Source organism: Brassica napus, chromosome A3 (genome assembly GCF_020379485.1).
Source record: "Brassica napus cultivar Da-Ae chromosome A3, Da-Ae, whole genome shotgun sequence".
In the NCBI taxonomy this organism is placed as follows: domain Eukaryota; kingdom Viridiplantae; phylum Streptophyta; class Magnoliopsida; order Brassicales; family Brassicaceae; genus Brassica; species Brassica napus.
The window spans coordinates 28709448-28850142 of record NC_063436.1 but is presented as its reverse complement, the minus strand read 5'-3'; the positions used below and the strand labels follow the sequence as shown (position 1 = coordinate 28850142).

Here is a 140695-nt window from a genome sequence, read left to right as displayed (position 1 = left end):
GTTAATCCATTCTTCTTTTTCTTGCAATTCCAAATACATAAATTCCTATATTTTCTCAAATAATCTTATCCCACGTCCAAAATTCAAATTTTTTTAAAAAAGTTTTTTACATATTTTTATCTACTATTTTACACACCAATCAAAATAGAGCGCATGATACTGGTTAAAAAAATAACTTATTTTTAGTTTTTAGATTGCTATATTTTCTCAAATTCCCACGACCACTTTCACGTCATACCGCAATACCGCATATGTACGTAACTCCCAAAACCATGTCACAAAATCTAACAGTTTCAACTTCTTTATTCTTGCTTCCTTCTTCTCCATGTTTCATATTCTTCATCAAAAAAATTCTCAGATTTTAAGTGCATCAGCAAAAATCAATAGAGGTTTGTGACTACTATATTTGTGGTCATTTTTCAATTCTGCTTAAATCTATATCTTTTGATTCTTTTAGCGTGATTCAGATAGAATATGTCACTTAAATATATTGTTGTTTCCAAGTTTTTTTTCAATAAAAGAATTACAAAGCTTATTTCTTCAAAAAAATACAGGAAAATAAGAACACGGTTTGCAAATGAGGAGATAATAGGAATTCAGTTATGTCCCAACTTTTTTGTAGACACTACATAGCGAAAAGAAATACCGTCCAATAGAAACGGTAATTGATTCTGCAAACTCTACAGTTCTACTTCTGTCTTTGCTTTTTCATAATTTCGATTCAAATTATTATTACAAATTAGCTTTGCACTTCCCGCACAAGCACTGATCTTCATTGTGTCTTATGTTTTTGTATATTTTACAGTTTGTTCAATGTTTTTTTTTAACTGCAGTTTGTTCAATGTTATCATCACACATATTCATGTCAAATCGTTTCAGTTACCCTTGCCACCTTTTCATACAAATTAATATGAAGTCTCGATCGTGAACCAAATATGTTTCTCTTAATGAGAGTAACTCATTTCAAAGCTGGTGCATTATATATGGTGTAAGATATCACAGTGTTAATATATCTTAATATTGATAACAAATTTTAGGAATTCTTTACCCCGTACGTAGTACGGGACGGAACACTAGTTACTTAAATAAAACCAATATTTTTTAAAGCAATCCCACTTTGAGATGAAAAGAAACCTTGTTTAGATGAAAAGTTGCAACTTTGACATTATTTTTTTCACCATTTTATTATTAGTAGATTAGTGAAAATTTGATTTGAAAAATGCATGGGAGAGACTATTTATAGATTTTTTAAAGCCTATTTGAATAGTCACAACCCTTCAATATGAATAGTCGCATTCTTCTAATACTCACAACTTCTCACTTTTTAAAAGATATTAGTGAATAGTCACAACTTTTATACTATTTTTAGAAGGACACAACCTTACAACATATAACTTTTAGAAAAGACACAACCCTCTACACATATTTTTTTAAAAGACACAATCTTTCAACATAATTGAAGTTCACAACCTTAGGAATTAATTGGAAAAGACACAACCTTACAACATAGAACTTTTAGAAAAGACACAACCCTTTACACTACCCTTTCAAAAGACACAACCTTTCAACATAAGTAGATTCACAACCTTAGAAATTAATTGGAAAATACACAACCTTCCAACATAGAACTTTTAGAAAAGACACAACCTTTTACACTTCTTTTTCAAAAGACACAACCTTTCAACATAAGTGGACTCACAACCTTTGGAATTAATTGGGATTGCTATTATTAGTAGATATAGATATTAGACACTAAAAGTTTTGGTGCTCAATGTTTTGGCGATAGTCTTATAGTTAGAAAGTCCACTCGCTTTTGACGTACATCATTACATATCCTTAAGACCTTTTTTTTTGTAACTGAAATCCTTAAGACCTTAACCTTCAAATTTCTACCTAATTATTTAAATATTGCAAAATCTTTTATAAAGTAAGAAATTTAAAGGAGACAAATAATAATAAAAATAATCTGAAGGAGGAAAACACGTAAAAGGTTTTTTTTTGGTCTAAAACACGTAAAAGGTTATCTTCCAGAAAGATATAATAGTATAGAGTTAAACGTTTCTGTTGTTTATTGAAGAAATATACATTTTGCTCCCTCTAGGTTTTAGGTTTTACATGTTTTCTTTCGGAGTCACCTGCTCCTCTTGACCAATAGAACATTACATAACAACTACATGAATTGTTTTTTGACAAAACGAGTATTGTAACTATTTGTTTTTACTTTATTTTGATTTCCAACATTTTATTGAAAAAAAAAACTGGCTAAGTGGAACTTGAACTCGTCATAGCTCAAATATGAACTGAGGCAAGCCACATGATAGCCGATACCGTATTGTATAGGCTAAAGATATCAAAATCATAGATGTTAGCATGAGGAACAAAGCTTGGACATTTTGAAACATGTATATTAATACTCTAATAATACTCAAAAGAAAGCGATTAGACTCATCTACACGAAACATGATGAATGTTGTCTAACCGAATACATATACAGAAAATAAAAAATATATGCACGAGTTAAATCACATATTATAGAATTTGGTTTAGTAAAAAGCGATGATGAGACAATGAACTTATATATAAGCCACAAACATAATAAAAGTGGTAGACTTCATAATTCATACACAAGAGGATACAGAAAACACAGACCAGCTAATTCGTTTTTGTTTTTAAGTAATACTTGTATATATGAAGATAATGACAAACATCTTAGAGTTGGGATCAATGGGACAACGAATTTTTCAAGTTAGATCGCCGACACTCTTGTAACCACTAATTAATTTGTCATTACATGGTTTTAAATTCTTTAATAATTCCACCTAAAATTGAATTTAAGAGATTCGTCAATTGTTGAAATTTTCTGCATTCGACACCTTTCTCGCGAAACAATATTAAAATGCCACAATACACATATACATAGGACTATATGAGATGGTTTAATGAGACATTGAACCTGATGAAGAGGGAAAAAATCCCATGTGCTATACAGATAACATTTATTGCTTTGCTGCTAATAAATTCCAGACCCTTACTTAACTGTCCATCTACACAAAAACTATACTATAATAAAGTTGTAAAATATTATAATGTCTTTTAAGCAAAACCATGCAGAAACTTTGTCATACCATTCAAATGAAGACTTTATGTTGTGTGAAGAACTTGAACACTTTTAGCAAAAAGAAGAACTTGAACACTAACTTTAGATCTACACATTCACCTAGGTCAAACCTCAAAACAGTTGTTTCCACTACACCTCGCTTGATTTTTTGGACAATACATGACCGGTTTTATGCACAGTTAAAACAACATCAATACTATTAAAACTGAAGGGTCTTTTTTGAGTTCACCTTGAAGTTTTGAAATATTTACAACTTCATGCCACTAAATTATTTTAAACATATGCTTTTTAATTATCTTTATTATTTTTTCAAAAAAAGTTTTATTCCAACAAACATTTGTCTACCGGAGCTTTTGAATATCTGTAACAGAATCTCAACTTCAAACATATCATTATCTTACTCCCATGATTTTCTCTCTCGACAAAACACATAAAATTTCAAAACTACCAATCTTGAAAGCATTTTCTTTTGTGCTTCAATGGCAGCTCACAACAAAAACAACAAAAAAATGGCAGAGAATGACTTCTCACTGAAAGAGTCATGTCCGAAGATCGGGGGTGGAAGATCAATTCCCGGCGGCGAATTGCTAACGTCATCATTCGACCTCCTGGAGCGAATGTCATTGCGAGTAAATCTCATCGAGGCTCAAGATTTGGTTCCTGCATGGAAACAATACTAATCCTGAGGTTTTAGAAAAAGGGTTTTTAGGGAACGTTGTCGTGAGGAGCACGGCATCGCAGACACGGACCATGAGTCCGGTTTGGAACGAGGACATGATGTTTGTTGTGGTTGAGCCGTTTGAAGAGTTTGATACTTAGTTTGGAGGACAAGTTAGGTCAAAAAGAAGAGTGTTTAGGGAAATGTGAGATAAAGTTATCTAGGGTTGAGACAAGGGTGTTGCCAGGACCTGTACTGCCTATCTGGTACAACCTTGTCGGGGACTCGAGGAAATTCGCCGGGAGGCTTCATTTGCGGGTTTCGTTGGACGGAGGTTACCATGTGTTGGACGAGTCGACTCAGGTTTGATGCCTATGAAGTCACGGGACGATCGTGGAACGACTGATGCATATTGTGTGGCGAAATACGGAAAAAAAAATTGTATTAAGAACACGGACCATTGTAGATAATTTTAGTTCAAAATGGAACGAGCAGTATACAGTGTACTATACTTGCACATTTCCATTTATTTGGAAGAGATGTGATTGAGTATATGCTTGATTTTGGATCTAATATTTGGAGTACAAGATGAGGAAGAGCCAATTTCGAACGGCTTATCACTTTCTCCACTGAGTTTGTTGATTCTTGGATTTGGTTTGATTTGGTTTGCAAGTGGAAGAGTCCGGTAACAACTATACTTGCACATTTCCATATATTTTTAATATTGAAAATAACAGCTTTTGTGTCAAAATTTAAACATTTGTTTACATTTTGAAATATTTATAAATAAATAGGACAAAGGCTAATATTTGGAAAATAAACGGGAGCAAATTTGAATTTAGATCTTTAATATTAAAAACTCGAATATTATTTTAATAGAGATTATGGAAATTTAATAGATCTATAACAACTTTAAGAATATCCCTCTAAATTCTCACTATCTTTTATATCTTCTCAGTATATAAAAATATATTTTACATAGTAATATATTGATTGTATTGATTTTATATTAGCAAGGAAATCTAATTAAAAATCATAATAAACATCAAAATACTTATAATATTCTATTATTAAGTGGATACTGGCAACAGTTTTAATATAATAAAAATCATAATATTTTATTTATGGAATTTATCATTAAAATAAGTTTAAATCATATATTTATCAAATACATGACAGAATGTACAAATAGATTTACGCCTCTGCATATAAATTGTGAACCGAAAACCAAACTTAAACTGAACAAAAAAACGAGATCAAACAAACAAAAACAAAAGCAAAATCGGATCAACGTTCATAAATGTCTAAACGGTTCTATATCTATTAAACTGAAAAACCGAAACCAAATGAATAACTTAAATATCCAAAATATAGTTTATATACCTAAAAATATTAATTAAATTTAGTTTTATATAAAATATTCTAAAAATACAATTTATAAACCGAATTAGCCAAAAATCTTAATTACCCTATTACTTTTTATTCAATATATTGAAAACTATCCTAATTTCTTGATTAAAAAAATCACATGAATATTTTCATCTGAAATGATTAAATTTATCAGAGTTATCCGATATTTTATCAGAAAATAAAAAAAAATATAATTTTACCTGACTTATTTCAAATTATCCGAAAACAGGTATCAAACCAAAACCAAATTGAACTTGAGATTTTGTCGGATTTTAACATTGTTATGAAAACTAAACCAAAATTGAAACTAAACCCAAATGAATAATTGAATGGTACTTATATCTTTTGAACCGAGAACCACAACTAAAAAAAATACTGAAACCGAACCGAAAATCGAACGTCCATGCCTAAACATATTAGTGAGCAAACAAACGGGTGAATAAAATTTTCAAAACAAAAATAATCCCGCGCTTTAAAAGCGCGGGTCAAAATCTAGTCTATATTATTAAAGTTGAAGTACACATTGAGATTGTTTGGCAAAATAGATAGTAGTTAAAAAAATAATATTGTTTGGACACATAGATAGCAGTAAGTTAGAAAAAATAATAATGGGCTTATGCTACTAAAACAATTTAAAGTCCATTACATTTTATTAAAAAGTAATAGGTCTATGTTACTTGATATATATATTCAAATCAAAATAATATCTATATTATTAAAGTTGAAATACGCATTGAGATTGTTTGGCAATATGGATAGTAGTTAAGAAAATAGTATTGTTTGGACACATGGATAGCAGTAAGTTATGGAAAAAAATAATAGGCTTATGCTACTAAAACAATTTGAAGTCCATTACATTATATTAAAAAGTAATGGGTCTATGTTACTTGATATATATATTCAAATCAAAATAATAATTTAAAATTGATTTATATCAAAAATTCATTCAAAATATACATATATTCAAAATTTGATTTTTACTAACATATTTTCCAATAACTATTATAAAAATGTTTTCAATATATATAAGAAAAATACAATACAAAGCCCAATTTTAAACACCAAATTAAATTATGGTTTTTATATTTCACATTAAATTTTAAAATATAATATATGTGATTATTTATATGATTGTATAAAATATTATTAATTATAAAAAAAACTTATTTGATGGTACGTATAAAATATAATTAATTATATGATAACACATATTTTGTAACCTATGATGACACATATAGGATATATATATATATATATATAATATTGATTAGGGATGGACGTTCGGGTTCGTTTTCAGGTCTTTTTGAGATTTCATGTTTAGTTCAGATCTTTAAGGATTTAGTTCAGATTTGGATAACTAATTTAAATAGGTTTTGTTTAAATATTTGGATAGAGGATAAATAATTATTTAAGTATTTTTGGAGTTTTGAGTATATTTTAACTATAAAAGATATTTATGTTTGATTATTTGTATATATTTTCAAGCATTTAAGCGAACTTAAAAGTATCATATATATTCTGGATGTTTTTATATATATTAAATCTAAAAATAATTAATATATAAGTATATAAATCTATTTTTGATACCCAAAATATTTCGGTTCGGATCGGATTAGATTTCAATTCTTCAAATACCAAAATTTTGAATAATTAAGATATTTAATCAATTCCGGTTCAGATTTAGTACTACTTATTCGGATTGGGATCGGTTCAATTCGTCGAATTCGAGTTTTTTGTTCAACCCTAAATAGTGACATAAAAAACAAATAGCATTATATTTTTTAAAAAAATACACCCGCACGGGCGTGCGGGTCAAAATCTAGTTTAACTTATTAGTTATTACTAACCAATTTTCTAGCGTACATACATTATTACATATAGCTTATAATTAACGCTAGAATATTTACATGGAATTTACTAAAAACTGACTATCTGTAAACATCTATAGACATAAAAAAAAAAACTTTTCTTCCAATTCTACAGTTATGCTGATTTAAACTTGTGTATCTATAGAAACGTATCCAGATCATCTCATAATGGGCTTGAGAATACAGCTTATAAGCACTTTAAGAAACTTATTGGGTTTCTATTAATCTCGGCCCATCTTCAGCTAAAAAGCTCGCTAGCATAGATACGCAAATACTTTATACAAACGCCGCGACCCAAAACGCTACTTTGCCTAAAAACGCGAAAAACAGAAGTAAAACGATTCTGTAAGAGAAGACGAAAAAGAGACAGAACATATCAAAGACGACGGAGACTTGCAGATTTCGTGTGGAACAAACCCTTCCTCTCTCTCTCTCTCGACTGGATTGAATGAGAAACCCTCCTCCTCCGTCTCTGCTCTCCCTCACCGTCAACGCCGCCTTGTTATACATCTCACGCATCAACGATCTATCGCATCTTCCTGAACACATCGTCCTTGAACTCTTCGAGGTAGTTAAGAAAAAAATCTTCATCTCTGTTCTCCTTTTTGATCAGTTGTGTGTTGTGGGTTTTTCGAATTCAGTGTAAAGTTAAGAGCTTTTGCGCTCGTGTAGGCTCAGATTACTTGTTTAGATGTGTTTTTGTATCTGTTCATAAATTAATGATTGGTTAGTGTTTCTAATTGATTGGAGAAGAGGACATTGAAAGCTGGGAAGTTGAATGAGAGAGTTCTTAGAGTCTTTATGGCAACTGGAAACGAAGAAGTTTTTGCTATCATCGCTGATCTGAAGATTAAAATCGACCTTACTCCCATTGTTCCTACTCGTAAGTCTTTAGTTCTTTTGATCTTTACTTGAAGGTTAATAAGTACTTCATACTTGTTTGTTGAGAGTTTGGGTTGTTTCACTTGCTGCAGGATGTGATGAGAAATTTAGAATGAACTGGAGTAGACGCTAGTTGATTGAAGATGGCGAGGAGCGGTGTTTGGAAGCTTGATCCCATGTGTTGAAAGGTCGGTTCCAAATTGTATTTTTCGGATTATTTAGTGGGAAACAACAGTGTAGATAACTGAAGATACATTGACAGATCTTTTCTTTTGCTTTTCTGTGTAAATATTTAATGAAAGGGGTCAAAATTATATAAGCTTCCCTGTTTTCTTCTTCATCAGTGATCATATACAGTCTTTTTATTATAGAGTTCACAATTGAAGCTTGTTCCTTCCTTCAGTGTTTGATCCTGACCTAATATAGAGTGATGAATTGGTTATCTTATCTTTTTTAGCTGACTTTCTTTTTTTGGAACATTCAAGATAATTTCAAGATACTTTAATGTTAACTTATGCCAATTGTTGAACTCAATAGTGTCGAGTTGCAGATTGGGAATTGAAGTGTTAGCAATGTTCTTACTCGCTGATTTGTATAGAGAATCTTTTTAGCTCCCTATCTCCAGGGGCGTCCCTTGGCACAGCCAACCGAAGCATTGGCCTAGGGCCCCCATTTTTTAAGACCTCCATTTTTAAAAGTTTTATTATAATTTTTATAAATAATTTTGGATTTTACTGTTTTGTAAAGTAAAAAAAATATACCAATGTCAAAATGAATTAAATTCAGTCCATTACTAAATGTCAGTGAAAAAACAAAAATAATATTAATAAGGAAACATTAAAAATAAAATGAATCCACAATTAGATAGGCCCCCAATTTATTTTTTGTTTATGGCCTCCATAACTCTAGGGACGCCCCTGCCTATCTCTGCAGGTTTTATTCAGATAGGAAAGAAAGCAAAGAAGCCATATGGCCAGTGAATGATCCAATCTCCAAATCATATAAACTCTCTCTCAAACCTCCTGAGAATCTCTTGTCTGGAAACAGAATTAGTAGATACACTGACAACAACAACAACAAGTCCAAGTCTTCTAAACTCCCTTGGTACAAGACCATTCTCGATCTCGATCCAGGAAGTGAGATTGTCTTGAAATTGAACTGAGTCTTCATCCTCTGATGTATGCTCGCTCTCTTCATCGATCCTTTATACGTCTTCGTCCCATCCATTGGCGGAAACAAAGACTACCCCTGCCCAAGAACCGACACGAACTTGAGACTCCTCGTCACCTTCTTCAGAATCATCGCTGATCTCTTCTACTTGCTCCACATTTTTATCAAGTTGAGGACAAGTTTCGTCGCTCCCAACTCGAGCACTGGAGTGTTTGGTAGAGGCGAGTTTGTGATGGATCCCGAGGCTATTGCTTGGAGGTATCTCAAGTCTGACTTCATTATTACCTCATAGCAACTTTGCCTCTTCCTCAGTTGGTTATCTGAACCGATTTCTTCAACTCAATTATACTAATAAGCTTCATACTTGGGCTTTGCTTCCAAAATCAACCTTGAACTTACCGTCTTCTACAAGAACAGTTAAGGCCTCAGTTGAAGTGGAAGCATTCGCTCTTAGAGCTGAGGACTTGAAGTTTATTGTGAATCAGTTTAGGAGGCTACACAGCAAGAAGCTTCAACATACTTTCAGATTCTACTCTCACCATTGGAGGAATTGGGCTGCTTGCTTCATACAAGGCCCTCTTCGTTTGTACATCTAGAAGATACATCTGGAAGGTGCATCTAGATGGTTCATCTAGATGTCTTATCCAGATTCTCCATCTGGGTGTTGTTCGTTTCTTCATTTCGTCTATGCATCCAGATGAATCATATGAATGCAACTATGTTCGTTTGCTTTTCATTTTTTAACTTCCATCTGCATCCAGGTGGACTTGATAATAAAATGACTAAAATATAATTTTTTACGTTTCGGCGGAAAAATAACATTTCTACGGTTTTGGCCGAAAATATTTTTGCAGTTTTTGAGGAAATATGTGTTTTTTGCAAAAAAAGTGCATTTCTGTGGTTTTGGCGGAAAAATATGTTTTATGGGTTTGGCGGAAAAATACGTTTTTGCGGTTTGGACGGAAAAAGTGTGTTTTGAAGTTTTGGCGGGAAAAGTGTTTTTGACGGGAAAAGTTTTTTTCACGATTTTGGCGGGAATTTTATTTTTATTTTTTGCGATTTGGCGGAAAAAGCATTTTTGCGGTTTTGGCGGGAAAATACATTTTTCGGTTTTGGCGGGAAAATACATTTTTGCGGTTTTGGCAAAATACATTTTTCCGGTTTTGGCGAAAAAATACGATTTTCCGGTTTTGGCGGAAAAATGCGTTTTCCGGTTTTGGCGGGAAATAAGTTTTTTCGGTTTTGGCGGGAAAATATATTTTTTCCAGTTTGGCGGGAAAATATATTTTCCGGTTTTGGCAGAATAATACATTTTCCGGTTTTGGCGGAATAATACATTTTTCCTGTTTTGGCGGGAAAATGCGTTTTTCCGATTTTGTTGGGAAAATACATTTTTCGGTTTTAGCGGAAAAAATACATTTTTTGGTTTTGGCGAGAAAATGAGTCTTTCCGGTTTTAGCGGGAAAATACGTTTTCCTATTTTAGCGGAAAAATATGTCTTTCTGGTTTTGGCGGGAAAATTTCGTTTTCCGGTTTTGGCGGTAAAAATGTGTTTTTCAGTTTTGGCGGGAAAATGCGTTTTCTGATTTTAGCGGGAAAATACGTTTTTCCGGTTTTGACGGAAAATTTTCATTTTCTGGTTTTGGCGGTAAAATTGTGTTTTTCAGTTTTGGCGGAAAAATGCGTTTTCCGGTTTTGGCGGAAAAATTCCATTTTCTGGTTTTGGCGGGAAAATTCCGTTTTACGGTTTTGGCGGGAAAATTCCATTTTCTGGTTTTGACGGGAAAATTTCATTTTCTGGTTTTGGCGGGAAAATTGTGTTTTTCGGTTTTGGCGAAAAATGCATTTTTTTGGTTTTGACGAGAAAATGCGTTGTTTCCGGTTTTGGCGGAAAATGCTTTTTGCGGTTTTGGCCGGAAAGTGCTTTTTGGAGTTTTGACGGGGATATGTGTTTTTTGGGTTTTGGTCGAAAAGTGTGGTTTTACTGGTTTAGCAAAAAAAAATTATTTTTATGAAAATGTGTGTTTTATGTGTTTTTGTGGAAAAACGCATCTTGCGGTTTTGGCGGGAAAGTGTGTTTTTCTGTTTTTGCGAGAAAATACATTTTTTGGTTATAGTGGAAAAATGTATATGCAAAAAAATATAATTTACGGTTTAAAAATAATATTTTGCTTTTAAAAAACCATTTTTGTCATTTATCATTTTGGACTGAACCAGATGCATCTGCATCGAGATACACCATCAAGACTCACCTTCGTTTGGGTGAGAATTTGAGATGAGTTTTTAAAAATTCAGCTGGGTGATCCATTTGGATGTAACATTATAATGCACAAAACGAACATCAATTTGCATCTTCACTTAGATGGATCACCTGGGTGAACAAAGGAAGAGGGCCCAAGCTGCTTGGCTGAGAAACAATAGAAGCGCTATGGAGAATCATCTCACTGCGGTTGAATCAAAGCAAAGTGATGAAGAGAAAGAAGTAGAAGTAGGAGGAGAAGAAGGAGAAGAGTGTGTTGACTCAAGTCCAAAAACAAAGATGAACACTGGAGTTATGGTTTTGGCTTCACGTTTTGCAGCTAATACAAGACGTGGTATTGCAGCTCAGAGACCTCGGTTTAAGAAACCTGAAGATCCTGATTTCTCTGCTGAGCCTGATGACTGACTGATTTTTAATAACCAGACAAGAAGCTGACTTAATTTTTTTTAGTTACACATGAGATTGTTATGAACTTATGATAAGTAGTACCTTACCATTGTTATGACAAGAAGGCCTCATAAACATCTTTTGTAATCTACACTTAGAAAGTTTTTATTTTTAAGGAACTTGTTCTAGTTACTGTTGTGTCTAGCAACTCTTTTAAAAAATAGACTTTCAAATTGTTAAAAGAACAGTTATTAAATTTATAGCAAATATCTATACCTCTAAAATCTCAAGCCAGTACTAGTTACTGTTGTGTCTAGAAACCGTTTGGAAAGAAAACAGTTATTTTCTTGAGCATGTTTTGCGTATTCAAAGCTGCGAGATGTGTTTTAATATATGATTGTTATATCTATGTTGCATGTAGTTTTCAGAACTAACAGTTTCATTTCAAAGTTGACGTCTTAGAATTTCTACGCATAGAAGAGTTGCATATTCTATTTATTTTCCTACAAGAAGACTAGAAGAGTAGCATATTGTTATGTCGTGGTTCTGTCAGCATTGAGAAACAAAATGAATGGTACGAAAACGGTTGTTTTCTTTACATGTTTTGCATATTGCTATTGACGCAAAATTCTTATAAAAAATATAAAGAAAGGTCTAGATATTGACATGATCTATAGATATAAGGAACTTGTTCCATTCATTTTAAGGAACTTGTTCTAGTTACTGTTGTGTCTAGAAACTCTTTTTAAAAAGGGAAATTGGGCCCAATGACCATGAAAAAAACAATAATTCACATACTAGCTATTTAACCTAATATTTCTATACACACTGTTACAATTATATATTAATACGCTAATACCCTTGAAACATCACCGGCTCAACCTGCTGCTATAATTAAATAAATATTTTAATTATTAACTTTACAAAAGTAACTTGTGTCTCACCGTCGTTCACATCTTTCTCTTTTAACTTTCACAGTCGTTCACTGAATTCCTCCAACACTCCAACGCCTCAACTCTGCATGTAAGACAGAGTTTCCATCTCCTTCGTCCTCCATTGTCACTCGTTTTCGGAGTTAGGGGTCTCCGTTAGGGTTTAAGCGGCGGTTAGTAACACACCCTTTCTACCGAACTTCTCCAACTCGATTCTTCTCAGATCTTTGAAACTTCTGTAAGTTCTCCTTGTTTTCCATTGATTCTCTTCACCGTCTTCTCGTCCCTGCTTATTTTCTTTCAATTTGGAGCTCCTCTCAGAATTAGGGTACATAAGGTATTGTATATAAATGGAATAGTACAAATGTCTGTCCACATAGTATAGTAATTGTGAGATTGTTGATGAAATTTTCTATGTCGATGGCGAAGAATTGTGGCGAATAATAGAGTTTTAAAGACTCTTATGGTGAGAAACAAGACTTGTGCAGTGGCGATCACCTCTATATCTACAATCGAAACCAATGTAGTTATTTATGCATATAGAATAGAAATGTAAAACAATATGTATTTTCATATTTTGTAATATGATATATTTTGTTACTATACTATTTTATCATATTCCATTCTATTTGAAGGTTACTAAAAAGTGATATTTTGTTTATACATATAGTTTGTAATTTTCTTAAGTTCTCACTATGGCTACATGTTTTTGAATCTGTAAAAAACATACAATGATCTACATTGTATAATTTAATATTAAATATATAATATTATGTATTTTCTAGATTTTGGTATGTGGGTTTAGGGTTTATATTTGGGTTAGGGTTTAGTGATTAGAGTTTAGGGTTTAGTATTTAAAAGGCGAGGTGGTATGGTTAGGTCATCATTAACTTCTTTCCATGCAATTATATACATTTTATAATTTTACCAGTATGTATTGTGTTATTTATTTTGTTCTATTCTATTTGGGTTTGAAGATTATATTTGGGTTTAGGGTTTAGGGTTTAGGATTTATGGTTTATGATTTAGGGTTTAGGGTTTAATCAATACAACTTGTCTGTGTGAGATCTTTTATGCATAATCTATTTGAAATAGAATATGAAAAATTATATGTTCGAACTATTCTATTTGAGATAGAATCGATTAACAAACTATTCTACTTGAGATGAAATTGCATGATCTGTAACAAATGCGCTATCGTTCTGCATCATCGTAATGTTTGAAATATAAAAAGTTCATTTCTATATAAAATACAATGGATTACTCTGTTATAACCATGTTTCCAGATATTATCATTTGAAAAGCATCGAATACTTACAACACATATATCTTGGCCTGTAATACGTGAATTATGCTATTTATCTATATGGAATAGCAATTTTAATAACATCAAATATCCATTACATTTACATATGTTTTGTTACACATACAAATATTATTACCTAATGTCGATGCATACTCTTTCATCATATGTATGAAATATATCTGATGTACGCTTTCAGTACAGTTCTGTGATTGTTAATAAGCCACAAAAAAACAACCACGTCATTTACTTTAGACAATTCAACTGGAAACTTGTTGCTGGTAAGGGTATAACCGGTTAGATTGAGTGCAAAAAGCCTGATATTTAATTATGTCAAAATCATGACTACTTCCTTAATTTGACACTCATATATGGCTATCTCACTAATAAGCCCTTTTAAAAAAATAGACTTTCAAATTGTTAAAAGAACAGTTATTAAATTTATAGCAAATATCTATACCTCTAAAATCTCAAGCCAGTACTAGTTACTGTTGTGTCTAGAAACCGTTTGGAAAGAAAACAGTTATTTTCTTGAGCATGTTTTGCGTATTCAAAGCTGCGAGATGTGTTTTAATATATGATTGTTATATCTATGTTGCATGTAGTTTTCAGAACTAACAGTTTCATTTCAAAGTTGACGTCTTAGAATTTCTACGCATAGAAGAGTTGCATATTCTATTTATTTTCCTACAAGAAGACTAGAAGAGTAGCATATTGTTATGTCGTGGTTCTGTCAGCATTGAGAAACAAAATGAATGGTACGAAAACGGTTGTTTTCTTTACATGTTTTGCATATTGCTATTGACGCAAAATTCTTATAAAAAATATAAAGAAAGGTCTAGATATTGACATGATCTATAGATATAACCCAAATCATAGTCTACATTACAGGATTACATTGCATACAAATTGGCTTTTCTTTTAATAATGGCAACAAGACCGTCTCAAGGTAATGATGGATTCTGAGCAGACGATTTAAAAAGTCTTTTAAATATATTACTTGTAACGCATCTTTCTAGAAATTTCGAGTCCCAAATAATACAGTATAATTAGTGATCTTGTGCATATGCAATTATTTATATGCATTAGCTTTAATGATAGTGTCGATAGACGTAAAAATGGTTATAGATATGGCCTTAAACATTCCTTTCCGAAATGGAGAAAATGAATTTTAGCTGAATCTTAATTAGTCAGCAACTGAATAGTTATTCTGCAAGTCAATATGGTTGTTAATTGTTAAATATGACATACACAATATATATACATTGCATGCATATGTCAAGAGATGCCAATGCCATGGCAGTTGTACCTAAACGTGTAGTTGCTCACTACAAAAGTTAAGTTCATGTCCCCTTTCTAAAAAGCTCAAATTCAACATTAGGTTTCAATCATGTAAGGTGGAGATTTGTGATCCCTTTTTGTTATAATACTTATAATACATACTTATATTCGTAAATCATTATCTTCACGTCCATCTCATGGATATAATTAAAATTAATAAAGAAAAAGAACATAAATATATCAAACATGAAACAGGTCTTTGAGTAAAGTTGCAGCATTTGCTCATTATTTTATTTTCCACTTGAAGATTTTTCAATTACACTATAACATTGCTGTTATTATGAGTTTCTTTTTGTCACTTCAATATCAAGTATTGGCATGGTGCATGATGAATCTTTTGTGTGAGATAAACTGAATCTAGTTTAATATTTAAGAGTTTTCAATACCAGAGTGTAGCATGCCTTATTCTTACTTTTAGCTGATGATATGTGTAAGGAGAAGATATTGATTATGAACTGTTAACTTGTTTTACATTGAGCAATTGCTCTGTTTATATATACAACGTAAACACATAAACCTTATTAGATAAGGACTCTTTGGAGTTATCTATAACTAATATAACTAATGTATATCCTTCTAAGTATATCCTCCTAATACTCCCCCTCAAGTTGGAGAGTGAAGATCCTGAACACCCAACTTGGATGATAAAAATTCAAACTGAGAACGTCCTAATGCCTTGGTGAGAATGTCAGCAATTTGATCTTTTGTACGAACATGTTGTGTAGAAATGAGCTTAGCCTTGATAGCATCACGAACACAATGACAATCTCTTTCAATATGTTTGGTTCTTTCATGGAAAACTGGATTTGCTGCAATATGTAACGCAGCCTTACTGTCACAGTAGAAGAGAACTGGTTTATTAACCTTAAGACCAAGATCCTTAACGAGTGGAACGACCCATTTCATCTCTTTCGTAGCTGCCGCCATCGCCCTATACTCAGCTTCGGCAGAAGAATGCGACACAGTCCTTTGTTTCTTAGTTTTCCACGAAATAGGACATCCTCCAAGAAATACCACATAAGCACTTAATGAACGTCTAGTTTTCGGACAAGTGCTCCAATCTGCATCAACATATACTGATAGCTCAAGATTGCTGTCTGAACGCATAAGAATTCCTTGACCTGGACTTCCTTTCAAGAAACGAACAACACGTAGAGCTGCTTCCCAATGAACTTGATGTGGAGCTTTCATAAATTGTGACAACAGATGAATAGAGTATCCAAGTTCAGGTCGTGTGATCGAGAGATACACAAGACGCCCAACGAGACGTCTATACTGCTTAGGATCCGAATACAGAGGACCTTTATCAGTAGCAAGATGATGATTAGCCTCAAGTGGAGTTGAAGCTGGTTTGGCTCCTAGAAGACCGCAATCAGTGACAATGTCTAACGCGTATTTTCGTTGAGACAAGAAGATTCCTTCAGGAGCTCTAGCGACTTCAATTCCTAAGAAATACTTGAGTTTGCCAAGATCCTTCATACGGAAACATTTACTCACATATTCTTTAAACTGATCAAGTAACTCAAGATCATTACTGGCGATGACTAAATCATCAACGTAAACTAGCACGCGGACTTCTTTCTCTCCTTTTGTGTACATAAACAATGAGTAGTCTTCATAAGACTGCACACAACCAAACTCTATCAAAGCGTTAGATAACTTGGCATACCAGCACCGAGGTGCTTGTTTTAGACCATAGATTGCTTTGCACAGACGACAAACTTTGTTTGGATCAGAATGAGTGAAGCCAGGTGGTAATTTCATATAAACCTCCTCCTCAAGATCACCATGAAGAAACGCGTTGTGGACGTCCATTTGATGAACTTCCCAACCTTTTGCTGCAGCAATGGCAAGAAGACCACGCACAGTACACATCTTTACAACAGGAGCAAATGTTTCTTCATAATCATCACCTTCGACCTGTCTGTTTCCACACGCAACTAGCCGGGATTTGTGTCTTTCTATGCTTCCATTGGCGTTGTACTTTATGCGATGAACCCACTTAGAACTAATAGCCTTTTTGCCAGGAGGTAAGGTGGCAATGTCCCATGTGCCTAGTTCTTCATGTGCAACGACCTCATGCTTCATTGCATCCCTCCACACTTTCTCTTTAATCGCATCAGAATATCTTTTTGGTTCAACACCAGCAGTAACAGCAGCTAGGAACGCCTTGTGTGTTGCTGAAAAATTCATGTCAGTAATATATTTATCCAGCGGGTAGGGTGTGTTACCTGGATTGTTTCTTGACGACGTTGATGGAGTAGATGCGTGAGCGAGAGGGGTTTCTTGAGCACACTGAGCGTTGTATAGTACGAAGTCTCTGAGTTTAGTAGACTGTTCACGTGTTCTTTGTCCTCTACCTAACTGTTCTGTGGACTCATTTAATTCATTTACCACAATAGAGTCTGGAGTATCAGTTTGATCAGAGGTTACTGGTTCCTGTGACTGATTTTGTAACAGGGGCTGGTCTACTGAAGGTATAGCTGGTTCCGATACTTCTGACTCTTGAGACTGAACTTGTATTTGTTCTCCTTCCACTGGAGAAACGTCAGACTGTTCTAAGCTCCCCCTTTCACTGGAGATGGGAGCGTTTGAAATTTCCCAGTCATCATCACTCGCTATAGACAACTGAGGCATTGGTTGAGATGTAGATGACTTGACAACATTTATGGAAGCTAAAGGAAACTCTGTTTCATGGAAGATAACATCTCTGGAGATAAAGAACTCCTTCTTTTCCAGATCATAAACTTTCCATCCCTTTTGACCAAAAGGATAACCTACAAAGATACACTTCGCGCTTCTTGGACTGAACTTGTTCTTATCTCTTAACTTGAGATGCACATAACACAAGCATCCGAAGACTTTCAGATGATCATAATTCGGTATTTCGCCATAAAGTATTTCATATGGAGATTTTCCTTTAAGAACAGATGATGGCGTGCGATTGATAAGATGTGATGCTGTAAGTATAGCTTCACCCCAAAATTTTACAGGTAGACTTGCTTGGAATAACAGAGCTCTGGCTACATTCAGAATATGGCGATGTTTTCTCTCAACACGTCCGTTCTGCTGTGGTGTAGCAACACAAGAGGTCTGATGAAGTATTCCATTCTCTCTGAAGTAAGATGATAGACACATAAACTCTGTGCCGTTGTCACTTCTTACCATCTTAACCTCTTTAGTAAACTGTTTAAGCGCCATCGTGACAAAATTCTGAAGCACCATACGAACTTCAGACTTCTCAAGAAGTAGATATGTCCATACTGAACGAGAGTAATCGTCTACGATAGTGAGAAAGTAAACTGCTCCTGATGAGGCTTTGGTACGATAAGGACCCCATACGTCACAATGTATAAGCTCAAAACAATCTTTAGTTTTATTAGAACTGTCATAAAAAATTTCTCTGGTCTGTTTTGCTCGAAAACAAGTATCACAAGGATGGGGAGCAACAGATTTATTTGAAAGCGAACACAACTTTAAAGAAGACAACACTGAAAACGAAGGATGCCCTAGCCTTTGATGCCAACGATCCTGATGAACTGAGCTAACAACTGTATCAGAAACGGAGACTCTCGCAGCCATGACATCTTTGAAGAAATAAACCCCATCTCGCTCTTCACCTGCTCCAATCAGCGTCCTCGTGAAACGATCCTGTAAAACACAAATAGTGTCTGTTAGAAGAGCAAAGCAGTTGGTTTGATGAAGTAGTTTCGACATTGAGATGAGAGAGCAATTGAGATTTGGAACATATAACACGTTAGAGAGTGTTATTTTGGCAGTAAGAATGAATATGCCAACATGAGTAGCATAGGTTCTATTGCCATCCGCAAAACCAACTGGACAAGGCGGAATGCTTGTAACATCTTTTAGTAATGAGACATCTCCTGTCATATGATGAGACGCCCCTGTATCAAGAATAAGATCACCATGTCTCTTCTTACCAGATAACTTATCAGACGTTTTTGTTTTATCATTAATCATCTGCGTAAGTGCTCTTAACTGCTCCTCTGTAAACACTGGAAAGGATGAAGAATTTGAGGTTGTAGCTTGAGCAGTGTTAGCTCTCGCACTTGAAGTTCTGTTAGAACCTCCACGACCGCGACCTCTGGATGATCCTCTGTTTGTTGATCTCTCCTCCCACCAGTCTGGAAATCCTACTAATTGCCAACAGTTTGCCTTTTCATGTCCACTGCGACCACAATGTGAACACTGAGTAGAACGCCTTGCTTGTGATGTGTTAGACGTATCCACTATTTCTTTCTTGGTAGTAAAACCAACGGCATTCTGCTGAATCTCTCGTTCTTTAGTAGAGTTGAGACGTTGTTCTTCACGAACTATCTTAGCATAAGCATCTCCCAAATCAATTAAAGAATCACTTGCTATGATCCCTTGACAGACAACACCAAACCGAGCTTCATCAAGTCCCATAACGAATTGGTGCACTTTCTCTTCTTCACGATCCTTCTCATATTCAATAGCGGCATTACAACTGCAAGCCGGAATTGGTTTATACATGTCTAACTCTTCCCACATTTTAGCTAGACGACCATAATATTCCATTACTGATTGACCATCTTGTTTACAAGACGAAAGTTGTTCCTTTAGATGATGAATACGAACTTTGTTTCCCACCGAGAAACGTTTCTTGAGATTATCCCACAACTTGTGAGAATCTGATATGAACGTGACAGTAGATCGAACTCTAGCTTCAATAGACGAGCGAATCCATCCTACTATCATGGAGTTGACTGACGACCACAGCTCAAAGTTAGAATCATCGATAGACGGTTTAGGTATTGATCCATCTATAAACCCTAACTTTCGTTTGGCTTTGAGTGCGTTCGTTAATTCTGTAGCCCACTCGTTGTAATTGTCACCTGTAAACACCACAGATGTTATTAGAGCACCAGGATTGTCCGATGCATGCAGCGAATACGGAGCTGCCACACCTTTCTTACTTTGCTCAACTTGAGCTGATGAACTCTGACTTGCGGAAGAATTATCACCGTCTGACATAACTTAAGAGAACTTCTCTTGAAACGATGAAAAAAAAATTTGATCTCAGAATTCGATTTGCTCTGATACCATGTAAGGAGAAGATATTGATTATGAACTGTTAACTTGTTTTACATTGAGCAATTGCTCTGTTTATATATACAACGTAAACACATAAACCTTATTAGATAAGGACTCTTTGGAGTTATCTATAACTAATATAACTAATGTATATCCTTCTAAGTATATCCTCCTAATAATATGTTTAACTATGACGCAAATCCACCAAAAAGGTAGAGAGACAAATTTGATCAAAAAAAGGTAGAGAGACAATAAGGTCTGTTTTATTATATCTAAATAATAGGATGATATAAAGGCATGTTTTGGTTTGTCTTCTACTTGTTCTAGTGATTCTCTTTGGCTGAAACTCATTTTCTTTGAAATTAATACTAAAGTATATCCGTTTAATTATTTGTTGTTAATAATTAGGTTACAACCTGCTTTATTTCAAACAAATCCATATTTTTTCTAATATTGTAAAGGTATTGGATATGCTTTTAATCATGTATACACTAAGTACCACAATACTTTAGCCTTATCTTCCACTCCTAAATATTACTACTATATTATAATGTCTAAAAAGGCTAAGAAAAAAAAACTTTTGAAAGCTTTGTATTCAAGTGTCTACCAGGGACCCGGAGTTATTCGACTTGTAAAAGCCAAAAATAATTCATGAATATTACAGCAAAAGAAAGTTTTTTGGAGTAATTCAGAAAATATCATCTTTTTGTGAACTTAGTAAGTGGTCTATAAGAGTTTTAAACCACTAAAGTATCATTACGATTAACAGATATATGTGCAATGTCGGCAGAAGATCCATTTCATTAGATGTACTGTTACTACAATTAATAATTTGAAAATGGCGTGAAAATTTTATGGAGAAATCCAATAAAAATATAAATATAGGCATATTGACCATGTGAACTCACTTGGCATGCACATTGTTGTTAAGTGGTAGATTTAGTTATAAAAAGTTTTGTACACAAGAATCAACTTATATGAAAGAGATTGTAACTACTCCTTTCATGATAGCTATAAAAAATTAGGTAGGCTTTTAAAAGTTCTTGATTACATATAATAAGATTGTGGATATGCCTGATGTAATTTTAAATTCAATCTAGCGGTCTAAATTGAACATAATAAGTCATGTAGTTTAGATCACTAGACCAAGTATCTTAGTCATTTAATTGTTATCAATTATCATATGTTGTTAGGTTTAAATTTATGATCGGTTGTTGACCCGTTTGTAGGTTGAAGCTTTGAATAAATGGTCATAAATGATAAAATCAAATTAAGACTCCAAGAGCATAAAAGGACCGATCACTAGGCGTGGTCCGACCGACCGCTATACATTTTGAGTTTTTGAACACGTTTTCGTCAAAGCTGGTTTGGTAGTGTTCAACTTTGTTTTGAAATCACAAGTCTCTAAATCGCGTATTGACCACAAGTGGAACTCAGAGACGGGTTAAATTCCAATGAAATATAAACTCAAAGTCCAGATGTTACTCAGAAATCTTAATTTAAACCCTATGCACTATGAAACATGCAAAGTACAAATCAATCTTCTAGTATTAATATTATTCAATATAGCATTCACTAAAAAAAATTTTGTACATGTTATTTGAGTTTAGTATCAAGTAAGAAACACTATCAATCTTCCTAGTATTAATATTATTCATCACTAAACAGTTCTCAAACAAAAAAAAACTCACTTATCACTACTTTGTTTTAGCTCAAAAGCTTATTTCGATAGATAAGATTCCAATAAAATAGTTATTAACTTATTATAAATGCATAAAAGAATATGAGTTATTAAGTTTTAAATAAATATTTGGTCCATGAGAGTGGTTGGATTTGCTGCTTTCATTCTAAAAAGGTGAAATAAAGACAAACCACATACTAGCCGAACCCACCTAATATTTAAAAAGTACAACTTTCTACTGAAATCAATGTCCTCTGTATATACAAAAATACTATAATACATGATTTTATAAAATTCGATCTGCTAAGAGACTATAATATATTCCCCTGAACTCCAAGAAGAAACATACGAAAGAATAATCAAATTAAACCTTGAATGAATAAATAAAAATCCACTATGTCCCCTATAAGTTCTATATTTATTTAACTAATATCTTTATTTTCTTTCTTTTTTGTTTGGAAATGTCGATTTATTAAAGATCATATAAAGCCTCTGAATTATTATCAGCCGATTCCTTTTAGATAATATAAACATTAACCTTTTTGATAACCTCTTTTTTACTGTTTAATATATTACCGAACTTTTCCCTCCCCGCCAAAGACGGTTTGGAGAAAATGTATTTACATCTTTCCCCCTTACCAATTCTCATAACTACGAATCTACCCCTCACCGTAACAACAACAAAAACTCAAACGACCAAAGTTCTTACACTACTCGGAAGATAACCTCCGGACACTCGATCATTCACATCATCTTCAAGCTCGATCCTAACCACAGAATCTTCCAAAGAAGACACTCGCGACTTAACACTATTCAAGCTCGAACCCATTGTTTCATCAAGCCATTCCTCTAAGCTAATCTTGCTGAGCCAAATCGCACCCGCTATTCTCTCCAAAGCATCATCTTCAATCTCCACCGCTAATCCCTCCGCGTTAGAGAAACGTTTCTTCAAAGACTCTGCGGTCTTGCTCTTGATCAGACCAAAATCAACAGGTCTAAAGACTATAGCGTCGTCAGCTAAAGCCACTAGCTTGTGGACAAAGCTACTATCATCATCTTGATCATGCTCCACCGTTACATCACTAGACGAATCAAACTCAGCCGCTTCTTCGTTCAAATCAAAACATATCTCCTTCCTCTGCTTTGCATGCTCACTATAAAGCCAGTTTGGTTTTCGTTTTCGGGTTTTCGAAACAGAGAGCCTCAGCTTCCATCCCTTGCTCACAAGACTCTCTAGTCTCGCTTCGTCGATAGGAGCAGCGTTTTCAGCTAAACCTAGCGAGGAGTTTACGGTAAGGATGATAATAACGTTACCAAGACTAACCTCTCGCCCATACGAATCACATATCCTCCCACGTTCCATCGCTAGCTTCACGTTGTTACGCAGCAACACATCGGCTTCATCGATGTCTTCCATTACAATAACCGCAAACGGGTTTCGCCTAACAGTTTCCGCTAATCTATCCAACGCCGTTTTACCACGGAGGTTTAAACCGTCGTCCGTACTGGAGCCAGAGCCAGAGCCGAGGCTGATGGTTATCGGTTGGCTTCCAGAGACAAGATCTGATAAAGCAGCCGCCATTTTGGTCTTCCCGGTTTTGTCTGGACCTGTGAACATCAACCAAATATCTCCTTTTGACTTCCTGTTTCCGTGTTTGCGATCTGTAATGGCTGATGCTACTGAGGAGGCAGCGTCGTGCTGCCACCAAACACTTTTAGCTAACCCTTTTAGTAGCTTCTTGAATAAATCTATATCGAACGAATCTCGAGTCTTCGTGTCTGGTGAGGATACAACTCTGTTGGACCGTCCGAGAACCAAATCTGTACCGACCGGACTCCCTGGTGGAGTTATGTCTGATGATCTTGAGTTTGGTTTCGGATGTAAACGTAAACACAAGTCGTTCCATTTCTTCTGCAACTCCACAATCTCTTGATCTTTTGTCTACGGTGAAAAATATAATATATCAAAAAAATTATTTTTTTACTTTTATTGTTCGTTAGAAGTAATTCATCAGAGTAAGACTTACAAGTTTCTTGTCACCTACGTCATCGGCTTTAGCGTTCTGCAGCCACTGTGGCAAGACCGACCGGTTATTTTCGGTTAAAGATTTTTCCAACTTCGCGACGTCGTTTTGGTAACTCTGTAAACACCGAGAGCAGCAGTTCATTTTTCCTGTCGGAATCTGAAGGCTTCTTGTCGGAGATATCGATTCAGTTGAGATTATGTTACTGCTCCCAAACCTGGACCCAAAAAAATGAAACGAAAAAAATGAAACTTTTTTTCCAATTATGAACAGAGAAACTCAATTGAGCAAAAAAAAAAAAAGACATACCTTTGGAACATGGTCGGAAGAGGCGATTTAGCGGCGATTGGAATCGCTTGAAGATCACAATCATTCTCCATCGAAGGGTAATAAACTTGACAACGAAGATAAGTCTCGCAAGTAGCTGTACCAATGAAACATAACCTTCCTTTGTACCTCTCCAAAAGCTTCCTCATCTCCGCCACAGCTCCTCCTCCCCCACCGTTCGCCGCTAACCACTTCAAATCTCCGAGATCGAGAACAACGCCGCCGGTTAACTCCGAGTCACCTAACCGGGTCTCCACTAAACCGGAGATTTCACCAAACCTCGTCGAAGAAGAAGCTAACTCCTCCTTCTCTAACCGGATCACCTGGAAGTTGCGAAGCGGTCCGTCGCCGTTCTCGATCTTCCCGAGAATCTCTTTCACGAGAGCTCGAGGCTCTGAGTCGCCGACGAGAACCGGGTTTCTCTTCCGGGTCCGGGTCATTATCTCCACGACCCGTTTAGCTTCTTCGTCTGTGCTCCGCTGACCGGAGTGTTCGTTTTGCTGAAACCGGGGATTAAGGTATGGATTCCGGTTAACCGGAACCGGTACGGGTCGATAACCGAATCCAATTGCAGATTGGTTAACGGTTCTTGAATTACCAAAACGCGACTGTTCGATCGCGGATTTAACGGCGGGGCTAGAGAAGCTCGCCTCACGCATGACCCGGCTCACACTCGGGTCATCGAGAATCGATATGATAAGCTGCTCGAGCTCGACTTTAACTGCTAAAAGCGGTTGCTGCTGCTGCTCCGGGCAACCGCGCCGCTGATGAGCCTGCGCGCGTTTTAAAGCCGCGGTTAAAGCGTTTGAAAGCTGCGGCGGCGGCTCCTGCGTTTGCGACGGAGAAGAAGTGGTGGTGGTTGTAGTAGTAGGGAGACGTTCGAGGGCGACGCTGAAACAGAGCTCGAGAGCTCGGCACTGGAGCGGGTGAGAGGAGTTTGGGTGGGATTTGATGCAAGCTTGCCGGAGAAAGCCAGAGGAAGATGATAAGAGTGTGGCCGCCACGTGGAGAGGCGTCGTGTGGCCATGGTTTCGACGTGTGGCCTCGGCGATGGACTGGTTGAGAACAGTCGCTGCGTCCGGCGTCAGCGTTTGCTGTATTGTAATCAAATCTGCTCTCATCTCAACAAACACACAACAAGAACAAGAAAGTCTTCTTTGTTGTGTTTTTCTTTTATTTTAGAAGAAACCTTTGCATATAGAGTTTCTTGGACCGACCAAGATATAAAACTGGAAGAAAATAATGCAGAAAGGATCAACACAAAAGATGGCTTTTTACAGAAAAATAAAAGCGATCAACAGAAAGGTGAAAATGGAAGCTTTTTTTTTAGTTCTGTCTACGTCTATCTCTTCTTGAGTTACTGTGGATTTGCACTGTATCTGCTTTTGTGTGAAAGAAGAAAAAGTTTGGTGAAGAAAAAGGAAAGATCGGATCATCTGCTTCACAAGAACTTTGCAGAGCTTTTCAATGTCTATCTATTTGAATTTATTGGACGCCAAATGTTGTAAGTAACATCATCTGAATTACAAAGATGCCCTTTTGTGTCTGCAGCTATAGTGGGACAAAAGGCCTCAAAGTCATTAACATGGTTTGAATATTGCTATAGTAAACTTCCTTTTTAGACCATATAATAAACATCTAACTATATTCGTAATTTGTAAGACTAATATTTTTGTTTTGACAGAGAAAAAGAAACTAAAGCTAGGTGCTAAAAAGTAGAGTACCAAATTTTTCACTTTCAACTTTACAAAATTTTAATGAAAAACTTCTTTTACCAAATAAAAAGGGAATGAAAGCAATATTTTGTGTTATTATAGTTAGATTTGGTGTTTTCTCATTTTATTTTATTTATTATTTTTTATTATTGTATATGTATTTATGTAATTTGGTTACGATATAATTAATAAATAAATTTTAGTTGTTAAAAAATAAACAGATTTGAAGAGTTTGTAATAGTTGTTATATTTGGGTCTGCAAGTTCATCAGAATGTAAGATAGACATTTTTATGTTTGTAATTTGCTTCTTTTTTTTGTCAACTGTTGTAATTTGCTATACGGTTAAGAACTAACTTTTATGGAAAATATTAGAATTGATATTTGATGTAACTAATTAAACATTATGGCTAAAAATAGTTGTTACTTTCAGATGAATGTGGACAAAATTAAAAAGAAAGGTACCAACTAATAAAGTTTTGATGACGCAACAAAAAGTTGAATCTAGTCAGAGAGATGAGACCAAAGTATTCACGCGTTTAAAAGTAGCGCGTGTACAACCTCACATACGTGATTTCGTGGTTGCTGATCGGGTAATGGCAGTGTAACTGACGCGCAAGAGAAAACGTGTGAGTGAAAAAGGAACTTTTCCTTTTTATTCCTTTTCATGGATTTTACCTTTTAAAACGAAATATCTGTTTTTCACACGCAATCCCTGCAAAAGGAATCGCCACAAAAAGCTTTCACCTTTTTCGCGTTTTGCCTTTTTTATCTCTTTTCCGCCGGTTGAAAAGCTCTCTTCTTTTTAACTTTTTTTTTTTGTTTTGCTTAACTCAATTATTAGAAATTTTCAACTATATTATCTAAGTTTAACAAATGTTGCGTTTTATTAAAGACATCATGCACACAAATTCAAAACATAAAACAATATACTCCCTTTGTTCCTTAATATTACATATTCTAAAAAAAAAAATTGTTTTAAAAAAAACTATTTTTTACATTTTCAAGACATGTTTTATTAACTAATTGCAAATTTCAAAAAACTTAATTACACTTACTGAATTTTTATTGGCTTAAAATTATGTAACAAAGATAAACACAAAAAAATTATGCAAATTTAATGTGTTTTATTAAAATGTGTGAAAAATCTAGAATATGTAACATTAAGAAACAGATGGAGTACTTTTTACCAAGAGTTAAAATAACACCACCAATAAAACAAACTCTTAGTAGTTTTTTTTGTATATTCATCTATCACTTTTGTGATTTTTTCACAATTTGAGTCTCTTTGTAAAACACAATGATCTTTTTGACCATCTCTGACTCATACCTATTTTTTTTCTTTATAATTATTTCTAAAATATTATAACTCTATTATAGAGAAATTTTTGTTTGACTCTATAATAGAATTACTCTATTAAAACAAACATGGTATTCTTCACTCTATATTTGCAGTAAAAAAGTGGTATTCTTCTATTTTTTTTCTCTATAATAGAGTTAACCATTAGAGCAAAATTTAGAATTACACTATTTTAATGAAAATTAAAGAGAAAAAATAGGTTTGGGTTTGAGATGCCCTTTGTATATTAAAACAAACAATTCTTGGAATTTAGATTTTTTCACAATTTGATAGGTTTGACAAAAGTGAACATTATAAATAATAACTAGATTTTTCATCCGCACATCCGTGCGGGTAGATTTTTATTTTATAAATATATAACAGATACCAACTTTCAAAAATATAATTTACATTTTAGTGTTATATATTGTGTAAATCTATAATGTTATTGGTTATGTTTATTATTCGATATTATTAATGTATAATGATTTGTTTATACATTTAACTTTATTATTAATTGTTATTATATATTAATATATTTTTGATTTTGGTAAAATAAATTCATAGTATGAAATAAACAAATTGATAATCTCTTTCATTTTTTTCTAATTTTTACAGACTGAATACAATACATTTTAAAATTTTATTTAGTTATACTATAGAATTGATATTTTCTTAGCATAATTTATATTTCTATGTTATTTATTTTAGTATATTGTGAATTTTAAGTAAATAAATTATAATAATACTACATTATTAATTATGAAATCAATCGCTGCGTTAATTTAAAAATATTTCAAAAAATTTATTAAGATTTTGTTACATTGTTTCCAACATATTTTGTTATAAGTAAAAATAAAATTTAAATTTACAGTTAAAATTTATTTTATTAATATCTATATAATTTATAAGATTTTTTAGAAATGTTATATATTAAATAGATTAATTTAAATAGTCAAATATATGTAATTAATGAAATAGACATAGTATGATTTTTTATGGTATTTTTTAATAAAGAAGATATATAATATAATTATAAAATTTGAAAAATAGCATACACTTTTATTTTATTTTGTTTTATAATAATCTTATTTAAATTAATGTATAATAGTATATATTATTAATTGCAAAATTAATCAATGGTATTAATTTAAATAAAATATTTTAAATTTTTAGAAAGATTTTGTTAGATTTGTTCTCAACATTTTGTTATAGCTAAAAATAAAATTTAAATTTACAGTTAAAATTGATTTATTATTAATATATTTATATATTTAATAGATTAATGTAAATAATTAAATAAATGTAATTAATGAAATGGACCTAATAAGGCTAGTATAACTTTTTTATGGTAGATAAAAATGGTACTTCTCTTTTAATAGAGAAGATAATGCGTTGATACTATACAATAATAATTCTTTTAAAAGAAAAAAATATTCATGCAACTAGATTAATTTTGAGGCAAGGCGTATTCGATGTATGTGGGTGTGACTCGTGACTAGAAGAATTAGAAGAAACATTCAATTCTTTATGGTTTCCATAAAAATACACCCGTCGTAAGGAATTAATTTTTCTTTTTATTCCTTATCATTCTTTTTTTTGTAGAAAATAAGCAAGCAAAATTATTCTTTATTATTTTTGAGAAAGAACAATCATTCCCCCTCATTTCTTTTATTTTATTCTTTTTTTTTATTTTTTTTATTTATTCCTAGTATTCCTCAAATGGTTATCAGTCACACCTGTAACATAGAAAAGAGTCAAATTAATAAATATCACATTAAAATTTTCACTGCTCGTTAAACAGATAGCTGATTCAAAACTTAAAGTTTGACATCGATTACTTTTATCAATTTATTGTATACAAATCTTTTATTTAAAACTTGCAATGAAATTCAGTTAAAATTCTTGCAATGAACGATGATGAACACATTGACATATGACTTAACTTTGAAGAAAAACAAAGAAAATGATGAAAAGATTCACGAATGTTTTATGAATTTATATTTTGGCTTGAAGATCACAATGTTGATTTTTGATGTCTTCTACACAATCTACTGTATTATACATTTGAAAAAGATAAATTATACTACAAGTTTTTTAGATGATTCAAAACTTAAAGTTTGACATCGATTTACTTTTATCAATTTACTGTATACAAATCTTTTATTTAAAACTTGCAATGAAATTCAGTTAAAATTCTTGCAATGGACGATGATGAACACAACGAACATATGACTTAACTTTGACGAAAAACAAAGGAAATGATGAAAAGATTCACAAATGTTTTATGAATTTATATTTTGACTTGAAGCTCACAATGTTGATTTTTGATGTCTTCTACACAATCTACTGTATTATACATTTGAAAAAGATAAATTATACTACAAGTTTTTTTGTCAATCATGCTTCGACTATTATAGCTTCTGTTTTTAATCTACCATGTGCCAGTCTAACTTTTTAATTTCGAAATTAAATATAATCCAATTTGTCATAGTCGTTTTGAAAAGAACATATAACTTTGTATCAATGGAACGAAAGAAAAACGAAAAGAACCGTCACATAAGGCATTACAATGAACCTCCCCAACTGAGTCTTGGGTTAATGGTATTACTTATAGGTTTTGTAAAAGCTATTGTCATAGTCGTTTTGAACCGTCACATATAATTTTATAATTTGAGAAAATGTATTGTATTTTCTGATGGACAATCTACGTATTTTCAGCTCAAAGATCTAAGTTAAATTAAAAATGATATTTATATATATATAATAAAAAATATTTACTAAACTGATAAAATAAATCAGCCTCTAAACTAGTTTTATATAAACCTGATAAAAGAAATGCTAAAAGACAGCTTGAAATCCTTTCGGAGGAACAAGGGAAAAAACAATAAAAAGATTGTAACATTGATTTTGTTACCAACGCAACTCAACAATAATAATAAGCAGAGCTGTGCTTACAGCTTAATAAAAAGGCATTTGTCTAGGGTCTTCAAATTTTGTAAAATTTTAAAGTTTCCTAATTACAAAAAAAAATTACATGGTAGTTAATGTATTCTTTTAGTTATATTTTTATTTTTATTTGATTCTAAATTCGACTTCTGTTTTTTTTTTTAAACTAATGTATGATCAATTTTACTATATTTTATGTAAAACTATAAAGATTCTACTTCTAATTAACTTTAAATATTTGATCCACATTTTTCATTTTTGTATATGTTATGAGTTAGATTTATTTTATATATTTATAGAATTTGATTAACAAATTATAATATTTTGAATATATAATTTATTGTATTTAATTTAAACGCTAAGATTTAACTTTTTAACAGCGATCAACATTTTAATTCAAAATTTGTATTTTTGTTTTTATATTACTAATTCCTACTTTTGATCATTATTTTATTTTTAGTTTATAAAAGTCTGGTGCAGAAAATTTAGAAAATGTTTAGGTAATAAATCAAATCTTTTTAGTGTTATGTTTATATGTTTTTTTCAAAAAAATATTTTATATAATTTAAATTTAAATAGAACTATTTTCAAAAAAAGATATCATGTACTCTCTCTGTTTTTAAAAGATGCATATTCTAAACTTTTCACATATATTAAGAAAACTCATTAAATATGCATTGTTTTTTGTGAATAACAATTTTCTATAACTTTAAGCCAATAGAAATTCAATAAACACCATTAATTTTTTTGAAACTTACAAACTTTCATAAAATCATACATTGAAAAAGTAAAAAATGTATCTTTTTAAAACAAATTTTTTTTCCAGAACATACATTTTGTAGGAACGGAGGGAGTATTTTTTTTAACTCGCTTCGGGCCCCCAAAAACTTTCGCACGGCACTGATAATAAGAATTCACTTTTTTCTCTATTTGGATAAATAATACTCCCTCCGTTTTTTAATATAGGTCGTTTTAGAATTATACACGTAGATTAAGAAATCATTAATTTTTTATATTTTCTAAACAAAAACATCATTAATTATTTACCTAACTACAAATCAACCAATAATAAAATAGAATGTATATTATCATTGGTCATATAACATTAAGTGTTAGTAATAAATTTTACATAGAAAACCGAAAACGTCATATAATTTGGAACATAAAAATTTCTCTAAAACGATTTATATAAAAAAACGGAGGGAGTATTAAATGCAGAGACAAGAATGGTAAGGTCACCACATGTGCCGATGTGCGAGCCGACCCAATAAATTCAGAGACAATTTAATACACGATCTATTTAGTGCAAAAAGACTCTTACTTCAACACCAAACTCATTGTCTTAAATTTATTTGTCAGCTCTTGTTGGGCTCAGTCCCCCTTTCCCTTAATAATTAAAAAACCTTGACGGAAAAAAAAAGATTTACTAGTCAGAAATCAGAACCAATTGTGCATTAGACTACACAGTACATACAAAAATGATAATTAAATACTGATTTACCATGATTTTCATCTAGTTATAGATGAATAAATTTGATTTGCAACAACTTCAAACAAGGGCTAGAAAAACCCAATATTTGTTCGTTTATGAATAATTCGAATAGCTTTAGGAACGCCGTAATAATTGTTCTCCTCTCGCACTATCATTCTATTTCTTATAGATAGAAGAGAAAGTAGCAGAGATTAAAAATAATTAGGGTAAGAGTAACGCACGCTTTGCCTTTAGGGCTACGCGTTTATCGAGTTCACTCACTTTTTAACTAACAACTCCTTGCAGCCTTTTTACACCAAACTTTTCTCCTTTAATACTCTTCTCTTGTCCAATTCCACTTCTTTCAACTTTCGAATATTTCATTTAACTACTTTATATCACCCATATTTTATGATTAATACTACTAAATACCATAATAAAAAAATATATCTCATGTTGGCAAAAAAAGAACGTTAACTAGGTAGACATCTTTTTAGATCCTACATCCTTTAGTAGATGTTATCGAATCATATACTACGTAAAAATGTTAGTAAGTTCGAAATTACTGATCGTTGTTGTTTAGTACCGATTCTTGTTGTATTGTCCCTCTAGTATCATACACGCCCTTTAAAATGAAATATTTGAAACGTATAAGTTCAAATATATTATTCTTTTATACATGTCTATGATCGGGTTTTTACCAAAAAAAAAAAAAAAAAAAATGTCTATGATCGGGTCTTTGGGTTATCGGATCCAAAATAATGGTCTTGGATAAAATCGAAATTGTCGTGTAGTGGTGGGGAAAAAAAAGCTGACGCAAACAAGAGAATAGTTGCAAACACCGATAAACAAAAAAGTGCGAGTCTGAAAAGAGTTAAGAGTTTCAGCTTTCTGCATTTATTACAAGTTTACAACTATACGTACAACTCTTGTCCACCTACTGTTTCTATTTCATTTACCATTTGGCCCATTACCCATGGGAATTGAGTAGGAACTGGGAATTCAACTTATTCTTGAACTTTTTCCACAAAAAATAATCATAATTTTCTAAACTTCACAAACATTTCGATTACTTGCTTACTTGGTGAGATATATTGTACTCCCTTCCTTTTATGAAAAATGTCCAAATTTTTTCACACATATTAAGAAAATGATTGAAATGCATTAAAGTTTTTATTAATTATACATATTCAACTAATAATATTTAAGATAAATGAAATTATTAATAAAATCAATGCATTTATAATTAATTTTAAACTGAAAGTTGCATTAAAATTTTAAAATAACATTTTTTTGTAACAAGAAAAAATGCTAAAGTGACACTTTATATAAAACAGAGAGATTATGTTTTTTCTTCTAGATTTTACCTCTTGTGCTAAAATTCAGATTAATTTGATTTCACCATAATATTGTACACCAATAAAATGCTACTGACTAAGGTATGCAATCAATAATACACTCATCATGATAAGTTGAATTCTGTTTGACGCGTTAGGAACTCCCAAAAAGGTCTACTTTTAGTTTTAAAGGAGCAACAGTTATTTTTTAATTAGGATTTCTTTTTTCATAAGGCACCCACGATCATGGACCAATGAAAAAAAGTTCTTTAAAGGAATATATTAAAATTATATTATTAGAAGGCGCATTTAATTTAATTTTCGCTTGTGAAAAGTTATGATTCATAAATTCGCAAACACCCGAATACTAATGAAATAGAACGTTGAAAAGTATTAATACTAATCAACATATAACGTTTTCGTTTTGTTTCTATTAAGAATTTTTTTCTTTCTGAAATGACATTTATCGTGTTGAGAAATGTATTTACACATTTACATATGTATATTTATCTAAATTCAAATTTTCTACTTTAATACCATAATAGAATAGATATTGTACAGTAGTGTAATCGATGATTTGACCAGTGTTAAAAAAATCACCTATCATTATGATTCAACTAGAAAATATTGGTCATCCTACTTCAAATCCAGTGGTAACTTTTTATTGTGTATAAGAAATGTATGCACTATTAAAATGGTAATATTTTTTTTTTTTTGAAGAAATAAGGGTTAAATCCTGATCTATTAAAGACTCAGACCTAACCTCTGGATGAGAGGTGCAATCCACGACAGACCTTTTCCTGGATTTTCATACAGACGTATCCGTAGCTGTGGTAAGTAGGACAATGTGACTTAGTTTCCGCAGCAGGAGAATCGAACCCGAAATGTGTTTGTATCCAAGGTCCGTCCACTACCACTGGATCACAAAGCCCGCTCTAAAATGGTTATATTGATTTTGATAAGATTAATAACAAATGTTTTATATACCCTTGAAATATATATATATATATATATATAATTGTTTGTATGATTTTATAGCCTAAAATGTAAATAAATAAAATTTGACTTAGTTTATAGTTTTGGTAGATGAACTTTAATAAGAAATATCGATCACGAAAACATTTATTTCATGGAATCTTTTTTGTTCACCTATTTTAGACATTTCCGAGAAGTCCCCACTACATAGGTTAAGAATAAAACTCTCACTGCTCAAAACCCCATTATTATTCCACGATGGTGGCAAAACAAAAGCCTTTATTTATTTCCTCCGACAAAACATATTTGTTCAAAAAAGCATGAAAATAAATAGATATGAAATGGCGATTGCAGTTATTCGCTTTATTATGTTTTCATTTTAACGAGTTAGAATATTTCTAATCCCATTCCACAATTTACTTTTTAAAAAATTAGAATAATAAATATTATAACCCACTCAATGTTTCACTATATAATGGAATAAACATAAATTTATTCTGTAAATGAGGTAACTTTTTATATTCATTGCTCCATTTTTACTCTGAAATGCTCCATTTTTATTCCAGAATGTTCTATTTTTATTCCAAAAAGTTTCATGTTTACTCTAAAATGCTTCATTTTTACTCCAATAATAGAGTAGGATTGAAATAAACTCAATTCAATTACAAAATTACTTCATTTGAAATTAAAAAATATATATATTGAAGATGGTCTTATACTTTTTATTTGACTATCACCGAGCAAAATTATATTTTATCGTATTATTTTTCATCTAAAATTATAAACATATACTATCAGAGTCGTTGATTACTAGTATAACACAATGAAATTAAGCTTATTTCCCGAATGATCCAAATAAATCGATTACACTAGGATAATTAATACATCGATGATCATATCTCATATATAAATTAAAAGGCCTCTCCCGTAGGAAAAATATTTTTTTGACTAAGTACAAAATATTTGATGCTCCCCCCAACGTTAAGTTCATTATTGGTAGGGCCGAACGACATGGATGGCTCACTTTTCTTTCTTATACCAGTAAATACAAATTCTTAGGTGTACTTTGAGTGATTCAAATGTCACATGATACCACAGTTATTTGTATAAAAACATCCTTAGCTACATTGTTATGTTTTATACATTTTTATGATCAGGAATAGTTTATATGTCAACAACATGTTCAAAACTTGGATATATATATATGCATAATGGAAAATTAGTATCATGTGAGTTCGCTCTTTAATCCTATGACACTTCTAAACATGGTGTCCCAATTCCCAACCCCAGTTGATTTAAACTACCACACAAAAATGTCCATTTTTCAGCTTTCGTGAGAGTTAAGAGTTGAAACTTGACTGCCAAATGATGATGGCTATAAGCAGCTTTGACAGTTTGACCACTGTTCACGTAAGAGTTTTGAGCCAAATCTGGCTTTAATAACTTCACAAATTTCCTAAATATAATATTCTAAATCAAAAGCTAAATCTTCATACTCTCCACCTTTTAATTAGGCTACCTGAAAAATGAAAATTAATATTGAGCTAAACTTCGAACCTAACTTACCCTTATTTGGATTCATATCATATGCCGACCAATTATGTATCGGTACTTCCAAATCAATGAAATCACGAATCACATGGCTTTTGCATGATGTTTTCTTTTCCCCTTATTGTTTGAAAAAATTCGGTAAAGAATTATATCATTTGATTTCATTCGTAAATGTCGAATCAAACAACTTAACTGTAAAACTTGTATTTTTTTTCGCTGACTCGTCAATTAATTCTTTGGACGCGGTTTCAAGACTTTGACATTATGAAAATTGTGAATATGTACATGATTATATGTCTACTTTTCTCTCTTTCACGACAACCGTCCACAACCTTTTGGTAGTCTTCCAATAACTAAATGCTTCTTTTCTTTTCCCTACCTATTATATATCACTTTTTTGGTTAGATACCATTAACATCACTATATGCTAATCTACACATCTTATATATTTTTCACTAAAGATCCAAACTAAGATTAATTAGAAAGCTACCAAAATTTATTTATGGTTAGAAAAGGATGCCTAACCAATAACAAGAATGATTTGAATAAGCATATTGATTTATTAAATTCTTGAGAATAGTTATGTTGGTTTCAAGACACGAAACTAAAATAACTCACCATCTTATATAACTGAAATATAGAAAAGTCCAGTTTGAATTTGTTTTTTATGTATACATGGTTTTACATTTTTCGATATATAAAAATTCTGACTAAAATTTAAGTTCATGGATATAAAATTTAGGGAGTTTTCACAATGCTACAAGTATAGACTGTATAGTTATTTATCGTGCTATTGCAGAGAATCTTATCCATAATAGATGTGTATATATAATTATCCATGTAAATGTGTATATTGCGGGAGAGCTGGGTGGTAAAATTGTTGTTTAAAAAAATATTTATAAGTATTAAGTTTGATCAATTATAATATATTAGAATATAACATAATAAACTACACGAATTATAAGAATTTGTGAAATTTTAGAGCCTCTTTATCACCACTGGTCTATAAAACCATATACCATTTGCTATTGTGCGCTTTATAAAGATGAGATAATAATAGGTATATGTGTTTTCATCAGTTTAATTTATTAGATATTTTATGATTAATAAAAAAAGAAGTTAGAGGAAAATATATATAAACACACAAATATTCTTATGATAACTTTTCTTGTTTTCGTTTACCGACTTAGGTTAAAATATTTTGATGAGATTTGAATCTCTTAGTTAGTCTTGTTAACCAAAAGAAATGTCCCTCACAGAAAAATACATAAGAAAACGTCGGAAAACAAACGTTGTGGGCTTTTCCAACTTGAACCAATTAAAAATAACATTTGTATACAAAAAGAATAAGAGTTAGAAACGCAAGAACAACCTCTTTTGGTATGAGTTTCTCAAGATATACAAATAAATCATACTCAATAAGGTCTCCTACCAAGAAAGTTTCCCGGTGGATCATAACTGCACGCCAATAACACGCCACCTCCACCATTACAGATCACATGAGCACAACCAATCCTCTGCGTGCTCTTCCACACAATCTGCGTGTAATGGCCACACATCTCGGCCCGACACGAGTTAGAGTAATAGTTATAGCTCCTTGCTTCCGACAACCATCCATTGGCTGCTTGAGCCGGGCTCCATCTATTGCCTGAGCCCCAGAATAGATTCTCACCGTATGGTCCGTTAGAATGTATCAAGGCGCAGTCACCACGTCTCTGGTTGGCCCACCATTGCGCGTAACGGGCTAGTTTGGCGTCCCATATTAGCGGCCTGAGTCTCAAACGAGCTCTCGCTGCGTTTTGTGGAGCCATGAATTGTTGTTGATAGTTTGCATCAACGCAATGAAAACATGCTATAAGTAGTATGAGAGCCGCGACTGCAACCGAAACACCATTAATGTGTTTAGGAGGAGCCATCGCGGGTGAAGGTTGAACTAATGGTGTTTGCTTGGTTTTATATAACCTTATAAAATCGTGAAGAGAATATTGTTCTATGGGTTTTTAGTGATATTTAAATAGTAAAATAAGGTTTTACGGACGAAAGTGTCAACTCTATGATTAGTGGTGTACATGTTCGATTATGATAGCCACATTTGAATTTTGTTCTGAACTCTTAGATTTTGTGAGCAATTAAGCATGTATTATAGTAGTTTATATATTCTTAATCAATATATAATGCATATAGTATATATATTATAGACCGGCCACCCCCAAAAAAATCTTGGAGGCAAAAGATTTATGGAGGACAGTAACGAACTTTCGTTAATAGTATAATATTATTTCAGATAGATGATAAATAATTATTCTGTGTTTCAAAAAAAAAGATGATAATTATTCCTTTTTAAATAGCTGTTAGTATAAGATTCCTATATACCATAATTTTATTTTGACCACAACTATTTAGGAATACTGAAAACTTCAAAAACCAATAAATCAATTCTTTTAAATATTTAGAAATTATTCAATTAGTTGAAAACTTACTAAAAATTAAGAAGATTAAAACAAATAAACTGTAGTACCTTTTGTTACATTTCACCTTAATCTATATATTATATTAGTTATTGATAGAGAAAAGAGTAATTGTACAAATACCAAATTTTATAAATTGTATAAATAGCAAAGAAAGATGAACACTAGGAAAGAGCTTGGGTGATGATGGAACGGTGAGACAATTGCTGTTCGTAGAGGTCACGAAAGATGCGGTATTTTGCATCGTGATACTTCTTAACCTTAGGGTCTGATGATGGATGAACAACCTGAAATTAAATAACAAGTGACTGCATAAACAACATGATCAAAAGGCGATGAAGTTAGATAAGCATGCATACTTGTCCAGCTGCGTTCAAAGCTTTCATAGCATCATGGAGACTAGGGTAGCTCTTGGCAGCAACAGCTCCAAGAATGGCTGCTCCTAGAAGAACAGACTCACTTTCTCGTGGTAGAATAATCGGACAACCTGCCAAATAGATCCATCCAATGAGATTCCATTTTGATTATAGAATAAGTGATAACAAAGGGTGTGGTTAGTACTATATACCAACGATGTCAGCATGTTCTTGGATGAACAGTGGGTTCTTTGAAAGGCCTCCACAAGCAAGCAGTGTGTCAATCTAATATCAAATGCAAAGACAGAGAAACATGAGGCCATGGAAGTGAATGTCTACAGAACGGAGTGTGAAGAAAACTTACTTTGTGGCCATGGGCATTGCAATGCTCTACAATGTGACGTGTCCCATAAGCAATCCCCTGTACTGTGGCTAAGTATAGAAGAGCTAGCTGCTTCTCTGATGTGTCAAGAGTCATTCCAAAGACCACTCCTTTCGAATTTGGGTCTGCAACAGGAGACCTGCAACACAGCTTTGAGTCAATAACTCAAAAGGAGGAAGAAACATGGCAGAGCTTTCTATTTCATTAACCTGTTTCCATGAAAGTCAGGAAGGATATGCATCTCTGAGGTAAGTGCAGCTACAAACGGAGAACTTGTATCTTCTTGCGCCATCGACTTTAAGATGTTATTCAGAAGTTCAAACACAGAAACTTCTGCAAGAGACCAAGACAATAGCATTTAGGCCTAGGATTTTGTCTGAACCCACCGAAATTTTTGGTTAGTTTGGTTAGAAGTTCTGTTTGCAGATTTTAATAAAAAAAAATTGGTTTTTGGTTAGACAATCGGTTACATTGGTTTTCTTAAAAATATATCCAAACCATACTAAACCCCAAACCAAACAAATCAAATTTTGAACCAAACTAACCGAATTTATCAGAAATTTTAACAAAATTAAACCAAAATCTAACCGCAATCAAAAACTTTGGTAAGATTTTCAAAAACCGAACTAACCAAATACCGAACCTTATTTCGGGTTAATCCGGTAAGATTTATGTCAAACCGAACTAACCAAAAACCGAATAACCCAAACCCACATGCCTAATAGCATTCAACCAATGTTTTCTCAATAGAAGTGAAAAGAGAAGGTAAAAAAAAAGTGGGAAGGTTTGATACTATGGGAAGCAGCTTGATTTGCAAGACGAGGAGAAGCAACATGGTTTTCGATAATGTGATCAAGTAAAGCCCCAGTCGCACTCTGTCCTCCTTCCGTAAGCCAATACTCCGGTACCATAGCTACAGAGAATAAACCAGAGTGAGATTTCATCTATCAAAATTAGAAAGAAAGGACAGAGAGAGAGAGAGAGAGACTAAACGAGTATGTACCTGACCAGAAAGGTCCCCACACGCCGGGAATAAACAGCTTTTCACGTGAAACAGCCATATGGCACGTTGATGTGCCACATACTAAAACCATTCGAGTGCATAAGGTATCCACATCCGAATCTAAAAAAAAATAACAACTCTTAGAAACTAACATACCACGTTACATGAGATTATAATAGCAAAAGAGTACCTTTCTTCAATGAGTCTGAATCTGATTTACTTTCCATGACCCCAACACCACCTGCATGAGCATCAATGAGTGATGTCCCCACAGGTGTTCCAGCCAACAGACCCAATTCCTGAGAATTTAAAAAAAAAATTGTAATTGAATGAAAATATAAACCGAAGATGTAAGTGGTTGTTTAGTGCTTGCCTTAGCAGCTGTTGCGGTTAGACCGTTACCAAGTGGATGCCCAGGGAAAGCCACACTTCTCCCTAATTAACAATTAATACAAACTAAAAGCTAAGGAGGTTTCACAGTTCCCTCTTAGATCATTTCTAACAAAAAAAAAAATGCATACCGATCTTAGCATGGTGCCCATCTACAAGATCGCCTAAGCCAATCTCTTCCCAGAACTCATCATCCCACCCGCAGGCTTCCATGTCACGAGAAGCCTTCTCAGTCATCTGCTGCTGCATATGTGCATGACCAAGATACGTCCATTTACATACCGTGGTGCACAAGCTACGTGTATCATCTCCAGTAGCTCTAAGAGGGAAACAAAAAGGAATCAGAAAAATGCAAAGATTCAAGAGGGCCAAAAGGTTTAACAGAGCAGGCACCTGAAGGAGAGCCAATCACTCAGGTCCATCCACTTATACACCATTGACCAAGACTCCTGGAGATTCTCTTTCACCCATAGTAACTGCAAAAGGAAAGATAATCTTCATCATGCTCAAACAAACAGAAACAAAGTCAAGAAACTTCCACCTACTTTGGGTGGCTCCATCTCTGGAGAAACACCGCCGCCACAGTACTGCAACACTGGCGAGTTAAACGAGTTGATTCTCTCCGCCTGCTTCACAGCTCTATGGTCCATCCAAACAATAATGTTCCTTCTCGAATCACCACTCCAAGACACCGTAACAGGAGACCCCTCAGCATCAACCGCCACTGCAAAGACAATAACAATGTAACTTATTAACCTTATCTCCTAAGTCTCAGATGCTAACAAAGTACAAACCGAGAGAGCAGGTGGCAGCAAAGCCTATTCCTTTAACTTCAACATCAGAAACATTCGCAAGAGAGCAAGCAGCTCTCACAGCTGCACAAACCGCGTGCCATATATCCGTTGAAGATTGCTGTTCCAAAACATCAACTAATCAGAGTTTAACATCAGCTCGAACACAAAGTAAGTCTTACCTCAACACAGTCTCCATCTTTCCAAATCTGTATAGGGCTACTAGAAGAGCCTAGAAGCTTTCCACTTTCATCGAACAAACCTATAAGAAAGTATACAACTTTGAGTCGTTAAACAGATTCAAGTGACTTGTTTCGATACAATTTAGGTCGAATTACAAAACCCATTTAAGGATTATATATAAAGGATCGATCTTTATGGATTTTGATCGAACTACAGGATTCTCAGAATTGACGATTGAAAGGGGGAGAAGGGTAAACCGGCTCGGGCGCTTCCGGTTCCGACGTCTACGCCGAGGAAAACGGAGCGAGACGGGAATGGATTTAACTCAACGGTGGTCATCTCAACGGCGACGGCGAGCCACGGAGGACGGTTGTGACTTACTTTATCTGATCTGATAACGTTACTCGTTCCACTCGGTTTCTCTTAATTTGTTTTTTATCAATTTTGTTTTTAATCCAGGTCACCAGCAAAACTGCCACGTAATTTTAGTTCTATCCAAATATCATAATTTTTCTGACCAAAAAAAAAAAAGATAATATGTTCGGACTATTTAGAGAAGATAAGCTTTCTTTGTTAGCCTTGTCTGATTTTCGGAGGTAAAGCTTCTTTGTGAAGAAACTATAGACGTATGGGGTCACAAGCAAGATTAAGAGTAGAGTTTGTTATCATGTGAAGCAAGATCTTTAGTGTACCGAGACATAGTCTCCCGGTATTTGCATGCTACTTCATTGACAAAAGTGATAATTAAGAATGTTGTTTGATGTGAAGAACTATTAGAAGATGGCACTTGTCTCAGTGTCAATCGGGAGCGTTGGGTTATCAGTCAGGTATAGGAGCTGTAGTATTCATTGTTTTATGGTGGTCTTTCTTTCGATCGCTTGCGGTAACTATTCAGTTTTTCGTCTAGTTCTGGAGTAGCTTGGTTCTTACCAGCCCGGTTCTGAAAACTTCCTAAAAATTTAGACTCGAAGCACAAAATCAATAATGGATGTCTAGTTGGTTTAAATTTGCTATTTTAGAGTGAAACATAAGCTACTTTAACCATCTGAGCCGTTGATTACTTAAAAAAAAAAACAAAATATTTATGCTTTATAATAGCTGGAAACAGAACTGGCCTTGAACAGAAGCGGGCCAAGCCCATGCTTCCGGCCGCAAAATATTAAGTAATAATCTGACCGCCTTTGTGTCAAAACTTCCTTCATCCTACTTGATAATTGTACCATTGTTAGCTTGATGAATCATGAGTTCGAATCTAATAAGCCTAATAATTATTTTTGATTTCTAGCCCATATATTTCTAGGACTGGCTCTGGCTAGAATTAGATGCTTCTACTGCCTCTTCCCAGAGCCACTATTGTTCCTAACCCGTCTCGTTCTGTAACTACTTTAATGTGAGAATTGTGTTTGTCTTCGTTCCAATCATTTGTTGTTTTTTTTAACACAACTTGCATTAACTTTCATTGAAACTGTTAGGCGAGGGCCATAAAAGCCTCAACCATACATAAAGCACCTTTAGCTAGAGAATCAGCAACAAGGTTTTCGTTCCTAGAAATCCAAGAAAAGGAGACAGACAAAGATGGGGAGGAACTCAGGTTGGATATGTCCGACATGACACCGTGCAGCTCCGTTAGTGGCTCATGTCGGGTTATGGCCCTAATCAGTTGGGAGGAGTCAGACTCCATACGGATGGAGTCCAGTCCATTAGTTATGCAATGCTTCAGGGCTTCTCTTAGAGCGAGTCCTTCTGCTATCAAAGGGGAAGCTACGTTGCTCACTGTCTTCTTGTTGTGAGCAAACCATGCTGTCAACTTTATTGTCCATCCTAGTCCTGCCTTCTTGTCTACCTTCTCCTCAAACGCCCCCCCCCCCCCCCCCCCCCCCCAGATATCAAATGTTCCAATCATTTGTTATTGTTCGTAATTTGTTATGATGTTCTGTTGATGTTTGTGTTTTCTACTACTAGTCTGTCATTATATGTTTTATAAATATCTAAAATTAGATAAACTTAACATTTTTACCCACACAAATATTACAAGATGAAAGTTATAATTGTGTTAATGTATATGTTATTAGATATGATGGATTTGAGAAACCAAATGAGGTACAAAATCATCAAAGTCACGGTGGGAATGTATAGTTCTATTACTGTAGAGACTACTAATCTATATGTAATCCACCTTGAGGCAACAAAACCTTAACTATATTGATGAGTTTTAGTTTGGGACCTTTGGAGATGACTTGTTTTCTCATGAAGAATTAGTTTCAGTTCCATTTTGCGAACATATTTAATCCGATCCAAGCAGTAACCATGGATGAAGTCTGAAATTCTGGTTTGGTCCATCACACATTCCTCTTTCCCCCAAATCACGTTCTTTGTTTCACTTTTCAATGTATATTGTCTTGCTGTTACGGTCTACGTGGGCTCGGTTTAAAATTACAAACAGAAAACACCGACGAATATCTCTGTGGGCGGTGCTCGAAAGTCGAAGACGTGTTGACGTACCCAAAACATTGGGACCAGTCAGTCTGATACATATGTCCAAAGATCATTTCGGTTTGTAAAGCTAAAGAAATAACAAAATTAATATTCTAATTTGATTAGCTTTGCCGACAAAAAAGAAATTATTATTTTTGATTCGCTTTGCAACAGCAAACAAAGGATCAAATAATTCATTTAATATTATAAAGCTGTGACCCAACGAGACCAAAAAGCACATGCACCCACCCACTAGTGATCAACCCCATGAAACGTCCATCCTCTCTCTCTCTCTCTCTTTCCGTTTCATTTTCTATATAAACCAACGTCACTTACCTCATTTTCCATCAACAATAAACATCTGAGATCTACAAACTAAAATGAAGTCTTCTTGTGGTACAAGGTTTGCGTTCTTGGTTCTCTTTCTCTTTGCGGTACAATCAGTGTGCGTCAATGCCGGTACCGGTAGCTTCCACAAAGATGTGAAGATACACTGGGGTGATGGCCGTGGAAAGATTCACGACAATGAAGGAAAACTTCTTTCTCTTTCCCTTGACAAGTCCTCTGGATCCGGTTTCCAATCGAATGATGAGTTTCTCTATGGCAAAGCCGAGGTTCAAATGAAACTTGTCCCTGGTAACTCTGCTGGAACAGTCACAACTTTCTATGTAAGTAGCATATATCTTGTTTCTAACCATTCTCGTTATATGCTTGAATAAATATAGTTACTGACTGTGTTGGTGTTTTGTGTAGCTTAAATCACCAGGTACTACGTGGGATGAGATTGACTTTGAGTTCTTGGGAAACATTAGTGGTCATCCGTATACTCTTCACACTAATGTTTACACAAAGGGGTCAGGAGACAAAGAACAACAGTTTCATTTATGGTTTGACCCAACCCGTGAATTTCACACGTACTGCATCACATGGAACCCCGAAAGAATTATGTAAGCACATCTTTTGACCCCTTGAATATTCCAAATCGATATAAAACCTGAAGAAAAAACTCGATAAAAAACTAGAAGAATCTAAAAGACACTTTAATTCAATAAAAACTCAAAAAATGTTACAAACCGGTAAAATAGTGTTATCATACATATATTATATAACCCCATATATGCTTTGAGACTATGTGTTCATGAATAAAGATTTTTTACCTTTTTTTTCTTCCTTTTTCCAGTTTTACAGTTGATAACGTTCCCATTAGAGAGTTCAAGAACTCCGAGTCGATCGGAATCCCTTTCCCAAAGATCCAACCAATGAGACTCTACGCTAGCCTTTGGGAAGCTGAGCATTGGGCTACAAGAGGAGGATTAGAGAAGACAGATTGGTCAAAAGCTCCTTTTACTGCTTTCTACAGAAACTACAATGTGGAAGGATGTGTTTGGGCTAATGGTAAATCATCTTGCGCTGCTAACTCCCCATGGTACACTCAGAAACTCGACCAAAGAGGCATGAACAGAGTGAAATGGGCGCAGCGTAACTACATGGTCTACAACTATTGCACCGACAAAAAGAGGTTTCCCAAAGGTGTTCCTGCAGTGTGCACTTAAACTATTGATTCATGAATAAGTTACTTGGCGTTGTCTTTGTAACTCAATGAGTTTTATTTATTTTGTTTGATTCATTCGTTGCTCGTATGTGTGTTTGTGGTGTATGAGTACGATTTTTATAATAATAATGAATAATAATTTAGATGAAACAAGAGTTCTCGTTGCTTAAATTAATTGGCTCCACTTGATTTGTGAAATTCATAAATTATTGAGAGCACTGAGAAATTTTATACTTCTTGGGAAGCACATTAATAAATAACAATAAGTTTTCTAGATGGAGGACCGGCGAGACTGTCCAAGTTTCAACCTACATGTTTGCTTCCTTTGAGAAAATATTTCTAGATGTAACATGTGGTCCAATGTGATTTCATTTCTATCGACACATTTCATGAGATAAATTTAGTATGAGATTCGTTAACGCAAAATGGAGTAGAAACAATAACAACATAGCAAGAAATCATCAATCATGTGCTTCTTAAGTCTTAACGTGTGGGAAAGGTGATGGATTTATATACCCAACGTCAAAAACGGGTCATGAGCTTTCATATTTTTATATTGGCCAGGCTACAATGCTGTCCATGATTATTGTTAGGAAAGGACCAAGATCTTGAAAATGGATCACGTTGGTTTATTAATCTCATGAATTAGTTAATTGTTTGGTATGGTAGTCCAAGTTTCCTAGGGACTACTTTGTCAAACTAATTCTCAAATTAATATACTAACTTACTCGTCTTCCAAGCTTATGTTATAAATATTCAGTTAATTAAATTATATTACAAGTAACGTTACCGGCAAATCGTCCAATGTTATTTTATTTACCCGGACATATTTTCTTGTTATTTAGTTTGGCTAGTTGTTCATTAAGGGATTGAAATATCATATCATATGGATCAAAATATACATATTAGTGTTATGCAACGGTTTAGCTGTGGAATATACAGTACCATGTTTTCGTAATCATGATGAAATTATAATGTGAATAGGACAAATGATTGAAAGTAGTGGAAAGAATATAAAAGTAGATATTATTAAAATGCAGATATTTATATATTTGGACCCTCTATGCGGCGGGGAGGGTTTACGCTCATGTAAAAGTCGAAGCCGTGTTGACAAAATGGCCCCATTACTTTCGAAACGCGGGACCAGCATTCGATATACAAATTGTCCACATACATTATTTTTTCTCTGTTTTGTAACAATAAACGAGTCATGCAAATTATATTCTATTGGATTATTTTGTAACAACCAACAAGAGGCCGAATGAGCCAACTAGAATACAGCACATATACGATCAATAATCAAACCTATGAAACTTCCGCCTCTTTTTCCCTTTCCCATTTTCCAGCAGGTATATAAACTCATGTCACTTAACTCAATTTCCATCAACAAATACAACTGAGATATCAAGTCCCCTCGAGAAATCTATCAGAAAATGAAGCTTTCTTGTGGTACAAGATTCACGTTCTTGGTTCTCTTTCTATTTGCAGCCCAATCTGTTGCTGTGTATGCTGGTAGCTTCCATAAAGACGTTCAGATACATTGGGGTGATGGCCGCGGAAAGGTTCGTGACAGAGATGGAAAGCTTCTTTCTCTCTCGCTTGACAAATCCTCTGGTTCGGGTTTTCAGTCCCATCAGGAGTTTCTCTATGGTAAAGCTGAGGTTCAAATGAAACTTGTCCCTGGTAACTCTGCTGGAACAGTCACAACATTCTATGTAAGTAACATATTGTTTCTGACCATTCTTGTCATCTTTTGCTATACGCTTGAACACATTTATTTATCGAGTGTTTTATGATGACTTTGTGTAGCTTAAATCACCGGGAACTACATGGGATGAGATCGATTTCGAGTTCTTGGGAAACATAAGTGGTCATCCATATACTCTACATACTAATGTTTACACACGAGGCTCTGGAGACAAAGAACAGCAGTTTCATCTATGGTTCGACCCAACAAAGAACTTTCACACTTACTGCATTACATGGAATCCCCAAAGGATTATGTAAGTACATCATACATTAATCCTATATGTTATACTCCCTCCGTTTCGATTTAATTGTGTTGTAGAGAAAAAAATTCGTTTCAAAGATGTATAGGTAATTGTGTTTTTATTTTAGAAATATACAAAATCATATGTTTTCTTAATATGTGTGCATAAACCTAGAACGACACCTAAAATGAAACTGAGGGAGTAGGATATATAAAAATGAATTTATACTTTTATTAATGTTCCAACCGTTAACTTCCAATTCATACCAATGGATAATCAGTAGATTGTAACATGTCTCTTAGATTTTATTTTAGGTCTTATTACATTTTTTTATGTATGATTCCTAATAGGTATCTTTTGTTGTCTTTCTTTCAGTTTTACAGTTGATGGCGTTCCTATTAGAGAGTTTAAGAACTCCGAGTCAATGGGAGTTCCATTCCCAAAGAACCAACCGATGAGGCTCTACGCGAGCCTCTGGGAAGCCGAGCATTGGGCCACAAGGGGAGGATTAGAGAAAACAGATTGGTCAAAAGCTCCTTTCACTGCTTTCTACAGAAACTACAATGTGGAAGGATGTGTTTGGGCTAATGGAAAATCATCTTGCCCCGCGAATGCCCTATGGTTCACTCAAAAAGTTGATCTGGAAGGCGAGAAAAAAATGAAATGGGCACAAAGTAAGTACATGATCTACAACTATTGCACTGATAAAAGAAGGTTTCCTCAAGGTGTTCCTGCAGTGTGCACTTAAGTTATTGATTCTTGAAACAAGTTACTTGACCATTGTCTTTGTAACTTGAATGAGTTTTATCTATTGTTTTCATTCATTTGTTGCTCATATTATGTTTATGGTGTTTGTGTAAGATTTTTTCAAGTTATATACCAAATAATATATTATGGAAAAGAGAGTTTAATTTCGTTACAAATACTTAATTCATTATACTAGAGTTGTACAGTTTTAAAACACTGAGAGAGGTTCACTAGTAAATCTACAAGAAATAGTTAAGAGAATACAGCCTCTTACGTAAACAAGTGAACAACTTTTAGTCAAAAAAAAAAAAAACAAGTGAACAATAGTTTAGGACGAGACCCTCAGGAGTTCATAAAGTTTTTCCAAAAACAAATGTGTCATTTGGGCTATTTTAGCAAACGGGGCCTGTGGACTTAGTACGATTTTTTTAAATAAAAATCATCGTAGTGGTTAATATTTAAAAGTTTTTAATTACATCTATGTTTGAGATTCAAATCCCAAATTATACAATTTTTTAGACAACTTCACATTATAGAAAGTCCATTTTTCAATTTTCGAAAAAAAACAATTTATTATTGCAGATTACAGAAGAAATACTTACAATGAATCTTTAACATGGTGCAAGTGAATCTGGTCAACCGTGGATGAATTTTCGTAAGATCGTCCAGGTGATGCAGTTAGTCATAAATCTTCATAGGACAAGTAAATCATATATATAATTTTTTTCATAATTGTAATATCATAATAAAATTATCGTTTGAAAAAGACTTTAATAATAAACAAATGATCCAAGATCCATATACGAGTTCATTAAGTTTTGGGAAGGTTTTTTACTTTTGATTACTTCTACAATAATGTGCAACTCATCAACATGTATTTTTTTCCAATTTCACGTATCATATCGAAATGATTGATATTAATCTTCTTCTTTTTGAACACATAACTGATATTAATCTTCTATATGCAAATTTACATTAAAATTGAAATGAGATGTGTATTGGATCGGTAACTGACTGGAACACACACACATATGATCTGATCTACACAAGAGGTGAGTAAATAATGTAGAAATGAAAGTACAGTCTCTTACAAAACTTAAGAAGATACCAAATCATGCTTATTGCAATGTTGGTATCTGAGAATAAGAATGCACTAGAGCTTGACCCGCGCATCCGCGCAGGTGTTAATTTTTTGATAAATGAATATTTATTTGTATAAGTGATAATATATATTTTAAAATTTACCCGTTTAATTTTTTTTAATATGACATTTATAAACACAATAATTTTATAGTTTATATTGAGTAGTTTTATTTTATCATGTAAACCCTTAATTATATCATCCATTTATTTAGAATACGACCTGTAAAATCACACAAATGTATTTTTATTTTTTATGGATCAAAATTTTATGATTATATATAATGAAATTATTGTATAAACTGTTTTTATGGATCAAAATTTTATGATTATGTATAATGAAATTGTTGTATACTATTTATTATGTATATGTGGAATTAGTAAAATAATTACCGTATAATGTATGTAATTACGAAATGTATATATGGAATTAATTATTTTCAAATACACATATGTATAATAAAAAGGAAAAGACAAAAAATATTAAAAGTTAGGTTTATTAATTATTGTTGCCATAATTTTTTAGTTAGAATTTGATTTTGGAAATACATTAATTGAAGAGAAAAGACAAAAATCCTAAAAGATAGGTTAATTAATAACTTCAGTGGCATGCCATTGTAAATATAGTGAAAAACTAAGGGATAATCTAATTTTGTACTCCTATTTTAATAGATTAGATTAGTCCTATGCCCCTATTTGGCATCACTTGATGTCTTCGCTATACAGTTCACCGATAAAATAGTTAAAACGACATGAAGTGATATGGATTGATGCGTCGTTTGTGTTTGAAGTCACTTTAGTTGATTATCTAGTGAAATTGTTACCGAAACAAGGGGATGATGATAACAATGTTGTTACTATATTGTTGAGGATAAGAGTATATAAAAGTGATCATAGTAAGATTGCTAATATATTATTATTGGCCATAACCAAGTAGTATGATATGACTTAGAGACCTAAAGGACAAAGTAAAATAATTGATGTCGATTACTAATTACGCTTATCCATTGAGATCAGCTGGTTTATGAAAATGACATTCAGCCAATCGTTTTAGGAAGAAAACATACGAAGATATTTGGTTAGGCACAACAATGTGTTCTGTAACGATGTATATTAATAATTATTTTGGCTCTAAATAATTGTGTGATTGTGTGGTGAGACGACAACTCTCGCTCTCTCTCTTTATTAATTTTGCATGCATTGACGAATCCATCGTCATCACTCAACAGTCTTCATCTGTGACACTTGACCAATAAAGAAATGTTAACGAAAATATTATGTTACAATATTGCAAGGTTTCTAAATTTACTAGAAATAGTAACTTCGAAATATCAAACTGTTTTAGAGTATATCGTTCAAAAATGTTTTGAAAATATATAATCGTTTAAACATACAGTGGTGGTGATAGACGTTCTAAAACATATGATTATATATTAGTTGACCCCGTCTATATTGTTTGCTTAAACACAAAATCTCTCGAATGTATCCACAAAAGTTTGTTTTTGCCTTTTTGGATGACAGAAAAAGGTTATACATCCACCAAATAAATCATTATATTACAAATTACAACGCTCGCCTTTTCAAAAAGTTTAATTAATAATTTAGATTTGATTTCAACTGGTAAAATCCACTTCAAAAAAAATAAAAATAAATCCAAATGATATTGTTACCCAATTGTTTTAAATATATATCTTTAACTTTTCTAAAAATCATACAGAATTCTTACCAAAAAATAATACGAATTTGCAATATTTACTACTGAATGTGGTAGGTTAGTGGTTAACAGTATGTATTGGTGTTGTAGATCTGCTCTTAATTCACAACCCGATGAAGAGATGTTTTACTTACACCGCATTATTGATATCAGGAAAATCTGGTTCCAGACCAAATGAGAAATTAGAGCCTAAGATCCAAACCCTTCGATAACAATGAAAAACTTGCAATATTAAAGGAGCCCGAAATTGCCAAGACCATACATAGTTGTCTGAGATATGGGTTCGTTAAAATGAAATATATGGTGAGTTGAATTAAGAGTGAGTTTATCCCCCTGATTAAGAGTTATGATAAGCCATTACATAGAAACTAATCACATAATGTCATAGCTGTCAAGCTTAGTGTCACCAAGTTGACGTTTAGTTAGGCGGTCCAAATCAAAATTTCGTTGTCAAAGAAAATTCATCCAATGAATCATGTTCGTATGTATATGACTTCTTGTAATAGTACTCGTTTTAATTACGTAGCTATCCTACCTTAATTCTTAAGGTCCATCTCCATCCATAGTATTACTTGCTCAAAACTCAAACTACTATTTAAAACCAACCGGTCTTTTGTACTTACCCCAAATCATGTCAGTGTAATAATGAAATTAAATTGTCTTTGACAACTGTTAACTTTATTTTATTGGAGTTCATACATCGATTCATGCTATCTACTACACATTTTTAAGTGGTGGTTCTATTTTATGAATATTTGACATTCAATCTGTTGTGTTACCATGCCCGGAGAAGAAGGTCAAAATAATTAAAAACAAATATACGAGTTTTCGTTCGTACTCCCTCCATATTGTTTTATGTCGTTTTACGTTTCAATACATATTTTTAATACATTTTCATTTTTGTCCTTATTTTTAATTCATTAATTAATAAAATCAAACAAAAAATTATATAAAATATGGTTAAAACATAAAATTTAGTAACTTTTTTCAATTCGTGTGCAAAAATCTTAAGAGCTTATATAGTCTTTTTTTAAAACTATATTATTTTTAAGAGTTGGATACGCCTCGTCTGCCTTAACTAGTTATTCAAAAGCTATTAGTAATACAACTACATTTATCGATAATCTATAATTTTATGGTATTATATGGCAATGATGTGAAAACTCTATAAACTTTTGCAAAAGAATTGACCATTTATTAGTAATTCTTGGCGTGAAAACAGAAGACAAAATTAGCAAAAAGTTGGATAAATCAAACGATGCTTGTTCCTTTGAATAAACAAAGAATGATGAAAATAGCTTTGGTGCTTGAAAAAATAGTAGCCATTGAGTTTGGACCACCCTCATATTCATAAGTCATTTCCAATAAATAGCAGTACTTGTCCTCGTAGATAACATTCAATTTCTTTCTTTTTTTTTCCCAGATTTAATTCTAGATGCACTATGGACTAATAGCTGTTTTAGTTTTTTGTTGTTGAAAATGAGCTGTTTTAGTGTGTCAAATATGCATACCAATCAAACTACATTTTCTGAGTTTGATCAACAAAAGAGAGCCACTTTAACCAAAACTACTCAATAATGATAGTCTATATCCGTCATACCGCTAGTGGTTGCATGCAAATAAATTAATACGATTCTTAGTTTCAATTGTTTTACCATACTGTTTTTTAAGACTCAACAGTAAACCTAGCTATTCTACATGCATTGTGTTCCATTTTAATGATAAGCATACATATGTTACGCATATAATTCAGATTTATTTTGATTGTCCAGATTCTTATCCAAAGCTTACATCAATAATTATATCATTGTATATAATTAGTCGGTATGGTTGCATATATCGATTATAGCTTTTTATTTTGCAACGAAACATCTTTATTGAGAGTCCCTGCATTAATTAGTGACCAACCAAAAGAAAATGACCTTTTATGATTAACAAGAGAGATAAAGAAAGAAATCGTGGCTCTCCTCCTACTTGCACCTCTGCTAACGCAATCAAATCTTTAACCCATACAACTAATATAGAGAGATAAAGAAAGCTCCTACTTTTCTTCGTTGCTTCTATGCTCAATACGCACAATAATAATATTCCTTTTAATCACATCACATCATGATGACATTTCCAAATATATGTAAAGCTTATAAAGTTTTATGTTAAATGCATATTGAAAGAAGTTCGAGACGAGTCAACTCAAGTTGTTTTATTTCAGAAACATGGGTCCAGTTATTTACGACCTAGTAATTGGATACATACCAAACTCTGAGAAAACAAAACTCAAAACATTTAAAGGAAAAATATATGCAATATACATATTCTCCTAAGATTTCAACTAAATTCCAGAATTTGAAGTCGAGCCATTCCACACGTAATGTCCCTCTGGACCTCTTATCTTATTTTGTCCCTCTAAGCGTCCTCGTAGGGATATGAGAGACGTATAAACAAATTTGGATTTCGAAATCCCTATATACAATTGTATCAAAAATTATACTATATATACAAAGCATGCAACCAGTTATATAGTAAACGATTATTTAATTCTTTAACCTAAAACTCAGAGTTGACAACAGCAACAAAATATGAAAGAAAGTGCAGTAAACAAGTATTAACCAAAGGGAAAGTTTATACTAGCATCTATTAGAAGATTTAAAAAACATAAATGAATATTTTGTATATTTCTCAAACATACTTTATACTTTTAAGATTGGTTTCTTTGATCTACATCGTTCTTTTTTTATCCGCATCAATTTTAATACTGTAGTCAGTTTTCAGTATCAAACCTTCAAAAGATTCTTAATTACAAAAGAACTGAAACAACAAATTTCTAACACTATGAGTATACATTTATATAACTCACATTTTTAATTAAGGATTGTAAAACTATCTGTTTACCAAATGATGGAAGTACTCGACACTCCAGCTGTAATATATCTTGCATGCAATGTCTTAACATTAGCTTCCTTTTGTTCACCCACTCTCTCTTCTCATTTTTTTACCAAACTCTTCTCCTCCTTCCACTATATATAGCTCTCTTCTTTCTTCTTTCTTCTTCACATTCCTCACCAAACTCAATAACACACACACACACGTATACACAACAATGTCTCCTTTCAAAATATTCTTCTTTGCGGCTCTTCTTGCGGCTGTGTTTTCATTCTCCGCCGCTGATTTCAACAGCGACGTCAACGTAGCTTGGGGAAACGGCCGTGGGAAGATACTCAACAACGGGCAGCTTCTTACTCTCTCCTTAGACAGGTCCTCTGGTTCGGGTTTTCAATCCAAAACAGAGTATTTGTTTGGAAAGATCGATATGCAGATTAAGCTTGTTCCTGGCAACTCAGCAGGAACCGTCACAACTTTCTACGTAAGTTACTCAACATGGACTTTTCATGAGATATATGTTTGATAATTATTACAATTTTTTTTTAAATCCATCCATTTTATTATTAGATTTTAAAACATCAGTCATACACTTTAACACGCTATTACAATAGTTATCTTGATTATTAAGTTTTTGTTTTTTATATATTTTTGCAGCTGAAATCTGAAGGATCGACTTGGGATGAGATAGATTTTGAGTTCTTGGGTAACATGAGTGGAGATCCTTATACTCTACACACTAATGTTTACACTCAAGGTAAAGGTGACAAAGAGCAACAATTCTATCTCTGGTTCGACCCAACAGCGAACTTCCACACTTACTCAATCCTCTGGAACCCTCAAAGAATCATGTAAAGTCAAAAATCTCACCTTTCTTGCTTCACAAGTAAAGTCTATTAAAATTAGGGTTTTAACTCTAATCTTTTATGTTTTTCTTTTTGCTCAGATTAACAGTCGACGGTACACCAATTAGAGAGTTCAAAAACTCTGAGTCAATCGGTGTTTTGTTTCCAAAGAGCAAGCCGATGAGGATGTACGCGAGTCTTTGGAACGCAGACGATTGGGCAACGAGAGGTGGTCTGGTTAAAACGGATTGGTCCAAAGCTCCATTCATGGCTTCTTACAGGAGCATCAAGATCGAGGGGTGTGCTCATATAAACGGAAGATCGTCTTGTAGCCCAAGCTCTAGTTGGTACACTCAACAAATGGATGCGACTAGCCAAGCTAGACTCAGATGGGTTCAGAAGAATTACATGATCTACAACTACTGTACGGACCGTAAGAGGTTCCCACAGGGAATCCCTCGTGAATGTGCACCAAGCGCATAGAATATTTTAATTATAAAGTATATAATATATACTTCTGTGTGAATGCTCTATGTTTCTTCTTTTGTTGCTTGGGTTTGATTCTTTCGAGTGTATATTTATGTCCAGTAACGCAAAAGGTGTGTATATTTATAAATCTATATATGTAAAGAGTCTAAAAGATGTCTTTGTCAGTAAAATAACATGTTTATGAAAATGATTACTTTTCTATTTTTCGGATGAAAAATGATAGTTTACTTCACTCATATTGTAAGAGATATGATAAAATGTCAGTGTAAAACTTTACTGTATTCTGTTTGCTAAAGAACTCATCAAAGAAGTTAACATCCAATTAAAAAAAAAATATTTCCAATATTAGTTTTGTCATCAAAGGCTTATCAACTAATTAATGACATCATTTACTTCGAAATGAGATCTAAAATAAATGTTCTGACGCTAAGTTTAAAGACTCTTTTAACGATGACAAAGCCACTTCCTTAAAATTCCATTTATAGTTAGTTAAACTAAACACACAATTAACTAAACGACGCCGTTGTACGCATGGACTGTTATACGGTGTCGTTTCTTATATCATCAATTCGTGTCTTCTCCGGTGAAAAGCCTAACACGAAACGGAGAATGTCGCGCAACGATACGACGCCGCTTTAGCAGTCATCTCAGTTGGACATCGACGAGATCGAGAACAACGACGGAAGCGTCCTCCCTGCACCGCCTCCTCCGCCGTCTTCCTTTTCGACTCAGAAGGTGACACCTGTTCCAGTGCCTCCGTCGCTCAGGTGATTTCAGCAGCTCGGAAGGTTCCAAGACCATGGGATTCGGATCTCCGGCGAACACGTTGACGGAGCCGGTGTGGGATACAGTGAAGAGAGATGTGTGGAGGATATTAGTGAATAATCTGAAGCTGGTGCTTCTGTTAAAAAGGTAAGATTCTGATCCAAAGCTTTCTCCTTTTCGATCTCTTATGGATGCATGAATCATAAAGGTCTTAGCTTTAGTGTAATCTGATTTGAGCATTTTGGTACTGATGGAACCCAAAGACTTAAGAGAACAAGAACACAAGTTTACTGCAATTTTCTTTTCATATCATTCAATAAGACTCACGTTTCTTGACCTAATAACCACATAACTTCCAACTAACGTGTTGAACAAGTAAGTGGGAGACTCACTACGCCATTTCTCTATTTCCTTTGACCAAATTGACACTGGTTATGATCTTATCAGGTACATAGTATCTGGAGACGTTGAGAGGGTTTCTCTATAATGGTGCTTCTTAGGCTAAGGCATCACTAGACTAGACTCTAATACTGCTGTCAGTTTTGATGAGCAACAACTAACAGATACTAGATTTTAACCCGCGCACCCGCGCGGGTGTATTTTTCAAAAATATTTTGCTACTTGTTTTTTATGTTAATATTAGTGCTTGAAAAAAATCAAAATCTGAAGAACGAAACCGATCTTGATCTGAAAGTGTAATACCAAACCCGAACCAAAATTGATAGCAAAATATTTTGAAAAATATGTTAATATTTAATCTGCGCGCCTGCGCGGATGTATATTTTGAAAAATATGTTGATATTTGTTTTTCATGTAATTATTAGGGTTTGGCAAAATGAATCCGAGGAACAGACCCGATACCGATCCGAAAATATAGTACCAAACCCGAACATAAATTGATTAAATATTCAAATTATTCAAAGTTTTGTTATTTAGAGATCCAAATCTGATCCGAACCGAAGTATTCGGATACTTATATATTTAATTATATTTAGATTTAACGTATATAAAACATCAAGAATTATACTTTTAAATTGGTTTAAATACTTGAAAATATATATAGATAGTCAAAATTAAATATCTGAAATATTTAAGGTATACTCAAATCACCAAAAATACTTAAAATATTTATTGATTTTGTATCCAAAAATTTTAAATGCCAATTGATATGTTAAGCTTAGGTATTCTGACATATCTTATTTAAATTTATAGGAAATATATTATTTTATTTATAGATGTTGAGAAATTTAAAATATATAATGATTTAAACCTTTAAAAATAATTTAAATGGATCCAAACTCGAACCAAACCCGCAAAGGTCCGAATCACACTCAAACCAAAATTTAGAAACATCCTAATAGGGCTGAAATCTTTGACCCCGAAAATTTGAAATGCAAATCGATCAGAACCAAACTCGTATGGGTAACCGAAAGTCCATCCCTAGTCATTATTATGTATCGTATATTGTCATCATATAATTAATCGTATTTTATATGTACCATCATATAAATAATTACATATATTATATTTTTAAAACTTAATATGAAATATAAAAACCATAATTTGAGTTGGTATTTCAAATTGGGCTTTGTATTGTATTTTTCTTATATATATGTTGACAACATTTTTTATAATGGTTATTGAAAAATAGTTTAGTAAAAATCCATTTTTGAATATATGTATATTTTTCAATCAATTTATGATATAAATCAATTTTGAATTATTATTTTGATTTGAAATATGTATATAAAGTTTAAATTTTGTTTTATGGTTAGTTTAGAAAAAAAAGTTTTAGGCAATTAGATTGACTCATTTTAAAACTGGCTCAAATAGATAGTTTTTTATAATATGATGGACTTTCAATTTTTCTTAATAACATAAGCCCATTACTTTTTTGCTTAATAATATTATCCTTGTTTTCAAACAAAAGTAATGGTTATTGAAAAAGAGTTTAGTAAAAATTCATTTTTGAATATATGTATATTTTTCAATTAATTTATGATGTAAATCAATTTTGAATTATTATTTTGATTTGAAATATGTATATAAAGTTTAAATTTTGTTTTATGGTTAGTTTTGAAAAAAAAGTTTAAATGATTTGACTCATTTTAAAACTGACCCAAATAGATAATTTCTTATAATATGATGGACTTTCAATTTTTCTTAATAACATAAGCCCATTACTTTTTTTGCTAAATACTACTATCTTTATTTTCAAACAAAAGTAATATTTTTTTAAAAGACTACAATCCATGTTACCAAACACTCTTATTTTTTAAACTCATATACATGTTTCCAAACAATCTCATTTTGTACTTCAGTTTTAATAAGATAGATGGTGCTGTGTTACTTGTGATTTTGAGTTTTATTACTCTCCCTTCCCTTGTCTTACTTTTAGCAGCATCTTATCTAAGGATCCAGATATACGATCGATCAACCATGCTGTATAATTTAACCTTGAACTTATGTGACCATACGGATGGCTTTGTGTTCTCCGGTCTTTCATATTTTCCTGCTTATAAATGTTTTCTTTGCTGTGATTTATGAACACACCGAATAAGAAAATGTGAAATCAAAAGGTTTAAACAAGGCTGTTTTGTTATTTTTTTTTTTTTGTGTTTGAATGTACTTGATGTATGCATGATTTATCGGAAAAGACATGACTGTGTTTTGTATGCCGTTGTTTGCTTGTTTTTTATTACCACTTAAGCATAAGGGTATAAGCCACGTCTGTGTTTTCATCTGGTAGGATAAAGATTCTTTCTCTGTTTATTGCATTTTCTTCTGTTCTCATTCTTTCTCTCTGTAGTTTCCAGTCCGAAGTGTTTGCCGTGGCATTTGCACTACTTGCAGCCGGAGCAGTGATCCTCACACTAAATGTCCTGCTCCTGGTAAGCACACATTTGATTCATATATTATGCACATTTGATTCGTATATTAGTAAAAGCCACATACTTTTTATTTCTCGTTACAAGTTTTGATTTTTTTAAGCATCTCACTTTCGCTGTCTTGAACAATATGAATTTTTTTCAGGGAGGACATATAATCTTCTTCCAAAGCCTAAGCCTTTTGGGCTACTGTCTATTCCCACTGGACGTTGGAGCAGTGATCTGCATGTTGAAGGACAATGTGATACTCAAAATGATCGTTGTGTCTTCCACTCTTGCCCGCAGCTCTTCGGCTGCTTATTCTTTCATGAGCGCTGCTGTGAACCCGAAAAGAAAAGCTCTCGCACTTTATCCTGTCTTCCTCATGTATGTCTCTGTCGGCTTCTTGATCATTGCCATTGATTGATTCGTTCTGAAAAATTTGAAAGTCAGATACATGTTCTTTGATTTAGTGAGTAGATAGAGAATTCTTCACAGCGAATTGATCTGAGTTCCGCAAGTAACTTATCAATATCGACAGTAAAGGTCACAAGATTAAACCTTCAACAAAATGACAATCAAATTCACAAAAAAGAAGTGTTGCTCTTGAGACAGTTTGCTTGCAAGATACGTCATCTCTTTCTTACTGTTTAAATTCATTTTAACCTCTTCACGTGAATTGTTGCAGTTCTCTCAAACAAAACAATCGTTCTTTTTAATGAAGAAAAAAATAATAGATGAGCTTAATAGTGAAGTGAATGATTCTTTCATTTTTGAAAAGTGAAATAGAAAAATGCCAAAAAGAGTCGGTTTCAGAAGGTGTCATCATAACAAACCCTAATCTCGGAACGATGTTGATGCATGATAGAAGATCCTTCAATGTTATTATCACCTTAGAAAATGCAAAAAAAAAAGAAATTTTTTTGAGTTGGGGTCTGTTCGAAAACGCGGACGCCTAGCCGATTAGTCGGCCGACTAGGCGCTCGGCGGAACCAAACCGCGGCGATTTCACCAAATCGGTTCAACAAATCGTTAAACCGATTAATCAATAAACTAACCAATTAATCGCTAAAAAATCGGATTAAAACCGATTTAAAGCGCCTAATAGTTAGACTTTGTTGACAAATTTTGGGTCTTAAAACGAAAGCCCATTTGTCTGTGAATTGAGTAGACTTTGTCCCTGTATTTATAAAGGATTTCAACACCTCTCTTCCTCATTGTTAACCGATGTGGGACAAGTTAAGTTTTTTTTTTTTCAAAATCGCACATGTAAAAAGAATGGAAAAGAAATGTTGCTGGAGAATCGAACACACTACCTCTTAAGATTACATAAACGTCACAAGCCGCTGGACTGTGACGCTTCTACGTCCATCTGTCACATATATTTGTATATATAAGCATGTATTAAAACTATTAGACCATCTGCATTAGTGAACCCCTTCTTGGGGTTCATAAGAATTTTTTATTAATTTTTTGATGGTCCCATAAATAGTGATGAACCTCAACATATTGTGCTGCTGCATTGGTGAACCTAAAAAAGGGGTTCATAGGAATAAAATAATATTTTTTAAAGTTTTTAATATATGACAATAAATGAATAAAATATAATAATTTTTTAAAAAATTTTGTTTAAAATAGATTACATAAACAAATATATTCCAAATACATATTATTGAATACTTTGAGAATTCTTGAACATACAAATTTTATTCATCTTCGTTACCAAATTTTTGCCAAACGTTTTCAACTAAATCAGCTTTCAAACGATCATGTTTCTCTGAATCCCGAAGATCATTGCGAATGCCTAGCATATTACCGACATTAAAACTTGTTCTACTTTTCACCTTGGAACTTCTGCTTGTCTCTCCCGACTCGAACTGAGATGTATCAGTTAGAGTGTATCCGCCTCGTTCGTCCTCTACAATCATATTGTGCAATATGACACAAGTTTTCATAATCTGTCCTATTTTTTCCTTGTCCCATACTAGAACCGGGTTTTTAACTATTGCAAACCTCGCTTGCAAAACTCCAAAAGCCCGTTCGACATCTTTTCGGGTAGATTCTTGACGTTCGGCAAATAGCTCTGCTTTAGGACCTTGAGGAAGTCGGATGGATTGGATAAATGTTGCCCAGTTTGGATATATTCCGTCAGTAAGGTAGTAAGCCATACGATATGTGTGGTTATTGACCTTGAACTTAACTTTTGGTGCTCGACCTTGTAAAATGTCATCAAAAACTGGTGACCGATCAAGAACATTGATATCGTTGAGAGTACCTGGTAATCCAAAAAATGCGTGCCATATCCAAAGATCTTGTGATGCCACAGCTTCTAAGACAATTGTCGGCTTCCCTGAACCACGTGTGTACTGGCCTTTCCAAGCCGTTGGGCAGTTTTTCCACTGCCAATGCATACAGTCGATCGAGCCGATCATACCTGGAAACCCGCGTGCCTCTCCAAGATCGAGTAATCGTTGAAGATCCTCCGGTGTAGGTCTTCTTAGATACTCATTTCCAAACAAATTTATTATTCCGTTAGTAAAATTTTCCAAACATAAACGTGATGTACTCTCACCAAGTCGGAGATATTCGTCATACATATCTCCCGATTGACCATATGCTAGTATACGTATAGCCGCCGTACATTTTTGAAGTGCAGTTAGTCCGTACCTGCCGTGAGCATTTCTTCTTTGCTGAAAGTATGGAACTTCATTACTTAGGCGATCGACAATGCGGAGGAACAATGGCTTGTTCATTCGAAAACGCCGCCTAAACATGTCTGCTGAATATGTAGGATGATCACTAAAATAGTCGTCCCAAAGCTGTTTCTGTCCTTGTTCTCGATCTCTTTCGATATAAGTTCGTCTACTCCGGGTGTTGTCTTGAACATTAATGACTGAATCGATGAAATTATCAAGATGTTGATCCACAATTTCTTCAAAGGCTTCATTTAGAATTTCATCGACTTCATCACTTGACGAGGTCGACATTGTTCAAGTGTCGAGTGTTTTGGAAAGAAAATGAAAGATAAAGAAAGATGGGGAATGAGTTTTTATGATAGTTTTGGTTTGCAAAGATAATGAAAGATAAAGAAAGACAGGGAACGAGGTTTTATGTTTTTTCCTTCTTCTGTGAAGGTTTTCAGATAACGAAAGACATAATATATATAGAGCATCCATACAAATACACCCGTGGGTGTTTACAAATCCGTGAACCAAGTTTTTAGTACATACACCCGTGGGTGTCTTCATTACATCCGTGAAACAAGTGAAAAGAAAGTGTAGTCAGAAGGAAAATGCTACACAATCTGAGCAACTAGACATAAAACAGACAAAACATAAACACTACCCGTGACTTGCGAACTTGTGACTTGATGCCCGTGACCTGCAAAACAAAAAAGAGGAAGGACACAATCAAGTTAGCGAACCAAAGATAACTCAAACAGTTTTCATGAGATTGAGGCGTACCTTCTATTTTTAGTCGAAGCAGACCTTCTGTAGGACACGTACTTTGACATTGAGGTCGTGAACCTGTTCCTGGAAAAATGGAAAACACTCGCAAATGTCAAAATTATCATCCAATGTCAAAATAAAACACTCACAAACACTCACAAATGTCAAAAAAATATAACTACTGTATTATCTAAATATAGGAGGATTCTCACCGCCAGTGTTTCAATCTGTTTATTGAGTTTTGCCACCAAAAGAGTCACCTCCTCGGACTCCTTCACACGTTTTGTCAGACTCTCGATCTCCTCCTGGACACCAAACACCCAAGGATGACGAAAATGCAACCCATCATCCTTGGTTACAACAACAAATACATATCAGAATTATCCGTAAGCAAATAACTTATACAATCTGAAAAGGGATACACAATGCGGAATCGTTTACCTCGTAGTTCTTGCACGTGAAAAAACGCTTCCCAGGAAGGCTGTCGTACTCCTCCTTTCCACGAACCTCGTTAATGATGCGCGAACCACACAGACACCTCGTCGGAATCCCGTATTGCGCATCAGCCGCGCATTGAAGCATCATGTAGTGCTCCTTTTGCCTCTTCATCTCTCTTCTCTCTTCGGCTGGGTCCATCTGTACCACAAATCACACCATTTAGAACCCTAAAACGAGCCTCTCAATTAGATTAAGTACCCTAACCAAACCGCATGACGAAATATAACCATTAATCGAAAACCCCCTTTTCGATTTAGAACCCTAATTAGAACCCTAAAACGAGCCTCTCAATTAGATTAAGTACCCTAACCAAACCGCATGACGAAATATAACCATTTATCGAAAACCCCCTTTTCGATTTAGAACCCTAATTAGAACCCTAAAACGAGCCTCTCAATTCGATTAAGTACCCTAACCAAACCGCATGACGAAATATAACCATTTATCGAAAACCCCCTTTTCGATTTAGAACCCTAGAACCCTAACTCTTAACAATGGAAATCGAATTCGCTTTGGACCACATAATCGATGGAATGAAACCGTTAATCTAGTCGATTCTCACCTGAGCTTGTAGAGGAAAGCTCCGGCGTCGTCGTCGTGGAGAAAAGCTCCGGGTAGAACCGTCGTACGATAAATCACCAAGGAGGCGGAGTGAAATGAGAGAGAAGACCAAATGAGAAACATTTCGAGAAACCCTTGTTTCGCTTCACTCTACAAAAAAAAACGCCACCAATGCCCTCTTGCCACGTCGCGTGAACCCGTCTCATACGGTATCATTCGGACGAACCGGTTCACCAAATATCGGCCTTTTTAAAATTTTAAAAACGCAAAAGGCCATAAGATCCCGAGCCCATGAACCCCATATGATCCGCCAATGCAGATGCTCTTATTATCATGTTTATTACATAAATATATTATAAATACATTAAATTGTATTAAAACCTAGGCCCCGATTAATCTCCGTTTAATCCCCGATTTTTTGATAACTCGCTAGGCCCGGTGTTGCCGCCCGACTAGCGCCTAGCGTAGTTTCGAACAGGCTACAGAACCACCCAGAACCACATAAAACTGACTGAATTGTATTTTGATGCTCTTTAAGCGATGGTAAATGCAGTAGTCCTTGATTCCACCCTTTACTTTTTTCAAGACTTCAAGACCAATATATTTTTATTTTTTCTACAGTTTCCAACAACACCGAATCCTCAGCTGGTAAAGTAATATTTTCCACTTTGTGGAAATCTATACATGTATCTGACTTTCAACAAATCGTTAAACCGATTAATCAATAAACTAACCAATTCAGTCAGTTTTATGTGGTTCCGGGTGGTTCTGTAGCCTGGCCTATCGGTGTAATGATGAGCAAGTTGAAACCTCTATCTATGTTTTCTCGATAATGTTGGGTTTTTTTTGTAATAGTAAGGAAACGTATTTGTCTTCTTTAAGAGCTTGCATGCTAGGGAATTTTTGTTTTTTCTTGTATAAGTCTGGCATGTACTCGAAATGTGTTTGTAAGTTCGTAAGCAGGTTGTATAACTCACTTCTCGTGCCTAATATATTTTTATGATGGAAAAAAAAATTCTTGTATTAAGCTGTATCACACATGAATATGGTGAAAAAGATTTGTAAGGAAAATAAGTCTAAAAAGCAATGATTCAATTCTAGAAGTATCTGAACAAATAGAAGGTGAAGGTCACAATCTCTAAGATGGAATTTGTATTATTATCAGACCTTTTATCAACCATAGATAGCACAACTAAATGCTAAAAATATATAATTTTATGTCTACATCACAGAACTCAACTAGTTGCAGAGAAAAAAGTGAGGTAATAAATTTTGGTCACGTCCTTCTCGTGCCTCTTCTGATCATCACCATTCATTCTTCCCACCAACTAAACAATTAAAACTTTTGAAAATAATATCTTAAATATATATTTTTATCATTCAAACGAATGAGCTGAATACAAAAGAAAATATATAACATAAAAATGGTATATGATGAAATGTTATGGTCCAAACTATTATCGATATTGTTTCACCAAATAAATAACAATATCGAAATTCTTTCACACAAAGAAAAAACTTTACAATATGAGAATTACAAAATTTTATAAGAAATGACAATTCTCTCCTTCTCAGTCAACGGCAAAGCAAGCAACCACGAAACAACACGGACTCGTTCCTAGGGATAATACAGTAATTTACGCATGCGGAACCCAAAGCGGTGCCGTTGCAGCGACGCTTGTGGGCTCCTTGCAACTTAAGGCGTTGAGAAACCTCCAAGAAGGAGACGGTGACGTTGCTCGAGATCTCCGGTCAGGAAGAGATGGAAACATAACCGGTGGAACATTCCGGCGAGTCTTTCGACTCTTTATATTCCTCAGCTCGATCTCCGGTGGGAACTTAACTATACCAAACATGATCACATACCATCTCGGTCTTACACTCTTTCCACTTCCAGACAACACTGTTTCAGTCTTAGCCTTACCTTTTGTCAAAGAAACATTTTCTGGTGGAGGATCTGCGGTGGTTAAACGACGTGTGAGCTTGCGATCATCTAAAGAACGGCTTGTTCTCATAGGTCCGACATTGTCGCGTGCTAGGGGAGGGTTTAGCTTATTGCCTTGTATAGCAGACAAGGACTCGGATCTTGTCCGAACTCGTGGGCTGATGTGTTCAGGAGGCGAGAAGAGGGCGTTTTTGTAATTTAATGGGATGATTTTGCCTCGGTAGATAATGTTTTCTGCCGGAGAAACGTCGTAGGAAGTTGAGGTCAAGAACTCAAAAGGTTCCGTCGACGGTTCACCGTGGTCTTCAGTGGTGGTTGTGGTGGCGGTGGAACTAGGTTTGTTGTCGTTGAGCAGGGGAAGGTCACGGAGTGAGAGTGTTTCTTCTTTATCTTCTTCTTCTTCATCTTGTTCTACTTCTAGGAGATGATGTAATTGTTTTGTGAGTTTATGGATTTGGAGATTGGAATTATGTGAAGCTTCCATGTCTTTTCAGGAAATAGAGAAAGGTTGAATGAAGATTTTGAAAGTATCAAGTTTTTGTCACCACATATTTATATACATGGCCTCCTAGAGGGCTGGGTCAAATAAACTTTTTAAAGTGGCAAGTTTATTTTACGGGTTATATAATTCTTTAGGTGGTTTTATATATACATAATGTTTGTCGGTTTTGACTCGTCCAATTTTATGTGGTTATACAATTTTAATTATTTGTGAAATTTCAAATTGCTATTTTGATGCATAACTAATTGTTTATCTCGACTAATTGCTATAACACTATTTGTATCATTTGAAAACAAATTATAAGCACCTTTGTCTCCTTTTTCCTAGTTTGTTGGCTAAATATTCCCTTACAACTTTTTCTTTTGTTAAAGGGTTTTAATGCCCTTACAACTTTATACCAAATAAACTTTAGGCCTATTTAGCTAAAAATCAAAATTCAGGGTGGTAATTGCAGATGTATACAAACTTTTTAATAATTGGCGAACCATGTCAATTTTTACATGAGTTGCCCATTTTCTCCTTTTGCCACACCTTCTTCGTAACGTATGGTTATCTGCTACCGGGGTTGCTGGTAAAAAAATTAATTTTTATTATAAACGCAATACACGTTGTAAAACCGGATACATTCATTTAAAAGTATGATATAAAATATTGCAACCGGATATAACTCTAAATAATTGAAGAGAGAAGAGTTGTAAGATATTTTACAAATGGTTAGGCCGATCACTTGATTAAAAAAACAGGAATGTAACGGAGCGAAGTGTTGCCGCACACGACGGAGAGGCAGAAGATCGCCGAGAGTGCAAGAATCTTCAAAAACTGACTGCGGGAGAGGATGTGCTGATGGAGCACGATTCCGGCGATGTTGATCACGGCGGAGCTGTAGGCGGCGCAGGAGAGCGTGTGCGTCATGGTCAAGAAGATCGGGTAGCGGAAGCCGTAGTAGAAGAGGAGGTACTTGTTCAGGAGAAGGACTCCTATGTTGGACCCGAACCAGGCGGCGACGCCGCCGTGAGAACGGAGGGAGATACCGTGGGGGAGGAGAAGAAGAAGGGTTTTCCATTGAAGGAGGCGGAGGAGTGTGGAGGTGTTCCGGGGATGTCGATGACTGTTGGTGTGGTGGTGACGGCGGCGTCGAACCTCTGATTGCTCATCCGCCGCGTCGTCCATGATTGAGCTTCCACCATTTTGGGTAGAAAGAGTTTTTTTTTCTTTGTCTGAGATCTGAGAATGTGGTGGTAGCAAGTAGAAGAAAGAGGGAGATGAATGTATTATCGGACGGTGGAAATTCTGATTTAGCTGTAAACGTGTTGAGTAATAAGGACACTTTATGTATTACCACAAATTGCACAGTCTCTTTACCATATACCCAATTACCTTCTATAATTTTGACATCTAGTGCAAATTCCGTAAACTTTATTTACTTCTCTGTTTTCATTGTCATAACAAAGAAAATGTATATAACGACATTTTTGTTTACATTCGAATCCCACTCTAGAATCAGAATTGCAAGTACCAACATCACCATTGATCCAAAGCATCCTTTCTATATTCGAAAATCTGTTTCCGTATATCATTTTCTATATCAAAAATAATCATATATATATATTATCCCTAACGCATATTAAATTTACATACTTTAGAAACATATAACTTGTAAATATTTATAGTTTCTATCCTGGACAACATGCAATCTCCGAATTCATTGGTTAACTTCTGTACTCACTTGTCAGCAAACTTCAACCCAAATGTGTTAATTAGTAAATTTCTTCACACAAAAAAGAGTAAACCAAACTACTTTATTTAGCTTACGGTTGAAATTATTTGGCTATATATTATATCATAAGTAAATTTGTGTTATAATTTAATATTTTTTTATGATCTTCTTCTATTCTTTTTTCCTTTCTATTCTATATATGTTTTACGAGTCTTCGAACAGAACAATCACCGGCTAGTATATATATATATCTGACAATATGTTTTGTTAATAACAATCTTACTTGGAATTGACCCCAATATGTTATGTATTGCTAATAAATCAAAACCACCACGTGCATTTTATTATTTGTGTGGTTAATATATCATACTTATACATGAGCTAAAAAAAATTCATAGCAGATAAGATTAATGTCTATCTGATTTAGTTTTATTTCGTCTAATAAAATTGTGTGATTCATAGGTACCGTCTAGAATGATAGTGATAGATATAGACAAAAACATTTATTGATTTTTTCCCAATCTAATTTGAATTTCTATGAAACAGTGATATGATATAGAACTCTGGTTGACAATAGTTTATACTTTTCTAATGCGTAATATAACGCAACTAGTTTTCGAAGTTCAAAAATTTCTCCTGATTAGAGGCGATAGCCATCATAACATTCAGGAAATATAAATATCGTATTTGCGATTTTATAAAAATGATGTAAATGTACACATCTATGTTGTTGTTTAGGGTGGCTTAAAATCAGTTTATGTATTGTTATAAAATAACATATTGTAGAAAATGATATAGTTTCTAATTTGAGTATTTGTACTCCCTACACACAACTTCCCCCCTATTTGCACTCCATACCTTATTTCCTTTCAATTTTTTCTCCATCATTACAATTTTCCCCCAATTCAATGGTATCCCACTCTTTTCAGTATATTGAGCTAATTTGCTCTAATTTCCTATATATACTGAATTAGTTGCTTCAGATTTTTAGATATTTATTTAAAAATATATAAAACAACTCTTAAAACGTGTATATATACAAACTCGGATGTACGTACGACTTAGAATATATAGCATCTCATTCCATTAGTTTATAAGAAAGGCATGTGTAACTCATGTATTAGAATTTTTTTTCGATCAATGCATATAAGATAGTTAACAAAACACCAAATAAAGTGATTACCAATTCTCAGTAGACATAAATTTTAAATAAGAATATAAATTTATATCAAAAAGAAGAAAGTCTACACAAGAAACTGTATGAAGCATATTATTTGTAAAAGATTGTCGAGATTAGAAAAGAGGAAGACTAAGAAGACATGGTGATTTGTTACAAAATAAAGTAGGGATTTTTGCAAAATTGGCCTACAACTTAAAGTCAAACACAAAACTAACCTCCCTTTTTTTTGAAAATTGGTTTTACCCTATTCATCCCACAAGTTCATATAATTTACGAAAATGCCATCAATATATCTTTTTTTTTTTTTTTTCCGAAAATGACATTTTTACTCTCTCACCCTCATCATCTTCAAGTAATTACAAGATTACCATTGTCATCAATACCACAACCACTATGAACAACCAATTTGAAGCTCTTAATGCTCCCAAAATCGATTTACCCTTCTTCTTTTTCCATTCTTGTGAACTAAACACAACATATCTCTCACTTTCTCTCCACAATGAGCTAAAAAAACCCAAGATTTTGATTCTAAAATTTTTATGGTTCATAGAGTCATAGAAGCTAACGATTATGGGTGGGTGACTTTCGTTTGTGATTCTGTGTGCTTGGAGAAGCCTTATGCATGCTAAGGAACTTATCTCACCAATTTAAGGTATGACATCGAGTTTTTTTCCAGATCTGTTCGTCAGACGACTTACTTGGGAAGTCGTCTGGCTGTAGACGACTTACCTTTCAGTCGTCCGGCTGTAGACGACTTACCTGGAAGTCGTCTGGTCAACGCAGAGGTTATTTTTGCAATTGACTTTGAAATCTGTAACCTGAGACGACTGAAAGTTAAGTCGTCTACTATTGTTTGGTTTCAAAAAAAATTCCAAAGAACCTAGACGACTTACATTTCAGTCGTCATAGGTTAGTTTTGCATTTGACTGGATAATTTCAGAAGTTTGACTTCCCCAGACGACTTACATTTCAGTCGTCTGGCGAAAATTAAAATAATAATATTTTTTTAAAAGTAGACGACTTAAAGTTAAGTCGTCATAGGTTAGTTTTGCAATTGAAAAAAAAACTTCAAGATTTAATTATACACAGACGACTTATAATTCAGTCGTCCACCAGACGACTTAATTGTAAGTCGTCCAGAACTTTTTTCTGAGATTCTGGTCAAACCTCGTAAATCCTGGACGACTTACATTTCAGTCGTCTCGTGGACGACTGAATTATAAGTCGTCTGTATATAATTAAATCTTGAAGTTTTTTTTTTCAATTGCAAAACTAACCTATGACGACTTAACTTTAAGTCGTCTACTTTTAAAAAAATATTATTATTTTAATTTTCACTAGACGACTGAAATGTAAGTCGTCCAAAAAGTCAAACTTCTGAAATAATCCAGTCAAATGCAAAACTAACCTCTGACGACTGAAATGTAAGTCGTCTAGCTTTTTTGGAGTTTTTTTTTAACCAAACAATAGTAGACGACTTAACTTTCAGTCGTCCGAAATAACAGATTTCAAAGTCAATTGCAAAAATAACCTCTGCGTTGACCAGACGACATATAGTTTAGTCGTCTAGACAGCTTAGATTGAAGTCGTCCGCGTCTTCTCCACTAGTTTTTAAGTCTTCTACGTTAGTTTTTGAATAACTTGTATTTTTAAGAGTGATAAGTAACTTCAAGATATGTAAAACTCATATTTACAAAATATGTTCTCTCCCTTAGTTTTACTAAATTTGACTAAGTTTTTCAATGCAAACTTATAAAAAATATGATGTGCTTTGACTAGTTACTATTGTTTGTTTCCATCTATTACCAGCATTCTTGTTTATTATGATGAGAAAAAGGCCATTGGAGTTTATTATTGCATATGAGAGATCCAAAGATAAGAAAAAGGCTACTGAAGTCTATTATTTCATTGATTTGTAAATGTGTAAACACATTGTTAGCACATTTAATACATCTTGGAAAACATTATTACTGATTTTACAAAAAATTCACAACTAAAAGAGTATACATGCAATTCACAAAACAGACCACAAACAAAACTATTATAGATCATTCATCTACAAAGATAAGCTTGGATTCCACTTGAGTAGACAAGACCAGACAACTTTTAAGAAGTCCAGACGACTTCTAAGAAGTCCAGACGACTTCCAAGAAGTTCAGACGACTTTGCCAGAAGACTTTTAGGAAGTTCAGACGACTTGCAGACGACTTTACAGGAAGTCCAGACGACTTTAAGGAAGTTCAGACGACTTCCAGACGACTTCCAGACGACTTCCAGACAACTAACAAGTAAGTCATCCCAGAAGTCTTCCAGATCTGAAAAACCTGCATATTAAATCCAGATCATAAAAACCTGCATATTCAAAAACGTTCAAATGGCTTAAAAACAGAAAAAATGAATGAAAGATTAGATAAATCTACCTTTACAGAACACACAAAAATACATATCTAAAAATAATAGATCTACCTTTAAATTAGTGGAAGATGAGTACCATCTAATTAAAAACCTGCAAAAAAAAAATAGATTAGTAACAAAGACATGAGACAAAATTGAAAAATTCATATAAAGTTTGGTGTTTTCAAGTCAAAGAGATTAGAGTGGGTTTGGAGAGTTTTAGTTTGGGAAAAAAGTAAGAACTTTATACAACAAGAAGTTACCAAATGAAGAAAAATCAGACATAAGAACTTACCAAAACGCTCAGAAAAATCCAGACGACTTTCTAGAAGTCCAGACGACTTCCTAGAAGTCCAGACGACTTCCTAGAAGTCCAGACGACTTCCTAGAAGTCCAGACGACTTCCTGAAAGTCCAGACGACTTCCTGGAAGTCCAGACGACTTTGTCAGAAGACTTCCAAGAAGTCCAGACGACTTCCAGACGATTTTCAGACGACTAACAGGTAAGTCGTCCCAGAAGTCTTCCAGATCTGAAAAACCTGCACATCAAATCCAGATCTGAAAAACCTGCATATCCAAAAACGTTCAAATGACTTAAAAATAGAGAAAATGAGTGGAAGATTAGATAAATCTACATTTATAGAACACACAAAAATACATATCTAAAATTAATAGATCTACCTCTAAATTAGTGGAAGATGAGTACCACTTGATTAAAAACCTGCAAAAGAGATAGATTAGTAAGAAATACATGAGACAAAACTGAAAAATTCATATAAAGTTTGGTGTTTTCAAGTCAAAGAGATTAGAGAGAGGTTGGAGAATTTTAGAATGATGAACATTACATTTTTGTTGCAGCCATTTGAGAGGAGGAGAGAGAATGTGTAAATTTTTCTTTATATAGGGAGACAAAAAATCCATTTAGATTAAATATTTTTGACTCAGACGACTTCCTGGACGACTTACATTTCAGTCGTCTGGTGAATAAATTAAAACAGACGACTTACATGTAAGTCGTCCAGAAGAGTTTAATATTTTTAGCGGGAAATTAAATATTTTTAGCGGGAAACTAAAATAGAAGACTTTCCAGACGACTGAAATATACGTCGTCCGTGTAAATTATTCAACAGACGACTGAAATATAAGTCGTCCACACCCTAAACATAACCCCTAAACTTATTTATCTAATTAAACACTTCATAAAATCAAATCAAACTTGAAAAGTGTTTACTATACACAGAAATAAACACATATTGGTGAAAACTAATTTTTGAAAAAAACATTTTAGTTTTCCAAGATCTAACCCTAACAATACATACAATACTACAACATATGTTTGCCAAACTCCTAAACCAAAGAATATAATGATACACTACTTCCACTCATCTATCTTCAAAACAAATCAATTTTATCATATCTTAATTTATATCACTTAAAACTGTTTATAATTACTTGATTTTTATTTTTCACGCATCAAAATATTTTTTACAAGATTTATAAATTATTTTTAAAATAAGCTGGTACCAGACGACTGAAACTTCAGTCGTCTAGACGACTTCCAACAATTCAGACGACTCAGACGATTTACTGGGGCTATATTCGTAAAAATGGCTTCTGTTTTTTTGTTTGGTCACAAGGGGCTGAGCTGTAATTTCACTAGGCTTTTAGGTTAGTTTTGCATTTGATTCAAGTTTGGGTATAGGTTTGGGATTAAAATCAAGTTGTGGGTTAGTTTTGGCAAAAACCCCAATAAAGTAAAACAAGTGCTGAGGTATTAATCGGTGCGTGTAACTGAAGTTAGCGAGAATGTGATGCCAAACTTTCGTCGACCAACACTATTTTGTTGGTAATTACAAATAATCTTTGATAAAGTTGCAGGCGACCAAATTAGCCATAAATGGTGTAAAAGCTATCCTGATATTTTCAAATTTCCAAATATAGTTTGGACTTTTCTTAAGTATACTTTACAAACTTGAAGAAGTGGAAGAGTAATGAAAGGAAATCAATTGCCAAAGAACATAACTAAAGCAAAGCAATTAGAGCCAAAGACTCCACTTTTTCAACTTACATCAACTTACGCTGCAAGGCTCAAGTCATAATTAGGCTACTCATATCAACATTGCTTGATCACAAAGTTTGATTTGTTTTCCTTTTTTATAACAATTCCGTATGGTGCGATGTTACTATTATCTTTAAACGCAAAAAGTATAATGATTCACACAGTTCACTTAAAAGTTTTTCTTTTTGTTCAAACAAACAAAAAGCATGGTATTGATAAACCTTTTTAATAGCATGCCGAATTTATATGCGTTTTTCTTTATGATTGTAAATGAACACTGTTTATTTAATTTTGAAACAAACATTTTTTTATTTATTTGTCATAAAATGACACATACTTTTCACTAAGGGTATGACTGGTTTTCCCGCTACCACCCGCAAACGCAGCTTTTGCGGTTGGTAGCGGTTGTTGGCGTTTCGCAACAATCGCTCAAACCGCTCCAAACCACTCTAAATCGCTCTGAACCTCATAAATTCAAAAGCTGGTTCCAGCTAGCGTTTGCGGTTGCGGGCGGTTGTGGAAGGATAAAAAAAAATTCTTTTTTTCCAAAACAATATAAATACAAAAATAAAAATATTCAATAAAAAAATTAAATTGGAATTATAAAAATGCTAAAATATATCTATTATATTTTAATTAATATTATAAAACTCTAAAATAAAAATATTTTCTATATTTTAAAAAAATTAAATTATAACTTTCTAAATATAACTTTTATATTTATTATAATATTATTATTTTTGATATTTTTATAATTGTATAAAATGTAAATATTGTTAATTTATTATTTAACCGCTGCTGCATTTGGTAGTTAACCAGTCATAAGTATCCCGCAAACGCACCAATTTCTAACCGCAGAACCAGTCGTACAAATCTCTTAAAACCGCTAGAAACCGCAACCACCCGCAACCGCAACCGCAACCGCAACCGCTGCGTTTGAACCAGTCAGGCCCTAAGTGGATACATATCAATAAAAAGAATTTAATGGGTGGTTCACCCAAATTCTTGTCATACACGTAAAACCTCGTGTTAATCATTTTGATTTGGATTAATAAATCATATTAGAATATTCTAATGGAATATAAATAATCTAAACTATTAGTTGGCTGGTCAAAGATAAAGCCGGCTAATTGTTATGTTGGTCCTATAGGAAAGCCGAAAGAAATTTTGCTATAGTGTAAAGAACAAAGTCAATGCAATTAATGGACGTTTTAATAAATCAACACACGTCTAATTCCAAAAAAAAAAAAAAAAGGTAAAAGTAGTTTCATTAGTAAAGTTTGATACATATACAGGCTTTGGACAAGCCCAACCGAATCCAAACTGTTTTGGGCTGGACTCAAACGCATATAGTAATTATGGTTGTTAATGGGCCGTAGTACTCTAATCACGGGCCTCTGCACACACTTTTGTTCATAGCAACGAATCTAGAAACCGAAAAACCCTAAGCAGAGATCGAAAAGCTAAGAAGACGAAGAGGAGCGATTTGTTTCCTCCCACTCTTCGATTCGTCTCGTCGTTCCATCACTCATGGCTGTAAGTTTCGTTAATTTGAGCTTCGATTTCTTTTTTTCTTTGCTTGGTTGAGCTTAAAGGTTGTAACTTTACTTGTTCAAGTAGCATTAGAACTTTCAAAAAAGCTGCGAACTTTGGTGTTTCCGAGCTCTGATTTTGTGAACCCATGATTGTTTTATCATGATTTCAATTGAAGCTTGGCTTTGTAATTGATTTTGTGTATTGGTGAGATTTGTGCAGACCATACCGGTAAACCCGAAGCCGTTCTTGAACAACTTAACCGGAAAGACGGTTATCGTTAAGCTCAAATGGGGAATGGAATACAAAGGTAATTAATTATCTTTTCTCTTACCATTGATGTGATAACCAAAAGCTTTGTGTCTTTAATGCTTCTTACATGAGTCCTTTGTCTCTTTTTACAGGTTTTCTCGCCTCTGTTGACTCCTACATGAACTTGCAGGTACTTTCCTTTGGCGTTATATGTTCTGTTCGAATAGGATAGAAATCAATTTAGTTATACATATAGGCTTATCATTCTTTCAGTTTATTAGTTTTAGTTTGGCTATACTGTTTTCTACAGCTTGGAAACACTGAAGAATACATCGATGGACAATTGACAGGGAACCTCGGAGAGATCTTGATCAGGTAATCTATAACTTCATTGTTTGTCTTGCTTCATTCTCTCAGTGTTACCACTTACTTTCGTTATTGTTCCCTGTATAAGTTAATCTGTTTTATGTTTTCAACAAAGCTGAAGTGTCATTATTAGTTGATGAGATTTAAGAACTGAACACACATTCATCATCTTAATCTCTGTTAATTGTGTAAACTTTTTTTTAGATCTCTTGGTTTTATATTTTTACTGGTTTTTGTTAAAACAGATGCAACAACGTTTTGTATGTCCGAGGTGTGCCAGAAGATGAAGAACTCGGAGATGCTGAACAAGACTAGCCTGTGCCCGTGGACTTAGAAATACCCAGTCTTGTTGTATTCTATGAGTATCTTAAATTCTTAACCCAACTTGTGAGATTTCAGCTTTGCTGTTGTTGAAACTTTTGATAACCTTGAAACAAAAACCACAAGCTGTTTTGATGTGTGACAAACCAAACTCCTTGCCGGTTTTCTGTAAATGGAATGGAATGCGTGTCGTTTTATACTATCGTTTCCAAGCCTCAAATTGCGGCCCAAAACAGATAGGAGTAATATACTGGCCACATTCCGAGAAACTAATGACCCTTTTCGATTAGTGTAATTAAAACCCGTGATTTTTTTAAAAATAGACCTAATGGATCTATTCATAGAAATTCATATTACATTTTAATTCAGACTAATAATAAATAGAATTTTAAAAATATTTTAATCATAATATCTTTTGATATCTTTTCATTTTAAATATAAATATATTTATTTTAAAATTCTAACAAATCTGTTTAAAAGATTTTTACAAGATCTTCATTTTTGAAATTATATTTAAATATCTTTGCTAATTTCGAAATTAGTTTAAAATATTATTATACATTAATAAATTCAGTTATATAAAATTAAAAATAAAAAAATCTATAATATTTTATTTATTATATAATCATAATCAATCATATTAAAATAAAATTATTATATTGAGCTAAATATAATAAAATTGTATTAAATTTATATATTTATTTATTTGATTTTCGTAATTATAAAATATTTATGTTCAAAAATAAAATTTAATATGTTGGAAAGATGGGTTTACATTATCAAACTATATAATACATGTATAAAAATTAACATGTATTTCTTTAAAGTTAATAATATAAAATCTTTGTAACTACTTTAATCATAATATATTTTCATTTTAAATATAAGATATATTTATATATTATATTTTAAAATTTTAATAAATATGTGTAAAAATATTTAAACAATAACTTAATGTATTTTAAGTTATCGTTTAAAAACGAAAATAAATAAATTATATCCTATTTTATCTACTTTATAGTCATGTTCATGTTAAAATATAATTATTATACTAAAATAAATATGATAAAATTATATTCAATTGATAAATTTATAAAATTTATTTTCATAAATATAAATTATTTATTTAAAATATAATATGATGATAGAACATCTTAAAACAAACTATATAATACATGTCTAAAAATTAACATATCTTAGACTTTTATATATACAATAATAAATTATCTAATATTGGTAAAAAGAAATCCAGTTTTGAAAGACGGGACAAAATTTAGCATAAATTAAATACAAAATAATTTTTAAATATATTTTCTCATTAATATATTAATTTGCTTAATAACTAAATGCAAATACAATAAGATAAATATATAATAAGAAGTGGTAAATACATACGGTTTAAACAATTAATTAATTATAACATGTAAATTATAAAATTATTGTATTTGAAATAGTTATATAAATATTTATGTATATGATTAACATTAAAAATATATACCACTTATGTTGTAAAACAATAATTCATGTATAAAAAAGTGAAAACAAACACCCGTGCGGTTGCACGGGTCAAAATCTAGTTACAGATTAAGACACTTGTTGCTGGAAGCATATTTTCTCTATGTGTATTGTCCTAGATACTCTCATCTACACTTTCCAAAATTAATTTATTATTAAATTTCCAAAAGTCTGTATATCAATTTACTATCTCAGATCTACTTTTTCATTTACTTTCCCCAGTTCTCTAACTTTAATTTCACCAAACTCTCTCCTTCTTCTTCATCAATTGTTGAAGACTACGATTAAGTTTTTATCTTTGCCACATGTCTGATTTTGTTATTTCTTTCCACCTCTTTTGTCTTTCTACATATTTTTCCATTTTCGTCTACTTTTTATCGAGACCTTTTTCATCTCTGTATCATATCATGAAGAAATAAAAAGCACAAAATATTGTTTGATTTTAATTTTTCACTTTACTGTTATTTTCCTTTTTTCTCTGTAAATCGCGAACCATGGCCAAATCAAAGTCGAAGAAGAAAAGGAAGTTTGATAGTCAACCAACTTCACATGAGCTCGTCATCGGAGATTTGTATTTCATTTACCTTAACTCTTTTCTCCTTTCAAGAGTTGTAGAACTATAGATCTATAATAATAGCGACAAAGAGTGGGTTTTTAATCATTTTCCTTGTCATTTTTTTGCTTATACTTGACAACTGTCTCTCTTAACGTGTTGAAAGTTTGTAACTTTGAAGAACATTTGGAAAGAGTAGCACAATATAGTTCACAAAACTTAACACAATGTTTGGAGGGACAAAGAGAACATAATCCGAGACACATTTGAATGGAAAATACTTTGTGACTATAAAAGATGTAAGAGTCTGTTACTGATTTGGGAAAAGAAGCTTTGAATCTTTGTATGATTTGTCTACAAACAATCTTGTCCACAAAATTTTGTACATAAAATTTGTAAGGCTAAGATTTTTGTCCACAAAATTTTGTCTATAAAATATTGTACACTAAATGTCTCTGCCATATCAGTGGATGTTTTAAACTTGTCCATCAAAAATGTATCTACAAAATACTAAAAAACTATCCACAAAACATATGTCCACAACTATTTCAAATGTGTTCATAAGAAATGTATCCACAAATTCTGTGTCCACAAACATCAAAATACACCGTATGAAATTTAAATTTGATTTTTAAAAATATTAAAATACATATATACATATGGATATCAAAATATAAAGAAAAAAATTAATGATTTATTTATGTGATTATATATTTATTTATATAGTATAATATAAAATGATGACACATATAACATATTGGGGAATTTAAAAAGTTACTTTTAATACATATTCGCTCTCTTTTATTTTTTGTATGTGCTTTCATTTCTTTTTAGATGTCAATCGTGCTTTCTATTTCTTTTTAGATAAAACTAGAGCCGGGGTCCGCGCTTCGCGCGGATAATATGTTTTATTAAAGTAATTTTTTATATTTTTGTAGTTTTAAATATCAGATATTGGAAGTTAAATTTTGTTCGTTATAGAATTAACCATAGAGTTTTTGTTTGAATGCGATGCGATGATCAGTTTATGTTTTCTAAACAATAGTAAGTTTGAAAAATATATGGTTGTTTGCATTGAAGTGTAAATTTTAAAACAGTTGACTGGTGTCGGTTTCCGTCTTGTGGTTTGATCCCATGTGGAGGTATGCCATCAGGCTTAGGATAGCAGTTTATTCCTCTTTTGAAAGCGTTGTATGATATCTATGTCGTTGCCAAAGTAAAAGTGCGAACCTGGTGTGGTTGTGAGTGATAGTTTTCCTGAAAATTAAAACATATTATAAACAAATAAAATTTAATAATATATGAAAATAAAATTTTGGTTGTATAGAGTTTTTCGAGTTTTTGGTGGTGCTGGAAAATAATTGGTCATTGTGACTTTAATCGTTTTAAAATATAAAGTAAGTTTTAAAATATGCAATTAATATATGTTTTTTGTATAGTTTAAAACTAATAAGATGTAAATAATGTAGAATATATTAAAACTAAATATATATATATATAAAACCAAATTTATGATAAACATGATCAAACTGTTCATAATTGGTATGTTAAATTAAAAAATATCTTCTAGATAAAAGGAAAATCTACATTTGTATTTGTGCATTAAATGAAAAAGGGAAATAATATGAAAAGCTTCTTTGCAAACAATAGAGTGCATTAACAACTTGTATATTTTGTTTATTAGAGTTTTGGATAAATAATTAATATTTCAATAATAATAATGTTTTCATTCAAAAATGATAATATTTAAGTTGAAGATGAGATGAAGAGGAAGAGAATCACGATGAGATGGAGCCGGTGATTAGGGTTAGGGTGAGGATGAGTGATTTTTAGTTTTTAGAGAATTATATGTTTTAGGACTTTTAGTATTAATGGGTTAGGGATTATGTTTTAGGGTCTTTAGTATATGAGTAATAATGGGTTAGAGCATCTCCAATGTATAACTCCATTTTGTCTTCTAAAATGGAGTAAAAGTGAAAATGGAGTAAAATTGCTTCAACCCTACTTCATTTTTCACTCCATAATGGAGTGATGAACAAACAAAAAAATAGATTACTCCATTTATGGAGTAAATTTCATTATGGAGTGAGATATGGACTTTGGTTGGAGCATTTCTTACTCCATATTCACTTTTACTCCATTTTAGAGAAAAAAAATAGAGTAGGGATGAAGATGCCCTTAGGACCTTTAGTATCTGAGTAAAAATGAGCTGTTAAAATGGAATGTTGAGAATTGTGTAAATGGGCTCGAAATTTAGTAATAATGGGTTGCGAAGGTTGGTCTTTCAAGCCCAGTCCGGGATAACATGGCAGATTGGTTGGTTCTTAATTTTTTTGCCCATGTGGTACTCCTAAGAAGCCTCAAAATTATTAAATTTTATATAGTGGGATGTTTTAAGGCCTTTATTATATGAGTAATAATGGGTTAGAGCCTTTAGTATTTGAGTAATAATGGGCTGTTAAAATGGAATGCTGAGAATGGTGTAATGGGCTCCGAAATTTAGTAATAATAGGCTGCGAAGGTTGGTCTTTTAAGTCCAGTCTGGGATGACATGGCAGATTAGTTGGTTCTCAATTTTTTTGCCTATGTGACACTCTTAAGAAGTCTCAAAATTAGTAGTTTTTATATAGTGGGATATACACTCTTTTTTGTAACTTAAAAGCTCTAGTCCCCACAAACTAAATAGAATCAAACAAACAAAAAGAAAGGAGTTTTTTACTTTTATTAACCAAGCGTGAAGGGTACTGGTGTAAAACCACATGGATTGGAAGAGGACAATATGTCCCTCCAGTGAAAAGTGTCTTATCATGACAAAAAAGAGAAAAATGTGTCTGAAAAGGTAACGCGCTCAATACTTTTACAGTATAATAAAATTTTCCAGTTTTATTAGTTATTTGAAATTGTGATGATATACGAAAGTCCCATGATTGAATTCTAAGGCAAACTTTACTGTACTGAAATAGTGGTCTTCTCTGAAATCTGAATGTCCATGGTTGAATTGTAATGCAATCATTTCCTTTAAAATGCATCATTATTTATTTCCGAATACATACCAAAATACAAAACCAACGTTTTACCTAACTTCTACTTACACACCTCACACCTATTCCATCGTTTATGGGTGACACATGCTTTTCTTCCACTTTCTTCAACTTCACGAAGCTTTCATTTATCATTAAAATACAACTCCTTTATGGTATATAAGTGCATGTAGCATTTTCTAAAACCGCAACCTAAATCATAGTCTCAATCCAAATGAAAATCCAAATCAGTTTCGTTCTCCTATGCATCTCTCATTTAGTAAATCTATCTCCATTTTATCTTTCATTTCACTCACAATAAAATCATATATTGGTTTTGATAAGTGAGTTATCATTGGTCTTGTGTCAAGATATACATTGTTCCGGTATATCTTGACACAGGAACAATACTAACTCATTTATCAATAAAAATGTATGATTTTATTGAAAGTGAAATGAAAGATATAATGTGAGACATATTTAAGTGTGGATGCCAAGAGTTTGTTCCTTCCAAATGGGTCCCCTGGAACTCTATGCCTGGGCATCACTAGAACTAGAAGTTCTAATGACAACATGATCATCATTGGGACTGTTTCTATGCAGGTTATAACTTTGACTATACTCTAAAACAAAACAGTGTTCATATTGTAGAACGGAACTGTTAATATATATACGTAATAGATGTGTTATTATTATTATGGTTATTTTAATAATCATTCAAATAATTTTACACTAAATATATTTGTAAGTTTTTAGCGATTTGTACTTCCTCCCACTCTTCGATTCGTCTCTTCGTTCCATCACTCATGGCTGTAAGTTTCGTTAATTTGAGCTTCGATTTCTTTTTTTTTTTCTTTACTTGGTTGAGCTTAAAGGTTGTAACTTTACTTGTTCAAGTAGCATTAGAACTTTCAAAAAGCTTCGAACTTTGGTGTTTTCAAGCTCTGATTTTGCGAACCCATGATTGTTTTAGGGTTTTATCACGATTTCTATTAAGCTTGGCTTTGTAATTTGTTTTGTATATTGGTGAGATTTGTGCAGACCATATATACCAGTAAACCCGAAGCCGTTCTTGAACAACTTAACCGGAAAGACGGTTATCGTCAAGCTCAAATGGGGAATGGAATACAAAGGTAATTATCTTTTTTAAAACCATTATGAGTTTTGATATGATAACCAAAAGCTTGTAATGTTTCTTACATGAGTCTTATCTATTTTACAGGTTTCCTCGCCTCTGTTGACTCCTACATGAACTTGCAGGTACTTTCCTTTAGCGTTTTTATGATCTGTTCGAGAATGCTAAAGTAGGATGAAGTTTTGAGCAAAGATTGATGTTGTAATGTTAAAAGCTAGGAGTGATAGAAATCAATTTAGTTATACAGATAGGCCTATATCATTCTTTTCAGTTTAGTAGTCATTTGAGTTTGGCCATACTGTGCTTTGCAGCTTGGAAACACTGAAGAATACATTGATGGACAATTGACAGGAAACCTCGGAGAGATCTTGATCAGGTAAACTATAACTTCATTATTTGTCTTGCTTCATTCACAAAGTTAACTGAACACACATTCATCATCTTAACCTTTGTTAGTTGTGTTAACTTTCTCGGATCTCTTGGTTTTTAATTTACTACCTTTGTTCAAACAGATGCAACAATGTTTTGTACGTCCAAAGTGTGCCAGAAGATAAAGAACTCGGAGACGCTGAACAAGACTAGCCTGTGCCCGTGGACTTAGAAATATCCACCAGTCTTGTTGTATTTTATGAGCATCTTAACCCACGTTGTGAGATTTCAGCTTTTTTAGCTGTTGTTGAATCTCTTGATACCTTGATTATATGTATTGCTTTCCCCTAATTTTTCTTAAAATTATTTTAATTTTGAGCAAAAGTGTCTACCACTGTTTTACTGGAAATCTACACTATAATACAAATAGAATCCGCTTTTATAATATGGAGGTAAAAGTTCGGGATATTGTAGATCCTGGTAAAGCAGAATATTTTAGTCTGCTGAAAAATTGTCGGGGTTTACTGTTTACCAAAGTTTGGGAAATTTGCCAATATGGAACTAAATCTCTAAAGTATTGTCCCCTTTGAACTAAATTAACTTTTCACACATTTGGACAGTGACTACCCTTTTTATATATAAAAATTCATAAGATTTTTTTTACAAAGGAAAAAAATATGGAAAAATAGTTAACTTAATATAGATAAGCATGTACATGTGAGAAAAATATTTTTGACATCAAAAGATGTTTACATAATAATTTGAAAAATTGGCTAAATGTGCTAGTTAACCATATCTGCCATCTACGGCGGTTTAGAATACGTAATCTGAAAGAAACACAATGTTCTAAGGCATGTAGACTGCATATTATAACGGAAACGTATACAACTAGTAAGGCAGAATATGAAGTTCACGATTTCCTCTATGCTCTATATTTCTGGTAGATTTAAAACACTAAACAATGTCATCTCATCAACCGCGCTAGAAAATAAAATCTAAATCCTTCCTTATTATAAACCACGCAAGAAAATACAATCTACAACATGTCTTTGTATCTACTATAGTAGTATATAACATCCTATTTATTATTCTATTTTCTAAATTGGTAGAATGCAAGTTCTATAACGGTTAGTAAACTAAATCCGGAAATCTTGGTAAAAACGGTTATGAAATATTCTCTAAATCTTTTAAATATTTTGTTTTCCTTTTTTAATTGTTATTTTTCCTAAATTGTGGTCTTCTTCATCGTTGTCTCACGATTTCTTTTTTTTTTTTTTCTTCTTCTCTAATTTTTTCCTATCTAAACTATGGATTCACAAGAAGAGGTTGAATGGTGTGACAAAGAGAAGACCAATGGAAATGATGTGCGATTTTCTTTGGTGGATTTTGTGAAGGAGGGTCAACATTTTATTTCGAAAACGCTTTTGAAGGCAGCATTCGAAATATGTGCAATGAAACATAATTTCGACTATAAGCTTGTCAAGTCGGATAAAAAAATGTGGTACATTCGTTGCGCAGATGATGATTGCAGCTGGCGTGTTCGTGCAGAGGGGTTACCTGGTTCATCTTATTTTATCATCAAAAAGTATGTACCTCATCATTCATGTGCTGCATCCAAAAGGAAGGGTTCTGTTCGGACAGCTTCAGCAAAAACAATTGGTACTCTGGTTATGCATATGTATGAAACTGCTAAAGAAGGGCCGAGATCTAATGATATAGTCCAGTATATGCGTTCAGAACATGGACTTGAGATATCCTATTCTTTGGCATGGGATGCACGTGAGTATGCAATCAACAAAGTGAAAGGCCTTCCAGAGGAAGGCTATGAAAAAATTCCCAAATACTTGCACATGATGAGGGAAGCTAATCCAGGGTCACACACGTCTTATGAAAGGGATTCTGAAGGGCGATTCAGATTCCTCTTCATCTCCTTTGGTCAGAGTCTTCGCGGTTTCTATGTTGCAATTCGGAAAGTTATTGTTGTGGATGGGACGTTCTTGAAGAGCAAATACAAAGGGGTATTACTGGTTGCTACTGCATTAGATGGAAACTCTAATTTATATCCTATTGCATTTGGAGTTGTCGACTCAGAGAATGACCTTGCGTGGAACTGGTTTATGAGACAACTTAATGCGGTCATTGCTGACGAGCATAGTTTAGCTTTTGTGTCTGATAGGAATTCCTCGATTGCTAAAGCTATTGCTAACGTGTACCCGCAAGCTCATCACGGAATTTGCATTCACCACTTGCTGAATAATGTCGTAACATATTTTAGTGGGAAAGGTGTGGCTGGTTTGGTTGCAAAGGCTTCTAAAGCTTATCGAGCTGCTGATTTTCGTAAGCTGTTCACTGCTATTTACTCTATTAGTCCTGAAATTGGAAATTATCTAATAGAAGCCGATGTGAGGAAGTGGGCTCGTTGTCAATTCCCGGGTTACAGGTATGATATCAACACTACTAACCCTGCGGAGTCGATAAATTCTGCTTTGCGTACGCCTAGAGAGTTTCCAGTAATACCTCTAATGGACAGCATTAGGGAAATGATGACTCGATGGTTTTTCCAACGTAGAACTTTAAGTTATAAGCACTCGAAGCCACTGACCATTGCTGTGGAGAAGAAGATAGACAGAAGGATTGAGAAGGGTAAAAAGTTTAAGGTCTTCCCGATTAGCGATGACAGGTTTTTGGTTCAAGGTGACACTTTTGACTGCATGGTTGACTTGGTCAGACGCACGTGTTCTTGTGGGAAGTTTGATCTGATGAAAATCCCATGCAGGCACGCCATAAAAGCAGGCTTCAGTGTTGGAATACAAGCACACACACTCACAGACGACATATACACTACTGCGTCATGGCGCACGGCTTATGAAGAAAGCATAAATCCTATTGGTGTCCCTGAAGATGCTTGGACTGTTCCATCTCATGTGGAGCAGACGAAAGTCCTTCCTCCAGAGTCTAGACGAGCTGCAGGTAGAAGAAAGAAACGCAGATACGAGACAGCCGAAGATAAGATCCGTTCGTCACAAGGAAATCAAGGCTCTAAAGGTCGCAAATGTAGCCGATGTGGGATTCGAGGGCACGATAGGAGAACATGTGATCGAGCAATATAGGATACTCAGTTCGTTTCATGCAAGCTTTGTTTATGTTGATTTATGCAAGTTATGTTTCCGGTTTTTTTTGGGTTACTATGTTTCAGACTTTATGCAAGTTCTGTTTACGCAAGCTTTATTCATCTTGATTTATGCAAGTTATGTTTCAGAGACTATCAAAGTTATGTTTCAGCTTTGTTCATCTTGATTTATACAAGTTATGTTTCACGTTTTTTTGGATACTATGTTTCAGGGACTATGAAAATTAGGTTTTTATTGATAACGTTGTTCATAACACGACAATAAAACTGGAAATCAGATTGGTTCAATATTTGAAAATGTAACTTGAATCAGAGAACCATTACAATATCAATCACATTTGGACCAGAGACATAACAAACTGAAAAGGGTTCCTACGCAACCTACATCAAGCGAATGCTTATGGTTCATAACTTCTTCCTGCACTGTCTTCTTCATGGAAATTCTCAGATCTTCAATTTCCTCAGCAACTCTCGCCTGATGCTCAGACATCCTTTCAATCTCATCAAGCAGAGCTTCGTCCACCCACTTAAAAAGATGATTTTCTTTTTTTCTCTGTTTCAAAACACAAAACAAATCAATTGACATATAGAAGAATATGAAGTAATGAATTATCAGATTTACCTGTAAACCAATCTCACATCTGAAGAATCGTCTGTATGGGTTCTCTTCCGTTTTTGAAACATAAGTGACAATCTTCTTTCCACACCAGCATCTGGTAGGGATCGCTCCATGGTATTTCGTATTCGTCATTCTCTTTTGAGGAGAGATTTTTTTAAGAACAAGTAGGAGAAAAAAACACCGCAAGATGTAGTGTTTGTGGCCGCTTTATGATCTTATATAAGCAATATAATTAGGGTTTACAATGTTTCTAATCGGATGGGCACATATGGTCAACTTGTATGTGTTTTCATTATAAAGATTTGTTTTGATTATTATGAATTTTGCAGATTACTAATGAAATCGTTTGTCTTCCTTAGTGTCATTTAGGGTATAGGGTTTGAAATCGTTTGTCTTCTTTAGTGTCATTTAAGGTATAAGGTTTAATATATTTTTTCCTACTTTAATGCCATTTAGGGTATAGATAGGTTTAGATTTCGGTTATGTTTTGATAAGAATTAGGACAGCGCATATCAATCATTTAGGGAATAGATAGGGTTTCATATTGTCACCTAAAAAGTAAAGAGAAAGCAACTTCAAGAGTCAAATAAAACAGTGAAATAAGGTAGTAACTAAAGGAGTAAAATGGTAACTAAAAGAGTCAAATAAAATCACCAAATAACAATATACTTCCTACACAAGTCATAACAGAAAGAATTTTATTCAAGTTCCACTAGAGCACTTGAAATTGTCTTCGGGGGAGTGAATTTTGCCATCCTTTCAATAAGGACAGGATCAATAGCAGCTTCCCATAGGTCATAAGCAATCTTCTGCCGCGCTTCACGAATGTTGTTGTCATTCACCAGGGAAAAGTCCAAGCCTAGAAGATGGCATTCAATGTGCTTCAAGGCATATACTCCACAGTCACTGCTACTTTTGTTCAATAAGAAGGGCATTGAGACGTAGGAGACGGTATACTGCTTGACTTGATACTGTCGACTCTTAGAAGACTGAATGGCTTTGACAATTCTAGGGATGAGAACTGCAAATGGCTCCACTGCACCGGGGTGTCTCAGTCCCTCACAGTCAAAGACCTCTATCGACCGAGTAACAAAGTTGACGCACATAGAGATCCAGTGCTTACCAACATTTAGGGGGACATACATGCGGTTAACATCAAGATCCCACATTAGTCTTGTTCGTCCGTGTGCTGGAAGTTCGCCAATGCCGTACTGTTGTAGCAGTCCGCCCACTTTGAATTTCTTCTTGTCCTTCTTATACTCGTTGTAAGAGTTCGTAATTTGATTACTGAACAAGCATGTCATGAAGGCTACTTTATTTGGAAACCATCGCCGCAAGGAAGTCCTCTCAGTGAATAACCACATCATACCATCAATTTCCTGCATAATTTGATAAAAGACTGTAAGTTTGTGTACACAAAATAAAAAGGAACAAGGTAATAACTGACCTTATTCAGGAGCCACTCTGAAGGTCCGACGACACGAGTTACTAACTCATTTGTGAGCATAGATGGTCCAATTTTTAGTTCTCTGCATTACAAAATTCAGTATCAAAATGGTAGAATTGTTAAAAAAATTTAAAAATATCAACTTACTTGAAAGTTTTGGTCCAGTCAACAAGTTTGCCCCATGATGCCTCAGGGACAAACACTAGTGAGTAATCGGGATCATGTATCCGGTCCTCAAGTGAGTCCACGTCTTTCAGAGTAGGTGGTCTCCAATCCGCAGGCTTAAACGAAGACAGTGGAGTGGCAAAGTCAGCTGGTTCATCACCATCCAGATGTTGTGAAGGATCAAAACTTTTAACATGAGATGCTTGAGAAAGGTTTCCCATGGCTTCTTGTAAAGAGTCTTGGGTCCCCTTATCTACACATCTCGCTGATTTGGTCAAATTCTTCAAAAAATCCATCATTTCATTTTCATCAGTTTGAACATCCTGTTAATAAAAACGAGCATAACATTAATACTAAAAAGACAGTCCATAGCAAAATATAGAAAAGTACATTACAAAATAGTCAATCCCACAAGTCATCATCATTAGTTCATACAAGCCGATATATTACATATTACAATACAAGGACATTACATCAAAAGAGTCGACATAGCAAAATACACAGAGCTTCATTTTTTGGTTACCTCTCTTACTGGCCGAGGGCTACGACGAACCGGAGGAGGATCCACATTTGCAGATGCCTTGCCTTTTCCCTTTCCTGCGGGAGGACCCGTACTATGAGATGATGGTCCTTGGTCTTTTCCAATTGTTGCTGAAGGAGAGAGAATCTCGGATGTGTTGCCTTTTCCCACTGTTTCCGATAGACCCTTAAGCTGAGAGACTTGTTCCTTGAGTTGAGACACCTCATTGGCAACGTTGTCAAAACGCTCATGTATGTCCTTCTGCACCACTTCCTTAAAAGAGTTGAAAGAAGCGGTGAACAAACCTTCAATGAAGGTCTTCATTTCACTAGAGACACCACTGTTGTGTTCAGCCGCACGTTGACAAAGCAGTTGTTTCTTTCGAGACTCGGCACCAGGATCAATTAGCTTGCGCTTGCCTCTTTTCGCAGTAACAGCCGGTTCCCCTGCAACTACAGTCGCTTCCTCTTGTTCTGACGGTTCTTCTGCAACATCAGCCGGTTCATCTTGTTCTGAATCAGAAAGGTCCATATGTGCAGGCAAAGACTCAACTTCCCAATCGAAATGCGTCCAGTCTTGTTTCGCATTGATCAATTCAACAATACGACCAACTCTTTCGTCCTTCTTTTCATCTTCCCTAAGGAACTCAGTATCAGCAATCACATCGAAATCACCAGTAGATGATATAAATGTGAACAGCTCTCCCTGCAAGAACAAACAAAACACTAAGCTTACATTGAACATTTATTGAACTCAATATTTAAAGAAGAAATATCAGTTACCTTATCAAAGTGGGACTCTAGGCTGGTGATATCTTGGTAGGATACTTTACCACTACCTTTCCAATTCCTACATCTCATTTTCTTCACGTTTTTTTTTATTTTTTTACCCACCATAGAACCAATGTCTGGAATTGCCTCCATAATCCATATCTGAAACGCATATGAGAATCCATCCAACACGTAGCTGTTCTTCGTATGCACATCTTCTCTTGCTCTGAGTATTGATGCAATCAGCTCATCATAAGCGCGAAGACCCCAAGGATACATCCTCAATTTCTCAAAATCCATCACCAAGCGGATGTATTCTTGAGGGATATACACTTTCCAATCCTTAGCCATGAGGAATGATTGTATAATGGACAGATACACTAACCTCACTCTGTCCACATACGACCACTCGTTACACACCTTAAGGAGCTCATCCCTTATAGTATATAAGTTGATCTTCGCATTGGTCTTCAGCGCATTAGCCCAGAACCCCTTATCATTCTTCCAGTTAATGAAGTCTACGTCGGGTTCCTCTTTGTACTTCAATCCAGTCACAGCATAAAATTCTTGCATAGAAAACCTAAGAGGCCTCTTCGCAAAAATAAACCACAGCTCGTGAAGCTTGGAAACCCTGAGCTGCTTGCACATGAAGCTGTGAATAATCTTCCCTGAGTAGATGAGGTTGTTCTCTATGATCGCCAGAAGAGGCCCGAAGACAGGGTCTTTCAAAACTTCCTCATACTCATCTTTCAGAGCCACCTTTACCGCCTTCAGAAGCGTCCTTCTACATGTGTTGTTAATCTTATCCATTTGCGTCTCAGCACCTTCTTGAAGAATGCGTTTAGGAAACTGGTGAGCCATTCCTAAAAAACATGGATTCCATAAGTTAACAGCGAACCAAATATAACCATCTCACATTTAACTAGTTTTTTACAATTCAAAACTAGTTAGAAACACAAATCAAAACAAAATATAATCAACTAGCAAAAGTGTTTTCCTCTAAAATAAAACAGAGTCAAAGCTACGCACCAAATGAATAACAAAAGACTACACACTATCGACAAATTCAATTCAAATAACAAACTCGATCCCAAAACAAGTATGTAAAATCGATGTCTAAAGCATGTCAAAGTCATTAGCTTTTTCAAGTCTATTATGAATTCTAAACCTTAGTAAAGCCGATACCAAACAAACTAGAACTCAAAATCACCTCAACAACAAGCCAATCTCACACCCCACTCAACCACATTCCGCCTCTGAAAACCATAAACTTGTTTCGATTTGTGTTTTAAACTAACTCTCTATCTAGTACAATTTGTAGTACATGCAAATAAACATAAAGAACAAACAAAAAAAAAAGCAAAATCGTAAAGGGGATTTCAAAGCCTAACCTTCAAATTGTCAGAACCGAGATGAAGGAAGAGCAAAAGAAAACAACTGTGAAACTAATCGTCCTTAATCGGGGAGGAGAAGCTACTCCCGAGCTTGAGCAGCTTCGATGGTCGGCGGCGGCGGAGATAAGAACGACAATCTAACCGGTGGCACTAACAGAGGAAATACGCAAGAAGGAGGAGGGAGAAGCGATATGTCTCCTCGTTGAAGCTCTCCGACGAACCAAGAATCTCAGAGGCGGAAGGTGTCGCCGGCGAGAAAGAAATCGTCTCTCGATTGGGAAAGAGAGTCGGAGAGAACGAGATGGAGAGTTGGGAAAAAATTGCCCTATTTTTATTTAATTAAGTATTTCCTTTTTAATTCATATAGTTTTTAAAATTTTATTAACTATATTATAAAGAAAAGGACAAAATAGTAGATTCACAAAGTATTAGTTCTAAGGGGACAAGAATTAATTCTATACGGACAAGGTTAAAGAATTTAGTTCTAAGGGGACAATACTTTAGAGATTTAGTTCCATATTGGCAAATTTCCCAAGTTTAAATAATGAAGTTGTTGGTTGCTCGAAGAAAAAAAAACTAACAGTACGTACGCTCTCCTCCCAATTCGTTTTTTTTTCTCTGCTTGTTCCTATACGTTGTCTTGTATTGTCTGTTTCCAAAGCGGGCAAAGCATATTTCGGAAAAGAGTCGAAGGAAAGAATCAAAACAAAACCCCATAGACAAGAAAAATTGAAACAATTCTGAAACAGAAAATAAAAATCGAAGGAACTAAAACATTGACCACATATAATATACGTCTGCTTCTGCCATATATAAGATACGTCAATATATGATATATCTGTACCCTCGCATTGAGGACACTGAACACCATACATAACCTCAGACCTTTCTCCTGTAAGAATGAAGCTCAGCTCCATGTAAATTGGTCGATGTCCAAAGTGGATATTTTGGCTCTGCTTGTCGTTGCCGTTCTCGAATCATCTCTCTCGAAGTGGCTTGTGGTTTTATAGATTAGGTTTTTAACTGTTTGGCTAATCAGATTTCACCAACTCATTTACATATATACTCTCTATTTCATAATAAAGTGATGTTATGGATTAAATCACAAATATTAAGAAATTTTACTTTTCCTATTAAAAAAGTATAAATCAAAGAATTTAACCAATTATTCGAAAACTTGTGAAATGTAATTAGTTAAATGGTTTCCAATTAAATTATATTCCACAGATATGTTAAAACATCTTCTATTTTGAAACAATACAAATCTTCTAAAACATCAACTATTATACATATGGAATATCTTTTATGTATTATTAATTTTATAAAAAGAATAATTTTAAAAAGTTTAAATTTTCAGACTATACTCTAAAGTCCAAACCATGAAAAATAGGACTAACATGGGAAAGAGAAGAAATCGATACATCATCCATAGTTATCTTCTCAATTAAATAACAATAAAATCATCTAACAAAGTATTATACTTTCTAACAGCGATAAAACATAACTTTTTAAAAATTAACCCGTTTATTTATTAAAATGTAGTTTTTCCCTTTTAAATGCATCAATTATATATTACCAAATACATACCAATAAAAATTTCTTCAATCTAACCCTTAAACCTTCTTTTGTTGTTGCTAAGACTCTAAATTTCATTAAAATGAAGAAGTAAAGTTTTAGAAAATAAAACAATAGCGAGCTTGTTGATCTAACAAAAAAAAAAACAGAAGAGCAAAATTTTTAGCCATCAAGTCTTAGCGAATTGTGTGATAAATCAATTGATCCAACTTATTGATTATCTCTTCAACCCACCTATTTCATCGATTATTTCTCGTTGACCATTGAAATAATATTGATGCATTGGTAACACATGCTTTTCTTGTTCACTTTCTTCAACTTCACCAAGCTTTCATTTCTCGTTGACCATTGAAATAATATTGATGCATTGGTAACACATGCTTCTCTTGTTCACTTTCTTCAACTTCACCAAGCTTTCATTTCTCGTTAAAATACAACTCCATTCTGGTATAAAAGTGTTGCATATCTAAAACCACATCCGAAATCATTTCATATATCTCAATCCAAATGAAAAACCAATTCAGTTTCATTCACCTATGTATCTATCTCTCTTTTAGTAAATGCTACACAAACAATAAGCTCTGTATATCTTTCTCTTAAGCATGTTAATAGGGAAAACTACTTTGAAATGTATTTTGATTCAGTTATTGTAATTCACTTTGACATGGACCCAATGCTTTCCTTGTTATCTCTAAAGGTTTATTCTACAAATTAATTAATGAAATGATAAATTCTTGATGACATTTAATTTGTACAATGGATGTACCTTCAATTTTTGGTGAATAATGCGACTATGTCCAAGCATATGTGGGCTATCAGTTACTCTTAAACAATAATTTGGAATTGAAATAGATTTAGAATATGAAATATGTGGAAGAAAATGAAATGTAACTTATGAAAGTTACATAATTTCACTTTTTGCCAAAAACTAGCCAGTCTTGTTGTCTTCTATGAGTGTTTTGGCTATATCAAGCTTCCTCGACATGTCCACTGCCTCGTGTCTTCCCACAAATAGGTTTTTATTTCCTTAGCGGTTATAGTCTTTTAAGTTTCCTCTGATTAATTTGTCGTGGAGAAGACAATCAGAAGTTGGCTGCATACCACGTTGTCTCGGAGAGGCTTGAGTTTGCGGATCTTTTCTCCAAGGCAAGTCAGTTTCGACTACCAACTCGTCTCACCAACTACTCAATCCTGGTAACCAACAATTCTGAATCTGGTTTTGCTGTGGACGGCGTTCTCATCACCGAAGCTGCCGTCTTCGTCGATACCTTCATTGCCATCGACTTCATTGCATCTCCCCTTGATTTTGAAATGTATGGTCAAGTCGAATCTAAGCCTAGTGGCAGCAACTCTACACTTAAATCAGAATGGTCGTTTTTTCCTTTATGCTCGTTACAATTGTGGCTCGCATCATCTCAGAGATCTTTATTCTTTCGGGCTAAGGTTTTAAAATGGGCTAATAACTTTTCAATTACGGTCGGGCCGTTTCATCTTTTAACCATACATTATCACCATTGATATTTCAAGTTTTATTATAAAAATTGCCTTTGATTACGTTCATATTTTGAAGAACTATTGAAGAGTAGTACTAAGAGTGAAGCAGTGATTTCACTTCCTTAAAGCTTCAAGTTTAGAAACAATGTCATTCAAAGGAGGAAAAGGAGACAACATATGAACCTACCCTAGCCGCTCTGTTTGGTCATTGATTTGTATGCTCTCTTTTTGAAACTATTTGAAACGTCATAAATGGTGGAAGACTCCGTAATCTACATTATCTACTAATAGTTTGACCACAATAATAATTAATGTTCACCAAGAGGCTCGAGATTGGATTCTAGATAATATAGTTTGTAGAAGTTTTTCTAGAACTTGTTTCTACAAGATTTTGAAAGTTACTTTATACTGTAAATTTGTGATATTTTTTACCATGCGAATTTGAAAGTTGGTACAACGTATTTGTGATTTTATAAAACCATGTAAATGTTAAACAAAGATTGATGCGCGGGTTTGCTTTATATAATCAAATTGTAGTGTATTATTGTTAGCCAATATTGTCTTGATAAATGCTGTTTTTCTTATCAGACTAAATTTAAGCATATAGTGTGAGTTAGTGACTGCTTTGAATGGAAACTGTCTAATTGTTGATGTTACAATATTCAGATTTTGCAATAAAAATAGTGTGTGAATGTGTGATTCACCATTTTATCTCCTTCTTACTTAACAACCCACATAAATCCATCACGCAATACACTGCATAACTTATATGATCTTTTTCTTATATTCATATTCGCTGTATTCTAATCAAGGTGTTTGCTTCGAATGCATTATATCCATTAATTGTACTTGTAATTAGATGAGGGATGGTTTCAAATGATGGTCCGTCTTAATTCATATCTACAGTGACTAATCCAACATAGATGTAATTCAAAGGATAACTAGATTTTGACCCGCTCTTAAAAGGGAAGGTATATTTTTTGTTTTACATTTTTGTTGAAATTTAATTTTATATTTGTATTTTTAGTCATATATATGTTTTTCTTTGTATAATATTTATCTTAAATGATTAAAAAGAAGTTTTAATAATTATATTAAAATAGTTAGACCACACATATATCAATAGGTCATGTTACTGTTTTAATAGTATTGATGCTTTAAAACTTAGACGGCGGTTAGTAGATGTCCTCGTGTTTTGGGTAGTTTAGTTTCCTTGCGCTTGACCTTGGTATATCAAATTGCTCTACCAAAAGAGTAAACTGACCACTAAGATAATTGCTCCACAAAAAGAGTAAACTGCCCACTGAAGATAATTCTCATTCATCTCTCTTTTGATCATAAATTCATAACTCTTGTACTTCTTTAACTGCAAAGAGATTTGACAAATTATATTATTTAAAAACTAGGGTCGGATCCGCCCTACGGGCGGATAAGCAAATAAAAAAATATATTTAAAATTTACATGAAATTTTTGGTTTATTTTAATAATAATTTTCACTATTTTTACTACATATTTGACTATTTTTTTATTTTCGAAATTATATATTTGTTACTATATGAAAACAAATATATTTATTTCACTGTGTTCAAAATATTTAATTTTTTTGAATTTAATAGATTTTTAATATAATTCTTCTTAAATTTTATAATTTAAATAATTAGAAGAAAATCCAATTTATTGTATTTTTCTTTAAAAAAAAAGCAAGTAGCTTAAAATAAGATATTAATTGTTGCTGTTTAATATTTATAAATATCATGTTAGGTTATAATTTATGAATTATGTTTGCGAACATATTCTGAAATCCCTACGAACTACCCGCAAACCTATCGCGATAAACACATGTGTGCCAATAGTAAGGTATGATGAGACTCTTCTCTCTTATTCCATAAGTTTAAATCATAATAATCACACACCACAAACTTTTATAACAATTGTGAATCGAAGATTATGCGAGCATAAATCAAATCTTCATCTACGCAACCCTTAAAACTGAAAATAATACAAACTCCTATGAGAAGTCATTTTCTGTCCCCCCCATAAGCTTGTTCTGTATGAGATGACCATCCCTTCATCACAGACGTTGGACACCATTTTTAGGTCGAATTCTTAATTTTTTTGAATATATATATGTTAGAATTATGTATTAAAATAAGTTAGTATACAAATTTTAAACTATTACTTTATTGTTTTCTGCCTAATAAATCTGAAAATTTTAGAACTTATAGTTTGTTGAGGGTTCTATAATATAACACTATAGAGATGATGGTATAAGTAAGAAATTAATGGTCAGACATGAAAAATTCTCTAGCTAGATTGTTACTATAAAAATTGGTTAAATGATTATAGTTTAACCAATAATTTAAGTGTTACTATTTAGTTTAACCAATAATTAAGTGTTGCTATTTATAAGGCAAGTCAAAATGACCAAAACAACTGAAAACTTTTGTCCACCAAACCAATTTATGGAAAGCCATTACAAATGAAAGGTTAGACGAAAATCAAACTAAATGACAAATTCTTAAGCAAACTACCACCCAAAAGACCAAAACTTTATATTTAAATCTTACAAATCAGGCCATGAAACGCAAACCAATTTTTTTTACTCTTGAGGAAATGGAAAGTGTCAAAAACACCATAAAGATTCAAAAGGAACCTCAAACAACAATTGAAATTACACTAAAAACTAAAAAGCGAATAGAAACGCTAAGAGCTTAAAACTCCACCTTCTCTCCAAAAACACATAGCTTCACCATAGACATTCAACTCCACCATCATCTGTTACACGCTGTTCCCCGTACCTTCCTCTGCAAGCAAACCATGTAACAAAGAAGGATTACCCTGGGCCACATAGGACTGAAGTCTCATCTCCTTTGTCACGCTTTGAGCAATCAAGAAAGCACCCCAGTTAGCCTCTCTTATCACCATATTCACCTTCCAATCTGTAAGATTACTCAGCACTTCAGTTAACTCCAAACCATACGCTCGAAAGGCTGGCCAGGCACGTGGTCTATTAATTGATCCAACCAATTCTGAAGCTTCTAACTCAAAAATCACATGCTGCAACCTGGTGTATCGTCTCTGTTAGAGGCCAAACGCAAACCAATTAATCTCTTTTCATTTCTTTATTCTTATTTATAAATAAGCTAAGCTTCTTCTACAGGGAAGAAAAATTCTCATTGCTGCTTACCCTATCCTTCTGGTGAAAACTGAAAGCACAGAAGGTATAAACTCAATAAACTCGTGATGAATCTCTTATCTAATGGCATCCCAGGTTTACCTTCCTCCAGCTTGCAGCTAACTTCAGATTCAATCTCTTGGACAACATCTTTAAACCCTTTTTCAACCTACAAATTTCAAACAGACCTCTAGATTTCAATACGAAAAAAATCCGGATTCATGACAGGAACAAAAGTGTAAGCCATGAAGAACCCTATCACTGCAGCACGACCTGCAAGACAAAAACTTCAAATTTCACCGTTAATTGATGAGTTGATATTCTTGTGATGATATTGCTTCATCCATGCCCACCATTGGATAATCGAGGTATCAAAGAGAAAAAAACCGTTAGTAGTTGTTTCTGAGTTATCTTCAAGCCACTTTCTCCTCTTTGTCTCTATAAGTAAAACAATAGCACACATTAAACAATCAATCACTCATCTCCCTATACCTTATTACAAAACCAAAGCAATAAGCTTACATAAAGTGCATAACTGAAATAAAGATTCGAGCTTTAGAGGATCTAACCATGAACTATCGCCGAATCCCGATCTGTTTTGCCTCGGATTGTTTCAGATCCCAGTTTCCAGTAACTCACTTAGCATCTTGAAAGAATGATCTCACTCGTGGTGGTTGGCAAATCAGTCTCGTCTCCTCCATTATCAGACACAGAGGATCTTTTCGTTGGAGATTTAGCCGGCACCTTCTCTACAGAAACGAAAGCAGGCTTCGGAATCTCCACGGTGGTTGCAGAAAGAGGACCAGAAGAGTGAGAGATCTTGGGGATAAGATTAGGGTTTTGAAGTGAAGCAGAGATCGCTTCCATATAACCGTAAAGTAGAGAGAGCTTGGTCTGATCGAGAAGAAACGGACATGTATAGATATTCAAGTGAAGAATGATAACCTTTATATAGGTGTAGATACACCTTCTTACAGAGAGTAGACACGCCTTTAATGTCAGATAGTGCTTCACATTGATCTGTAACTCTCAGTTTTTCAACTGATTATAAGAGGAAACGGAACAGTGATAAAAAAACAAAAGAAGAAGAGGAAACGGAACAACGCAGAAGAACTCTTTTTTGGTGTTAAGAAGAGGCCAAACCTTAAAACAACGTGTTGTTCATGAACAATATATGGGCCTCTGGGTATCAGGCTTAACTCGGTAATCAAAACAAACAATGGAATGCAGGAGCCCAATGTCTCATTAATGAAACGCAGTGTATTGCAAGAAGGGACACGTGTCAGGCTCTTGTGAGCCGAATTTGTGACGTGTCTGCTGATGTGGAGGGCCCTGGAGAGAAGAAACTCTACTTTATATAATAAGATACTATTGCGAGATGACGATACATTAGGGAACATAAGGAAGAACGTAAAGAGCTACTATTAATGAGAAAGTAACAAACATGAAAAAGATCATAGACCATCTGAATAAGATTAAGTGACAATACATTACACGTTTCAAGTTCGTTGTTCTGTTCACCTAACGCGGATATATGTCCATGTTTTAGGACCCATTTGAATTCTCTGGAAAAGGAGTCCATCCGCGGGCTTGCGACTCCCCTGGATTCATTCAGGTTAAAAAAAATTAGTTCAAAAAAAAAGATTAAGTGGATAAGTATAAGGACCTTTTTTCAATGGCCTTCACTTATTTGGGGGGACTTATTGTTTGATGATTGAACTAAAAGTGGAAGAGGCAGAAGACGTTTCCGAAACGTAAGAGGGTGGAAAGATATCACTTTCAGCTGTTGACATGGAGAGAGTTAGAGCATCTGCAACAATGATTCTTAACAAAGAATCCTTAACATTAAATTATTATAATAATCTGTGGGACCCTCCAAATTTAAGAATCTGTGCCAAATTAGTCTTTTGCAGTCTCTAGTTAAGGACCAATTTTCCGACATACTCATTACTGTACGCGGATCCCATCGCCACGTGGAAACCCGCGATTGGCTTTTTTTTTAAAAAAAAAAAATTTTAACTGAAAAAAAAATAAAAATAATAAAATAATCTAAAAAACGTACATGGGTTATCGAGCCGAGAGTAATGGCATTGATGATGCTCTTAGAACACTATTGTGAGAGAGAGGATTTATGTTATTGTTGACAACATGAAGAAATATGTGATGACGTGGACACTCTCAATGGAGAGAATAGTCCCTCATTAAAAACACTGAAGAATACATATATGGACAATTGACACGAAACCTCGATCGGAGAGATCTTGATCAGGTAATCTATAACCTAATTTATCTTACTTCACTCTCAATGTTACCACTTACTTCGTTATTGTCTCCGGTATAAGTGAATCTGCTTTATGTTTTCAACAAAGTTGTAGTGTCATTAGTTGATCAGACTTAAGAATTTGACTTGGCTTTTAAGTGAACACACATTCATTCATCATCTTAACCTGTTTTAGTTGTGTTAAATTTTTGGATCTCTTGGTTTTAATTTACTGCCTTTGTTCAAACAGATGCAACAACGTTTTGTATGTCTGAGGTTTGCCAGAAGATGAAGAACTTGGAGACGCTGAACAAGACTAGCATGTGCCGTGCATTTAGAAATGAGCATCTTAACCCAACTTGTGAGATTTCAGCTTTACTGTTGTTGAATTTTTTGATACCTCGAAACTAAAGAAAAGCCACAAGCTGTTTAGATGTTTGGCAAACCAAACTCCTTGCCAGTTTTCTGTAAATATAATGGAATGCGTGTCATTTTTTACTATCGTTTCAAGGCCTCAAATTTCGGCCCAAAACAGATATGAGTAAATACTGGCCACATTCCGAGAAACTAATGACCCTTTTCGATTAGTGTAATTAAAACCCACGTGCTACCTTAGCCATGACGAATTCGGAATTCAGTACTGTAGAATATTTTTACAGTATATAATCAAATTTTCCAGTTTTAGTTATTTGAAATTGTGATGATATACGAAAGTCCTATGATTGAATTCTAAGGCAAACTCTACTGTACTGAAATAGTGGTCTTCTCTGAAATCTGAATGTCCATGGTTGAATTGTAATGCAATCTTTTCCTTTAAAATGCATCATTATTTATTTCCGAATACATACCAAAATACAAAACCAACTTTTTACCTAACTTCTACTTACACAACCCACACCTATTCCATCGTTTATGGGTGACACATGCTTTTCTTCCACTTTCTTCAACTTCACGAAGCTTTCATTTATCATTAAAATACAACTCCTTTATGGTATATAAGTGCATGTAGCATTTCTAAAACCGCATCCTAAATCATTTCATATAGTCTCAATCCAAATGAAAATCCAAATCAGTTTCATTCTCATATGTATCTCTCATTTACTAAATCTATTTCCATTTTATCTTTCACTTCACTCACAATAAAATCGTACATTGTTTTTGATAAGTGAGTTATCATTTGTCTTGTGTCAAGATATACCTGGGTGGGCTAGCAATCCGGTATATCTTGACACATGAACAATATTAACTCATTTATCAACAAAAATGTATGATTTTATTGAAAGTGAAATGGAAGATATAATGGGAGACATATTTAAGTGTGGATGCCAAGAGTTTGTTCCTTCCAAATGGGTCCCCTGGAACTCTATGCCTGGGCATCACTAGAAGTTCTAATGACAACATGATCATCATTGGGACTGTTTCTATGCAGGTTATAACTTTGACTATAATCTAAAACAAAACAGTGTTCATATTGTAGAACGGAATATATATACGTAATAGATGTGTTATTATTATTATGGTTATTTTAATAATCGTTCAAATAATTTTACACTAAATATATTTGTAAGTTTTTAGTGATTTGTTTCCTCCGCTCTTCGATTCGTTTCTTCGTTCCATCACTCATGGCTGTAACTGTAAGTTTTGTTAATTTGAGCTTCGATTTCTTTTTTTCTTTGCTTGGTTGATCTTAGAGGTCGTAACTTTACTTGTTCAAGTAGCATTAGAACTTTCAAAAAAGCTGCGAACTTTGGTGTTTTCAAGCTCTGATTTTGCGAACCCATGATTGTTTTAGGGTTTTATCACGATTTCTATTAAGCTTGGCTTTGTAATTTGTTTTGTATATTGGTGAGGATTGTGCAGACCATACCGGTAAACCCGAAGCCGTTCTTGAACAACTTAACCGGAAAGACGGTTATCGTCAAGCTCAAATGGGGAATGGAATACAAAGGTATTATCTTTTTTAAAACCATTATGAGTTTTGATATGATAACCAAAACCTTGTAATGTTTCTTACAAGAGTCTTATCTATTTTACAGGTTTCCTCGCCTCTGTTGACACCTACATGAACTTGCAGGTACTTTCCTATAGCGTTTTTATGATCTGTTCGAGAATGCTAAAGTAGGATGAAGTTTTGAACAAAGATTGATGTTGTAATGTTAAAAGCTAGGAGTGATAGAAATCAATTTAGTTATACAGATAGGCCTATCATTCTTTTCAGTTTAGTCATTTGAGTTTGGTCATACTGTTTTTCAGCTTGGAAACACTGAAGAATACATCGATGGACAGTTGACAGGAAACCTCGGAGAGATCTTGATCAGGTAATATATAACCTCTTTTGTCTTCTTACTTCATTCTAAAAGTTAACTGAACACACATTCATCATCTTAACCTTTGTTAGTTGTGTTAATTTTTTTTGGATCACTTGGTTTTATATTCTTACTGGTTGTGTTAAAACAGATGCATCAACGTTTTGTATGTCCGAGGTGTGCCAGAAGATGAAGAACTCGGAGACGCTGAACAAGACTTGCCTGTGCCGGTTGCCGATTTTTCTGTAACTGGGATGGAATGCTTGTCGTTTCTAGCCATCGTTTCCAGGCCCTCATATTGCGGCCCAAAATACATATGAGGAATCTACTGGCCACATTCAGAGAAAATAAATGATCCACTTAGCCATGACGAACACAGTATTGTAGAATAGTTTTACAGTATAAACTATAAACGTATAATCATTTTTTTTTCAGATGAATTGTAAGGCAAAAGGTTAAGGTTAAAAATAAAATAAAAAAGGTAAAATCGTTTGAGTTGATTAGTTGAATTTTGTTTTTATTTTTATAGGTCAAGAAAAACTACGCCCGAACCAAGCGTTCGTAGCTTGGTGGTAAAGGAGGTACATCTGTACTGCCCGCCACCCGGGTTCGAGTCTTGGCCACAACGGATTTAACATCCCTTCCGTTGGGGCGCTGGACCCCTTTCGGGGATAGTTGGGAATATGGCTGCCCAGATACCAGAGTTATCAAAAAAAAAAAAAAAAAAAAAAAAAAAACTACGCCCGTTGAATAAAAAAAGTTCATATTTTATTACAAGTTAAAATTCCAATGTACGGCCGTGACGTTGACATGAAATTAATCATACAATTTATAATCATGTGACATCATTACACATGACAATTCGTTTATTTTCTTTCTTGAGGTTATGTTCCAGTACGTTGTCTCGGTATCTTGTATTCTCTGTCTCCAAACCGAGCAAAGCATGTTCGTAAAAACAAAAATATTTATTTCGGAAAAGAGCCAAAGCAAAGGATCAAAAGCAAAACCCCCATAGACAATAAAAATTGAAGAAAAACATGCAATTCTGAAACAGAAAACAAACATGGAAGGAACTAAAACATTGGCGGCCGCATATAATGTACGTCAGTCAGTTTCTGCACTAAGGCCATATATAAGATACGTCAATATAATTTGACCCTCGTATCGATGACATTGAACACCATACTCTACTGGCCACAAGTCACCTTGAAGCTTGTTCCGCAAGTCACCGAATGGGTATTCTGTATGATTTTTCCACTTCCCCCAAAGCTGAACATAACCTCGAACTTTCTCTTGTAAGTATGAAGCTCGCTCCATGTAATTGGCGGATGTCCAAAGTGGGTATTTTTGCTCGGCTTCTCTTTGCCATGCTCTAATCGTCCCTCTCAAAATATCGAAATAGTCAATCTCTGATTTACCTTGATTGATTTGTTTTTCCTCATCCACAAACGGATTTACAACATACTTTCCCCAAGAAGATTCAACCAATATGAAGAGTATGATGACTTTTATGGCCAGAGACATCGTTGCAGAGATTGATTAGTTTTTTAGGTTAAGCCTGATGATAGAAGTTTGTGTGTGTGTTTTTTTTTGTCACAAAAGAGGTTTGCGTTTATATAATAAAACTTCTCCACTTCGTTTACAGACTAGGTTTTAACGTTTACGTATATATCTTGTGTGTATTGCTAATTTTGTTATAAAAAGGAATAATTTTAAAAGGTCTAAAATTTCGGGCTATACTCTAAAATCATGTGAAAATAGGATAAAAAGAAGGAGATTGAGAAGAAATCGAGACAACATTCGTAATTATCTTCTCAAGTAGTAAAAATAAAATCATCTAACAAAGTATTATACTTTTCTAACGGCGAGAAAACATTAATCTTAGTTTTTTCTAAATTAACCACTGCACGGCGTTTGACGACGACACACCAAACGACGTTAACGATTGTATATGGAACCCGCACCAGAATCAATGTCACAGTCGTCGGTCATAGTATATATCTTCGTCGTTGACACAATATTTGTTGGCCAAGAATTCTTGGACTGCTCCCCAACCAAGGTATTTGTTGACACAGCCACACAGGGACAACACTAACTCACTTATCAAAACCAATGTATGATTTCATTGAAAGAGAAGTCAAAGATGCAATGAGAAGATTTACATCAGTCAAGCGTCGCTCTCTACTCTGCTAGAAAGCTGATTGATATTGGTTTCGAGTTCACTAGTGGCGCCACAATAACCGTGGAGGCTAGGGATTTGTTTCTCCCCAACGGCACCCCTGGAACACTATGCCTGGGCATCACGAGAAGTGTTGATGACGACATGATCATCATCGGTGCCATTTCAATGCAAGGGTATAATATCGGATACAACCTAAACAAAAACACCATTCACATTGTTGAACGCAAGTGTTAATTATGGATGTGTTATTTATTATTATGGTTATTTTGATAATTTTTCTTTCTGTTTAAAAATTCAAAAGAAGAATAAACTTTTTAATCGTTATTTCAACCGAAATAGCCGTTCAAATAAATTTATATTAAATATGTTTGTAATACACGATCAGCACATTAATATATTTGTGTTTTCTAGAACACGTTTTGATCTTTCAAACTACTTGTGTTTGCTTTTGTATTGTTCAAAGTTAGGTTTCCTTCATCGATTTGGTATGTTGTTCATTTATATCTACACTAATCGGTAGCGAACCCAAAAAAATTAATATATATATATATATATATCTATTGATCCCATATTTATTCTAATTTTTTTAAAAAAAATATTATATAAAATTCTACCGTTTACGTCGACACCGGAGAAAAGTCCGGTGACCTAAAAAAGATTGAACGACAGAAACACACAAACAACAACACAAAGTTTTTCTGCAACGCGTGAGAGGGACTCGCCAACTTGGCTTTTTTTGTCGTAAATATATTTACTCTAATTAGTATCCAAATCAAACAGTTTTGTGTACACAAACAACAAATCAAAATTATGAACAATTCGTCGTTGCGTGTTTCTAATGTCTTAAGGTTATGAACAATTTTGGTTTAAGTTGAAAAAAATTTGTCAAAAATTCTTAAAGAATTTGAACTTGCCTTCAGGCTATTCTCTTGCTTTCTAATTAGTTCTCTAGAGCAAGAACCGCTTAGGATTGGGAGCTTAGCTTACTGTCTTCTGTCCTTTAATGTTTATTAATTTCAAGCACCAGTATCGGAAAACTTGGACTTAATTACCTAGGTTCTTTTGTTTTTTTTTTTAACTTTTTGCGGCTCTCAAGATCCTGATAAGCTGATATTGGTTTCAATTGTATTGTAACCGAATTTTCATTATGTTTAATGATATTTACAATTTAGCAAAAAAAAAAATTCTGGAAGAAAGGCTTATATATAGTTGAAAAAAACAGAGAGTATCTTTATTGCCTCTAAATAAATGGGAGACTCTTGCGGACTTCATACATGTTCTTTGCGGTTCCTTAATGGGTTAGGAGTCCAATCTGAATCGGGCTTGGACCGGACCATTGTTTGATGACATGCTTTGCGCTTTAATAGTATGCTATATTTTGTTCTCGTAAAATCCACCTAATCGAAACATGTGCTTTTGAGTTTTTTACATCCACCGACACTTTTTTCACTTTTCAATTACACTATAGAAACTATAAGAACTTTAATTATGTTCATGTATTCATAACAAATATTCTACATGAAAATTATGTACAAGTAAGGTTTAATTAATAAAATTGATGAAGTTAGAAAAAAAAGAACTTAATGCTTGAGACACATTTTTTTATGTCAAAAATACTTTTATAACTCTAGACTTTATTCTTTCTCTCATTACTTTTATGTTTTTAATATAAAAGTTGTTTTCTTCTCATCACATGAATCTCTATTCTCTTCTTCTTCCACTTTATGTTTTCATTTACTTTTATCTCAAATTATAAAATATATTAAATAAAAATAATTTTCATAATAAATTATACATAATTTTTTTATCTTTTAAGATTCATTTTTATATATACATATATATATATTAACGTGTAAACAAAATTAAATGTGGACGTGGACACCAAAACGTGGATAGTAGAGTTATATACTAGTTGTGGACGTGGACATCTTAACAAGAAAGTTGTTGTCTGATACCTTTAAGAGCTTATTTTTCGCATAGTCTCTAGCAAAGAAAAACCAACATAACCACGTTTCCACCGTTACTCCCACCGTCACCGGCACCGCCAAGCCACCACCACGATCAAATGGTTCCAAGTCGCTAAAAATCTCATTTTTGGATGCTGAAGATTTACCATGTGACCACATCCAATCCAACACAACTAGTTAACTCTCGATCTCTGATAAGACAGATCTGATAGAGCTCCAATGGATAAGACATCTCTAATCGAGCTGTGTTATCGAAGATCGAGAGCTAGTTGCGTTGTATTAGATGTGGTCACGAGGAAGTCTCCAGCAGATCGATGTATATCGGATCGAAAGATGAGACCTTTAACGAGTTAGAACCAAAACTGGTGATGGTATCGGTGGTGCCGGTGACGGTGGAAGTAACAGTGGAAACATGGTTATCTGGGTTTCTTCTTACCGAAGACTATAGCGAAGAACAAGCTCTTAAAGGTATAAGCCAATGACCTATGTGTTTAGGTGTTCATGTCCACAACTAATGTATAACTCTACTATCCATACTTTGGAATCCACGTCCACAATTAATTTTGTTTACAAGTTAACATACATATATGAAAATGGATCTTGAAAGATAGAGAAATTTATATATAATTTATTATGACAATTATTTTTATTTAATATATTTTAGATTTTGAGATAAAAGCAAATGAAATCATGAAGTACAATAAGAAAAATAATAAAAAAACTAACATTTTTCTTTCCTTAAGGGTATAGTTGTCCAAAAGTCTAATAGACCCCACAAAAAAGTGTGTCACAAGTGGAAAATGTCTATGAATGTAAGAAAAACTCAAAATGTGTCCTAAAGAGTAATCAACTCTTCTTCTGAGCGGGGTGGGTGCGTGTCAGCCGAGTTTGAGTCGCGGGTATCCGTCGACCTGCAAATTAAAAAAAAATTAAAAAAAAACATTTTTCATAAAATATATATATAATTTTTGGTAGTATTTAAAAAAAAACTATTATAAATATATTATTTTTGATAACATTTTTTCGTAAAATATTTATATAATTTTTGATAACATTCTAAAAATAACTATTATAAATAACTATTTTTGATAACATTTTCCGTAAAATATTTATATAATTTTAATTATAAATATATTATTTTAATAGTATTTTTAAAATAACTATTATATAAATAAAATAATTATTTTTAATTAAAATAATCATTATATAATTATAAAATAATCATTTTTAATTAAAATAACTATTTTTAATATAATTAATATTATCCGTAGTTTTGGCGGGTTACCCGCGGATTTTGGAGAGGTGGGTGCGGATATAAAAAATTTTGTTTGCGGGTTATGCGGGTCGAGTTTTTGAATCGAAAAAATGATTCGACCCGCGGCGGAGGCGGAGCGGGTTGATCCGCGAACCCATCACTATTCTTCTCCATCTTTTTTTATATAGATCCATAATCATATATAACATGAAGAACAAAAGAAAATTATAGAAGAAGAGAGAGAAAAGGCCGAGTTCGTTGATAAAACGAAGATAGTGACGAAAACATAATTTTGATCTCTTGTCACAACTAGAAAGCTCTATATTATTTTCAAATCCCATGAAAACTATATTATTTTATAGTATTCGAATTATTATTTAAAAAAACAATTTAAGAAAACAAACTTTCCCTAAAACAAAATATGAAGTCATCGTGAGAACACAAACTAGCCATGACGACTAAGACCATGCATAATGTACGTCAGTAGATGTGGGGCTTCAAATTCAGGACAATTACCAACTTGGTGTGGCCACAACACCCCTATCTTCTTCTGCAAGTCAGCGTATGGGTATCCCTTACGATTTTTCAACTCCTTCCAATGTCGTAAGTAATTTTGAGCTTCGCCTTGTAGGAAAAAAGAGCTGTCCAGATGACCTTTGTTGTTGCTATTCGTCCATGATGGGTATCTCTCGTCTGCTTCACGTTGCCATCCTTCAATCTTCTGTTTGAAAAAATTGGAATAGTCAATGTGTGACATATACACATCTTGATTATCTTGTTTTACTATTGAATCTTTATTTGTAATATATTTTGCGACGGAGAAATCAATGATAAAGAAGATGAACAAGAGTTTTATGGCGAGAGACATCAGAGAAGAGATGAATGAACTTATTTTTTTTTTTTTGATAAATATGTGAATATCATTAAAATGAAGCTAATTTGTACAAACAAAGAGTTATGCTGTCAAGCCTAATGATGCCCAAAAAAAGATAAAAAACATCAACAGACTTCCAAGTTAGGATTTAATATCACTAACTAACAATCAAGAATGCTTTAGCCAAACTTGCATTAGACCTCTAAATTTCCTTCGCTCTTTCCTTGCAAGGATTGAGTTCCGGATTAGCCTGTCCAGGTCTTTGAAGATCCTTTGAGGCGTAGAGGAAGTTGCGTTATGAAGACGGTTATTACGCTCTGACCAAAGCTTGTATATAGTTGCTTGTGCAGCAAGCCGACGGAGCGTTGTGGGGCAGGTAGAGTCCGATGAACTAAGCCAGTCACCAAAAGCTGTCCAAGTATGGAACAGAGTAGGCCGATAGCCTAGACGTTTGGTTATGAGGTGCCACACTTGTTCACTGAAACTACATCTGAGAAATAAATGGTCCCTTGTCTCAACACATCCAACACAAAGGAGGCAGGATGCATCAATACCTGGATCCCAAGTAGCAAGCCTTGCGCGAGTAGGCAACCTGTCCTGCTGAGTAACCCACATATGAAAGGCGTGGCGTGGAATGTGGCCCTTGAACCAGACTAAAGGAGCCCAAACAGCTTGTTCACCTCTATTCCTTATGGCTTCCCATGTAAGACTGGTGGTGAACTTTGCTAAGCTGAGATCATTAACACACCATTTATAAACATCAGGAGCAAGGGATCGGGCTGGTAGAGGCAACGTGCAGAGTAAGATCTGAAGTTGCTCTGCTTTAGGTGATCTAGCAGGCCGTAGAAGCCAACCTTCATTAGGACAAATTTCTCTAATCTTGGCATGAAGAGGGACACCAATATGCTGAGGACCATTATAACCAAAGAACTTGATCAAAGGACCTAAGGGCAGCCAGTTATCGAACCAGAAACTGGCCGAAGTTCCATTTCCCACTTCACACCTTATGAAACGTTCAGATAAAGGTCGGAGGTGAAGGATGGATTTCCAAATCCAAGAGCGCTGTTTTTCCGCATCGATGCTCCAAATGCTTTCGCCTTTTAGCCTATTTGTTTTTGTCCAAGAAGCCCACAAGGATTCATCTTCGCAGTGAAGCAGCCATATCAGCTTGAGAGAAAGAGTCTGGTTCCAAGTAGTAAGATCTCTCAAACCTAAGCCCCCCTCTGATTGAGGTAAACATACTGACTTCCAAGAGATTTTAGCTTTAGACCTACTAGTAATGTTACCATTCCAAAGAAACCTTGAGCAAAGGGATTCAATTGCCTTTATGCAGCCTTTGGGTAAGATGAAGCTTGAAAACCAGAAGTTCAGAGTTCCAAAGATGACAGTGGAGAGTAGCTGCCTTCTTCCAGCATAGGAGAGGGCTCTACTTGACCAGGAAGAAAAACGCCTCTTGAGCTGGTCCATTAGCGGTCTGTAATCGCAGATCTGGAGCTTACGGTGCATTAATGGGAGACCTAGGTATCGAACAGGAAGCGAGCCAAGAGAGAAGCCGAGGCTGGATAAGTCTGAGGCTTCTGTCGGGCTCATTCCTGCGACGAAGAGATCAGTTTTTTGACGATTCATCGAGAGGCCTGACCAAGCAGAGAAACTGTCTAGCGTTTCCGCAATCCGTTCGAGAGAGCTATGCTGACCATCAAAGAAAACCATAATATCGTCGGCAAAGGCAAGGTGCGTCACAGCCGGATCAGTAGCAAGCGGATGATACCCAATGAGCCTGTTTACATAGTCTTTGTTTAAGAGCTGAGCTAGGACTTCCATGGCTAGAACAAACAAATATGGGGACAGCGGATCGCCTTGGCGAAGGCCGCGCGTACCCCTAAAATAACCTCCAAGCTCGCCATTGACAGCAACTGAGAAACGCGTCGTTGTGATGCATTGGGAGATCAGTTGAACAAAGAAGTCCGGGAACCGTAAGGCTCGTAAGATAAGCAAAATAAAACTCCAATCAAGAGAGTCAAAAGCCTTCTTTAGATCAACCTTAAGCATAGATCGCTTGGAGATATTCTTCCAGTTGTAGCCTTGGATTAACTCTGTTGCCAAAAGGACGTTTTCTACCAGCAGTCTTCCGGGAATGAACGCAGATTGCGTGTTGGAGATAACTGATGGCAGTACTTGTTTCAGCCTATTTGCGAGAATCTTTGAGATTACTTTGTACGTTGTGTTGCAGCACGATATAGGCCGAAAATCAGAGATTAAGGTAGAGTTCTGCTTCTTTGGGATGAGGGTTAATATCGTTGAATTCCATTGTTGAAGCAGCCTACCCGTAGAGAAAAACTCCTGTACTGCCAAAATCATATCTCCTCCAACAGTTTTCCAATGAGAAGTGAAGAACTCTACTGGATAACCGTCTGGACCAGGCGCCTTGTTCTTTGGCAGGGAGAAGAAAACTTGTTGAATATCCAAGGGAGAAACAGGGGTTAGAAGAGCTTCAGACACAGCATGAGGGCATCTATAATCGAGAAGCTGGGAGATATCATCCAAGGTGGATGTTGTTGGAGGTGAATATCTACCAAGCAAATTCTCGTAATATTCCAGAGCATGATTCATTATCCCTTCCTTGGTGTCAATAATATTACCCAGATCATCCTTGAGGAACAAAATCTGATTGATGGAATTCCGTGCTCTTACGAATCGGTGATAAAAGGGTGTGTTTGAGTCGCCCTTGTCTAACCAAGTTACATGTGATCTCTGATGGTAGAAAGACTCTTCAGCCTTGGCAAGCAGGGACCATTTTTCATAAGCTTTCTTTTCTTCCAAGCCGGCTTGAGGTGTAGGAGAAGATAGGAGAACACGCTGACAGTGAGTAAGAACATCAAAAGCTTCAGAAACTCTTTTTTCTATCCCTGAGTAATTTCCTTTGCTGAAAGTTCTGATGATGCTCTTCAATTCTTTTAATTTCTTAGAAACCCTAAGCATAAATGTCCCTTCAAATGGTAAGGAGTTCCAGCACTCAGAGATGATTTCATGAAACTCTGGATTGTCATTTAGCATGGTGTAGAACTTGAACGGATGTTTGACTTTGGGCTTGGAGGCGTCAAGGAAGATACAGCATGGACTGTGATCTGAGATACCCGGGTCTCCAAACACACCAAGAGAATCAGGAAAAGAAGAAAGCCATACATCATTTACCAGAATTCGATCAAGCTTTTTAGAGATGACCGTGAGACCTTGATTATTAGACCATGTAAGCGAGTTTCCACAATAAGGAAGGTCGGATAGAGCAGCTGAGATAGTACAATTAAGAAAATCCCTCATGCCACGAGTTGAGTAAGCGGCAGAGGCAGAAGAGTTCTCAGATGAATCCAGAATCTGATTGAAATCGCCTACGACTGCCCAAGGAGAAGAGGCCATAGGCGCTTGGACAGATAGGTACGAGAGCTCGGACCATAGTTCCCTACGCATTTTCCTGCAGTTTGAGCCGTAGACCAGAGTGACAGCAAGCTCTAGAGCAACAAAGGGAAGCCTTACTGAGCAAGAGATACATTGGAGCGACTTGTGTAGCACCGAGACAGTAACCGAAGGGTGCCACAGAAGCCAAATCTTTCCTAACTCCGAGAATTCATAATTACATTCGTAATGCCATCCTGGGAAAACTCTGTTTATGATAGACACTGCCTTGATACTACTGACATGTGTCTCCAACAAGCCCCCGAAAATTGGCTTATTTTTCCGCAACCATTTCCGAAAGCCGCTACGCTTTATTTTATCATTGAAACCCCTAATGTTCCAACAAAAAATATCCATAAAGGGGTTAAAAATCAGAGGTTTAAAGGGCCTCTGCCCCTAGCATTACGCTTCGCTTGCTTCTTTGACCTTTGCGATATAACACGAATGAACTGATCATCTTCATCATCTGGATTGTCTTCATCGTTAGATAACCCTTCTGAGTCAGGATCAGGATCATCATCTTCAGAGGTACCTTTAGAAGAGGCAATAGGTGACTCATAATTCTCAGGTCGAAGATCAACAAAGAGCCTGCCTATTGAGACATCATGTTGCTCAAAGTTGGCTATTTGACGTGATGACAATACGGAAGGAGGAGCTATAAGGGGGGGATCGATTTTGTTCATCTTGTCTGATCGCTCCCAGCGTTTCGAGGCAGGAGGCTTTCCCTTTGAGAGGATTGGAACAGATCTCTTCTGATTCTGTAAACCCGTTCCAGAAGATCCAACGATGGGGTATTGGCTGGGAATTGGAGCTTTACCATTATCCTTGTTTGAATTTGTTCTGGTACAAGCATCCGTGGAGTGCTTTACAGATCTGCAAATCAAGCAACGAGGAGGAGCAGCTGGACATTTAGAGATGGTGTGCCCAACTTTGGAACAGTGAGAGCACAGCGACGGGAGCCAAGGGCACGAGACCCCTATTCTCACCACTTCTCCGCACTCGAATTGAGCATTTACTGCCTCCGGTAGCGGCGTCCGCGGATCAATCACAGTATACACCTTAGCCACTTCAATGTTAGTGAGGTTCTCTGTAGACGGGTGAAGGTACAGGGGATGACCCACAAGGCCTGCTATCTCCTTTAGAGCATCTCTGTTGAAGAATTGCAGAGGGACTCCATGGAAGTCAAGCCAGACCGGAACAGTAGATAAAGCTGGTTTCTCTGGAGTGACACCCGGAGCCCACTTTGCAACAAACATTGTTTGGCCGTCGACTTGCCATAAGCACTGTTTGAGTATCCTGCGCCTAGCATGTGGGCAAGGAACTCGAAAGAGAAAGGCATTTCCATCCATTTTGGACACTGAGATTGAATAGTTTTCTTTGTTCTAGTTTTCTTGCGTCTCTAATTGATCGTATTCGTGTGTTTTTTTTGTTTATATACAATAGATATGCGAGGGTTTCCTAATTCCTTTTTCTTTTGGAATTTGGGTTTTCACTTTTCAGTTTATCAAGATTGTATAAAAAACTAATTTGTTTTTATTGGGGCCAAATAGATAATGACAAAGGAAAAAGATATACAGAAGGGAATAGTTTTCTTGTTCCCGAAAAACTTGAATCCTGATGGTCTACAATATTATGTAGAATTCAATTTTTCTTTGGGTTATATTTCATTTTGACTTTTAAATAACCAAATATTATGACGAAATTACTAAAAAGGAAAAAAAAGTTTTGCTATTTTCTGAGTGAAGAGTGAAGCAGTGATTTCACTTCCTTAAAGCTTCAAATTTAGAGAAGATCCGATTATGAGACAAAGCAAAAGCCCTGGGTTGCCTAATAGCGTCACAGTTTCAAAATTTGTTGCTTGATTACCCTACTGGTGAGTGACTCTCAAGTAATGCTTTTTTTTTTCTGTTAAGCTACCGTAGAAATAAATTCAGATTTGTGTTATGTTTCACTGTAGCTAGAAACACAGTTTCATCCAAATTTAGAGACAACCACAACTAATAAATAACTGAGTTACCATACATGAAAGGTCATGATGTTTTTACCTGATCATGTGGCAGAAGTTGCAATCATTTGTTGCACTTGCACTGACTCTCTTCCACATATTACTCCTCTTATGCATCTGATAAATTCAACTCAAACGATTTTTACTTTTGTTTTATTTTATTTTTTAACCTTACCACTAAGACTGAAAATTTGATTATACATTTATTATGTAAAACTATTCTACGATAGTGTCATGGCTAAAGCATCTTCAACGTAATATTCCATATTTTACTCTAAAATGGTGCAATATCAAAATGGAATAAGGTTTTACTCCAATATATTACTTTTTTTTACTCTAAAAATAATATTCCAAAATTATTTTATTTTATTCTATAAATAATGTTAATAACACCTTACACTTATTAAAAAAATTATTAATTAACCCCAACTATTTTATGTTTACAAAAATTCCTTAAAATATAATTTATTTGAATTAAACATCTATTATTAGAAAATTTGTGAAATATAATTAGTTAAATGGTTTCCAATAAAGTTAAATTGCACAGATGTTAAAACATCTTCTATTTTGAAACAACACAAATCTTTAAAACATCGAGTACGAATGGAATATTATCTTTTATGTATTGTTAATTTTATAAAAAGAATAATTTTAAAAAGTTTAAATTTTCAGACTATACTCTAAAGTCTAAACCATGAAAACAGGACTAACATTGGAAATCGAGAAGAAATCGATATATCATCCGTAATTATCTTCTCAAGTAATAAAAATAAAATCATCTAACAAAGTATTATACTTTCTAACAGCTATAAAACATAACCTTTTTAAAACTAACCCGTTTATTTATTAAAATGCAGTTTTCCCTTTAAAATGCATCAATTATATCTTTCCAAATACATACCCATATAATTTTCTTCAATCTAACCCTTAAACCTTTTTTTTTGTTGCTAAGACTCTAAATTTCATTAAAGTGAAGAAGTAAAGTTTTACAAATAAAACAATAGTGAGCTTGTTGATCTGACCAAAAAAAAACAGAAAAGCAAAACTTTTAGCCATCAAGTCTTAGAGAATTGTGTGATAAATCAATTGATCCAACTTATTGATTATCTCTTCAACCCACCTATTTCATCGATTATTTCTCGTTGACCATTGAAATAATATTGATGCATTGGTAACACATGCTTCTCTTGTTCACTTTCTTCAACTTCACCAAGCTTTCATTTATCGTTAAAATACAACTCCATTCTGGTATAAAAGTGTTGCATATCTAAAACCACATCCGAAATCATTTCGTATATCTCAATCCAAATGAAAAACCAATTCAGTTTCATTCACCTATGTATCTATCTATCTATTAGTAAAGGCTACACAAATAAAAAGCTCTGTATATCTTTCTCTTAAGCATGTTAATAGGGAAAACTACTTTGAAATATATTTTGATTCAGCTATTAAATCACTTTGACATGGACCCAATGCTTTCCTTGTTATCTCTAAAGGTTTATTCTACAAATTAGTTAATGAAATGATAAATTCTTGAAGATATATTTGTACAATAGATGTACCTTCAATTTTTGGTGAATAATGTGACTATGTCCAAGCATATGTGGGCTATCAGTTACTCTTAAACAATAATTTGGAATTGAAATAGATTTAGAATATGAAATTCGTGGAAGAAAATGAAATGTAACTTATGAAAGTTACATAATTTCACTTTTTGCCAAAAACTAGATCGTCAGTCTTGTTGTCTTTTATGAGCATTTTGGCTATACCAAGCTTTCTCGACATGTCCACTGCCTCGTGTCTTCCCGCAGATAGGTTCTTATTTCCTTAGGGGTTATGGTCTTTTAAGTTTCCTCTGATTAATTTGTGGTGGAGAAGACAATCAGAAGTTGGCTGCATACCATGTTGTCTAGGAGGGACTTGAGTTTGCGGATCTTCTCTCCAAAGCAACTCAGTCTCGACTACCAACTCTTCTCACCAACTACTCAATCCTGGTAACCAACAATTCTGAATCTTGTTTTGCTGTGGACAGCGTTCTCATCACCGAAGCTGACGTCTTCGTCGATACCTTCATTGCCATTGACTTCATTGCATCTCCCCTTGATTTTGAAACATATGGCCAAGTCCAATCTAAGCCTAGCGGCAGCTACTCAACACTTAAATCAAAATGATTGTTTTTTCCTTTATGCTCGTTACAGTTGTGGCTCGCATCATCTCGGAGATCTTTATTATTTCAAGCTAGGGTTTTAAAATGGGCTAAGAACTTTTCAATTACGGTCTGACCATTTTCATCTTGTAACCGTACGTTATTCACCATTGAAATTTCAAGTTTTATTATAAAAATTGCCTTTGATTACGTTCATATATTTTGAAGAACGATTAAAGAGTAGTACTAAGAGTGCAGCAGTGATTTTACTTCCTTAAAGCTTCAAGTTTAGAAACAATGTCATTCAAAGGAGGAAAAGGATACAGCATATGAACCTACCCCAGCCACTCTGTTTGGTCATTGATTTGTATGCTCTCTTTTTGAAACTTTTTGAAACGTCATAAATGGTGGAAAACTCCGTAATCTACATTATCTACTAATATTTTGACCATAATAATAATTAATGTTCACTTAGAGGCTCGGGATTGGATTCTAGATAATATAGCTTGTACAAGTTTTTCTAGAACTTGTTTCTACATGATCGTAAACTCTAAAAGGAAAAGAATAAAAAAGAAAAAGTAGTAAAAGGGGGCAAACAGTTAGTCGAACTCATGAACTATAAACATTTCTGAGGTGGATGCAAACCATTAAGCTATAATGGTAAATTGGTAAATTTTGCGCCCCCTATAATATATACAGTTTTGGCGTCTAAAGCCCCTGCTTCATGGACTTTGGTCCAAGGCCGGCCCTGATGAAGAGATATGTGATGACGTGGATGCTCTCAATGGAGAGAAAATTCCCTCATTAGAAACACTGAAGAATACATCGATGAACAATTGACACGAAACCTCGGAGAGATCTTGATCAGGTAGTCTATAACCTCATTTGTCGTACTGCACTCTCAATGTTACCACTTACTTCGTTATTGTCTCCGGTATAAGTGAACATGTTTTATGTTTCCAATAAAGTTGAAATGTCATTAGTTTATCAGACTTAAGAATTTGACTTGGCTTTTAACTGAACACACATTCATTAATCATCATCTTAACCTCTTTTAGTTGTGTTAAATTTTTGGATCTCTTGGTTTTAATTGGCTTTGTTCAAAAAGATGCAACAACATTTTGTATGTCCGAGACTCCGAGGTGTGCCAGAAGATGAAGAACTCGGAGACGCTGAGCAAGACTAGCCTGTGCCGTGCATTTAGAAATCGCCAGTCTTGTTGTATTCTATGAGCATCTTAACCCAACTTGTGAGATTTCAGCTTTTTGGCTGTTGTTGAATCTTTTGATACCTTGAAACTAAAGAAAGCCACAAGCCGTTTAGATGTGTGACAAACCAAACGCCTTGCTGGTTTTCTGTAACTGGGATGTACTGCGTGTCGTTTTTAACTATCGTTTCCTGGCCTCAAATTGCGACCCAAAATAGATATGAGTAATATACTGGCCACATTCCAAGAAACTAATGATCCATTTCGATTAGTTAATAAAACCCACGTGCTGTCTTAGTCATGACGAAATAATAGTCTGGAGTTATTATTTGAAATTGTCATGATATACGAAGTCCTATAATTGAATTGTAAGGCAAACTTTACTGTACTGAAATAATAGTCTTGGCTGAATGTCCCATGGTTGAATGAAATGCAATCTTTTCCTTTAAAATGCATCAATTATTTATTTCCGAATACATATGCAGAACCAACGTATTAATTAACTTCTACTTACAACCACACCTATTCCATCGTTTATTGGTGACACATGCTTTTCTTTCACTTTCTTCTACTTCACGAAGCTTTCATTTATCTCAATTCTGGTATAAAAGTGCATGTAGCATTTTCTTAAACCACATCCTAAATCATTTTATTTATCTAAATCCAAATAAATTTCGTGTATCTCTCTTTAAGTTGTGAGAGAATGTGGGTCACAGCTATATAGGAACATGCATATTAGGCCTCAGGCTTGAAAACTACTCCCTTGTAGAGGAACTCGGCTCAAGGTTCTCGTTTTGCTTCAGTCGTATACCTATATGCACTCACAGCTTAATACTTGGCGATGGTGCAATTACATATGGAATTCCCACCATAATTAATATCACAACCGATCATTAGATGCTTAAACAAAAGATCATTGAATCAAGTTCAAACATATAATGACTTTTTGTGATGTTAATTATGGTGGGAATTCCATATGTAATTATAAGTATTAAGCTGTGAGTGCATATAGGCTCCTGTGTATACGCCCGAAGCAAAGCGAGAACCTTAAACCCAATTTCTCTACAAGGGAGTAGTTTCCAAATCCGAAGCCCAATATGCGACCTGTTGAAATGACTCAATCTCAATGTCTGTTAGTTATGTGGAGTCACTGCCTTTTACAAAGGAGGAGAAGATTCACAAAGCACATGTGTTCCATTAGGTGAGATTTTATGAGAACAATATATTGCATAGCATTAAAGCGACCGCTGTAGGATGAGGCTGAGCGCTTTAATAATATGCAATATATTGTTCTCATAAAATCTCACCTAATGGAAACATGTGCTTTGTGAATCTTCTCCTCTTTTTTTTCATTCCAACTCATCCTTTTTTTGGTCAAACATTCCAACTCATCCCTTTTGTGTGTTTATTTCTTCACACTTTCATAACCCTATATTCAACACGTTAATGTCTCTGTTTAGATTTATAAATATTAACTATTAGTTGCATCTATAGTAGAAACCCTAAATTTTCGAACTCTCCAACACCAAGAAACAAAAAAAAAACTCACTCAATGATTTTTCCGGTTAACACCAGTTTCTCTCTATTCCACTGCAATAGTCGTAGATTGTCACCGGCACGATTGAAGACACGACCCGCAAGGTTTGTTAATGCATTGGATCTTGCTCCTTTTGAAGAATGGTCAGCTGTTTCATAGCAACAAATGACCGGATCCGCCGCGAGTTTCTCCCATCACTGTTTCAAAACTCTCCGTCTGGGAAAAACCTCACGCTGGGTCCTTTTCATTCTGTAAACGTTTCAAACACTGAAATTTCAAGTTTTTTTTTTTATCACAGAAGTTTCAAGTTTTATTTTTATAATTTCCTTTGATTACATTAAGTTTTTTTTTGGGCTAAAATTAAAAATTGATTTTAATCCCAAACACATACATAAACTTCAATCAAATGCAAAATATAAAACTTCAATTTTTTTTGTAAACTGTAAAACTTAAATTAAGTAACAATATCACTAAAAGGAGGAAAATGAGACAACATATGAACCTGCTCTAGCCGATCTGTTTGGTCATTGATTTATATGCTCTCTTTTTGAAACTTCTCATTTCGTTTTTCTCCACCATGGTCTATAAAACATAAATGGTGGAAGACTCCTTAATGTAATAGTTCGACCAAAATAATAATTAATGTTCACCAAGAGGCTCGGGATACAATTCTAGGTGATATAGTTTGTACACAATTTTTTTTTAAGAACTTGTTTGTACAAGATTTTGAAAATTAATTTACACTGTAAATTTGTGATTTTGTTTTACACTGTAAATCTGAAAGTTGGGACAACGTATTTGTGATTTTATAAAATCATGTAAATGTTAAACAAAGATTGATGTTACAGTGTCAAACCTAATGCTGAAAACTGACTGAGTGATAAAAAAATAATTCATTCTTTTCAGTTTAGTCATTTGAGTTTAGCTACTGTTTCGCAGCTTGGAAACACTGAAGAATACATCGATGGACAATTGACAGGAAACCTCGGAGAGATCTTGATCAGGTAATATACAACCTCTTTTGTCTTACTTCATTCTCAAAGTTACCACTTACAAAATTGAAGTGTCATTAGTTGATGAGACTTGAGAACTGGACCTGGCTGTTAACTGAACACACATTCATCATTTTAACCTCTGTTAGTTGTGTTAACTTTTTTGGATCTCTTGGTTTTAATTTACTGGTTTTGATCAAACAGATGCAACAACGTTTTGTATGTCCGAGGTGTGTCAGAAGATGAAGAACTGGGAGACGCTGAACAAGACTAGCCTGTGCTGGTGGGCTTAGGAATCCCCTGTCTTGTTGTATTCTATGAGCATCTTAACCCAACTTGTGAGATTTCAGCTTTTTTAGCTGTTGTTGAATCTTTGATACCTTGAAACTAAAGAAAGCCACAAGCCGTTTAGTTCTTTGAGAAACCAAAACCCCTTGCCGATTTTCTGTAGCTAAGGATAGAATGCTTGTCGTTTCTTATAACCATCGTTTCCAGGCCTTAAATTGCGGCCCAAAATACATATGAGGAATCTACTGGCCACATTCAGAGAAACTAAATGACCCATTTCGATTAGTGTTAAAAACCACGTGCTACTTTAGCCATGACGAATACAGTATTGTAGAATAGTTTTACAGTATAAGTAAATTTTACTGTCTACTTGTTATTTGAGAAAGTTGAGGTTATATAAAAAGGAAAAATCGTTTGAGTTGAATTATGTTTTTAATTATACTAGGTCAAGAAAAACTACGGTCCGTTGAATAAGAATTCACATTTAACTCTTTAATTATTCTAAGTCAAAATTCCATGTCAGGTCGAGGTCGTGACGTTGACAAACATGTGATTGTGAAGTACTGAAATCAATCATACAAATATACGATCATGGGAAATCATTTACACGTGGATTACCTACCAATGTCTACTTGATTTTTTTTATTTCTGTGGTATCATCTTTATCGAGTAAATAAAATTCTACACTTACTTTGGTCAACGGGTAACAAATCATACTATTCCTAGGATTTTCACATATTGAAATAAAAAAAATTCCTTTTTTTTTCTCAGGAAAAATCAATACAGGTATAAATAAAATATATGGATATTTCTTTTCTTTTTTTGGTAAAACATATATGGATATTTCGTATATTACTACACAAAATATATGGATATTTCGTATATTACTAAAGATAATATCTCACATTATAATGAATGTTTAGACTTTAATAAAATCAATTGTGAAGAATAAGAAGAAATAAAAAAATGGTTGAAAAGATTATTCTTGGAACTAAGATAAGTTTGGAGAAGTAAGAGGTATTGTCGACGATCAAAACATCATTAATGTTGGTGAATAAAATCAAAAAGAAAGAAAATGGTGGTACTAGCTACCATGTCAATGAACACCGATGATCGGTTCCTATAAACTTAACGTGGCATATTTTCGTTTATGCAATTCATAACCCCTTCTTTATTACTACACTTTAATAGTTTTACGAAGATTGATTTTCTAGAGTATTCATATATATTAAGAATATAATAAATATTTACAATTGAATTTATTATTTATTTTACATATATTTTCTAATAAATATCAACCAATAATATTCAAACAATTCAAATATTTTCAATTAGTGTTTTTTTTAAAGTATACAACTTTTCAACATTAACTACTAAAAATACTTTAAAATTTTATAAAATTATTATTTTTGAACAAAAAATAAATCTAAAAATTTTTATTTTTAGGAACAGATGGAGTAATTTCCGTAGCCCGACTTAATAATAATAATAAGATTAATTTATGAGGTGGAGAGAAACACACAACAAGAAGAGAAGAAAAAAGTAGTTGAAAGAGGAAGAGAAACATCATGTTTTTTTATTGTTGGAAAGTGGATCATCCACCAACTTAATTTCGCACGTATCAATGTTACCTCACGTCACGTGCTATTATATCTTCAACTACATGCTCCCAGCTCACCTACCACACCATCCCATTCCATTCATCTCAACTACCAACAAGCACTTCCGAACCAGCTAGAAGGTTTCAAGTGGCATGTCTTGACGATGACAACAATAACCTTTTTTGAAAAAAAAAATCAGTGTGCTATATGCATGTGTTAGTAGTATAGGCACATGTATTTTCAAGAATATATCATGCTAATAGCAGATCATGTAAGTTCTCATACATGTATGGTGTGCCACCTGCGCTATATATATATTATGCCAAATTGATTTCAAACTAGCTTATTGAGCAATATATAAGAACATAGAGATTGTATGTCCCAAAATCTTGCTGCTACATAAATAAATATCATACCAAAGTGTACAGACTTTTGTATATAACATGATTGTTTCTTTTTTTTTTAATGAAAACAATTTTGTATATAACATGATTGTTTCACAAATACCCACATCAAATCTTATGCAATTTTTTCCCATTATTTTATCTGGTGGCTATATAACAAAAGTTAAAAAAATAAAATCAACAAAAGTAAATGAAAACAAATATAGAAACTAAATTAATAATTGGAAAAAAGGAGGTTCATTAATTTCCTCTAACGATCACAAACTTCATGATCATCATAATGTGGCAATTCTGTGCCGTATATATTATAATAAAGTACACCGAGTGTGTGGGACTTCAACAGCTTCGTTACCATACATCTCTAAGATACCTTCCACTCATTTGCAGATTCTTCACAAAGCTCTCTGCTTTCGTCGAATCCATTGATCCCTGAAAAACAAAGACAAGACATAATCAATAAACACTCTGTTTGTGATGTGATGAGAACTCATGTTTTTGGGTCTCAAACGAACCTGTTCTTGAGCTATTGTGTGGAGAGATCTGTGAACGTCTCTTGCCATGCCTTTGGCGTCACCACAAACATATACATAAGCTCCTTCAGAGATCATGTTCCATATATCAGAAGCCTGCATTGCAAATAATTGTCAGCCCAAGAATCTGAGAAACTATGCAAAGATCTGGTTATTAGACTCATACCTTGTCCATCATCTTGTGCTGTACATACTCTTTGGTTGGTCCTTCACGAGAGAAGGCCACGCTTAGCTCTGAGAGTGCACCACTCTCTAGAAACCTCTGGAGCTCTTCCTCGTAGATGAAGTCCTGCAAATACAAGAAGAGTTAGAGAAACTGAACTAACAGATGATTTTGATAAGAGTTTTTGAGAATGGTTTTATTACCATTCTGCGGTTTCTGCATCCAAAGAACAAAACTGATGGTCCAAGTTCAACACCAGATTCTACCAACGCAAGCCTTTCCTGAAGGAAACCTCTGAAAGGAGCCAATCCTGTCCCTGGACCGATCATTATAATCGGTACTTTAGAATCAGAAGGAAGCTTGAAGTTGGATTGCCTAACAAATATCGGTGCTGAGCAACAGTTTTCACTCTTCTCATAAGGCACAGCACTCTGTCATTACAACGCAAAAGCAAAATTTTAGATTAAAATGATAAAAAATGGCAAAAAGATCACAATGAGATATGTTTACCTTCATCCAAGTCGAACACACTCCCTTGTGTATCCTTCCTGTTGGCATCTTCTCGTAGACCAGTGCACATGTGACATGGATTCTAGTTTCAGCAATCCTATGCGAGTAAACAAAGACAATGGGGTCAATACACTAAGCGAGGAAGATGAAGACAAGGGACCAAGTCAATGAGAGAGAAGTACTCACTTGGGAGATGATGATATTGAGTAGAACCTAGGCTGCAACCTAGGAGCGACAGCAGCAAAGAAGACACCAAGTGGCGGCTTGGCTGAAGGAAACTCTGCCATCACCTCGAGTAGACTTCTTTGACTCTCTACTACCCACTTTGAATACTCATCCTGGTGTTGAAAGGATTACAATAAATATACTTGTCATCTACAAATGGAAAATCAAGAATAGCAGCGTCGCACAAACCTTTCCAGCAGGTGAAGCAAGGTGTCTTAGTCGCTCTGCTTCAGTAGGATCAGATGCATGAGCAGCCAAAGCAAGTAAAGCAGACTGCAAGAAAACAAAAAAAAAACAATTGAATTCGAACCTCTGTGAAGACAAACGAAACTGATAAAATCAAGATGTGAATTCAAACCAACCTTCTTAGGAGAACTCAATAGACAAGCATATCTTGTAAGCGCTGTTCTCAAGCTGCAAGGTGGGAATGTAGGAGGAAGCGAGCTGCTGATTGGTGTTCCATCTTCTTTATCAGAGTGAAGGGAGAAGTAAGTGTCAGGTGACATATCCAGCAACCTAAGCGCTTCCTCTACGGTTTCATTTAAATTATCATTCAGTACACCAACATGATCTCCAGTTTCGTACCTGATAACACACATTCATGTTATTATTTCAAGTATGTTTCCTTTGATTATGTACAAACAGTAAAACTCACGTTAGTCCACTTCCGGCAATATCAAATTCAAGATGTGTGCAGGAACGGTCAGACTCCGGAGTATGAAGCTCCTTTCTCACAGCAACATTTGCCCTGTAAGGATGCTGAGCATCAAACACAGCATGACCATTCCCGTTGGCCAAGTTTTTCTCATTCAACGCGTCTTCGGATTTGTGGATAGAAACTCTGTATTCTAACACAGCTGCAGTGTATGGTGTAACAGCTGTATCACCTTCTTCTCTCAGTATTGTATCTAACTCCGGCCACAACGCTTCTCGCCTGCAAGAGATAGCAAACTGAGCTCAGAAAACAGAAAAAACAGATATGTCCAAAGCAGTAAATGTACAGATCAAGTAAGTACCAAGCGGTGAAGTCATCTTCAATACACTGGTCATCATCTCCAAGACCAACATGCACAAGACGCTGTGCACCTGTCCAAACCATTCTTCAAGTTAGAAAACAGTAACACATCAAGAGCAATGATCAGATAAAGAAACAAACAAACCTTGTTCTACAAGGATGTCATCTACAACTTTGGCAACCTGCAACAAATAGTTACACAACAATTCCAATATTAGCCAATGAAACTGGAGTAAGCGTGAAACAAAATTGAACAATAAATTAAGATTCCATTTTAAAAACCTTATTAAAATGTTCATATTGTCTGTTTCCTAATCCAAACACTCCGTACTTCAAGTTCTTAAGCCACTCTCCTCTGTCATCTCCCTGTAACACACATGCTAAAACATCAGAAACAAATAAAAACATAAACTAAACAAGCCAAGCAAAGCAAAAAAGACTCACCTCGGTGAACCATTTGTAGAATCTCGCTGCATTGTCCGTAGGCTCACCGTCTCCATATCTACACACCAAAAAACAAGATCAGCCACAAGAATGAGAGAGCAAAACAACTTCAACCAGAGACGCTAAAGAAAAAACTAACGTGGCTAAGAAGAAGAAAGCAACATCCTCCTTCTTCAACTTCTCCTCATACTCATCATCATCAGCCGCGTAATCATCCTGTTCAAAAAAAAAAAAAATCTAAATCCGAATCTAAAAAAAAACATCAAACTTTTTTTTTAAAAAAGGGTACCAAATCAACGATCTTGAATCTGGTCTTCTCGTATCTCGCTCTAGCTTCTTCTCCCAAAGCCTACAAAACTCAAAGTCATTAACTTTAACTTCATCGTCATCAATCTTTGGATCAGAGCAACTAATCCACACACCTTAGCGAACCCTTCAGCAGTTCCGGTCTGTGTACCGAAAAAGATCGTGACTTTCTTCCTCCCATCGTCGACCTCGTCCTCGCTTGGCGGCTTGATCACCAGCGGCTTAAGCGTCTCGACGCGTTTGGGGGAGCCGCCGGATCTCCGCCAGAGGAGCATGACGATGCAGCCGATGAGGACAGCAATGGAGGTGGAGATAATCATGGCGAATTGGCGATTCTCGATGAGCATGGAGCTCAATTCGGCGGCGACGGACTCGTAGGCGGAGGCGTTGGCCGGGTCGGAGACCACGACGGGCTCTCCTTTGATGATGGCGGACATGAGATCGAATGGAGAATAAGAAGAGGACGACATGGTGAAGATCTCTCTCTCTCTGTGTAAATGGGAGGTTTTTGGTTAGGTGTGGTGTAGGTGAGAGAGAGAGAGACTCTTATGAGAGAGAAAGTACAATGGAGGAGAAGAAGAAGAAGAGGAGAGATTTTATAAATACAATTATTAAATAATTGTTTTTAATTGTCGTGATGGTGAAAGAAATTATTAGAGGCGCTCACCAAACCAGACCGGTCAAATTGACCTACCGCGTTTTGATTTTAACCATGGTTTGATTTACGTTTTGTCTCTCCGTGTTTTGTTACCAACCTACTACCCATTACGCATGCTTTTGACATTTTTTTTAATTTATGTACTAGTTTTAATTTAATAGTATAAAATATAAACGAGAACACTATATATATAACAAAAAAAAGGTTTATTGTTGGTCGCAAATTATCAAGTTGAGGAATATACACTTTTTTATGTATGCTCTCTCAACTCTCAAGCTGTTGGTAGGTCAAATATCTCGACCACTATGGCCTGGAGGCTTGGACTCATGGAAATCTTTGAGCCGGTCAAGTTGTTGGTAGGTCAAATGTGCCAGGAACTTTGAATCTTTTGTTTTTTTTAGTGTTGTAGTATAATATTGTATACCAGATACTATAGAGTAATGCATCATACGAAAAGACAAGGAAACAATATTATTTAAAGATTTATAACGAAGTCTAGTAAGAAGGTTCATAGCGCAGACATGTTGTAAGATATATGGTCAACCACCACATGTCAGAGTTGTTAACTGATTACCCCCAACTATTTGGTCGATGCTATTTAAGTTTACAGTCATTTTAAAAACCGTAAGATGATCAAAAATATATACATTAGTTGGTAAATAGTCTTGTGACGTTTTTCTTTTTGATAATCGAATATGAAGTTATGATGAAATCCAAATTAATGTTTGCAACATGCCCTAGCAGCTGCTAGAACCAACCTTTTTTTTTTTGTACATAGACCCACCCAAACATGATAATTCGCCACTCAATTATCATCGCTTTGTTCCAAACGATGTCAATATCGTGATTGTGCCAAGATGACTGATTACATCTCCACATAGATTCACCACTAAGAAGAAAGAAAACAAGGCCAATGAAATATTACAGCACACGTGTTCATTCTTTCTTTGTTTCTCATTTCACATTTCTAACAAAACCGATTGATCAATAAGTGTGAACAAGATTATCATACTACATATCATTGTATCAAAGAACAAAATAACGACATATTTTGTTGTAATCGTCTGATCGGGCAAACCAAATTTTATGATTTTGGTAGTAACGTCTCATCCCAAAACACATGATAAACATGCTTTAACCAAATTTTCCTTTACGAAAACACATTAAAAATCAAAAGTTCTTAATTTCTTAATCTATAAATACAAATTCAAATAATATAATAATAATATTATTATTATTATTATTATTATTATTATTATTATTATTATTATTATTATTATTATTATTACAGTTTTTCTTGTCAACAAACATTTTTGCTATTTTAAAAAAGTTGTTTATAAACAAAATTTGTTGGAGTTATGATAAGCCCAAAATGGAAAGTTAGATTAGAGGCAATAAAAAGCCCACGTAGGGTGAAACTTATGGGAAAATAGGTTTCCAATTTTTCATTGGTGGATGAGTAACAGTTAACTGTGAATCATATGAATCCAACACTTCCACGTGTACAAAGCTTAGCCAGTTGGCTCATCCATCTCACTTTTCAGCCACCACTTTTTTTTTATAATTCCTACCGGAACTCGAAAAGAATGCATTTAATGCTATATAGTAAACTAGTCCAAAAGCTTATCATACTGTCTGATTCGAGTTTAGAATACTTTCCGACTAATTCTAAGGGTGGACCGATCATCGGTTTCGGCCCACCATATAAACTATTTGGAGCGAAATCCACATTCAGACTGGCCGAATATTGATAATTTGAACCCAAAACTGATGATAATACGCACCAAGTCCCAAAAGATTTTCACTACCACTTTGTTAGCCACCACATTTATAATAAAGGTTTATATATTAATACTTTTCAGCCACCACATTTATAATAAAGGTTTATAAATATTTTGTCCAGAAACGATCTCCAAAATTACTAGTTTGTTATACTTTTATTGAAAATGCTATTTTCTAATGGGCTATACATTACATAACCATACAGTTTAAAGACTTGTGTGCTAACTTGGGCATGCTTTTTTGAGCTTTTGAGGTGAGGCAAATACTTGATTGAACATTAGAAAAAGAGTCTCAAACAGCAATGGTTTTCCGAAGATTGTGCAAGTTCTAGGAATAACAAGATCAGCTCATTGGGCTAGTTGGGCCTTAATTGTTTTTTAAACGTAGGCCTAGATTTCGTAGGTTCGCAAGGCCTCACATAATCACGTGAAAGTTTTTGTTTTTGTTTCTATTTATGGTTAAACGAGGGTAAGTATCAATTTACACTTCAAATCGATTGATTTTATTGTCTCAATAAAAAAATAATAAGAGAACTCAAACTGTAATGTTCAATTCAACTGGGTTCCAAGACAAGATAACAAAGCAGCAGATACTCTAGCAAAAAAAATTAAACTCCAAAGTCCAAACTTTGCTATTTGTATCGTCCTCATTGTCTTGTATACAACCTCAATTAGAATAACATTTCTTCTCCATATTAATATAAGATATGAAGCTACGTTTTAAGAAATTAAAATGGATTAGGAACGAAAGAGATGATCATCTGACCTTTCCGCACATAGATAATCTTCTTTGCGACCATCTTTTTCTGTAACTTTGTGTAACTGTGTGTTATGTGTCCATAACATAAGTGGATCTGTTGCCGAGAAAGCAATAAACTAAAGATCACTAAGAATTCACGACAGTTTGCTATAGAAATCTGACTTTCTTTAATTTAATTTATTACTAGTGGTATTCCGGCGCTACGCGCCGGGTTTATATGTTTTATTCTCTAATAATTTTAAAATTGTTTTTTGTGATCCATTTTGTGATCCATTTGGTGATAGTACTATAAGTGGTTCTCATTGATCGATTAAAAAAGAATAAATAGCTGATAGTTGCACCGAATTAAATGTTAATTGAACTTAAAACATAAAGTAAGATTGTTATTCAAAAAGGAAAACATGTAATGCATGTGTTTGTGTTTTGATTATCTAATTGGAAGGATGATAACAAATTTGTTCAACCATATTCGCATGCTTCGTCAATTTCATGGATGACACATTCAGTTAAGGACTTCATTATAGACGTATTGTTTACATACTTTGTTTTCAAATCGATTTTGAATCCAGAAAGTGAATTCTTAATCAATACCTTTTCCCTCTTCGAAATTGCACATGCACAGTATTAATATACCATAGAGATATGTAATGTTGTCATAATTTCCATCTACAGATTAGCGAAGATGGTTGAGTCATTTGATAGATTTGTGGCGCTAAAAGTATTGATTTAACCCCTCGATGTAGTGAGACGCTGGATTGTTAGTAAGTATTGATTTAACCTCTCGATGTAGTGACATCTGTACGGAATGTCATTATATTTTTTTGCAAATTATTTTTATTTGTTTGGGTCGGTCTTGTGTGTTTGTATTGGTGGTTGTGTGTGGTGAGATATAATTCACTGTAAAAAATTGTGGTTAAGATACATCAAAAACTATAAATTTATAATGTTGGGACTATGAGATTTTACTAATTTATAGAGTTATTAATTTATAAAAATTACACTTTTAAATTTTTCTATCTTATTCAATTTTTTAGAATTTTGCATCTTAAATATATATATTTTTAAAAATAAGAAAGTGTTTTATTTTTTGTATATACATTAATTAAAATTTTGAAATTCAACATTCATATTGTTTTTATTATATTATTTGGTGCATTTAAAATATGTTTCAGAGATTTTTAAAGTGGTTTTAGATATAGTTTTACTAAATCTCATTAAAATACATTAAGTGTTAATTTAATATAATAGTTTATTTCATATAAAAAATATATACAAATAATTATTAATTTATAATTTTAATGCGACTATATATTTACATAGAATTGTTTTAAAAAATATGATCTTATTATTTTATCGATTTGTGTCATAGGACGAAAAAAATTATTAATTTATTGTATATTCATTTATCGAATATTAATTTATACAGTTTCTACCGTATGTTATTTTCTGTGCAACTCAATGCTGTAATAAGGTGAGTTTTAGTAAATGATCGGTTGTACAACGTATGAATGTCCTGAGGGGCTTTGATTACTAACGGCAAGGATGGATAACTTTTGGGTTTCTTTTAACATTGATGTGACCATGCATGCACTGTAATTAAAGGTACACATATGAACATCAACAAACAGTGTATTCTTGTGCCAGAAGGAAGTTGTTCTACACGAAAAAAAGTTTTCACAGAAAGTGTGGTGTGTCTGGTGGTTTCGTTAGTTCTTAGTTGAGTGGTTTGATCTTAGTGTTTTGTTACGAACTACTAAAAATGACAAGGAGTTGGAATATCTGCATCTGTAAGATGTAGTGGACGTATGGTTTATAAAGAAAAGACAGATGCACTTTATAACGTGCAAAATTGCTCGTATTGTTTATAAAGAAAAGGCAGATGCACTTCATAACGTGCAAAATTGCTCAGCTTATGTTTTCCCTGGTCATGAAATTTAAAAATATATTATAATGAATCAGGAAGTAGGAGTTACAATATAATTGACTCTAGAACAATTATTCAGTTAAAACACTTTTAACGTTGGTAGCACACATAGTTTAGTTCAAGGAGACTCAATTGTCATAGTCTAGAAAATGAAATTCAATTGGAAGACAGCAAAATCGCTCAAGTTCCACTTATTTATTTCAGGAAATTTTAAAAAGTAGCTATGGAACTCAGCAACAGTCTTTGGTACTCCAGTAATCTTAACCATTGCGTGGCGTTTTTGCAGAGTGCACACCTTCCCCCATACATGAGTATCAGAAACTACAAACTTTGCATAAATGATTGTGTTCATCAAAATGAACAAATGTTACTTCTCGATAACTCCTTTACAACATCGAATCAACTCCATAACCTTTTCCAGATTCCCCATTCGAGCTGCAATATGAAGAGAGACTCATCTTTTACCATGTGACATAACCTGTTGCAGATTTACCATCAATGTAACTACAAATTCACTGTACTTACCCAAATGCCATGTATGAGCTTCAGCCAAATTTAACGCATTATACGTAACTCAAGGAGATACTCGCCTTTCAAATCAATGTTGGGCCGATGCTCTGCTCACATTGCCAACAACCTATAAAAGAATAATCAGACCAAATATCCCATTCATATAAGCAATTCTTCCACCAACAACAAAGATTTACTTTCATGGATACAGCTTACCATCAACCTCCAAAATGCGAGTCAGAAGTTTTCCATCTAAATTCTCCTGTTTGAATACTTGACAGCCGACAAAAACAGAACTCAGAAAGAGAGCTATAAATTGATTAGGAACATCAGACAAAACATGAATATAGCCGAAAAAGAGAAGAAGAGTGGTGAGTTACCGGGAGAGGGTCTATGTAATTGTTCAATTCAGCAACACAGTCTTCTCGGAGTACCATCTGAAGAATAAAAATAAAGGATGCAACTTAATGGTTTTGGAGAGATTTATAGAGCAAACAAAAGATTTTTATAAAGGGAAGTACTTAAAACCAAAAAGAGGATAACAATCAGTGGTCCAAAGACCTTACAAAAGAACAAAAGACCACATATCCCCCTAAAACCCCTTAAACATCATAGCTAATGTGATGGCGTGCATATATATACTCAGTCAGAGAACCAAATTAGAAAATGAAAAATAGAAATCGGCGTTAACTTGCCATCGACAATTAACATATCAACACCCATGAAGATGAGTTTCTTAAAAGGTCCCAAATTAGAAAAACCTAAGAAAATTGTAAGCGGTTTACCTTGCCATGGACCAGTAACAGATCAAGTCCAAGCTTTCCAGAATCGAAGGAGCCGTGTTATAACACTCTCCCGACAGCAACCAACCTTGAGGTCAGAGAAATAAATCTGTTGATTGGCCAGTTCCCTGTTGAAGACAAAAACATCCTGAAGAGTCAAAACTATTGAATCTATCACAAACATGCTAGCAGACAATATTTCAGTTTTTGGACTCGAAATTTCATACCAAATATAAAGAAAAGAGAGAAATAATATTTGCTACTGCTCAAGCCAAACAAAAACAAATGATGAAGGAAACAAATACGACCAAATACCATATGCAGCTTATGATTTGCTCTTGCCGCGGTGGTGTGAGGAATCTACCAATGTTGAATCTCGCCATCGCCCAAAACTCCAAAGACAGACCTCGGCGGTGGTTGTACACTTTCAAATCGGCGAGCAAGATGGAGAATTGTGCCATTGTTGAGTTGATTCTTTGCAGGGGTCGGGCTTTTAGCTTTCGTAGACGTAATGTTGTTCATCGTTGCAGGATTGAATTAACTACAGGTAATCTGAACTGAGTTATGGATGCTGCAGGCGTTATGTAGATCGGATCGTTACTTTAAGTTTCTGTGGGATCTCATTGCTGAGGTCGCTGCGCTAGAGGAAAATGGAGTGGGGAACCCTAATCCCATATGGGTTTTTAACGGGTGTGTAAAAGTTTGGGCTTAAAGTAATAAAAGCCCAGATAAATGATAGGAATTAGAGACCCGGAGAAAGTGAAAATCGGAAGTAGCATGTCAAGGCGACACGTGTCGGCGAATGCCCCTCCCTCTGTGATGACGTGGCGCAATGAAGAGAGACTCAAGCCTACTTTATTATATAAGATATGCATTTATTAGTAATGTGGCATGTTTCGGTTGGTGCGATTTCTTTAAATTGCTACAAAGTGCATGATTATGTTGATCGGATGGACCATATATGTACCCATTTACAAGTCTGAGCCCCTTTTGTGATAAAGTTTTACTAATTATTAAGCTGAAGAATTTGTTGCGAGCATATTTTATACACTCTTCTTCAAAACAATCAAACGAAAAAAAGAACAAACTTTCGGCTTTCAAGTTTCTACCGACGTAAGTAAACTGTTTAGTGTGTGTTATGCCAAAACACACGCCACTTATGAAATCTATGATGCTTGTATATTCAATTAAAACAATTTCACACCTCCCAACTTTGGTATGACGTACCACTAGCCTGATATAATAAACCCACTAGGCTATATTCACTACGTTTCCTATTTTAATATGATGATTCGTTCAAAAAATGATGATATTAGTGAGATCAAAATACTCAAATCATATATAATATATCAATCTGGCCGTTTATTTGCAGGAACTTTGCGAGAAGATTTAATAATTAATTTAGATGTATGTTATCAAGTAGGATGTTAATTATATAAAATCGAATTGTCGTGGCCGAACTCTTTACAAATTAATAGATCATGCTGATCGTAAATAGGCTCAACCAGAGTTGTTCCTGAGACTGATCATTTTATAAAAACCAGTCTGATCTAAACTTAATAAAGCCGGTTTGGATTCGCATTCTGGCTTTGATCAAAAAAAAAAAAAAAAAAAAAGGATTCGCATTCTGGCTTTTGATACATATAGAATAGAACCATATATTTTGATACATATAGAATAGAACCATATATCCCTAGTGTAATAGAACACTATGCTTCATTTGATGTTAAATAAGATGAAAACTATTTTTCGAACGTAATATTATAGCTTGCTCAAAGACTAAATATTATGAAACGTAAATTATATTTCTAGCTCTCTTTCGTACTTACCCCATGCAATGATTTATGATTTTTGGGGTAAAGCAGTCACAACTCACAAGCAAACCACTAGGGACCACATGGGCTGATAACATTAAAATTGTTATATTTTAATGTTTTTTCCTTTATATGTTATGCTGTCACTTGCCAATCGGCCCAATCCATAGTATTTAATTCTTCCACCATTAAAGTCTTATCATTTTCTCGCACATATAGGATCTTTAATTTGTGATATCCAGCTCGTAACGGTGTACTGTGCATTACTTCGGCATAGCACCTAAACAGATGATGGTCACTGATACATATAATACATTCATAAGTATTAAATTAACTGTAGTAAAAGTTTTGGATTTAAAGTAGACGAAAACGGCTTGTTTCAACTCACAACTATGCAAGCCGAGCATATACTTCATTAAGTTCTCTCGCTTAGGCGCTCGATTTATAAATGTAATTGATTTTTTATGTGGTATTTTCTAAATGAGGTGCTTTATATTACGGCTAGTTACTAGTGTAATAGAATACTATGCTTCATTTGATGTTAATACTTGTATAGACGACGAATACAAGTATGCAGTTACATTCTACCAATCAACGTACAATTACAGTTTCTGGACATTTCTCTGTTTCATGTCTTCCTCTTTTATTTAGCAGAGTCCATTGTTTTTCAACCATTAATAACGATGAAGAGAATGTTATATTTAAATAGTCTATTTTATTTGATGTAATTTCAGCAAAAAATATTTATTATAAGTTATTTATTAAAACCAAAAATTTGTTTACTCATATTATTGTGATGATATAATGCCACTAACAGAAAAGTTACATTTCGAATTTGTAGAAGATTTAGTTAAAAAAAAAGCTTTAAGATATTTAATTAAATAATCTCAGCATAATATTTTTGTTCTTACTTAAGCTTAAGCGCTATTGTTTGAATAATCAAACTCAAAATTGTCAATGGAAATATATGAGTTTTAGAAGTCATAAGTTTCATTTGCGTTGAAAAGGGTTTACTCGCATTCTTTTTTCTAATTAAAATTACATGATTTAAATACAAAACTTGAAGAATGTATGGACTTACAAACCCAAAACCTATTAATCATATTATACAAGTCTGCAACTATGCCAGGCGTGCATTCACAAGAGAAGAAACCAAGAAAATAGATCAGGTATCTTTTTTATTTTCGCGAAAGGCTAAATCATTACTTATTAACGGTTAGTCGTTTATTATAAGTTCAATGCGTTCTTGCAGACTAATTAAATATATACGAAACGCTAAGTATGATATGATACACTCAAAATAATCCAAATTGTTTATCATTCTCTAGACCAGACCACTTGTGATCCAATAAATAAATGCAAATGATATATTGATACTATATTTCATTATTTACCATAGCTGTTGCCATTGTACATTGTTAGGCACATGTCGTTCTCCGCTTCAAAACCAAGTCTTCCCAGTTTGTGATGATAGCCACTGCTCCCATAACACGCACACGTATACAATACACGGGAGATACCAATGATAATCTAACATGTATCATAGTGTTTAATATAATAAAAAAATTAAGTTAAGATAGTGTCACATAACTATTCATGGAAAATGAGTCAAAACTATTTATACAAGGAAAAATCTCCATGGCATTTGTATGATCTTGTCATGATTGACAAGCAAGAATACTTTTTTTATTAACCTGAGATATTTCTAACTTATAAAAAAGCGTAGACTATTTTATTTTTAAATGCAGTCCACTAATATTTTTTGTTCAATTATTCAGATAAAACATAAATCATATCACATATCTGCATGGTTATTCAAATTTAATGTCGTGGAATTGTTTCGAACCCAAATAATTTAACTTCTCAAAATTTGCCTATCAGTGGACCACTCTTGTTTACTTAAATATACGTTTTTATTTGAAACAAATTTCTGTTGCCAAAATACATACAATAAATCCATATACTGATTTATGTTTGTATACAGTAACTACATTTTTCACAAAATTACAATTGTCCGAAAAGTTAGTAAAAATAGTGATTATTTTCTAAACATCTAAATTATGTTATTTTGTTATTAAATATATTTTATACAGTTTTTGGTGGTTCTACATATTTTAGAAGTGGTTTTAGTGTGCCTTTTAGCTATTAATTATCCGTAAATAGGTCACTGTATTCATATTTACTTATTTAGTATACAATTTAAACTGAATGTATAAGTTTAAATATTTAGTAAGATTGAACTTTGAAGTAGTTGGTGATAACCATTTGTCAAGATATAATATGGTCAAAATAAAAGTAAAGAACTTTACCCCAAAACGAAACCACAGAAGTAACGTGAATAAAAAGGGTTTAAAAATTAGTATTAAAAATTAAATTTTATGTTAACCCTTTTTGTGGGTCCCACCAATAAACTTCAATCTCTTCATCTCTCTATAGAGACCTCTCTCTCCTTCTTCTTCTCATAGTTCTCTCATCTTCTCTCTTCCCTTGCTCAGGACACATCGGCTCTCTCTCTTCTCTGTTTCTTCCGAAGAGGGAGAGAGAAAACACACGTTTCTTTGCTCGACGTATAGCTTCTCTTGTTTGGTAAGCCCATCTTTCTTGTCTTTTCACCGATCTCTCTGTTTGGTATTCTCTAACTCATGTTCTTGACATCACAGGTTCTTATGGTAATGTGGGTTTGATCACTTGTCTTAACGTTCTTGGCTCTATGGATTCTTCTGTTGATGGTATGTAATGTTTTATAACTTTTGGTTTCATTGGTTGCTTAAGATTTATCGATATCTGTGTCTCTTTGTGTTGTTGTTCCCTATGTAAAATGTTCTAATAATTATGAAGCTTTGGATGCTGATTTGTATTGTTCAAATTTGTGTTTTTTTTATTTAATTTTGAAAGTTGGAGACTTTATTTTGTTTTCTCTCTTGAATATGACTGTAGTATTCACTAACATTGCTATTGATCTTAGATTACTGTGTTCTTAAATTTTTGTTTGTTTGTTCATCAAAGTGTGAAGCTTTTATATGTTTTTTCTCATTGGTGATTCTGATGGTGTGCCTTCATTGGTTGATGAATTGGTTTGTTTAATTCTTTTTTCTTTGTTGATTGGTTCTAACTCCATATTCTGTGTTTTGGTTTGTTTCCACTATCATTGGTTGATGAATTGTTTTTTTTTTTTTAAGTTTAATAGTGGGTCAAAGGACTAAATGGCTTTCCTTCTGTATAGAATAAGATTCCATTATATGTCATCCTTTGATTTTTTTATTCTCTGATGAATGTGGGTTCTTAGACCTAACAAGAATCATCCTTTTGGTTCTCTTATTCTCATCCTTCTTTGTTTCTTGAGATCTTGGTCCATTTTTTTATTGTATTCTAATGGACATGGTCTTTGCTTTGGCATCTTGTTTGCATAAAGTATCAGCATTTGTGCAAGATCAGAGTCAGCAACAAGCTTTTAAGGCAGATTCTTGTATTATTCTTGCATGATTTGTGTTTTCTTGTTATGACATTGTTCTCAGCTGCCTTCACTCTAACTCAAAACTTGTAATGTTTACACCTTTTTCTTCTTCTTCCATTTACAGGAGCTGCAGGTGACTCATCTAAATCCAGCGGAATGAGTGTTGAAGAGAAGATACACCTTGTCTATGAACTATCAGCGCAACCACACCTAGCCACCGAAGTGTTGCAGGCATGGAGCCGCAAAGACATTCTACAGATCCTATGCGCAGAAATGGGCAAAGAAAGAAAGTACACCGGCTTGACCAAAGTCAAGCTCATAGAGACTCTTCTAAAAACTATATCCAAGAAAAACTCTGGAGACCATGATGGGAACAAGAGAGGCTCTTCTGATTCTTTGCCTCTTCATAGAAACTCAAAGAGGCCGAGGAAGGTTGATAACCCAACTCGTTACGTGGTTCCAACGATCAGCAACGCCTCAGTGAGCTGCAACAATCTGGCTTGCAGGGCTGTAATGGGACAGGGAGATTCCTTTTGCAGAAGGTGTTCTTGCTGCATTTGTCTTAAGTATGATGATAACAAAGATCCTAGTCTCTGGTTAACGTGCAGCTCTGATCCTCCGTTTGAAGGTGATTCCTGCGGATTCTCTTGTCATCTTGAATGTGCTTTCAAGAGTGAAAAATCTGGTCTTGCAAGAGACAAGGAAGGTGAAGAAGAGTGCTGCTTCTACTGTGTCTCTTGTGGTAAACCAAACAGCTTGCTTGAGTGTTGGAAGAAGCAATTAACAATTGCTAAAGAAACCAGAAGAGTAGACGTTCTTTCCTACCGTCTTTTGTTAGTCCAGAAGCTTATAAAGGGATCCACTAAGTTCTCAAACGTCTGTGAGGTTGTGGATGAAGCTGTGAAGAGTCTTGAAGCTGACGTGGGTCCTCTCTCTGGTCTCCCTATGAAAATGGGTAGAGGGATTGTCAACAGACTAGGATCTGGACCTGATGTGCAGAAGCTTTGCTCTTCTGCTCTTGAATCTCTTCAACCACTTGAGACTAAACCTTCTTATGGTTTGAGGAATGAGGTATCTGCAGATACAGCACCAACCAAGATCAGATTCGAGGACGTTAACGCCACTTCACTCACTGTGATTCTAGCCTCTAATGATCTCACCTCACCTGCAAACATTGTTCATTACAGTATCTGGCATCGTAAGGTCACTGAGAAAGAGTACCAGGAGAAGTCTACTTGCACGTTGTTCACTCCAAACGCGAGGTTCGTTGTCTCTGGACTAGCTCCAGCGTCTGAGTATTGCTTCAAAGTTGTGTCATTCAGCGGAACCAGAGAAGTGGGTGTGGATGAGATCAATGTCTTGACTCGTAGTAGTCCTGAAGAAGTGGTCGAAAGAAGCGAGAGCCCTCTCACAAACTGCAGCACCTTGTCTTCTAACCCTTCCTCCGTTGAAGCTGAGTCCAACAACGGTTACATTGCTCCTCAGAATCACAACAAACAAGATTCCAACGTTGTGCAAGCTGAGAAGAATGTTGAAGGGAGTGTGTTGTTGGATGAGGAACAACAAGAAGCTGCTGTTCCGGTTACTACGACAAATCTTGTCAGTAACAGAAACAGTTCAGATGCGAGTTTGCCAATCACTCCCTTCAGGTCAGACCAAACCAAGAACCGTCAAGCTAGAAACGGTAAACCGGTTAAAGAAAACGGTGATCATCACTCGGCAAACGGAGGATCAGAGAGTGGTTTTAAGCATTGTGTGAGTGTTATAAGACAGCTTGAGTCTTTAGGACACATTGAGAAAGAGTTCAGACAGAAGTTTCTGACTTGGTATGGTTTAAGAGCGACGCCACAAGAGATCAGAATTGTGAAGATATTCATTGATACTTTTGCTGATGATCCTGTGGATTTAGCTGAGCAGCTTGTTCATACTTTCAACGACCGCGTTTTGGCTAAGCGTTGTTCTGCGGTTGGGGATGGTGCGTCTGCGGTTGTCAAGTCTGGATTCTGCATGAAGTTGTGGCACTAGTGATGTGCGTCTGCTTCTGTTTATTTTATGTTTTCTCAAATCATTTCAAGACTTTATTTATTATTAATGGGAAGTTTGCATTATTGGAACATTTCCATGCAAGGAAAGTACTTTTGGTATCAAATAGTTTTTTTTTTAATGTTGGGATTATTTATTTTAGTGGATTTTAAATCCAGTTATAAATAGTACTATCCTGAATCATAATTGTGTTGACTTATCAATTATGTTATTTAATGACCTCCCAATTATGTTATGTAAGGAGATATCCTTTCATTTGAGACTTTAGCAAGCTGGATTTCAACTAAATTAACTGAAGAAATTTATTTATCCAAATGATTCATTTCTCTAGTTACCAAAGAAATGAATAGAGAAAAACCTACTATAAGTCAATTTATGTAAGTATAATTTTGTTTGGGGAATGATCTTTTGAACATCATGTTCTTTCAGAATAATGGTTTCGTAATCTAATTAAACATTTATTTTAAAAATAATTCATTACCAACAATATTATTTGTTAATGTCCTAAAGAATATGAAAACCCCATCTTCCCAATACTATATATCTTACATTTTCCCTATATTAAAACACCAATTTCGAAACATTAATTAATACTATATTTTTTGTGTTTATACAACCAACTAAAGTGTTATAAGAAAAATACAACCAGCTAAAAATAATAATTCAAATATCATCAGTCTTACGTATTTGTTTAAGTTTTTCAAATGCGTTAGTCCTTAATTAATTTTTATGCACCATACATCTCAATTATGTCTCTAGCTATTATTGGCAAAATGTGAAATTATGTAACGTTTATAAGCTTCATTTCATTCTCTTCCTCGCATTTCATATTCTAAATCCATTCCACCTCCCAGTTATTGTTTTAAGAGTAATTGAAAGCACAATTATGCTTGGTCATAGTCACATTACTTACCAAAAGTTGAAGGTACATCTATTGTACACAGTGGAGGAATTATTTGAAGAGGAAGGGGTCAGCTGAACCCATGATTTTTAGTTTTTTTTTGTTTCTTTTGTTTATATGTGAGTTTGTTAGTGTAAAAAATTTGGTTGATTCATGTACAATTGACCCCATGTTTAAAGATGAAATCTAATTCTTACATCTCTTTTAACGGCACAAAACGAAGACAATGAATAATTCCAATAAATAAATCTATTCAGTTGATGACAACAGTGTTACGGCTAGCACAACATCAAATAATTTTATTTCCAATTTAGATATCAACTCGTTTTTAGGTTTAGTCTTAGGCTTAAAGTCCACCATGCGGCTGTATGTTGTGAAATCGAGGGGAAACATGATGTAGTGGATGGCAACAAATTTGTCTAGCTCCGTCACGTTGACACAGTCGAGAGTTAAGCCACTTTCAGTTGTGTTGCGAACAAGAATCGAATATCCTGCAAGAAAAGTATCAATTCTTGTTTATCTTCCTCGGTAAGCAAAATGGAAAACTCCATCTTTTTCAGCACGACATGGTACGCAGTATCGTTTCGATCACCAATGTTTCGATCACCAATGTATTCATCAACTGCAGTAGTGTGAATGAAAAATTCAAATTTTGCCTCAGATAAAGACGAGATTATCTTTTTCAGAGAAGTAGAAACCCAAAAATCACAAGCAACCATTCATCCCAATGGTCCTCGACAAACAAACTACCCCAATGGTCTCCGGACTTTATAGCCACACTCATTATATCCATAGAGCCAAAAAACTATAATGTATCATGTGCAACTTCAATTTACAATTAGAACAAAAAATGCAACAAGAGAAATTTTCGTAAGTTATCCAATTTTGAGATTGTCAAAATACTTGCATGAGTTTGATTTTCAAATACATCCCTGCTAATTTTGACATAAGAGATTCTTCAAATAGAAGTTCATGTAACTTTCTAGTCAAATATTTTCTTTAGAAAAGATATGCAATTTGTCCCCCTTTTGTTTTTAATATATGACAGTTGATTTGATCACAAAAGTAAATTTTAGATCTAGAAACCATGTGACATTTTCTACTAAAGATGCAGATATAATTGTAACAATCTTAACATAGGCAAAAATTTTACAGATTCATTGTTGATCTGTAAGTCTAATCAGTTATGTTTGGCGATTTATGTAGGTTCGCGCATGGTTTCCAGCTAAAGTCCTCAATCATGCTATGCGGTCATGAACATTTTTTCAATCGGAGAAACATGCATGAATAATGTCAAATGACAACAAGTTTTCAAAGAGAAAAAAAAACACTGCCTTTAAGCTTATTATTAATAATAACTAGATTTTGACCCGCACATTCGTGCGGATATTTTTCATTTTATGAATGTATACTTTTGATTTATTATAAATATTTTAGGTATATAATTTTAATTTTAGTGTTATATATTATGAATATAAACCTATTATTTTAGTAAATTGTATACATGGTAGCATCCATCATATTATTTAAGTAAATTTTATTGATATAGAATATTTTTTAGATGTTATGATATTAAGTTTTCTTTTTCTTGTTATTAAATTAAGACTTCAAAATATTAGATTACTTTAGTTTTTATAACATAGTTTGTTTTTTCGTGTTACATTTCAAGAAGTTATTCTTTATTATCTATGATTATACCTTTTGAGAAATTTAAAACATTATCATTTTAAGTTCTCATACTTATTATTAAAATTTTATATTTTGTCAAAATTGTTTGGAAAATTACACAACTATATTTGAGGTGGGAGATTATATGATTTTCGAAATTGTTTTGTTACTAAATTAAGACATTATTTTATATAAATAATTTTCATTTCGGTAAGATTTTTATATATCTCTCAGAATTTTTTATAATTAATATAAATATTAAATTTA

The 140695-nt window shown here is 34.1% G+C and overlaps 20 protein-coding genes, 2 long non-coding RNA genes and 1 pseudogene across 29 annotated transcripts; 12 read left to right on the top strand and 11 right to left on the bottom strand.

Annotated features, from left to right (window-relative positions):
* Nucleotides 1-7323: 7323 nt before the first annotated feature.
* Nucleotides 7324-8276, top strand: LOC106444729. Its single transcript, XM_013886177.3, has 3 exons — nt 7324-7622; nt 7808-7937; nt 8029-8276. The coding sequence occupies exons 1-3, from the start codon at nt 7503-7505 to the stop codon at nt 8067-8069; spliced, it is 291 nt and encodes a 96-aa protein (XP_013741631.1). The 5' UTR covers nt 7324-7502; the 3' UTR covers nt 8070-8276.
* A 457-nt stretch (nt 8277-8733) lies between these two features.
* LOC106442818 lies at nt 8734-9569 on the top strand (annotated as a pseudogene).
* A 1704-nt stretch (nt 9570-11273) lies between these two features.
* Nucleotides 11274-11945, top strand: LOC125607309 (cyclic nucleotide-gated ion channel 17-like). Its single transcript, XM_048777245.1, has one exon. The coding sequence runs from the start codon at nt 11469-11471 to the stop codon at nt 11769-11771; it is 303 nt and encodes a 100-aa protein (XP_048633202.1). The 5' UTR covers nt 11274-11468; the 3' UTR covers nt 11772-11945.
* Nucleotides 11946-22625: 10680 nt separating this feature from the next.
* On the bottom strand, nt 22626-25913 carry LOC106441046 (protein SMAX1-LIKE 2). 2 transcript variants are annotated; one of them, XM_013882824.3, is made up of 3 exons: nt 24420-25913; nt 24114-24327; nt 22626-24028 (listed from the first exon to the last, which is right to left on the bottom strand). In XM_013882824.3, the coding sequence occupies exons 1-3, from the start codon at nt 25556-25558 to the stop codon at nt 22775-22777; spliced, it is 2607 nt and encodes an 868-aa protein (XP_013738278.1). In that variant the 5' UTR covers nt 25559-25913; the 3' UTR covers nt 22626-22774. The 2 variants fall into 2 exon arrangements, with proteins under 2 accessions (XP_013738278.1, XP_022572723.1); XM_022717002.2 differs by having other exon boundaries at nt 24132-24327; nt 24420-25912.
* An 11123-nt stretch (nt 25914-37036) lies between these two features.
* LOC106441045 (pathogenesis-related protein PR-1) lies at nt 37037-38071 on the bottom strand. The gene has a single exon (XM_013882823.3). The coding sequence runs from the start codon at nt 37686-37688 to the stop codon at nt 37188-37190; it is 501 nt and encodes a 166-aa protein (XP_013738277.1). The 5' UTR covers nt 37689-38071; the 3' UTR covers nt 37037-37187.
* A 177-nt stretch (nt 38072-38248) lies between these two features.
* Nucleotides 38249-41851, bottom strand: LOC106441044 (FGGY carbohydrate kinase domain-containing protein-like). The gene is made up of 15 exons (XM_013882822.3): nt 41603-41851; nt 41345-41424; nt 41166-41283; nt 40917-41095; nt 40765-40847; nt 40503-40690; nt 40355-40416; nt 40172-40280; nt 39982-40101; nt 39772-39891; nt 39188-39311; nt 38961-39117; nt 38809-38881; nt 38600-38727; nt 38249-38527 (listed from the first exon to the last, which is right to left on the bottom strand). The coding sequence occupies exons 1-15, from the start codon at nt 41682-41684 to the stop codon at nt 38405-38407; spliced, it is 1746 nt and encodes a 581-aa protein (XP_013738276.1). The 5' UTR covers nt 41685-41851; the 3' UTR covers nt 38249-38404.
* Nucleotides 41852-44148: 2297 nt separating this feature from the next.
* On the top strand, nt 44149-45527 carry LOC106441043 (probable xyloglucan endotransglucosylase/hydrolase protein 17). The gene is made up of 3 exons (XM_048777240.1): nt 44149-44488; nt 44574-44767; nt 45001-45527. The coding sequence occupies exons 1-3, from the start codon at nt 44201-44203 to the stop codon at nt 45371-45373; spliced, it is 855 nt and encodes a 284-aa protein (XP_048633197.1). The 5' UTR covers nt 44149-44200; the 3' UTR covers nt 45374-45527.
* Nucleotides 45528-46746: 1219 nt separating this feature from the next.
* LOC106441042 (probable xyloglucan endotransglucosylase/hydrolase protein 18) lies at nt 46747-48264 on the top strand. Its single transcript, XM_013882819.3, has 3 exons — nt 46747-47087; nt 47182-47375; nt 47739-48264. Exons 1-3 carry the CDS (start codon nt 46806-46808, stop codon nt 48109-48111), a joined length of 849 nt encoding a protein of 282 aa, XP_013738273.1. The 5' UTR covers nt 46747-46805; the 3' UTR covers nt 48112-48264.
* Nucleotides 48265-53632: 5368 nt separating this feature from the next.
* LOC106441041 (xyloglucan endotransglucosylase/hydrolase protein 24-like) lies at nt 53633-55378 on the top strand. The gene is made up of 3 exons (XM_048777239.1): nt 53633-54325; nt 54499-54692; nt 54788-55378. Exons 1-3 carry the CDS (start codon nt 54062-54064, stop codon nt 55167-55169), a joined length of 840 nt encoding a protein of 279 aa, XP_048633196.1. The 5' UTR covers nt 53633-54061; the 3' UTR covers nt 55170-55378.
* A 4851-nt stretch (nt 55379-60229) lies between these two features.
* On the bottom strand, nt 60230-63668 carry LOC125607306 (putative nuclease HARBI1). 2 transcript variants are annotated; one of them, XM_048777237.1, is made up of 5 exons: nt 63317-63668; nt 62698-62892; nt 62469-62606; nt 62272-62340; nt 60230-62188 (listed from the first exon to the last, which is right to left on the bottom strand). In XM_048777237.1, exon 5 carries the CDS (start codon nt 61792-61794, stop codon nt 60514-60516), a length of 1281 nt encoding a protein of 426 aa, XP_048633194.1. In that variant the 5' UTR covers nt 61795-62188; nt 62272-62340; nt 62469-62606; nt 62698-62892; nt 63317-63668; the 3' UTR covers nt 60230-60513. The 2 variants fall into 2 exon arrangements, with proteins under 2 accessions (XP_048633194.1, XP_048633195.1); XM_048777238.1 differs by having other exon boundaries at nt 61968-62188; nt 63317-63665.
* A 1079-nt stretch (nt 63669-64747) lies between these two features.
* Nucleotides 64748-65872, bottom strand: BNAA03G50030D. The gene has a single exon (XM_013886175.3). It carries the CDS (start codon nt 65742-65744, stop codon nt 64953-64955), a length of 792 nt encoding a protein of 263 aa, XP_013741629.1. The 5' UTR covers nt 65745-65872; the 3' UTR covers nt 64748-64952.
* Nucleotides 65873-74491: 8619 nt separating this feature from the next.
* LOC106441033 (probable small nuclear ribonucleoprotein F) lies at nt 74492-75786 on the top strand. Its single transcript, XM_013882815.3, has 5 exons — nt 74492-74648; nt 74868-74955; nt 75050-75087; nt 75208-75272; nt 75509-75786. The coding sequence occupies exons 1-5, from the start codon at nt 74643-74645 to the stop codon at nt 75576-75578; spliced, it is 267 nt and encodes an 88-aa protein (XP_013738269.1). The 5' UTR covers nt 74492-74642; the 3' UTR covers nt 75579-75786.
* A 5412-nt stretch (nt 75787-81198) lies between these two features.
* Nucleotides 81199-82527, top strand: LOC106441036 (probable small nuclear ribonucleoprotein F). Its single transcript, XM_013882818.3, has 6 exons — nt 81199-81275; nt 81429-81484; nt 81714-81805; nt 81895-81932; nt 82119-82183; nt 82320-82527. The coding sequence occupies exons 1-6, from the start codon at nt 81246-81248 to the stop codon at nt 82387-82389; spliced, it is 351 nt and encodes a 116-aa protein (XP_013738272.2). The 5' UTR covers nt 81199-81245; the 3' UTR covers nt 82390-82527.
* Nucleotides 82528-83483: 956 nt separating this feature from the next.
* On the top strand, nt 83484-85286 carry LOC125607227. The gene has a single exon (XM_048777094.1). It carries the CDS (start codon nt 83484-83486, stop codon nt 85284-85286), a length of 1803 nt encoding a protein of 600 aa, XP_048633051.1.
* A 348-nt stretch (nt 85287-85634) lies between these two features.
* On the bottom strand, nt 85635-86057 carry LOC125607226 (uncharacterized protein At4g04775-like). The gene is made up of 2 exons (XM_048777093.1): nt 85929-86057; nt 85635-85859 (listed from the first exon to the last, which is right to left on the bottom strand). The coding sequence occupies exons 1-2, from the start codon at nt 86055-86057 to the stop codon at nt 85635-85637; spliced, it is 354 nt and encodes a 117-aa protein (XP_048633050.1).
* A 1822-nt stretch (nt 86058-87879) lies between these two features.
* Nucleotides 87880-90177, bottom strand: LOC106441031. The gene is made up of 2 exons (XM_048764716.1): nt 88840-90177; nt 87880-88762 (listed from the first exon to the last, which is right to left on the bottom strand). The coding sequence occupies exons 1-2, from the start codon at nt 89686-89688 to the stop codon at nt 88046-88048; spliced, it is 1566 nt and encodes a 521-aa protein (XP_048620673.1). The 5' UTR covers nt 89689-90177; the 3' UTR covers nt 87880-88045.
* Nucleotides 90178-95819: 5642 nt separating this feature from the next.
* Nucleotides 95820-97594, bottom strand: LOC125591160. Of its 2 annotated transcripts, XR_007327145.1 has the most exons (4): nt 97036-97591; nt 96740-96904; nt 96479-96635; nt 95820-96369 (listed from the first exon to the last, which is right to left on the bottom strand). It is a non-coding gene; the product is annotated as an uncharacterized LOC125591160 (long non-coding RNA). The 2 variants fall into 2 exon arrangements; XR_007327144.1 differs by having other exon boundaries at nt 96479-96904; nt 97036-97594.
* A 2457-nt stretch (nt 97595-100051) lies between these two features.
* On the top strand, nt 100052-101746 carry LOC106441034 (probable small nuclear ribonucleoprotein F). 4 transcript variants are annotated; one of them, XM_022716998.2, is made up of 6 exons: nt 100072-100155; nt 100302-100360; nt 100587-100674; nt 100763-100800; nt 100980-101044; nt 101184-101746. In XM_022716998.2, the coding sequence occupies exons 2-6, from the start codon at nt 100349-100351 to the stop codon at nt 101350-101352; spliced, it is 372 nt and encodes a 123-aa protein (XP_022572719.1). In that variant the 5' UTR covers nt 100072-100155; nt 100302-100348; the 3' UTR covers nt 101353-101746. The 4 variants fall into 4 exon arrangements, with proteins under 4 accessions (XP_022572717.1, XP_022572719.1, XP_022572720.1 ...); XM_022716999.2 differs by having other exon boundaries at nt 100076-100155; nt 100302-100354; XM_022716996.2 differs by lacking the exon at nt 100302-100360 and having other exon boundaries at nt 100052-100155.
* Nucleotides 101747-101874: 128 nt separating this feature from the next.
* On the bottom strand, nt 101875-102618 carry LOC106441304. The gene has a single exon (XM_013883138.3). The coding sequence runs from the start codon at nt 102554-102556 to the stop codon at nt 102137-102139; it is 420 nt and encodes a 139-aa protein (XP_013738592.1). The 5' UTR covers nt 102557-102618; the 3' UTR covers nt 101875-102136.
* A 4072-nt stretch (nt 102619-106690) lies between these two features.
* Nucleotides 106691-112109, bottom strand: LOC111201856. The gene is made up of 3 exons (XM_048777092.1): nt 111187-112109; nt 107500-111091; nt 106691-107370 (listed from the first exon to the last, which is right to left on the bottom strand). The coding sequence occupies exons 1-3, from the start codon at nt 112107-112109 to the stop codon at nt 106882-106884; spliced, it is 5004 nt and encodes a 1667-aa protein (XP_048633049.1). The 3' UTR covers nt 106691-106881.
* Nucleotides 112110-117442: 5333 nt separating this feature from the next.
* Nucleotides 117443-119062, top strand: LOC111214325. 2 transcript variants are annotated; one of them, XR_007327146.1, is made up of 3 exons: nt 117443-117906; nt 118595-118659; nt 118852-119062. It is a non-coding gene; the product is annotated as an uncharacterized LOC111214325 (long non-coding RNA). The 2 variants fall into 2 exon arrangements; XR_002663845.2 differs by having other exon boundaries at nt 117444-117759.
* A 1991-nt stretch (nt 119063-121053) lies between these two features.
* On the bottom strand, nt 121054-124728 carry LOC106441030 (NADPH--cytochrome P450 reductase 2). The gene is made up of 16 exons (XM_013882811.3): nt 124250-124728; nt 124117-124176; nt 123967-124043; nt 123828-123885; nt 123666-123749; nt 123529-123565; nt 123385-123454; nt 123024-123302; nt 122731-122953; nt 122558-122641; nt 122330-122481; nt 122144-122240; nt 121837-122064; nt 121637-121759; nt 121453-121566; nt 121054-121369 (listed from the first exon to the last, which is right to left on the bottom strand). The coding sequence occupies exons 1-16, from the start codon at nt 124601-124603 to the stop codon at nt 121289-121291; spliced, it is 2121 nt and encodes a 706-aa protein (XP_013738265.1). The 5' UTR covers nt 124604-124728; the 3' UTR covers nt 121054-121288.
* Nucleotides 124729-134744: 10016 nt separating this feature from the next.
* On the top strand, nt 134745-137980 carry LOC106441029 (VIN3-like protein 2). Its single transcript, XM_013882810.3, has 3 exons — nt 134745-134948; nt 135023-135091; nt 135941-137980. The coding sequence occupies exons 2-3, from the start codon at nt 135073-135075 to the stop codon at nt 137839-137841; spliced, it is 1920 nt and encodes a 639-aa protein (XP_013738264.1). The 5' UTR covers nt 134745-134948; nt 135023-135072; the 3' UTR covers nt 137842-137980.
* Nucleotides 137981-140695: the final 2715 nt, after the last annotated feature.

Excerpts from the sequence above, each read along its gene's own strand:
- LOC106441041 (XM_048777239.1), top strand. The coding sequence starts at position 54,062 with ATGTCTCCTTTCAAAATATTCTTCTTTGCGGCTCTTCTTGCGGCTGTG. Across the intron at positions 54,326-54,498 it reads GAACCGTCACAACTTTCTAC|CTGAAATCTGAAGGATCGAC; the intron begins GTAAGTTACTCA and ends ATATTTTTGCAG. Across the intron at positions 54,693-54,787 it reads TGGAACCCTCAAAGAATCAT|ATTAACAGTCGACGGTACAC; the intron begins GTAAAGTCAAAA and ends CTTTTTGCTCAG.
- LOC106441036 (XM_013882818.3), top strand. The coding sequence starts at position 81,246 with ATGATCATCATTGGGACTGTTTCTATGCAG. Across the intron at positions 81,485-81,713 it reads TCGTTCCATCACTCATGGCT|ACCATATATACCAGTAAACC; the intron begins GTAAGTTTCGTT and ends AGATTTGTGCAG. Across the intron at positions 82,184-82,319 it reads CTCGGAGAGATCTTGATCAG|ATGCAACAATGTTTTGTACG; the intron begins GTAAACTATAAC and ends TTGTTCAAACAG.
- LOC106441044 (XM_013882822.3), bottom strand. The coding sequence starts at position 41,684 with ATGACCACCGTTGAGTTAAATCCATTCCCGTCTCGCTCCGTTTTCCTC. Across the intron at positions 40,417-40,502 it reads TGGGCACCATGCTAAGATCG|GGAGAAGTGTGGCTTTCCCT; the intron begins GTATGCATTTTT and ends ATTGTTAATTAG. Across the intron at positions 38,882-38,960 it reads GCAATGCCCATGGCCACAAA|ATTGACACACTGCTTGCTTG; the intron begins GTAAGTTTTCTT and ends ATTTGATATTAG.
- LOC106441046 (XM_013882824.3), bottom strand. The coding sequence starts at position 25,558 with ATGAGAGCAGATTTGATTACAATACAGCAAACGCTGACGCCGGACGCA. Across the intron at positions 24,328-24,419 it reads CTTCCGACCATGTTCCAAAG|GTTTGGGAGCAGTAACATAA; the intron begins GTATGTCTTTTT and ends TTTTGGGTCCAG. Across the intron at positions 24,029-24,113 it reads ACGTAGGTGACAAGAAACTT|ACAAAAGATCAAGAGATTGT; the intron begins GTAAGTCTTACT and ends TTTTCACCGTAG.
- LOC106441042 (XM_013882819.3), top strand. The coding sequence starts at position 46,806 with ATGAAGCTTTCTTGTGGTACAAGATTCACGTTCTTGGTTCTCTTTCTA. Across the intron at positions 47,088-47,181 it reads GAACAGTCACAACATTCTAT|CTTAAATCACCGGGAACTAC; the intron begins GTAAGTAACATA and ends GACTTTGTGTAG. Across the intron at positions 47,376-47,738 it reads TGGAATCCCCAAAGGATTAT|TTTTACAGTTGATGGCGTTC; the intron begins GTAAGTACATCA and ends TCTTTCTTTCAG.
- LOC125607306 (XM_048777237.1), bottom strand. The coding sequence starts at position 61,794 with ATGTCGACCTCGTCAAGTGATGAAGTCGATGAAATTCTAAATGAAGCC.
- LOC106444729 (XM_013886177.3), top strand. The coding sequence starts at position 7,503 with ATGAGAAACCCTCCTCCTCCGTCTCTGCTCTCCCTCACCGTCAACGCC. Across the intron at positions 7,623-7,807 it reads TCGTCCTTGAACTCTTCGAG|AGGACATTGAAAGCTGGGAA; the intron begins GTAGTTAAGAAA and ends TGATTGGAGAAG. Across the intron at positions 7,938-8,028 it reads TACTCCCATTGTTCCTACTC|GATGTGATGAGAAATTTAGA; the intron begins GTAAGTCTTTAG and ends CACTTGCTGCAG.
- LOC125607226 (XM_048777093.1), bottom strand. The coding sequence starts at position 86,057 with ATGACGAATACGAAATACCATGGAGCGATCCCTACCAGATGCTGGTGT. Across the intron at positions 85,860-85,928 it reads GATGTGAGATTGGTTTACAG|AGAAAAAAAGAAAATCATCT; the intron begins GTAAATCTGATA and ends GTTTTGAAACAG.
- LOC106441043 (XM_048777240.1), top strand. The coding sequence starts at position 44,201 with ATGAAGTCTTCTTGTGGTACAAGGTTTGCGTTCTTGGTTCTCTTTCTC. Across the intron at positions 44,489-44,573 it reads GAACAGTCACAACTTTCTAT|CTTAAATCACCAGGTACTAC; the intron begins GTAAGTAGCATA and ends TGTTTTGTGTAG. Across the intron at positions 44,768-45,000 it reads TGGAACCCCGAAAGAATTAT|TTTTACAGTTGATAACGTTC; the intron begins GTAAGCACATCT and ends TCCTTTTTCCAG.
- LOC106441033 (XM_013882815.3), top strand. Across the intron at positions 75,088-75,207 it reads ACTCCTACATGAACTTGCAG|CTTGGAAACACTGAAGAATA; the intron begins GTACTTTCCTTT and ends TGTTTTCTACAG. Across the intron at positions 75,273-75,508 it reads CTCGGAGAGATCTTGATCAG|ATGCAACAACGTTTTGTATG; the intron begins GTAATCTATAAC and ends TTGTTAAAACAG.
- LOC106441304 (XM_013883138.3), bottom strand. The coding sequence starts at position 102,556 with ATGTCTCTGGCCATAAAAGTCATCATACTCTTCATATTGGTTGAATCT.
- LOC106441034 (XM_022716996.2), top strand. The coding sequence starts at position 100,126 with ATGATCATCATTGGGACTGTTTCTATGCAG. Across the intron at positions 100,156-100,586 it reads TTGGGACTGTTTCTATGCAG|ACCATACCGGTAAACCCGAA; the intron begins GTTATAACTTTG and ends AGGATTGTGCAG. Across the intron at positions 101,045-101,183 it reads CTCGGAGAGATCTTGATCAG|ATGCATCAACGTTTTGTATG; the intron begins GTAATATATAAC and ends GTGTTAAAACAG.
- LOC106441031 (XM_048764716.1), bottom strand. The coding sequence starts at position 89,688 with ATGGCTCACCAGTTTCCTAAACGCATTCTTCAAGAAGGTGCTGAGACG. Across the intron at positions 88,763-88,839 it reads TAGAGTCCCACTTTGATAAG|GGAGAGCTGTTCACATTTAT; the intron begins GTAACTGATATT and ends TTGTTCTTGCAG.
- LOC106441030 (XM_013882811.3), bottom strand. The coding sequence starts at position 124,603 with ATGTCGTCCTCTTCTTATTCTCCATTCGATCTCATGTCCGCCATCATC. Across the intron at positions 122,482-122,557 it reads TTGCTTCACCTGCTGGAAAG|GATGAGTATTCAAAGTGGGT; the intron begins GTTTGTGCGACG and ends TTTCAACACCAG. Across the intron at positions 121,370-121,452 it reads ACACAATAGCTCAAGAACAG|GGATCAATGGATTCGACGAA; the intron begins GTTCGTTTGAGA and ends TTTGTTTTTCAG.
- LOC111201856 (XM_048777092.1), bottom strand. The coding sequence starts at position 112,109 with ATGGATGGAAATGCCTTTCTCTTTCGAGTTCCTTGCCCACATGCTAGG. Across the intron at positions 111,092-111,186 it reads ATTCGTGTTATATCGCAAAG|GGGTTTCAATGATAAAATAA; the intron begins GTCAAAGAAGCA and ends TTGGAACATTAG. Across the intron at positions 107,371-107,499 it reads AATTTAGAGGTCTAATGCAA|CTTCATTTTAATGATATTCA; the intron begins GTTTGGCTAAAG and ends TGTACAAATTAG.
- LOC125607309 (XM_048777245.1), top strand. The coding sequence starts at position 11,469 with ATGGATCACCTGGGTGAACAAAGGAAGAGGGCCCAAGCTGCTTGGCTG.
- BNAA03G50030D (XM_013886175.3), bottom strand. The coding sequence starts at position 65,744 with ATGGAAGCTTCACATAATTCCAATCTCCAAATCCATAAACTCACAAAA.
- LOC106441045 (XM_013882823.3), bottom strand. The coding sequence starts at position 37,688 with ATGGCTCCTCCTAAACACATTAATGGTGTTTCGGTTGCAGTCGCGGCT.
- LOC125607227 (XM_048777094.1), top strand. The coding sequence starts at position 83,484 with ATGGATTCACAAGAAGAGGTTGAATGGTGTGACAAAGAGAAGACCAAT.